We start from the raw sequence: 144,179 nt of genomic DNA on the forward strand, positions 1-144,179 counted from the left end.
TGATTACCTGGGCTTGGCCCCATGTTGGCCACCTTGAGTCCCTTCCAGGAGATGGAGGCGGGGTATAAAAATAAAGTTATTGTTGTTGTTGTTGTTGTTGTTGTTGTTGTTGTTGTTGTTGTTGTTGTTGTTGTTATATTGTATGACACAGCAAACAAGATAGATATGCTGGATTTCATATCACAAAATCACAAGTCGAACACTTCCCAAGTGTCTAGGACTGTGTGATGTATTTTCGGATGATGCGTGCAGATCCCAGTAGGGTGGCCTTTTGCAGTTGGCAGATCGCAATTTTGTTAATGTCTATTGTTGTGATGACTCATGGGCCATGTAGTCCCGTTCCTAGTACTGTTGTGAATGATGAAGAGGAAAACTTGGGTTTTCCACCATTTCAGCCAGAAAAGGAACTATCCCAGCCAGAAATTGAGCCTTTGCACCTGCAAGAGATTTGTCTTCCAGAAGTCTGTCAAACAAGCCCCGAGCCAAAATCTCCCCCGTTTTCTCGCCATGATTTTTGTAAACAACAGAGGGGAGTTCAACAGGCGTCTCGCAGGAGTGCTAGGATAGCTGCTAAGCATTCAGCTGATTAAGCCTGCTTTCCATGGGAAACTTTAAGGAGTCATGCATCTGGACTCAGAGAATAGCTTTCGTTTCTGGTTCTCCAGAGAACTGCTCTTTGGCGGGAAAACTAGACCCTATTTAGGTGTTTTGCCCACGGAGGGATCTTGCGGAGTCAATTCGTCAGCTACCGGAGCAGCGTGTGTGGACAGCTACTCCTGCTTTCAAGCCTTTGTTCCTGTTCCAAGCCTTCGTTCTCAGCCTTGTTTTCTCCCCGGATCTTGCCTTGTTTCCAGGACCTCGCCAAGTAATTACCACGGATCTTGTTCTTGCTCCTCGTTTCCTTGTTGCCTTGAATCAAGCTTTGTGTGCCAAGAATCAAGTTATTTCCTAGCCTTGCTCAAGTTCATGGACTAAAGGACCTTGTCATCTCCCCTCACTTGCTTGGCAAGTGAGAGTTTCGGTTATTGGATTACAACTTTGGACCTTAATATTTCATATTGGACATTGCTTTTTTGGACTAATTTTGACCTTTCCTGAAAGGTCTACTTCTGGACTATTTCCTATACTTGTTTTTATTAACTTTATATATTTCCTTAATAAAGATATTAGATAGAATCTGGCCTCTGTGTATGGTTATTGGTGCTCTGCAGCCTGGGTCGTGACAATTGTTTCCAAATGCCGGCTGAGATCTTTTGGCACGGCACCCAATGTGCCCATCACCACCGGGACCACCTGTACTAGTTTCTGCCAGAGTCTTTGAAATTCAATCTTGAGGTCCTGATAGCGGCTGAGTTTTTCCTGTTGTTTTAGTATGGCGACATCAATGATCCAAACCTTTTTCTTTTCCACAACTGATGTCTGGTGTGTTGTGTTCCATAACCTTGTCAGTCTGGATTCGGAAGTCCCACAGTATCTTTGCGTGCTCATTTTCTATTATCTTTGATGGTTTGTGATCCCACCAGTTCTTTACTGCTGGGAGGTGGTACTTGAGACATAAGTTCCAATAAATCATTTGGGCTACATAGTTGTGCCTCCGTTTGTATTATTATTATTATTATTATTATTATTATTATTATTATTATTAGATGGGTTATTACTATTACTATTGTGTTTATGTAAACCCTGTCGTTTCTCTCCACAAGGAGAGTCAAAGCAGCTTACATTAAAATCATTTCAATACAATTTAAAATATACAAATATTAAAACAGAATTGAATATCATGTATCTTTAAAAATCAGTTAAAATCCCTCAAAACAGATTCAAAACTAAAAACTATAGCTGCCATCTTATTGAGTGGCTCTGCTTTGTGGTGTTATGACTCCAGTCCTACAAAAGTATCAAAGGACATTTCTCACCTCATTTGCTCCTGAATAAGGGAAAACATCACTTGTTAATTTTTTAATATGATTCCAGGTATTATCAAGAACATAAGGAGCTGAATAACAGTAAGAGTAGGAGAATCAACGTTGTTTCAAGATGTGTAGTGCTTTAAAGAGGAGCGTTTAAAAAGGTTTCTGTCCACAGACGCATTCAAAACCAAGCAAGAGTGGAGCATGTGCATGATGCATCGCTTCTCTCCCAAAGCCCCATTCATGTCTTCTGACCATACAAAGGGAAATGTATCTGTTTTACCTGGACAAACAAAAGCCAGTGTTATATCTCGACAAAGAAGGTGGTTGGAACTGGTGACCCACCCCTAAATCAAAGATATTAGAAAAAATATATATATTATACCTATCATTGGAGTGCAAGGAAAAAATGGACAACATCTAATGCAGTGGTTCCCAACCTGTGATCCATGGACCACCAGTGGTCCTCAAGAACTGAAATATGATCTGTGGCCTCACAGTTACTACTATGGATAATAACACCAATTTTTTTCTTGGTGTCTTCATTTTTAGGCCTGTTCCTGGGGTCATTTGGGGTGCTGATTCAGAAAATTGCATTGGATAGACTACATCAGCTCTAGATTATTAAATATGGTTTTCTCTGGGCAAGCAGATGGCGACAACTGGGTGGCATATGTTCTGTATCAGACACCAGAGTTGATGTGGTCCATCCAATGCAATTTTCTGAATCAGCACCCCAAATAACCAAACTGAATCTAAAGTTGACCAAAAACTGATTCGTAACCCTTTTGTCACTAATGTTGGAGAGTGGTCCCTGGTCAAAGTGGTCCCTGGTCAAGTGGTTTCTGGTCAAAAAAAGATTGGGAACCACTGATCTAATGCAATGGAATGGACAGATATTATTAAGTAATTAAGAGGCCTGAGTCAGAAATCACCATTTAATATGGGATGCATGTGTAGCTTCTCTCCCCCTTCCCCCACCCACAGATTCAAGAATTAAAAATATGGGAGGTGGGAGGATCATAACATAAGGATGATTTGGCAGTTTTACTGTGCCATTGTATATAATGGAACGTGAGCATCCACAACTTTTGGTATCCTTTGGGGGTCCTGGATCCAAATCCAAGTAGGTACTAAGATCCCATTGTATGCATGTATGTATGTATGTGTATATAATGTTGCTGTATGCACAAACATAAGTAGAAATATTGTACAGTATGATATCAGAGATGCAATATCCACCATGAACAACATCTATATATATAAAAGGGTAATGAAATTTCGGCCTAGGACAAAACAACAAAACCTACACATCCCAGATACACTAAACTTGGCAGCACAACCCCTCATCCATGGACCATGCCTCTACGTTCATACAACAAAAAGCTCCAGCTACTCCAGAAAACGGCCAGGCTTTGAGACTGCAAGGCTATTCACTGCTATTCTACCTGGCCAACAAAGGATTCCCATAAGCCACAGCAACGCGTGGCCAGGCAAAGCTAGTGCTAAATAAAAAGGATGGTAATAAGTCTATGGGAAATGGGGCAGGAGGAAAGCATATTAAGTTGGCTAAGAGAGACGTAAGCAGAATATGGTTGCAAAAATGTCCAAAGAGCAAAACACATCTCAAAAATCCAATTCAATGTATAAATTTGGAATTGTTCAAAAGAATGGGTCATTGAAAAGTGAGTCATCAAAAACAGGGACTTCTGCATTTGTGTTGTCTTTGGGAGGCTTTTTATGGTTATAGCTTAGTCCCTCTCCCTAAAATGCCAGAAGGGCGGTTGTGTGAATCAGTCTTTACACAACCTGTGGTCACACTCCTTGCCCTTCTGTACGGCATTCGACATATCTTCACAATTGCTGCAGGTTAGCTCCTTTTTTCCTTCCCACCACCCGATTGCTCCTTTGTAACATTATAAATCGCTTATTCCAGGAAACACATACACATGAGTATTTCATTCAGGGTGAGCAATAAAACATTTGGCCACCCCGGTCAAGAGGAAATGTGTTTGCTCTCTTTTGACCACACAAGTCACTGCTGTGGGTTCCTGCAGCGTGGAAATGCTAACTTTGGAGTATTAAGAAAACCAATAGCCTTGTTGACATGAACATGGGAGCCTAACCCCTGAAGCCTCCTGATATGAAGCATTGATTTTTCTGCCTGAGTTTGGCTCTAAAGTCATTCATTCTGAGTGGTCAGGACTCAAAGGCTCAGGGAAAAAGAAAGAGAAAGAAAGAAAGAAAGAAAGAAAGAAAGAAAGAAAGAAAGAAAGAAAGAAAGAAAGAAAGAAAGAAAGAAAGAAAGAGCTTATTTTTATTTATTTTTATTTTTTTCTGTTTCTATTATTATTATTATTATTATTTTGTTGGACTATCTCTCTTACTTATTCAATCCTTGATTTTCATCTTGTACTTTAACCTCTCTAATCTTTCACCAATGTTTTCCTCACTTTCACTGTATACATTACTTATATATCACAATAAAAATCACAAGAAAGAAAGAAAGAAAGAAAGAAAGAAAGAAAGAAAGAAAGAAAGAAAGAAAGAAAGAAAGAAAGAAAGAAAGAAAGAAAGAAAGAGAAAGAGATCTGTCTTTCCTATTGCCCTCCAGGCAAAGTGGAAGCGTAAACCTCACATTTTGTGATATGATGCTCAGTGAAGTCTTGTTGTTTTATTCCACATACACACACAGAATGAGAGAAAGAGAGTATTTAGTCAGGAATCTGGGTTTAATCCAGAACTAGATAATGAAACTGGAAGTTGGTTTCTGTGCTGGAACAGAAATTTGAACCTGATTCCTGTCTAATTGAGATAGTTCAAAAGTGTGTCAACAGCTCATAATGAGACATATAGATATTGTCTAATGCAGTGGTTCTTAACCTGTGGATCCCCAGATGTTTTGGCCTTCAACTTCAGAAATCCTAACAGCTGGTAAACTGGCTGAGATTTCTGGGAGTTGTAGGCCAAAACACTTGGAGATCCACAGGTTGAGAACTACTGGTCTAGTGTCTCTTTGAATCGATAAACTTTTCTCTGAGATCACACTGTTCCAAAGGAAGGACTGAACATTCTGGGCCTGGTTATTTCAATTTGTGCTTCTGGCAGGTTTCCAAAGCTATATGCTTTGATTTCTCATCTTTTTTGCTTTTCTTGACCTGTGGACAACTTGTAGCGACTTATTCCTGTGTGCATGACTGCAGCTTGAAGAAATGTTTCCAGAAAATAACCACTGGTTGCTTGTTACTCACCAAAGCAGACGACCTGGCTTACTTATTCCACAAATAAAAGTCATGTTCAGTTGTCATTCCTCAAATACTACTGCTAGATGGCTTGTTATTTCTCAAATGCGTCCATTCAATGCCTACTCATTATTCTGCCTAGAGTAATTATGACATCTCCACACTTGTTATTTCTCCTCGAACGCTACCACTGGGCTTTCCTTCGTTATTGCTCATGTACTGCTGATACGCCTCCCTGTTGGTCCTTTTTTGCTGCCACTGTGACATGTTCATTCTTCTCTGAGAAGAGAAAATCTGTATTAAATGGACATTTTAAGACGTCCTATGGAAAACCCCTACTTTTCCTTCTTGTCTAATCAACTTAGCCATCATGGGTCAATGAAAACAGGCTACAGTATTCGAATGAGTTTGCTGTCAACCTTGTAAGTCCCCTGGAGAAAACTCTTTAAAGATTCAGGCCGAGTATTCCTTTTTCCAAAATGCTTAGGAACAGAAGAGTTTTGGAATTCCGATCTTTTCAGATTTTTAAATGCCTGTATTTGCATATACAGTAGAGTCTCATTTATCCAACACTCGCTTATCCAATGTTCTGGATTATCCAACACATTTTTGTAGTCAATGTTTTCAATACATCATGATATTTTGGTGCTAAATTCGTAAATACAGCAATTACTACGTAGCATTACTGCCTATTGAACTACTTTTTCTGTCAAATTTGTTGTATAACATGATGTTTTGGTGCTTAATTTGCAAAATCATAACCTAATTTGATGTTTAATAGGCTTCTCCTTAATCTCTCCTTATTATCCAACATATTTGCTTATCCAACCTTCTGCCGGCCCGTTTATGTTGGATAAGTGAGACTCTACTGTATGTATATAATGAGATGGAGCCCCGGTGGTGAAGTGTGTTAAAAGCACTTAGCTGTTGAACTTACAGACCGAAAGGTCCCAGGTTCAAATCCCGGGAGCAGAGTGAGCGCCCGCTGTTAGCTCCAGCTTCTGCCAACCTAGCAGTTCGAAAACATGCCAATGTGAGTAGATCAATAAGTACCGCTCCGGTGGGAAGGTAACGGTGCTCCTTGCAGTCATGCTGGCCACATGACCTTGGAGGTGTCTACAGACAACGCCGTCTCTTCGGCTTAGAAATGGAGATGAGCACCAACCCCCAGAGTCAGACATGACTGGACTTAACGCCAAGGGAAACCTTTACCTATATACAGTAGAGTCTCACTTATCCAACACTCGCTTATCCAACGTTCTGGATTATCCAACACATGTATATTTTATGACTTATGCACATCACCTAAAGGTAATTTTGTACACTATTTTAAGCATTTTTTTTGTTGAAGCGAAGTTTGTGGACTTTGAACCACTGGAAAAAAAGTGTTACCATCTCAGCCATCTGTGTGGACTATTTGGGAGTATTTTGTATTATGGAATTCCAGTTAAGGTATGTTCAGCCTGGATATACCTACTATGATCCATTACAATACACTAAAACAACAATAGGGTGTGAAGACAAATGTGTAGCTTGAGATTTTACATCACATATATATTTGAGAATATTTAACTGCATATCAGCTTACCTTAATAGCTGTCAGCCTGGTGTAAACAATGGCAGTTTCTTTTGCTTGTGATCTGGACTCAGCAAGAAAACATTGCCGCACTTGCAAACATTAATTCCGAATGCATCTATCTTCCTTCGCTGAGCCTTCCTTATGGTCCAGCTCTCGCATCCACAGGTTACTATGGGGAATACCATTGATTTAACTATGCGGACCTCCATTGCCAGTGTGATGTCTCTGCTCTTCACTATTTTATCAAGGTTGGCCATTGCTTTCCTCCCAAGAAGGAAACATCTTCTAATTTCCTGGCTGCAGTCTGCATCTGCAGTAATCTTTGAGCCTAGAAATACAAACTCTGTCACTGTTAGCTACTGTACAAGCAGAATACTGGATTAAACAAGCTTTTGTTGTGATTTTAGAGCATTCATTTGTTAAATGTCTGGGATACTTCATATCTTATTTTCAGGAAAACAAAAAGCCAACACGCCTTCCTATTACATTTTATAGGAGGCTGCTTTTTCTGAGTGCTATCATTAGGAAATTTGAATCAAATTTCTGCATGGTATAGTACAGTATAAAAATTACACATGCAAAACTAAGCTACAGACAGCCATCCAGTATCCCCAGATGTATAGTTAAATCACTACATCCATCCCTCATGGCCATGTTGTGGCTGATGGAGAGTGTATTGCGGATGTGTGGCTATGAGTCTACTTGTGAAGAGAAAAAGCAAGGTATAGATAAACCTAATAATAATAATAATAATAATAATAATAATAATAATAATAATGACATACCATATATACTCGAGTATAAGCTGACCTGAATATAAGCCGAAGCATCTAATTTTACCACAAAATAGCTGGGAAAACATTGACTCAAGTATAACCCGAGAGCGGTAAATTTCAGGAAAAAAAATGTAATAATAAAATTACATTTTTGAATATTTACATAAAACTGTAATTGAAGATAACACTGTCCAACTCTGGTTGAATCATTATTCTCAACTTCTTCAATGTAAATGTGCTTATGTTTCCATTTGATGATGATGATGATGATGATGATGATAATAATAATAATAATAATAATAATAATAATAATAATAGAGTAAAATAATAAATGTAATAACATAATTACAGTAAAATAACAAATGTAATAATAGAGTAAATTAAAAAGTGTATTAACAATAATAGAGTAAAATCCCCAATTAGGGGTTTTTGCTTTTTATTATTCTGTTAAAACTAATAAAGATTATTTTATAATAAAAAAACAATAATAGAGTAAAATAATAAATGCAATAACAATAATAATATCAGAACAAAATAATAAATGTATTATTATTATTATTAATAGATTAAAATAAATGTAATAGTAGCAATAATAATGAGTAAAATGATTAATGTAATAATAATAATAATAATAATAATAATAAGTAGAGTGAAATAATAAATGTAATAATGCCAATAATAATAGAGGAAAATAATAAATGTACCCTATATACTTGAATATAAGCTGACCCGAATATAAGTCAACCAGGACCCTCACCCGAGTATCAGCCGAGGCAGTGGTTCTCAACCTGGGGTTCCTAGGTGTTTTTGGCCTACAACTCCCAGAAATCCCAGCCAGTTTACCAGCTGTTAAGATTTCTTGGAGTTGAAGGCCAAAAACATCTGAGGACCCCAGGTTGAGAACCACTGGTGTAAGGGAATAACAATCTCTTCAACAACAAAAAAGACATACATTGGCATAATTATGGCATACATTGGATATATCATGGAAAGTATGTCAGGATTGTTCTCCATTCAAAGCATAGGCTCATATGAATACTTGCATAGGATGGTTGCTCAAATGTCATAGTACACCTGTGCTTGTACCTAAGGCACAGAATGTATCATTTTTGAAAACTAAATTAACACCACAATCCTGTGTATATCTGCTAAGAGGTGAATTTAGTTCTATAGGACTTACTCCTTAAGTGAGTGAATGTAGCTTTGAAGTGTTAGGCTTGTGTATGAGAGTGAATGAATGTGTATGCAAATGTATTATTTGAAAAGAAATATTACTACTGATCTCTTCACACTTCCTCTGCATTCACCTTAAATAACATTCCATTGCAAGCACCTTTTTTAGAAGTATTTTGTAGAGCCCCTGATGGCACAGCGGGTTAAACCACTGAGTTGCTGAACTTGCTGGCTGAAATATCGGCGATTCAAATCCGGAGAGTGGGGTGAGCTTCCGCTGTTAGCTTCAGCTTCTGCCAACCTAGCAGTTCGAAAACATGCAAATGTGAGTAGATCAATAGATACTGCTCTGGCGGGAAGGTAAAGGTGCTCCATGCTGGCCACGTGACTAAGGAGATGTCTACAGACAACACTGGCTCTTCGGCTTAGAAATGGAGATGAGCACCAACCCTAGAGTCAGACACGATTAGGCTTAATGCCAGGGGGAAACCTTCACCGTTAAGTCCAGTCAAGTCTGACTCTGAGGATTGGTGCTCAACCCATTTTTAAGCCAAAGAGCCAGCATTGTCCGTAGACACCTCCAAGGTCATGTGGCCGGCATGACTAAATGGAGCGCCGTTACCTTCCCGCTGGAGCAGTACCTATTGATCTACTCACATTTGCATGTTTTCGAACTGCTAGGTTGGCAGAAGCTGGAGCAACAGCGGGCACTCACTCCGCTCCCGGGATTTGAACCTGGGACCTTTCGGTCTGCAAGTTCAGCAGCTCAGCGCTTTAACACACTTCACCACTGGGGTTTTACCTTTTACCTTATTATTAAAATGCTGGTCATTCTCACTTTTGAAGGTGGTGGGCAGATGATTTAGAAGCAGGAATAGAGTTGACTCTTTCCCCAAGTACAAACAATATATATATATAGCTTGATTAGCCAAGCCAATGGAAAATTCTGGAAAACGTACACAATTATTTCAACTGTCATAGGCTGGCAATTGTAATTGACATGATTTGTACGCCACGCGGTGTAATAACTGAATATATTAAAAAAAATCACACGGCTTGATTACCAGGCGAACATTACTAGTGCCACAATATTATTAACAACACAATTATCGTGGCATCCCTAGGACAGGCTCTGAGCACTCCGATACATTAGCGAGCCTTTGCTAACGAAGAAAAAATTAAAGTGCAGCAAATTTCAAAGCACCAGTTGTACCCAATATCATTAAAAATTTATAAAACGACCCCCTTCCGCCCCCCACTGCACCGCCACCATGCTCCCCCCCCCTCCATCCTCAGCATGCGATGTGTGCTTGGTTTCAAGGAAGATCCGCTGCAAGGAAAGGGCTGAAATCTCTCCTTCTTTGTCTCCTTCTCCTCTCGCCTCTCATGTTCCCCTCCCAGCCATCCGCCCCCAACCGCCAAGCACCTCAATCCAGCTGAAATATGTAACCATTACAGAGTGACGGCTTGACACACAATGACCTGTCAGAACATTCATCTCTCAATGTTTTATTTTAGTGAGGAGCCAAGCTGCAGAAGAAAAATAAGCAACTTGTTTCAAGGCTTGGAGTGAGATCAAACATTTCTGGCATTCCCACTTACCAGGCCTTTGATTTACAATGGATCTGTCAGGGGCTGATTAGACAGCGTGTGTTTAAAAACCTATAGATGTTTCGCAATCCCGCACGCTGCCCCGTCCCTCCACTCCACCCCAAAGCAGGCAACCTTTTCTCTCTCTTTCTGTCTCTCTTTGTCTCAATGACATGGATAAGCTGGGTTACTCGGCACCACAAATAACACACACATGCCTAATGCCTTACACCTTGCAAACCATGGCGCTGGTTAAACTGGAAGGGCTCATTCAGAACTGCGGCTACCTTTCTTGCTCAGTTGCTGCTCCTGTCTGTATACATTATGCCAGATCTGATTACCTTTTTTCCCTGGGCTTTTGCATCTTAGGTTCTAATAAGCTCCGGAGTGTTGCTTTTTATTTACTACTAGCTGTGCCCGGCCACGCGTTGCTGTGGCGAAGTATGGTGGTATGGGAAATAAAGTATTGAGGAATTGGTGGTAGTTAAGGTAAAGGGTAAAGGTTTTCTCCTGACATTAAGTCCAGTTGTGTCCGACTGCACACTGAAGTGGATTACATGGCAGTGTGGAGTCAAGATAATCCAGTTCAAATATAAGATTATAAATGGGTTATATAGTTGTGTGGAAGGGCCTTGAGTCTACCCTGCCATATAATCCAGTTCAAATCTGATAATCTGTATTTTATAGGCAGTGTGGAAGTGGCCTAAGTGAGGCCTAACTCTGCCTGTCCCCTGGGCTGAGTGGGTTGCTAGGAGACCGAGTGGGCAGAGCTTAGCCTTTTAGCTGGCAGCAATTGGATGAAAACAATTATTCCTCTCCCTCTAATTAGGACTTTATTTTTCGTTTCTATTTGTTGTATGAACGTAGAGGCATGGATGAGGGGTTGTGTTGCCAAGTTTAGTGTTTCTGGGATGTGTAGTTTTGTTGTTTTGTCCTAGGCCAAAATTTCATTACTCTTTTATATATATAGATTCTGATTCTAGAGGTTTTTTTTAATACTGGCCATTCAATGCTAATCAAGGTGGGCAATTGCAACATTCACACTTGCCTCAAACAGACAAGAGCTCCAGAAGGCATCATGTTTTGACTTTGACAGATGTTTTAAAAATATTTTTATTAATTTTTAATTATTAAAAAATTTCCCATCCCTTCCACCCATCATCCAAGTCTCATACTTTTTCTATATCTTTATCCACGAGCACAGTTTTATTAATTTCTATATAATATTCAAATTGGCTTTGCCACTTTATACCCATTCCATATAAACTATTAATTTATCTTTGATTTCTCTTGTTTTGCACTCCTGAGTTAGACATTCTATAATATCAGATTGCACTTAGTCATAAAGGCAATTATTCCCATTTTCCATAGTCCATTTTGTTTCATCTTTCCAACCCCATTCTATCAATGCCTGTCCAGCTAAAATCATAGCTTTAAATAACTCTTTAAATAACTCTTGATCTTTTACTTTAAACTTATTGTTACCTAAAACTCCCATTAGCATCAAATCCATGTTCACTTGAAAATATATTTTGAATAATGTATATACTCGAGTATAAGGCCTTTTTTAAAGACTGAAAAAGCCCCCCTCAGCTTATACTCAGGTGAGGGTCCTGGTTGGCTTATATTTGGGTCAGCTTATACTCGAGAATATATGGTACATTTATTATTTTTCTCTATTATTGTTGCTAGTATTACATTTATTTTACACTATTTATTATTATTATTTATTATTATTATTACTATTATTTCACTCTGATCTTATTATTATTACATTTATTATTTTACTCTATTATTACATGTATTATTTTCCTGTATTTATTATTATTATTACATGTATTATTTTACTCTATTATTATTATTTTTTCAGTTTTTTATTTAAATTATTGAAAATTTTTGAATTTTACATATTCAGTACTTAAAACCTATACATTCTTTAACAAATTTGCAATACAGAGTTATGTATATCATAGCTCCTATGGTATTTTCACTCTCTAACTATATTACATACTCATATTATTTACCTTTTGTTACCCTTCACCCAGTGCTATCCCTTCACCACAGACCAGCCAATTACAATATTTATTTCCAAAATTCCATTGTTTCTTTTACAGGTTTTTCCCCCTTTCCTTCTACGTATATAAACTCTATAAATTTTTCCCATATCTTCCCAAAATCATCCTTTTTTAATAACCCTCTTTTAATTTTAATATTACATGTCAATTTACTCTATTATTATTAAAAGGATACATAAGCACATTTACATTGAAGAAGATGAGAATAATGGTTTAATCAGAGTTGGACAGTCTTAACTTAAATTTGAGCTTTATGTAAATATTCAAAAACATTTAACCTACTGATGCCTCAATTAATGTAATTTTATTGGTATCTATTTTTATTTCTGAAATTTACCACTCTCGGCTTATACTCGAGTCAATGTTTTCCCAGTTTTTTTGTGGTAAAATTAGGTGCCTCGGCTTATATTCGGGTCAGCTTATACTCGAGTATATATGGTAGTTTTTTTTTTCATTTTCTTCCATATTTTTTCCCCAAAAAAATTACCGTTGGACATTCCCATCACATATGACCCAAATATACAATCCTTTGTTTCAGCCACTATGCCAACAACACATTGGACTAATTCCTCCCACCATATATGAAAATTTCCTTTCCAGTTCTTTATATTTCTCCATTTTAATACTTTTGATCCCTTTCGTCAATCTCTTAGCAAAAAAGTGGCAACAAGGAGGACAAGGGATGGTCAATGAGGTAGAGTCAGTGAGGGCTCGGGCTGTGGCGCAGGCTGGAGAGCAGCTGCAATGAATCACTGCAATGAATCACTCTGACCAGAAGGTCATGAGTTCGAGGCCCGCTCGGAGCCTATGTTTGTCTTGTCTTTTTTCTATGTTAAAAGGCATTGAATGTTTGCCTATATGTGTAATGTGATCCCTGAGTCCCCTTCGGGGTGAGAAGGGTGGAATATAAATGCTGTAAATAAATAAATAAATAAATACAGTCTGGGGCCAGTCTGGAACATAATGCTCCGGATTGGTCCTGGACTAAACCATCAATGTAGATCCAGATTTAGTTATTGGCCCTAGGAGCGTTGAGCTAAAATGTGCTGCTGGTTGTACATTTATCTTTTGGACACATCAACACACCCCTGGAATACAGCACCCAAGAACGCCTCTGAAATTCAATTTGGCCTTTGGACCAAAAAAAAAAAAATCCCCATCCTTGTCATACATATCTCACAACATGTGGCTTTTAAAAAAGATGCAGGTGTTAAAATACTTTCACGGTTATTGCAATTTTGGTGCCTATAATTGCAACCCAAATAAGTGGGGAGAAGCAACTTGAAATATACGGTTTCCACTTGCTCCTAGAAGGAAACGGTAGGATTTGTGCCTGGCATTAAGGCATGTAATTCCTTAAGACTGTATTGTGGCATATGGTTCATGGTAGGAAATTATGAATACAGGTCTTTGGAAAGCTTTTGGCTGTAAATTTGGGGCTTTGTACATCCATAACAATGCAATCTGACAAATGTAATTTATGTAATATTGAGTTAATACTGTATTATGAAATTAGCTTTCTGTAGTAAAGCTGTAATTTTTAGAGAGAAAGACAATACGGTGAAACAAAAAACAAAAAACAAAACCAACATTAGCATTTTCTGAAAGGTAAAACTAATCTTCCAAAAGTCTGCTCTGTGATTTATTATAATGTGATATTTATGACTATCAGTATATTTAATCAAGCCCTAATGTACAAACACACAGCACAGCCTCGGCTCAGTATTGTCCCAATTCTTGCAGGCCAAAATGCTTATTGATAAAGAGCTCCAAAATGAAGCCCTGACACTGTGGTAAATTCCTTCTAGCCACAATTATTAATTTCAGGGACTATATCAAATATCGGTGCATATTCTCCAACACTTCACTGATGAAAACTGTGGTGCATATGACCAAACAGAACCAGAGTGTGGTCGATATGGCAAATGCTGCAAATGAGGAAGGACACACCTGTTAGGAGAGGCTGCATTAGTTTCCATTTGCCTGGCCCTTGTGGGAAGGGCAAGGTTCTGCCTTCTATCCCCACTGATGAGTTGGCTGAGCACAAATAACATTTGCATTTTGAATTTAGTTTGCAGCAATTCGAGTAAGAGGCAGATGGAGAGGGAAAGTGAAGTCACTAGTAGGATATGTTTTACAAGGTGGAATAGTCAAGGATTTATATGTATTCTTCCTGGCAGATCAGGATGTTGGTGAGCTAATTTAGCAGGTGTGTAGTACCATCTGAATAGCATCTTATACCAGTTCTCGCGAATATCTATAGCTGTGGAAAATTTTAATTTTTTATTCCAAATTTCTTCCCACTGATTTACATTTACATGATGACCAAAGTCTTTTGCCCGTTTTACTTGACAATCTTTAATCTGTTCTTCCTCAGTGGTCCATTGTAATAATTGTTGGTATAATATTTGTTAGCTAAATTTAACAAGCGATTATCTAACAAATGCTGGAAGTGTGAGAAAGAAATAGGAACTTTTTTCCATCAATGGTGGGCTTGTAAAGAAATTAAAAGATACTGGAATAGCATTCATTTAATAATACAGAAAATACTAAAAATCAAATTCCCTCTGGTACCAGAGATGTATTTATTGGGCATAAGAAATGCAAAATTAAACACAAATCAAGATAAAATGTTTTTTTTCTTATGGGCACGGCTGCAAGATTAGTCTTGGCTAAAGTTTGGAAACTAAAAAAAATTCCAACTCCTGACAACTGGATTCTAAAATTGTTAGATCTAATACAGATGGACTGTCTGTCACAAAAATTAAGAGATGATAAACAGAAAACAGATTGGACTGGTTTCTAAGATTTCATGCAAAATAGAGGAACAACATTAACAATGGAGCACTCTGGTGGATAGCGACTAATTAAGAAATAAAGTGAAGTGAAGTGAAGTGAAGTGAAATAAACCTATCCGACATTTGAAAAGCAACACAGAAGGCTAACTGGAAAGAACAATAGAAGAAGAAAAAAAAATTCTCCTCTTTTTTATGGAAGGTGTTTTTTTCCTCCCTCAAGAGGACAATGGGAAGTCTACCCCTATAACTCTTTTTTCCCACTCCCCCCTCCTTTTTAAAAATATTTATCGTTATTACTATTTATCCTTCTTTCTTTCTTTTTCACCGTTTTTTTCCCTTTTTCTTTCCTTTCCCTTCCTCCATTTCTGCCTTTCTTTGTTTCCTTTCCTCCTCTTTTTTCTCTTTCTTCACAATGTTTTCCCCCACCTGCACTGTAAATATTACTTATAACATAATAAAAACAATTAAAACGATCAGGATGTTGGTGAGGATGATGCCAAGGGCCGCCCTATTGAGCCTTACATGGCTCTGTATTGAGCTATGTATTAAGCCCTACATGGGTTTGTAGCTTCTTCTCACTGTTAGGGCGCATCCAGACAAGGCACAAAATGTGGACCCTCAAGGATATTTGTAGGGGGTGTCCAGATGACGCCCACGTAAATGCAAATGCATTCACCACAAAGCAGGAAAACGCTGCTTTGTGGCGAGATTATTTGTTCGCTGGAAAGAAGTGGGTCTTCTTGAAAGACCACAGTCTTCACAACTGTGGGTGGAGTCTGGACTGCCCTGGAATTCTGAGAGGGCCGTCTGCACAGCTGCCTCACATTTTCCAGGCTGAATCAGACCCAGGAAACTTGAGAGGGCTTTAACCCTCTCTCCAACCCCCCCCCCCAAAAACATTTTAAAAATAAAATAACTTACCCAGCCTCCATTAGTGTGATGCCGGAGGTCTCCTGGTGCATGGGAATGATACACCAAGAGAAGCGGCGGGGGGCGGGGGGGGGGGGGAGGAAAATTGCTCCTGGACCCCTTTCTCCTGGCATGTCATCCCTATGCACTAGAAGAGCTCTGGTACCATGCTAATGGTAAGTTCCTTTATTTTTAAAAAGGGGGTTGGGGGGGTTGGGGTGGTGTCTCCCTGTTCTCCCAGTAGGTACCAGGAGGACATGTAGATAGCGCCCACAGAAAGTGTGGGCTTTTTTGGTGGTGTACAAACTACAATCCATCCCGACCCAGGTTTTTTAAATCTGGGTCAAAGCGGACTTTACCGCTGTCTGGAACCACCCTTAGTGATGCTTTCACTACCCATCTTCAACAGCAAGGAGAGGAGGTTTTGTTATCAATTTGCTTTGGACTAAACTCTTGTCTTTTGTTGCTCTAAGCAGATAAGAAGTAAGGCCCATGGATAAATCAACCCAGGCTTTGGGAGTTGCTTTTTTGACTATTTTTACTATTTCCAGACTTAGGCTGGATCTACACTGCCATATAATCCAGTTCAAAGCAGATAATCTGGATTCATAAACTGGATTATATGGCAGTGCACATACCGTGTTTCCCCGAAAATAAGACAGTGTCTTATATTAATTTTTGCTCCCAAAGATGCTCTAGGTCTTATTTTCAGGGGATGTCTTATTTTTCCATAAAGAAGAATTCACATATATACTGTACAGTAGTTGTCATCATAAACCAGCATAACCAGACAAAGTGAATCCTATCAAGAATTTATTATTACTACCAATATTTCCATGTACAACACTCTATGGCAGGGGTCCCCAAACTAAGGCCCGGGGGCCGGATGCAGCCCATTGAAGCCATTTATCCAGCCCCCACCGCACAAGGGCAGAAGGGGGTTGGGCTAAATAACCCAAGAGGTCCCTTGTTCTCTTACAATTATTATTATTATTATTATTATTATTATTATTATTATTATTATTATTCTGTCAGGGATGCTTTGCTTGTGCTTATGGTGCACAGAGGCAGAAGGGGGTTGGACTAAATGGCCCAAGAGGTCTCTTCCAACCCTCTTTATTATTATTATTATTATTATTATTATTATTATTATTATTATTAACATTGATTCTGGGTGGCCATCTGTCAGGAGTGCTTTGCTTGTGCTTTCAGTGCACAAAGGCAAAGGGGGATTGGACTCAGTGGCCTAAAGGGTCTCTTCCAACCCTCTTATTTATTATTATTATTATTATTATTATTATTATTATTATTATTATTATTATTGCTCGGTAGCCAACTATAGTCCGGCCCATCAATGCTCTGAAGGATCATGAACTGGCCCCCTGTTTAAAAAGTTTGGGGACCCCTGCTCTATGGTATGTACATTTACTGATCCTACATGCTCTGGTGTTCTGTTCGGCAGGCATGCTTCCAAACAAAAACTTTGCTATGTCTTACTTTCGGGGGAGGCCTTATATTTAGCAATTCAGCAAAACCTCTACTAGGTCTTATTTTCTGGGGATGTCTTATTTTAGGGGAAACAGGGTAGGATCCCTATAGACTTATGTAGGATCCCTATAGACCAACAAAATCCTATTCCAAGGAGATCAATATGCAATGGACATTGGTACAGCTTGTGGCACAATGCATGCAAGTCACTCCTGGAGGTTCATTTGGCACCATTATTTAACCTTGGCAAATATGGACATTGTGCAAATTATCCATTTTCCTCCCCATACATCCAAACAGATGCCATTCCACAGTTTTTTCTGCACAGAATTAATCCTTTGCAGCATTACTGGACATTTGGATAGGGGAATAATACTACACAGAAATTTTAATTTTCTCCCAGAACTGAGAGAAAACTACTGTAGTTATTCACCCTAAGACTAATTCAGCATTTACATCCCTATCTGGAAGTAAAATATATATCTAATAATAACAATGGAGCCCTCTTTCCTGGTATTGAAAATATGCCACCTGAGGCAGCTGCTTCATCCTGCCTAATGGAAGAGCCATCCTTCGGAGCCCACTGAGAGCATCAAGCCTGAGAATAGCCCTGCAACACAACAAACAAACAATGCTAGGAGGCATCACTGAAGAGTCTAATGCAGTTTTGAAACAATCTACCTCTAGGGAGCCATTTCCACGTCAACTTTATTCATTGTAACTAATTTAAAATATTGACACCTCACCTTCCTGCTGACAAGCCTGGCTGACAACAAACAAATTAGTCAAAGATAAGAATATAACAACCCTTTAAAACATACAGCAGCTAAGGGAAGTAAAAACAAATTGACAGCTGAAACCCCAAGGAAATGCAAGAAGAACCAATTCAAACTAGGAACCAAATTGTAAAATATGGCTCTCTTTCAAAGGCTATTGGTGTAACACTAGAGCTTGGGGGGGAAACCCCTGGAAAATGCAGTGAGGTACCTTGAGACATATCTATATTTATGTGCCAGTCTGTAAAACAAGTTCATTGGTCTCAAAAGATGTAACTGATGGGGCATCTACATTGCAAAATCAGTGCAGATTGACAGAGCCGGTCCAACAATGAGGCGAATTATGCAGTCGCTTTGTGCCAAAACATACGGGGGCGCAGTCGAGACTGCTTTTTCTGTTGATTTCTTGTAAAACATGATGTTTCGGTGCTTAATGTGTAAAATCTTAATGTAATTTGATGTTTAATAGGCTTTTCCTTAATCCCTCCTCATTATCCAACATTTTCGCTTATCCAACGCTTTTATTTTTCAGTGATTGGTTTGGGGGGGGGCGCCAAAATTCTGTTCACCTACACTTGAAAAATACCTAGGGCTGGCTCTGCAGATTGATAACACTTGGCTCAATGCCATTGAACCATGAAGTTGTGGTTTTGCAAGCCCTCTTGCTTTCTCACTTGCCAAAGAGTGCTGGTGCATCACCAAACCAGAATTTCTTCTATTCAATAGCAATGAGTCGCAGCCCTTCAAGTGGAATCAAACTGCACTTATTTTATAATGCAGATGCATCCTGAGTTTGTCTAGATATTTAAATGAATCACTCATCTTTGGATACTTTAAAAATAGTTTCTTGATAGCAGAAAATTCTGCTTGGCGAGGACAAAGAGTACAATCCAGAGAGAATAAATGTTTCTGCAAAGTCCGGGTAACTTTCAGTCACATATTATTTCAGATATAATAATAATAATAATAATAATAATAATAATAATAATAATAATAATAATAACAACAACAACAACAACAACAACAACTTTATTTTTTTACCCCGCCCCATCTCCCCGGAGAGACTCGGAGTGGCTTACATGGGGCCATGCCCGACACAACAATACAATAACAGCAATAAAACAATAAAACAAATATCGACATCGGGATTAAGTCTCAGCTTGTTCGCCCTCATCCAGGCTAACACAGTGGCCAGGCACTGGTCCAGAATCCTAGTTTTTCTATTATAGTTTTTTCTAAAATAGTTTTTCTATTCCCTTCCTATATAGAAGTCTACGGAACGAGACCACTGCTACTATGCATTTACAATAATGATTTAACTACTATGTGCATTATAACAAGTAAAATAAAGAAAATATTTACCCTATTTTTTAAAAGAGAAATATACAACCAATTGAATTTCCTTTAACGGGTTCCAAGACCATTGTGGTTGCCTTCTCAACATATTAAACCAGATAAAACACAAACAAATTTAAGTTTCCATGCATGTTGCCTCCAAGTGAATTACTTTTTCTTTCCTTTTTCTAGAATGGTTTTCCATCAGTACAAACCTTTTCCTTTGCCTTATGCACCAGCAAACATACTGATACAATTTAAAGGTCATGTTCTTTTCAAACTGACAGGACCCTCCAAAATTTTGACGAGAGTCCCTCTCAGAATCACACCACACAAATGGAAAGGAATTAAGTAAAGCATCACTTGATGTAAGCTCAATCATGTGAACTGATTAGAAAATGTAACCATGGAGAGGAGCGATTCAAAGTGTGACGGACAACCTTTCAAAGGAAGGAGATGTCAGGCCGATAATAATACGCAGGTACCAGAGAGCAAGGAGGAATGGGGGGAAATAAAGGGTCAGGATAAATATAATTGCCTTCCTATTCTTTTCCCTAACAATCTTCTCCTCCCGCATACTTCCCATCTCTACTCCTCATACTTGGCAATAATTAATACAGACCCATGCTTTTGCCTATTTTATGTGACCAAGAATTGGGCAGATAAGGCATGGGAAGTCCAAAGTCAACAAAACCTGAGCTGAACTGAATGTTCAATACCTTGCACAATGTCATACGATTTTTGTCCCTGGGTTATAAATGTCATTTTCTAACTGGTTCTATCATAAAAACATGGGGAAAGTTTAACAAAAGAACAACTACAGTAGAGTCTCACTTATCCAATGTAAACGGGCCGGCAGAACGTTGGATAAGCGAATATGTTGGATAATAAGGAGAGATTAAGGAAAAGCCTATTAAACATTAAATCGGGCCCGGGCTGTGGCGCAGGCTGGAGAGCAAGCCAGCTGAAACCAGCTGCAATGAATCACTCTGACCAGGAGGTCATGAGTTCAAGGCCCACTTGGAGCCTATGTTTGTCTTGTCTTTGTTTTATGTTAAAAGGCATTGAATGTTTGCCTATATGTGTAATGTGGTCCGCTCTGAGTCCCCTTCGGGGTGAGAAGGGCAGAATATAAATGCTATAAATAAATAAATAGGTTATGATTTTACAAATTAAGCACCAAAACATCATGTTATACAACAAATTTGACAGAAAAAATAGTTCAATACACAGTAATGCTATGTAGTAATTACTGTATTTATGAATTTAGCACCAAAATATCGTGATATATTGAAAACATTGACTACAAAAATGCGTTGGATAATCCAGAACGTTGGATAAGCGAGTGTTGGATAAGTGAAACTCTACTGTACTTTCAAAATAAGGGCCACACAATTAAACAGAAAATAACACGTTCAGACCATGAACAGACAAATTTTCAAATTCTGCTACAAAGTGTTACCATATATACAGAGGCGGTTCAACCACCAGGCCAACTAGGCAGGTGCCTGTGGCGCCATCTTGTTGGGGGCGCCATCGAGGCAACTCCTATCTCCTGCAGCCTGCCTCCGCAAGATATTGAACTGCTTTTTCTGTTGATTTGTTATAAAAGATGATGCTTTAACGCTTAATTTGTAAAATCTTAATGTAATTTGATGTTTAATAGGCTTTTCCTTAATCCCTCCTTATTATCAAACATTTTCGCTTATCCAACGCTTTTATTTTTCAGTGATTGGTTGGGAGGGGGGCAAAATTCTGTTCGCCTACACTTGAAAAATACCTAGGGCCGGCTCTGCATATATATGGTTATAGCATTTCATCTACAGATCCAAAATGTACTGATGTTCAGCAGTTGGTGACATCAAGTAGCCTGTGCCTTGGAAAACATCATCAGATTCTAGCCTTTCGGTATTTTGTCATTCCGAAAAGTCCTGGAGGTTGGAGAGCCCTGCCATAGATGTTTTCCAGTCCAATAGGGTTTTCACTGACACATTTCTGGATCTGAGAACTGAGGCACAAACAAGACAAGTCAAGAATTTCTGGGTCACATTCTTCTTTGTTGCATCTAGTGGACTTGTCCATCTGTAGGACAATCTCAAAGGGCAACATAAAGTCTATAAAGATACAAAAGTTTCCAAAGAAATAAAAGAAAATACATCTTTGGTATCCAAGCAAACAGTGAAGAACATGCCAAGTGGATCTCCATTGTGGACCAGGGTGATCTGCAAGAAATCAAGGGCACTTGGCACCTACTACATAGCACAAAGTATTCTGTCCTAAATGAAGAAAATAACATAAAGGAGCAAAATAAAAATAGGTCACAAGCACTGATTTTTCAAATAAGTTTGAAATCTCCTTTCCCAGCCTTGGTACATGTTAAGTAAATAAATAGCACTATGTAACAAAACATGAAAAAAATATTTTCCTCATTTGAAAGTGATATTTTCTTTTTAATTGCACTGTCCTTACTTTTAAAGTAGTTGTTCTATTCCAAAAAGCTCGTTTTTGTGGCTGTCACAAACTAGGTTGAATTGGTTGAAACTCTATGAGATATTCATTGTAAAACTAGAGCAAAATGTACTACAGGATGTCCTTCCCACAAAAACAAAGTTTTTCCAGTTTAATAAACCTTTTTCATATTTTTAGGATAGGATCAATTTGGAAATGACATTTATAACCCAGGAACAAAAATCGTATGACATTGTGCAAAGTATTGAACATTCAGTTCAGCTCAGGTTTTGTTGACTTTGGACTTTCCATACCTTATCTGCCCAATTCTTGGTCACATAAAATAGGCAAAAGCATAGGTCTGTTCAAGTAAATTTTTACATGTTGGGTGGGGAAATAAAGTACATAAGGAATTATGTTATGCCATTAACATCAGCTGAGAAAGATAGCTGGTAGATATTGTTTATGCTATTTGAAAACTTTCGTGTCATGGAAAGATAAACGCAATAAGATTAGCTGACACCCTTTAACTGCAGATCCTAAGCAGAACCCCTTTCCATAAAGAACTGACAATCTCCTTACAGAGGGTCTGAGGAAAAGCAAAGGAAATATTTCTCCTTCTGCAGATACCACCGATTGCATCATTGTCATAGAATCATAGAACCTTATTGGAGAAATGGATCATAAGAGCCACGTAACCCGATTCACTGCTGTGCAAAATTAGGCAAATAAAGCACTCCTGAAAGATGGCTATCCAACTTCTTTTTTAATATTTTCAAACGTATTACAGATACTATATTGATATATCCATGGGTGTGTGTGTGTGTGTGTAACTTTCAAGTCACCAGTGGGCCTATGGCAACCCTGTAAAATTCATGGGATTTCCTAAGGCAAGCTATACCCAGAGGTGATTTACCTTGGAAGTATAGCCCACAAAGCTAGTCATAGAATCATAGAATCATAGAATAGTAGAGTTGGAAGAGACCTCATGGGCCATCTAGTCCAACCCCCTGCCAAGAAGCAGGAAATATCATTGAAAGCACCCCCGACATATGGCTATCCAACCTCTGTTTAAAAACCTCCAAAGAAGGAGCCTCCACCACAGTCTGGGGAAGAGAGTTCCACTGCTGAACAGCTCTCACAGTGAGGAAGTTCTTCCTGATGTTCAGGTGGAATCTCCTTTCCTGTAGTTTGAAGCCATTGTTCTGCGTCCTAGTCTGCAGGGCACCAGAAAACAAGCTTGCTCCCTCCTCCCTATGACTTCCCTTCACGTATTTGTACATGGCTATCATGTCTCCTCTCAGCCTTCTCTTCTGCAGGCTAAACATGCCCAGCTCTTTAAGCCGCTCCTCATAGGGCTTGTTCTCCAGACCCTTAATCATTTTAGTCGCCCTCCTCTGGACGCTTTCCAGCTTGTCAACATCTCCCTTCAACTGTGGTGCCCAAAATTGGACACAGTATTCCAGGTGTGGTCTGACCAAGGCAGAATAGAGGGGGAGCATGACTTCCCTGGATCTAGACGCTATTCCCCTATTGATGCAGGCCAGAATCCCATTGGCTTTTTTAGCAGCCGCATCACATTGTTGGCTCATGTTTAACTTGTTGTCCACGAGGACTCCAAGGTCTTTTTCGCACACACTGCTGTCAAGCCAGGCATCATCCCCCATTCTGTATCTTTGCATTCCATTTTTTTCTGCCGAAGTGAAGTATCTTGCATTTGTCCCTGTTGAACTTCATTTTGTTAGTTTCGGCCCATCTCTCTAGTCTGTCAAGATCGTTTTGAATTCTGCTCCTGTCTTCTGGAGTGTTAGCTATCCCTCCCAGTTTGGTGTCGTCTGCAAACTTGATGATCGTGCCTTCTAACCCTTCGTCTAAGTCGTTAACAAAGATGTTGAACAGAACCGGGCCCAGGACAGAGCCCTGTGGCACTCCACTTGTCACTCCACTAGTATCCATTGGCATTCTTCCATCCAAGTACTAGCCAGAACTGACCCTGCTTAGCCTCCAAAATCCAATGTGACCTTGTGCCTTTTGGGTAGTATGCAATAGATCTGGTCTTCTAGATGTCATTGGAACACACATGAACCCAGTTGTTGTTTATTCATTCAGTCGCTTCCGACTCTTCGTGACCTCATGGACCAGCCCACGCCGGAGCTCCCTGTTGGCCGTGGCCACCCCCAGCTCCTTCAAGGTCAAGGTCCCTGAACCCAAAAAATTTAGGAAATAAAGTAATTTAGTAGCTCATCTGAAGGCACATCTGGAGTCTAGACTGTTTTGGAAATCCCAGATTTCGTTCCTCTTCTTTCCAAACTGAGGAGGCCATGCTAAAAGTCTCTGATCATACCAAGAACTGACAAGAAATATTCTGGGAGAAATAAAATGTATACAGATTGTTAAACCACAATTGGAAGGAACAGGAACAAAACCTGGAACTTCCTGGTCTTTGTAATCACTCTTAATGTACCGTGGGCCTAGAAATATATGACAAAAATGGAACAGAACAAGTTGGTCAATGCTTATTCAAATCTTGTTGCTCCTTTAGTCTTTCTAGTGGGATTCCCAAACAGTTCAAAAACCTGTTTTTCAACCTGGAAATGAACAACTGTGAGTATTTTGTTCATCCCTACTGAATACCCAGCGATTAAAAGACAGGTTTTTAAGAGTAAATGGCTCAAACCCTGGGCTTTAGTGTATGTATAATCCTGACCGTTTTAGTTTTCCCCATTTCCATACATATATACGTATGTATATATACAGAAATGGCATTTTCTGTATATAAAATAGCATTTTCAGTGTGACAACTATATGTAGAGTTTGTTTCCAAAAGGTACCAAATAAAAATGAGTTATAGGTGGCAGCACATTATTGGCCAGGAGTAGAATATTATGCACCGATCAAAACTATAAAAATGCATCCGGATTGTATTTTATAGCAAAAGAATGCATATCCTCAGCACGGTTTTTCAATTCCTGTAAAATTTGTTCAGATGGATTTGGTATCATTTGGAAAAAAGTTCCACACAGATACATATATATACATACACATTGTTCTTTCAATCCCAAATATGAAAGAATTTGTGACTTTGTGTAAACTTTCATTTTAAATGGACTAAGGCACACATCTGAGCTATCCCTATTTAACAAGACTTAAGCAGGACTTTTCAGCAGATGGCTCCCAATAGTAATCGGCAGCCGCCAAATTTCTATTTATCTCTCTGGATGAAAACTCTGGTTTGTAATGATTGGGAAATGCTGGATTGCAAAACACAAATCCGGGGCTGCAAAACCCCAAATGATGGAATGCAACATTTCCCCGCTGGCGCCGCTGGGAACTTCTCAAGCCAACACGAAATTGTAGGATTTTCCGACAGCTTTCATTATGATCTGTTGTTTCATCAGGGTTATGTTTTGCTACTTCTCCACTTTCTGCTCTGCAATGTTGCGAGGAAAGTAGCCTCTGCGAGGATCAGGCTGAGACTAAATTGTTAACAAGACACATTCCTTTTTGTTCACAGCTTGTATTATATGAGTTTCTGCCTTGTGTCACTGTTTCTGACAAATGCAATATAAAATGGACTTGCAGAGCCAAAATAAATACATGTTGGACCATTTTTTTTCAAAAGATGAGGCTTTAAAAAAAACCCAAAGAAATTGGTTGGTTTAATAGGAGACAAAGATTCTTACACATCCTAGATATGTACATATTGGAATTCAATTCACAATGTTTGCAATAGCTCTCTCTCACACACATGAGAAAGAGACAGGACTAGAAAATTGTAGTCTTTTTTTCCCTGAAAGGTATTAACTGAGAGATCAAATGTTTCCCAATTTGGTTTGTTTCTTCCATGCGTTCCTGTAACATGCGACTATCATTAATATTCAAATATTTGTCCATGGCTTGCATAATTAAGGGCTATACATTTCAGTATTTATCTGAGTAGGCTAAAGACAAGTGGGAGACAATCCCACGCAATTCACTATTGGAAAAGAACTTATCAAACTCACACTTTACAAGCCAATAATCAAAGTAGAACATAGTTATCCTTTCAAATAGTAACTTGTGCATAGAAGTGAGCCAAAACTCATTGCCTGCTGCTCCAGAAAATAAGCTGATATCCTACATGGAACTACACAGTGAAAAGGGACCCTTTCTTACCACAGAATGATAGTACTATGATTCTAACTTAATTTCCATGGTAACATTTTATGGATTTGCACTTTGGAAGAAATATTTAGAATACTCATTCTGCCAGAAAGCTCTAGAGCAGTGATGGCCAACCTATGACATGCGTGTCAGCACTGATACGCCTAGCCATTTTTGCTGCCACATGCAGATTGATTGGATGATTATGTCTTTTGTGGCCAAATATGGTGTGATTTGGTCCAGTGGTCTTGTTGTTTACTCCATGGGAATTATGCACATTACATTTATATATAGAGAGAGAGATTATCATTGTATCATTCTATTATTATTCTATTATTATTGTAGTATATTATCATATTATTACTATTATATTATTATTATTCATTATTCATGACTACATTGAAACTAGAATAGAGAGAAATTAGCATGGAAACTGCAAGAGGTACCATAGATTGTTGTACATGGAAATAATGGTAGTAAAAAGTTTTTGATTTATTAAATACAATTATATATTACAATTATACATTTCTGTTATTTAAACTAGAAAAGGTAAAGGTTTCCCCTGACGTTAAGTCCAGTCATGTCTGACTCTGGGGGTTGGTGCTCATCTCCATTTCTAAGCCAAAGAGCCGGCGTTGTCCATAGACACCTCCTAGGTCATGTGGCCAGCATGACTGCATGGAGTGCCGTTACCTGCCCGCCGGAGCGGTACCTATTGATCTACTCACATTGACATGTTTTCGAACTGCTAGGTTGGCAGGAGCTGGAGCTAACAGCGGTCACTCATGCTGCTTCTGGGGTTTGAACCTGGGACCTTTCGGTCTCCAGCTCAGTGCTTTAATGCACTTCGCCACCGGGGCTCCTATTTAAACTATACATAGTGTGAAATTATGTTTTTCTCTCTCGAAGTGACACACCACCAAGTCATGCTAGGTTATTTGATGAATTTTGACACACCAAGTGCAAAAGGTTGCCCATCGTTGCTCTAGAGGCTCCCCAAATTAGAAAATCCAAGATTCCAGAGGACATAGCAAGGTTATTTAAAGGAAAAAAAATTATCGTACTACAATTGGGTAATGTGCTAGAGCTCTAATTATTTGCCTGTGAGGATATGCATATCTCACCTCACATACATAAACACCACTTCAGGTGCCTGGGCTGAGATCATGGATGTTTACTGACTTCGGAGAAAGAAGGGAAAGGCAATTAGCTGCTGTGAGTGAATGTATTTATTATTTATTATATTTATTTGTCTAATTTTTATTCTGTTCCAGAAGAGAAACTTCATTCCTCTTCCTGCATCTGCAGAACTTCAATTAGGACCAGCAATGGTGTCGCAGGATTTGCTGGTATGTATAGTGATTTATAGTTTCCAAATCACGACCTCTCTGAACCACTGCAAGTTGGATAGCAAGTGTCCCAGAAGCAAGAAAAAAATACAGCAGAGTCCATTTGCAACAAAAACATATGCTTCAGCCTGCCTATCAGCAGAGTCCTACTGCCAGCTTCTGACCTTATCTTCACACAATGTTTAGTAAACTCACAGATTCAGTTTTCATCCAAAATATCCTGAGGCTTCAATTTTCACACCTGCAATATATACAAATGTACAAGCAGGATATGGATTTTTTGTACTTGCAAATAATCAGAGACATCCAATAGTTACATACAAAATAGGTAGATACTCACACTGAGTCACACAGGAGAGACAAAGATGGATTCTTTCTTCCTTCTTATATAGCCACCTGCTGATAGGTCATCAGTAAGGGACACTGGCTGATGGCAACCCCCTTGCAATAACCCTCACATGGCTATGACTCAACTATTACCACATCCCCTTAGGTATTGTATCATGACATTCACAGTCATACCCAGGTGCTATCAATCAGCCACACATTCATCAAACAATATTTTTTCTGCGATTAGAAATGTTTTGTCATTTCTATCTAACAGATGGTTGGTTGCCTCCCTCTTCCTCCCTCCTGACCAATAAACAATTACTACAGAGCTTAAAATATATGCTTTGGGTAATGGATTCGGGGAATGGCTCCTTGTGCTACATGCTAAAAAAGGCATATGTATATGTAACTCTGTGTTACGCAAATATCCATTCCTTCCACAAAGGGCTTAAATTAGAGGAAAAAAGACTTTGTTTCAACTTTAGAAGAAATGTCTTGATGGCCAGAGTAACTCAAGAAAGGCCTAGAGAGCTTGGCTTCCTCTTGGATTGAGGCCTTCAAGCAAAGATGAGAAGCCACATGTTGGTTAGACTCTGGCCCTAGATTTCTTGCAACAAGCAGTGGGGCAGACTAGGGGCCAGGCTGTGGCGCAGCTGGCTAGTAACCAGCTGCTATAAATCACTACTGACTGAGAGGTCATGAGTTCGAAGGCCGGGTCGGGTTAAGCCTCCGACCATTAATAGCCTCGGCTTGCTGTTGACCTATGCAGCCCCGAAAGACAGTTGCACCTGTCAATTAGGGAAATTTAGGGACGCTTTATGTGGGAGGCTAATTTACAACACCATAAAAACTGCCAGCAAAACACGAGGAAAGGAATGAGGAAGTACAGCCACTTCTGGACGGTGAAGCAACAGCTCCCCCTGTGGCCGGAATCGTGAAGCTGGAAAAATGTTAAAAATGCCTCTGAGTCTGTCTAATGTATGTTGTTTGTCTGTTGGCATTGAATGTTTGCCATATATGTGTTCATTGTAATCCGCTCTGAGTCCCCTTCAGGGTGAGAAGGGCGGAATATAAATACTGTAAGTAAATAAATAAATAAATAAATAGGTGGCCTCAAAGACTGTCTCTGAGGTTCAGGGAATGTGGCTTCATGGTCGAGTAGGGATTTGAACCCTGGTTTCCAGAGTCGTGATCCAATGCTCAAACCACCATGCTAACTTACTAGAGATGCTACATAAGCACAACTGAGTGTTATGCCTGTGTATATCACAATTAGAATTTCAGCCATTATTTCCCCAAGTTTTGACGTCTTTTTATGTTAGCTTTGTTGTTGTAGCAAAACCATATTCATAAGCTGTTTTCTTCAAGGATTTTACACACAACGCAATTCAAGTTGAAAAACCTATGCAGTATGTTTATTTTGGGCTGCAAACAATTGCACACAATGTTATACTGTGTAAATAGGTTCTATTGAAATATTTGGTTATAAAAACAGACTAGGTTTGTTTAAAGCATGGATGTGTCGACACTTGATAGCATGTACCTTAGGAAGGCAGAGGGTATCTAAGCCATACCTTGTATCCTATCGGTTCTGAATGTGGGCAGCTGTTCCTAGCTGTGTCTGTTGCGAGGGGTGAGGCTTCATTCGCTATGAATGTCAGGCCCCAGAAGTGCTAGAGAGCCGTAGTGACATATATGCCTCCAGGACGGGATTTGAACACGGTGACGGAAAAGGATTTGGTCAGTGGCAGGAAGGATGTTCAAATCTGGTCAAGTAGCCAGCCAAAAAGATCAGGCTATAGATGGAAGCTCCAGATCTTAATGGAGAGCAAGCAAGACAAGCTTGGAAGACAGAATGAGAAGTGAGAGGCAGTGGGGCTCAGCCTCTTTCAGGTTCAATTATTTTGCTGGTTCCCGCAAATGCATTTTTCATTGAAGCCAGCCTTTGGCTGTTAAATGGTTGTTGGAGAGGGGTCTTTGAATGGGGTTGCTGTATTTTGCTTTGATCTATGGTATAAATGGTTTCAGGGCGCATCATTACCTTAAAGCAGTGGTTCTCAACCTGTCATCCCCAGATGTTTTGATCTACAACTCTCAGAAATCTCAGCTAGTTTACCAGCCTTTAGGGTTTCTGGAGTTGAAGGTCAAAACATCTGGGGACCCACAGGTTGAGAACCACTGCCCTAAAGGTGCCAAATCTCGTCTGATCTTGGATGCTGAGCAAGAACCAGCAATGAATAACAAGTGCTATAGTCTGTATTTCAGAGAAAGAAATTGACAAACCCACTTCTAAGGGCGCTTCCAGGCAGCACCAAAATCCACACCAAAGTGGGCTTTTATTCCCATCCCCATTACCCTCAAAAAACCCATGCTTTCCCCGCGGGGTGGCTACATGCCAGTTTCAAAACCCATTTTGGCGTGGTTATGCATCCCCACAAGCCACAAAAAACTGGATTTTCCCGGGGATGGTGACTACATGCGATCTCAATTACAATCAGGATGGCATGCACCACCCCAAAAGTGCCCCAAAAACAAAGTTAAACTTACCTGGCTTCTATGACATTCCTCCTCGCTGTCCTGTTTTGTCTTGCAAGAACAGCCTTAAGACACTGTGGTAAGTAAATGAAAACTGCTTTACTTCAGCAAAACAGTACACTCAGTGGAATAATGCAAAAGAAAGCAAGGAAGTCTTAGGGCAAATGCAGTTCTTAGTCTCTGATATCAAATACAGTAGAGTTTCACTTATCCAACACTCGCTTATCCAACATTCTGGATTATCCAACACATTTTTTTAGTCAATGTTTTCAATACATCATGACATTTTGGTGCTAAATTCATAAATACAGTAATTACTGCATAGCATTACTGCGTATTGAACTACTATTTCTGTCAAATTTGTTGTATAACATGATCTTTTGGTCCTTAACTTGTAAAATCATAACCTAATTTGATAATTAATAGGCTTTTCCTTATTATCCAACATATTCGCTTATCCAACATTCTGCCGGCCCGTTTATGTTGGGTAAGTGAGACTCTACTGTAGCAGTCTTACTTCAGGCAAAGAAACAGCAATAAATTCAGTTGCAGACTCAGAGCAGGCACATGGGGAGCAAAGGCATTAGATTCAGTTTGTTACCAGCAAGAGCTGGCTGCACCTGCTTCTGCTTTATAGCCCTGGGCCCCCTCACAGCTGCTAGGGCAGTTCCTAATTACTCAGCTGCATTTCTGGCAGCTATCCTAGCTGAACAATGTCTCTGCTCTGTTTTCTTTCACCTCTCCTGAAAAGTGGGTACTTGCAAAATCTCCTCCTCAGATTACAACTCACCCTCAGATTCATGAGCACTTTCCTGCTCCCCTTCCTCTTCTGAAGAAGAGGAATCCCTAACACTCGCGCCCTTCTGATGCAAGGAAATCCCCCCTCCCGTTTCCTTGTGCATCATTTCCTTGTGCGAGGGGGGCACGAGACAGAACATTATGGTGGCCAGGTAAGTTTAACTTTATTTTTAGGGGTAAATTTGGGGTTTTGGAGGAGAGGAGGGGATGGATCTGGGTGCCTCCAGTAAAACCAAGACAGATCCCACATTATGGGTCTGTCTGAATGGGCCCCAAGTTTCCTCCTTCCCTCCAAGCCATTGCTCACCCTCTGCTCTGCTCTGGCTAGAAGCACTTTGGCTGGGTTTAATGTTCCTGACTCTATTTCCCTATACAGATGAGAAGGAATAATTTCCCCACACCCCATCTTGATCTGAGAGCAGTCCCTTATGTTTTAATCTCCAATCGGAGAAATATTGTATGTGTTTGAATGACAAGCTAGGACCACTTGTGGTTGATACTTCATACATAATGCTTAATGGTTTCAGCAGAGTCTCAACTTTTGGCCTGGAACCACCATCTTGAGATGACCCTAAGTTTGCAAACCTGATCAAAATAGGTTTAGCAGTGCACCTTCCATAGCCACCAACTGTCACTAATAGGAAGACAGCCTGTTTCTGATCAAATAAACAAATGGTCCAGATATTAAAACCCACAATTCTTTTTGAGCCATAAGGAAAGGAGAACCACATCAGCAACTTGAGTCAGAACCCAGATTAATTAGGCATCCTCCTCACAAGGAAGGACACCTCAGCATGTTCCTGCCGACACCTCTTCCATCCCGAATGCTGTTGTGCTTACATCCCATATAATGGAAGCCTTGGCAACCTCTCAAGGCAAAAAGAGCAAGGGATACATTCAATCATCATTCCACGCCAAGATGCTCAAAATCATTTCCCGGGCCCCAAGATGAAACAGCTGGGGCAGCAGGTCACGAAATATTGCAGGCTGCTTCACAGCACAGACAAGGAAGGCTTCAGCGAAATCCCAGAGGAGGAAAAGGACGTCCTGCTTTCTCCCATCAATCCCATACTGAACAGCAGGAAAACAAAACACTACACTGTCATTAAAAGGGGGGAAGAGAGGAGACTGCTGTGGTCTACATGTTATTGATGCTATACCTACACAATTCATAGGGATTATAAAAAAGGAACTATCATGCTGTTTTCAATCAAGCAGTTCTGACAACTTTGCCCAGCTTGGCCTTAATGTATATTCTTACATTGCCCTTTTGCTTCAAAACCATCACGGAATACCTGGAATCAGGTTTCCTAGCTTTCATCCTGGAATGCTATGGGCAACTGCTTCATGCTTCATGGATCCAGCTCAGTATCCTCTGGGTGCCACCACGTCAATGGAGTGCCACGTTCACATTGAAGTTTCTGGGAGCTGTGCAAAGGGCTGAACCCAGCTCCACAAACAATGTATTTTAAGGGGGGACTGCTGTGCCCGGAGGGTGACAGGACTGCCAGTTCATCCTCTCTTTTTTCACCATAACAAGGTCAATCTCGGAAACACTCCTTGCCCCGGGCTTTCACATAGGGATCTTTTCCAGACCGATCTGGAAATGCCGGGAGCTGGGCCTAAGGCTTTTTGCATACAACACATTCTCCCCTTCAATTGGCCTAGAAACATCTGCCCTGTATTTAGGTGCCCCAAGGGAGTAACTCCATATCTAGTCCTAGTGGCTAGTGCTGGATGACTGCCTTAGGTCTAGGAATATCACCGGAGCATAGACAATTACTGGGATCATGGACTCAGGTATTTATATTAGGGGTGTGCAAAGCTTCAGAACTACTCTTCGTAATTCGGAGATTCAGATGATTTCTAAATATGAATTTCTGAATTACTAATCAGAAAGGGTCCCTCTGAAGCATTTACAAATTGAAACACAAGCCTCCAAAGCTTTCAGAGAGATTCAGAAAAGATTTGTTGTTTCAGAGTTTTTTTCAATGTAACATACTCCACCGCTCCATTGTCCGTAATTGTCTGGGGTTGGAGAGGACAGGGGGCTACGGTGGGAGGGTGCTAATGGATAAAATCTTAACAAAGCAATTACAAAGCTTCAGAGATTCAGACTACAAATGGAAATGGGACTCCTCTGAATCTTTACGAATTGAAGCAGGGGGCATCCGAATCTCCAAAACAAATTACTAATCAGATTTCAGCCATGTTGCATACCTCTAATCTATAACACAAACATAGCAGAAACAAATACAATCTCCCTGTAAGAGGAAAACTAGCACACCAGGGATTGAACTGATTTAAATATGGACTGGACCTTGTGTGTATTTTTTTCTAGTGCTTATAGGAAAATCTTTGCTCCATAAGGCACTCACAGAATGGTCCAGTTCACTCTTCTACTTCATCCTACTTTTTGCAGGAATTCGCAAGGCAGTCGAAGGAGACCGATCTCCTGTTTGCACATCAGATATGTAGAGGAGCCCCTGATGGCGTAGTGGACTAAAGCCTCATGACTTGAGGTTGGGTTGCTGACCTGAAAGCTGCCAGGTTCGAATCCCACCCAGGAGAGCGCGGATGAGCTCCCTTTATCAGCTCCAGCTCCATGCGGGGACATGAGAGAAGCCTCCCACAAGGATGGTAAAAATATCTGGGCATCCCCTGGGCAATGTCCTTGCAGACAGCCAATTCTCTCACTCCAGAAGCGACTAAAGTTGCTCCTGACACACACAAAAAAATCAGATATGTACAGAGTAGGCATCTGTTTCATCCTGAAAGAAATCTCAAAAGGGAATACATCCTTTTCCTTTAATAAAGTTATAATATTTCCCTAATTGGAAAGGGAGGGGGAACAACAGCTATATATGTTATTGTTGTTTAATATTTTGAAATCATCACCTTTTGAACCTATTTTTCTGCTCTCACTATTCATCTTCCTACCACTGAAGAAAAAATAGGGTTCACTATTTAATGCCCGAATAGTATCCATTGTTATTCATCTTCCTACGATTGAAGAGAGGGGGGCAAAGTTACTACTGATTCCTTTCCTTTCCTTTTATTTTTTGACATTAAAGACTGGATTTTACAGCCCACTTAATGTGCTCTAAGGATCGTGTTAAAAGATGTTGGCATGTTGATACGAGCCGCACAAAGGTCAGTAATTTTGAGGCTCTTTTCAGACAATTTGCCAGGGTTTTTTTGGCATTTTGTAAGCGCGCTCCGGACAGCTCTCCAGCAAGCCTGACCTTGACAGTGAATTGGATAAATAAACCTCCAATTTACCCCCTCCAGCTCAATGCGAGCCCAGCCGATCCCTCCGGAGCCTTCACCTGTCCACATCGTTCAACCAGCTGCAACTTTCAACTGACGAACATCCCCGGCTTTTACAGGTTCTGTGACAAACACCATCTAACAGATAAGGCTTCTGAAAAGTCAAAGTCAATAGCGCTTCCATTGAAAATTTAATGCGGGTTCCATCGTTGCCCATCATTCTTCCTCCACCACTGTTGCATGCATGCATCCCAGGAGGCACTTCAAGCCGAAGCACTACTCCATAACAGGTAATGACGTGGCATTTAATGATACTGTCCAAAGTGATCCAGGCCCATGGAAAGTAATGTGCGCTCATGTAGCAGATAAGCACGGCTGAATGTACTAGAACAGCAGTATCTTTCACAGCACTGTCACCAGATACGATGTGACATACCGTCTGACACTATACCTAGTTTTCCCTTTTACTCCAAGAGAGAAAGAGCATTTTCAGGTACGCGGGACCAAAAAGTGTTCGGGGAATTCAGTAAAAAGGGAAGATGGCAACACTGTCCTCTTTAACACAGAGGGGGCTCACAAGATTTGCTTTTTTCAAAAAAGCTCTATCTGTGAATTATAACTCATTGAAGAGTGTCCTTAATCAACTCTGACATATTTTATAGGCGGGAGGAGAAAAGAAAGGGGGTTCAGTATGGTAGATAAGACTAAAAATGTTACCAGTCTGATCATTCAATCTGGGACTTCGCAGGAAACACAAACAGAGAAATTGCCCTGAAACCACAACTCCCCTTTTCCCCCAACCCGTATTTACACCAGTCAACAGAGAAGTATGACCCGACAAGTCCATTTGAAGCTGATGGGAGAAAATGTACCTTTTCCATTTTTCTGACAAAGTGATGCTGTTTATGTAGATTTTAAAAACAAACGAGCAATGCCCATAACATTTTTGCAGCTCTAACGTTTTCTCGGCACCGAGGCGGAATTTGACTTAAACAGCACAGGTGCCTTGAGACCACACGGAGCGAAGCATGACAAACAAAAATCACTTTTATGTTTTCAAGTCAAATAATGTATTACAAGTTTTTTGAGTCTAATAGCAGCTTGGAGTTCTTAGGTAGCCCCATAACACTGCAATGAAGCATGGGTTGACATTTCTATGACTGCAAAAGGAGCTATTTTCTTGTGTATTACCTGAAAGGTGGTTTAATAAGAAAACAGGAAACATCCATTGTAAATACACACACACACACACATATATCAGCTTGCTACATATTGTCTGATTATTTGAGTACAGACCTGAAGTGGCAAGCAGAAATAAAAAAAAATCCAACTGAAGATACACAAGACTGAAAAAGAGATTTTCAATGTGCAAGAGGTGGACTCTCTTTTGAACTGGACATGAACTGGACCCCCCACCTTTGAAATTGCATTGGTGGTTGTTTGAAATTATTACTGTTGTATAAACCTTTGTTTTAACTTTTGTTTTATCATCTTCTTGTGTTTTAAACTGTGTATATTGTTAATGTATTTGCGCTATTATCTGCTGGAACAGAAAACATGGACTTGCAGCAATTGGTTCAAATTGCAGGAGAGGAGATTCCACCTGAACATTAGAAAGAACTTCCTAGGCAGTAAGAGCTATTCAGCAGTGGAACTCTCTGCCTCAGAGTGTGGTGGAAGCTCCTTCCTTGGAAGCTTTTAAACAGAGGCTAGATGGCCATCTGTATGGGGTGCTTTGATTGTGCTTTTCCTGCATGGCAGAATGGGGTTTGACTAGATGGCCCACGTGGCCTCATCCAACTCTATGATTTTATGATTCTATGAAAGCCCCAAGTAAGGATTTTTCTCCCCCTCTCTTTGTTGATTTGGCATTGATTGTTGTTCTCTCCACAAACACCCAGTGTGGTCATGTTTTATACACACATATATACGCAATTATATATACAAATATATATAATTCTATTATTGTTTCTCCAAGCCTGTTTTTCTAATGTTGTATCCTATTTTATATTGTGTTGTTCCTTTGTGGGGATTTTTTTTTGTATTCTGTAAAAGAATAGCTACAGTAACGTATTTTGCAGGTTATTAATTGTTCACCTTTTCCCCTTGCCCCCCTTCCTCCTTCCTGTTTGTATTTATTCAAGGGGAAGATGTTTTATCTCACAGCAGGAACGCAGGACTCACTCAGAACAAACTCAAGGCACACTTATTTTGCCCGTGTGTGTAGCAGACCAGCAGAGTCCGGACTGGTAGAAACAAAGAAGTGTTTTAACTCTAAAGCAGAAAATCCCTTTGGTTCCTTCTTTTTTGGTTGGGTTTTGTTTATTGACACATTAAAATTACGTCTTCGGCTTACATGATGGATACTTCTCAAGTAAATGCCAAATGGCTTCCATCAACAAGGCAAATCAGTAATTGGTAAAGATAGCAATGTTAAGCATTTGCAAGGAAATAACTGGATGTTTCTTTGGTGCTGGAATTAATGTGTAATTTAGAAGGAGGCTAATTGTTTTTCCCCCCAATGTTCACATTGGGTGGGGGGGGGGAGCAGAGAGCACAAAGAACTGGTTGGTGATTTCACAGTGACAGATTCCAGTTTAATTTAGAATTAAGGATCTATCTATATATATAAAAGGGTAATGAAATTTCGGCCTAGGACAAAACAACAAAACTACACATTCCAGAAACACTAAACTTGGCAGCACAACCCCTCATCCATGCCTCTACGTTCATACAACAAAAAGAAAAGAAAAATAAAGTCCTAATTAGAGGAAGAGGAATAATTGTTTTTATCCAATTGCTGCCAGTTAGAAGGCTAAGCTCCGCCCACTTGGTCTCCTAGCAACCCACTCAGCCCAGGGGACAGGCAGAGGTAGGCCTCACTTAGGCTTCTTCCACACTGCCTATAAAATACAGATTAGAAGATTTGAACTGGATTATATGGCAGTGTAGACTCAAGGCCCTTCCACACAGCTATATAATCCATTTATAATCTTATATTATCTGCTTTGAAATATCACAATGAATTTAAAACACTGACTACAAAAACGTTGACTACTAAAAGGCAGACTGCGTTGGATAATCCAGAACATTGGATAAGTGAATGTTGGATAAGTGAGATTTTACTCTACAGGGGAAAACCTTTGCCCTTTATTCTTCACTACCACCAATTCCTCAATACTTTATTTCCCATACCACCATATTTCACCACAGCAACTCGTGGCCGGGCACAGCTAGTACAGTAGAGTCTCACTTATCCAACATAAACGGGCCGGCAGAACGTTGGATAAGCAAATATGTTGGATAATAAGGAGAGATTAAGGAAAAGCCTATTAAACATCAAATTAGGTTATGATTTTACATATGAAGCACCAAAACATTATGTTATACAACAAATTGGACAGAAAAAGTAGTTCAATACGCAGTAATGCTATGTAGTAATAACTATAGTTACGAATTTAGCACCAAAATATCACGATATATTGAAAACATTGACTACAAAAATGTGTTGGATAATCCAGAACGTTGGATAAGCGAGTGTTGGATAAGTGAGACTCTACTGTGTATATATATATATATATATATATAGAGAGAGAGAGAGAGAGAGAGAGAGAGAGAAGGAAACAAAGTTGGTTCTGTTTCACACTATAGCCTTATACGAGCACTTCGATACCATTTCAGTCTTTTTCAGTCTATATATAGCTTGAGTAACATTTCTATGCAATGCTTGGAACCAGAAGTGTTTTAGACTTCCTATTATTTTTGGATTTGGGAATACCTCTATTTGCACATAAGTACCCATGTCAAAATGCTCATTTATGTTTCATACACCATATACACATAGCCTAAAGGCAATGTTATAATCTATTTTAAATCATGAAGCAAAGCGTTCGTACAGTGAACAATCTGAAAGCCAAGATGTCACTACCTCAGGCACCTATGTGGAGAATTGTGGATTTTAGGGTATTTTTCAGAATTCTGGACAAGGGATGTTCAACCTGTAAAAGGAAAAGCATTCCAATTGGGGACATCCCTTACAACATGAGATACCTGCCAATCCTCAGGCACTTACAAGGGACACCTATAAACTCTAATGTTAAGACAGAACTTTAATTAATTTAAATGAAAACCAACTCATATCATGCTTTTGATTCAAAAACAAATTTTCATCCCTGAACCATCTCCCTCTTTCCCATATCTCACCTCCATCCCACTGCCAAAAGACCCCGATGTAGGAAGTGCTACTTCCCTTCAGTAAGTCAAAAGTGGCTCTGGAGGCATTTCAATCTCTGTCTGAGCATCGTTGGTCCTGCAATCCTGACTGCCTTCAGCAAAACGATTATGTGTTGGCAAACAGCTTCTTCTGCTTGCTTGAGGCCACAACAGTGTCACTGTTTCTTGTCATCTCCCATTTTATCTCGGCCACTTTCATGCAAGTTCCCATGATACAAACTGCATTTTTATTTTCCACCAGTGATGAAGAGATTTCATCTATATCCTATGGCAGACTTGGTTTTCTTTTATTTTAAAAAAAATAATTTTTATTTGCAAAAAAGTTTTTTGTACAGATAAAAACTGGGGGTATCGGAGTAGTGTGTGGGGAAAGTGGGGAAGAGAAGAAAGGGGGAAAAAAGATAAAAAAGGGGGGGATGGTTGGGTATAGTGTTATGGGGCAAGGCGGGGAGTACAGGAAGCCTATGGGGTGGTAGGGTGTGGTGTGAGAACTTCCTGGACTGCTCAGGAGGTTTGAAAGATTATTTTCTTTCTCTCTCTTTCTTCTTCTTACGTATATTCTTCATTTGATTCTTCATTGCTTCCAGTCAAATTTATTCGTCTCAATTAATTCTTCTTCCTGCATTGCATATATTCTTTGGTTTCAAACTTAAGAATCTCTCTACTTTGTTCCAGTCTGTTTCTGTTCTCGGTCTTCCCTGTTGTTTTGCCATCAGATACGTCAATCTGTCCATATTCTTAATCTCCGCCACTTTAATAAACCACTCTTCAATCATAGGAGATTTATTCTGTTTCCAGTATCTAGCATACACTATTCTGGCTACTGTTGACAGATATGTCAGTATCTTTTCATCATTAGATCCTGGTTGTATTTTAGATATACAGTAGAGTCTCACTTATCCAACATTCGCTTATCTAACGTTCTGGATTATCCAACGCATTTTTGTAGTCAATGTTTTCAATATATCATGATATTTTGGTGCGAAATTCGTAAATACAGTAATTACTATGTAGCATTACTGCGTATTGAACTACTTTTTCTGCTAAATTTGTTGTATAACGTGCTGTTTTGGTGCTTAATTTGTAAAATCATAACCTAATTTGATGTTTAATAGGCTTCTCCTTAATCTCTCCTTATTATCCAACATATTTCTTTATCCAATGTTCTGCCGGCCCATTTATGTTGGATAAATGAGACTCTACTGTATTTAATAAAAATATTTCTGGTAATTTGGGTAGGTTGTTACCTAATATTTTTTGAGTGTGTTCGTGAATCATGTTCCAATACTTCCTTGCAAATTTACATGTCCACCACATATGCTGGTACATTCCTTCTGCCTCACTGCATTTCCAGCATTTGGTGCAGTTGGTTTTATTTATTGATCCTAATTTATTAGGTGTAAAATGCCACCTATAAAACATCTTGAGCCAGTTTTCTTTCAAATCATAAGAGTATGTGAATTTGATTTTTCTGTTCCAACAGCAGACTTGGTTTTCTGATATGGCTAAATTGGGGGCCTTTTCGCAGTATGCAGTTCCAGCCCTATGATTCCTCTGTCATGGCAATATTCTATGAAAGCCTGCATGGAAGCCAACTCTCTGACTTGTCTATCACCCAAGAGAACACCTGCACAAAGATATTTCTAGCTGCTTTAGGTCTGACTATGGTGTTGTGGATATTGCCATGGTCAGATCCTTTTTCGCACCATGGTTGCAAAGCTCGCCAGATTTGGTCATGACGTTCACCATTACATACATACATTCTGTCTGTTCTGTTTTGTTCCCCAGTGCCATCACATATCAAGGACAGTGTCAATGTCTCTTAGTCAATGCATCTGTAAGATTTTCTCTGTCTCTTTCTACAATGCACTGTGTGGTCATGCGGAATAACAAATGATGCCAGGTGGATTGGAGGAGGCGCTTTCTTTGCACCAGGCTTCTGGCTTCTTCTGCAGTAGGAAGAAAAGTTCATAATAACCCCTGGAAGATGGCATATCCATATGGGGAACACTAGAAAACCTAATTTGGAACCAGGTGAGTCAAATTCAGCCCCAGGTTAAAGTTGTCTATGGACAATTACTCCTTTCCGTGGTTGTATTCTGTGCAAAAATGATATGAATACAGTCTGAAAGGTTTGGAGACTTTCAAGAATAACACACATATTAGCAAATCAAGCTATTAAAGTTAATACCCTGTTTCCCCTAAAATAAGACATCCCCAAAAAATAAGACCTAGTAGTAGTTTTGCTGAATTGCTAAATATAAGGCCTCCCCTGAAAGTAAGACCTAGCAAAGTTTTTGTTTGGAAGCATGCCCGCCAAACAGAACACCAGAGTGTGCAGGATCCGTAAATGTACATACCATGGATTGTTATACATGGAAATAATGGTAGTAACAAGAAATTATTGATAGGATTCAGTTTATTTGGTTATGTTGGTTTGTGATGACAAATTATGGTACAGTATATAATAAATGTTAAATTTTTTTGTTCAACAATAAATGTGAATTCTTCTTCATGGAAAACTAAGACACCCCCTGAAAATAAGACCTAGCACATCTTTGGGAGCAAAAATTAATATAAGACACTGTCTTATTTTCGGGGAAACACGGTAGAAAACCTAATTTGGAACCAGGTGAGTCAAATTCAGCCCCAGGTTCAAGTTGTCTATGGACAATTACTCCCTTCCGTGGTTGTATTCTGTGCAAAAATGATATGAATACAGTCTGAAAGGTTTGGAGACTTTCAAGAATAACACACATATTAGCAAATCAAGCTATTAAAGTTAATATATTACTCAGAATGTGAGAAGTGCCTTGTGGGATCGAAACAAATCTATCTACCATTCTGTGGTCAACGTGATGGCCTTTGGCTTTTCATGAGTTGAGTGTGAACTGGTTTCCCCTGTCCCAGCTACTGCAGAGAACCTGTATTTTATACTCTTATTGTTTGTATTTATTTATATTTATTCACATATTTATATTCCATCTTTCTTCCATCATGGTTCCTATTCATCCAGACACTGACCAGATTCATTTAGACGTCAAAATCTCTTACTCTAGGCTGACCAGACGTATTTACCTTCAGCAGGTTTCTTCATCACGTGGCTCCAGGCAATGTCCAGGGACCTAATAGCCCTTGACAGAGCTATCTCAATGAATTTGTCTAACGCTTTCTGCAAAGCTGTCTAAGACAGTGTCCATCACCACCTCTTGTAGTAGTCAGTTCACCTCCTAGAGACCGTAGTTAATTCTCCGCACCTCACATTGGGTTAATTATTATATAATCTAGTGCTGATTCCACAAAAGGAGCTACTGGATTATGCACAGACTTAGGGTGGTTGTGGGTAGTCTTTAAAAAGGAGAATCCTCTATTGGAAGGGCAGTCAAAATGCAATATTCTATTTGAAGCTACCGTGTTTCCCTGAAAATAAGACAGTGTCTAATATTAATTTTTGCTCGCCAAGATGTGCTAGGTCTTATTTTCAGGGGATGTCTTATTTTTCCATGAAGAAGAATTCACATTTATTGTTGAACCAAAAAATGAACATTCATATTGTACAGTAGTTGTCATCACAAACCAGCATAACCAGACAAACTGTGAATCTTATCAAGAATTTCTTGTTATTACCATTATTTCCATGTACAACAGTCTATGGTACATACATTTACCAATCCTGCATGCTCTGGTGTTCTGTTTGTTGGGCATGCTTCCAAACAAAAACTTTGCTAGGTCTTACTTTCAGGGGAGGCCTTATATTTAGCAATTCAGCAAAACCTTTACTAGGTCTTATTTTCAGGGGTTGTCTTATTTTCTGGGAAACGGGGTATGTGAAGAAGTGCACTGTTCAAACATGTTTAAATAATGTAACACAAATTTTGTTCCTGAGTTATAAATTTCATTTCTGAATTGGTTCTATCATAAAAGCATGGACAAACTTTTTTATGGGGGAGGGACACCCTGTAGCACATTTTGCTATGGTTTTTCAGTGAATATATCATCCTAGGACCTCTTCACACTTGCCTATTTTCGGCAGCAGTAATGGGAGTTTTCAACTTCAGCCACAGAGCCCAAAGGCCCCCATCACACCCTGGAGAACTTCCAGGGCAGCTCGATGGCTGAACTGCCGTCAACGCCAAAAAAAAAAAAAGTGATGGCAGATAAGGGAAGGTTCCTCATTTTTCCATTAGAAAAGATGGTCAAGCCACCCAAAAACAGACTTCCCCCATGTGATGAGGCAGGGGGGAAGCCATAAGGCAGAGGGGGGTGAGATGACAGGTTTGCACACCCCCTGCGCAAGTGCGACATCACTAGTCCAGCAGCACGTGTGACAAGGTCCCTAGAGTCGCAACCAATTCAAAATAGTTTCTGGAGAAGAACAATGACTTACAAAGTAAGGACCATACAAATAAACAGGAAACAACACTTTCAAACCAGGAACAGATTTTTTTTTCAAATTTTGTTACATATTGTAATTATTGCATAAAATGATACCCTGTCCAGGACCTTGAAGTTGCCCATCAACTTCTGTATAATTAGCATTTGGATAGCAAACTGGGTAGGCAGGCACATAAGTTGCCAATAGTTGCAACATACCGGAAAGACTACCCTAACCATCCAAGCTTTTGCCGTATGCTCAAATGCACAGATTTGCTGATCTGTGGTTCTGTGGCCATATTTTCATTACAAGCTGCAAGGAGAGGCTGAAAATAATAATAATAATAATAATAATAATAATAATAATAATAATAATAATAATAATGCCAGCATGCCAACACAGAAGGTGATCAGAATATGTGATTCTACAGCTATTGACATGTTTTTCCCAGCAAAAGCAGGGCATTGTGCAATAGGGATCATCACTATTATTTATTTATTTATTTACAGCTCTTTTATCCCTCTTTTCTCAACCCCAGAAGGAACTCAAGGCGGTTTCACAACATAGGAAATGCCTTTAAAAACATAGTACAATAAAAATAAACTGCGCCATTAAAACAATTAAAGCATTTGAATCCATACAACAATTTTTGTGTGTGTGTCAGGAGCAACTTGAGTCACATCTGAAGTGAGAGAATTGGCCGTCTGCAAGGGCGCTGCCCAGGAGATGCCCAGATGTTTTGATGTTTTTACCATCATTGTGGGCGGCTTCTCTCATGTCCCCGCATGGAGCTGGAGCTGATAGAGGGAGCTCATCCGCACTCTCCCTGGGTGGGATTCGAACCTGGCAGCTTTCAGGTCAGCAACTCAACCTTCAAGTCACGAGGCTTTAGTCCACTACACCATCGGGGGCTATACAACAAGTTAAAATCACGGGATCCATAGGCGTAGTCTGGGGCCATTCCATAGGTCAATTACACATCTTTAGTATCCAATTATTGCACTAGATTTTCAAAGACTTGGTCAAAGAGCCATGTCTTCACTTTTTTGTGGAAGGTCAGGAAGGATAGAGCTGCTCTAATCTCTCTGGGGAGGGAGTTCAATAGCCGAGGGGCCACCACCGAGAAGGCTTTCTCTTATCTCCGCCAATCGCGCCTGCAAAGAAGGTGGAGTCGCGATTGGACCAGTTGCAGCTTCCTAACAGTCTTCAAAGGTAACCCCACATAGAGTGTGTTGCAGTAATCTATTCAAGATGTAACCAGGGTGTGGACTACCGTGGCCAAGTCAGACTTCCCAAGGTACGAGCACAACTGGTGCACAAGTTTTAATTGTGCAAAAGCTCCCCTGGCCACCAGAAGAACTCCCAAGCTGCGAACCTGTGTCTACAGAGGGAGTGCAACCCCGTCCAACATAGGCTGTAACCCTATACCCTGTAAGGCCTTTCAACTGACCAGTAGTGCCTCTGTCTTGTCTGGATTCAGTTTCAATTTGTTCACTCCCATCCAAACCATCATAGCGGCCAAGCACCGGTTCAGGACGTAGTCCTGCTTCAACATCTCTTTGCTTCCTTTGTGTGATAAAGTCCACTGTGTGCACAAAACTATGGATCATTTCCTTCTCTTTTTCCACGGTACATTTCTTCCTTTTGGTGATGAGCACATGGCCATATTGTCTGAATGAAGGCAAGGGAACCATGGAGGCGAGGCAACACAGTAAACATTTTGGCAGGTTTTTCGGATACAAATGGGAGCAAGGGAAACCGCTATTAGCACATCAACAAAAACAAACACAAAATCAGGTTCATAGGGATGAGTATTTCACCAGTAAGAAAAGGTGAACTCTACACCATGATAAGCCACAGAAGAAGAAGAAATAGTTGAAAAGGTCTAAAGCAAAACAACTGCAAAATTATTTATTAGGCTTCCACACCAAAAATCAAGAACATATACAGTAGAAAGCAGGAGAAAAAAGCAAGTTAGCTAGCAGTAAATCATGTTGCTTTGAAAGATGGGCACATCTGTCATTCTGATCTCATCTGAGGTTCTTCTTTTCCTCCTATGCATCGTTTCCCCTCTATAGACACATTTTTGGACACCAATTGTTATGAAGATCTGCACAATCCTACACGTTTTTAGATTCATGCCATAATGAACTACAGCATGTTTGCACACATTAAATTAGAACCATGTACATTTCTCTCTGTGGATTTTGATGGTGAGTGCATTTTTGGTATTGAAAAATATATCACAAAATCAGAAATGTATATAGATAGCCAACAGCAATGTGTATCTGGGTCTGCCATAAATACATGGAGAAATGATTGGATGAACCCATCTGTAAAAATTCATTCATTCACACTTTTTCCTACTTACTCCTGCAGAAAACCAAAAATTTTATAAAACTTGTAGTCCACCATCCAAGTATGAAAGGCATTCGTTAACTGAGTAATCTACAAAATCTCTAACTACTGTTTCTAAAAGACAAGAGCAACTTGATGGCAAGGCATTCATAACTTGGTCTACAATAATATGCTCGAGCCAAGCAGTCCTCATAGATAGTATCTCCCAATCACAGCTTGAATCCAATTACATTTTGTGTTCATTGCATTCATCTTCTTGTGTCATTTGGTTATTTCACTCAGTTCGGTCATCCATTCCATTTAGAGGAAGGGGCAGCAGGTGGAGAGGACTTGACTTGCAAACACACACATTAACTCATGCGCATACACACCATCCACACTGTGGAAAAACTTTGCAAACAAACTTTGCAGATAAACGTTTCCCAGAGCATCATTAAAATGGCACCTGGTTGCAGTATTGTCAAGGGTTTCTCAACATTCTCAAAAGTCAAAAAATGTCAAAAGAAAGCAACAATGAGCCCTTCGTTTGCGAGAAGGAATCCAAAATTCTATAGTTTAAGAGCCAAAAGGTTATCTGACATCCAATTTGATGCTAATAGTAATTACTGGCCAACAAACATTTTGGTGCCTTAAATGTTAGCCCTGTTTCTAATCTGCTAATTTCAAAAAATTGCACAAATTTTCTCCCATCAGCTCTACTTTTTGAGATACGGAACATATTTACCAGTAATCATCTGCTCACCCATAGAAAACTGTGGAAACTATATCTAAGAAACTAGAGCTGATGTGGTCTATCCAGTGCCATTGTGTCTTAAAAAGGAAACTGGTTTTTTGCAATGAAAACCGAGTCAATATTATGGCAAATGGCCCTTTTCTCCCACCTATAATTTAAACCAAAGTGTAAGACTCAGTGCCATAAGATTTGGTGGTAGCCTCTGGCATAGATACCTTTCAGAAGATTAAACAACTCCATGGAATGTAGGTCTCAATGAAGATAGTAAGCACCATAGTCCTGTATGCTTTGCATTTGCAAGGATCCAGATTAAAAAGAATCAAGAAGCAAGTGAAGGGGAAAACATGTGTTTATTCAATAGTTTTTGCATCTAAATATTCCTTATTCCAATTGAATACAGTTGTACATCATCGACACTTGCAGCGAATGTGCTCTATCCCTAACACCATTTCAATTTCATAAATGACAAATTAACCGAGGGTCTTAGCTGGAGTTTTCCCCCTAAAGATGCCTTTAAAAAATCCCAATAATTGCAGATAACAGCATTATAAGAGTCGAATAAAGAGATTACAGAAATCTAAACCTTAGGGTAGGGAGCAAACCTCTTTCTTTAAAATGTGCCTCCATCCACACTCCATCAAAAAAAACCAACAACAACAACATGATTATAATCTAAGAGGGAAGACTAAGAAGCAAAGCCCTGAAGAAACAATCTTTTCATAACTTCACTATTTTATTTTTCCACCAGTCGCGGGGTGTGTTTTTTTTTACAAGGAAAATATAATTATAGTTTTGCATAACCATCTAATGAAAGGAAGTCCTTTCTTGCCGTGTTAATAAAGAAGCTTTCCCAGTGCGTTAACAAAGCAAAGGCATTCTACCTGGGTAATGTCACTGTGTAATTAGCATGCGCTAAGATGACTTAAGATTACAGTTTATCTGAATCTAATAACCACCTATCAGCAGCTTCACCACTCTGTCTTTTTCAATATATCTTTCTCCTTGAATGGTTTGAGTCTCTACTCACTCACAAAGGGGGTTGGCGGTGGAATGTAACAATCACAGAGGAAATAAAGAGATGCTTACAAAGGCGAGGCCCATGCATCTGATATGATGGCTTTGGATTCTGATCTCCAAATCCAGGAGGAAATCCAATCGGGGAGATCTCCACTGAAGTGCAGCTGACTCACTGGAAACCTTCTAACAATTTGGTAGCAACATGGAACAGGAAAAATACTATGGGCACTTCCAGACAGGCCCAAAAATATGGAGCCTGTCGCACTTTTACTGGAGGCATCCAAACGATGCCTCTGGTGAAAATGAATTAATTTGAATAAACACAGCTATTCTGAATTTATTAAATACCCATTAGACCTGGGCTTTTCTGAAAGGCCTGGGTGTAATGGAGTACTGGGCTTGTTGGGGACTCACCCCCGGGTACTCCCGAGAGTGAGTCCCCACAGCCATCTCTCATCTTTTGGCTCGTGGGCCCCAAAGGTGAGAGATGGCACCCACCCCTCCCCCCACCAAAAACCCCCAAAACCACAATTAACAGTTTTTAAAAAATGCCAGGTCACCATTACAGTGGTCCTGGAGTCCTCCTAGCATGTAGAAATGACGCACCAGATTTTGCTCCTGCCCCCCCCCCTCTTTCTGGTCTTCTGGAACGTCGTTTCTACATGCCAGGAGGACTCCAAGCCCACCATAATGGCAGCCCTATAAGTTATTTTAACTTTTAACTGTAGTTTTGGGGGACTTTGGAGTGGTTGTATGCCATCCTGCTAGTTACCAGGGTAACATGCAAACACCCCCCGGGAAAGCCTGGATTTTTGGGGTGGGTGTGGGGACTCAAATTCACACCAAAGTCAGCTTTAAAAACCTGCTTTGGCATGGATTTGAGTGCTTTCTGGAAGCGCCCATAGAAGAATTGGCACTTTCTCCACTCCTAACCTTACTAAAGGATTAGGGTAGCCCCTACTCTCCAAGTTTTCTGCAGACACCTGAAAACATGGCTTTTTAAAATAGCTTTTGACCATGTTTTGTGATTAGGGCCGAAATCACTACATTTGAGGATTAGTTATTTGTTTCCCATGCACTTTATGGGGGTTGATACAGCCGCTGTTTCTGTAGTTTGCTGGGTTTATAGTTTTTAAATTTATTTTACTCCAAGTGTAATTGGGTCAATTTTATTGTTAGTAATTTATACTTTTGTATTTATATAATGTTGCACTATTGAGTGCTTTTATGAACTGCCCTGAGTCCCTTTAGGGAGATGGTCGCGGGATGTAAATAAAGTTTGTTGTTGTTGTTGTTGTTGTTGTTGTTGTTGTTGTATGACACAGCAAACAAGATAGAAATGCTGGATTTCGTGTCATAAAATCACAAGTAGAACACTTCCCAAGTGTCTACGACTGTGTGATGTATTTATTTATTATTTATTTACAGTATTTATATTCCGCCCTTCTCACCCTGAAGGGGACTCAGAGCAGATCACATTACACGTATAGGCAAACATTCAATGCCTTAACATAGAACAAAGACAAAGACAAACGCGGGGCTCCGAGCTGGCCTCGATCTCATGACCTCTTGATCAGAGTGATTTGTTGCAGCTGGCTGCAGCTGGCTGCTCAACATTTTCGGATGCTGTGCGCAGATCCCAGTAAGGTGGCCTTTTGCGGTTGGCAGATGATAATTTTGTCAATATCTATTGTTTCCAAATGCCAGCTGAGATTTTTTGTCATGGCATCCAATGTGCCGATCACCACCGGGACCACCTGCACTGGTTTCTGCCAGAGTCTTTGAAGTTCAATCTTGAGGTCCTGATAGCGGCTGAGTTTTTCCTGTTGTTTTTCGTCAATGCGACTGTCACCTGGGATGGCAACATCAATAATCGAAACCACCTTCTTCTTCTTCTTCTTCTTCTTCTTCTTCTTCTTCTTCTTCTTCTTCTTATCCTATATCCATTATTACCCTATACCCACTCATCTGAAATTTCACGTGGTTTTTCCTCAAGTCAGTCCTGTTTCATAATGCCATTTAAATACAAATTGCACATCAAGAAGGAAAATCCCTAAGGGAAAGTGAATAAATTCATATCACAACAACAAAAATGAATGCGCGTAACGGACTACAGCCACCTCTATGATAGCTAAAGTTACCGGCTGTGTAGAAGGGATTTCAGCAGATGTTGCTCATCATGCAACCATGAAACAAGCAAAACCTGTTGATATTCCCCTCTTTTGTACAACCATGAAAGATACAGTAGCCCTCTCCAAGCTTCATTTGGACAGCTCTGAAGATGGCTCTCACTGGCGAAAAACCAAAGGCATCTATCTGCTCCAAAATGTAAAATTCTGTCTTCCCTTGGCTGTAACGCAGTTGAGAGTTCTTGTGCCAACTCAGCATTTTACTTTTATTTCTCTCTCCCATCAAAGCCGTGTTCTGGGAGTGCTTGCAACAGCCCTCCGGCCTCATTCACAATTCCAGTATGGCCCTGATGGCCATTGGGAGGTCTGGGAGGCAATGTGGAGGGTGAGGATGACGAAGGAGGGGGAGTTCTTGGCAATACAGAAAATAAATAAAACTGCCACAACAACTCTTGCTTGGGTCGATGCGGTGTTGATTCATCTGTCCCCGCAACTAAATATCCATCTCTATCGCTTCTTGCTCTATCAGGTTCGAGAAAGTCATCTGAGTGAGTGAATAGGGGGAGGGAACAGGGGGAGGATGACAGATAGTGGCATAGTTGGGCCTCGTCCTCTCTCTCTCTCTCTCTCTCTCTCTCTCTCTTCTTTTTTCCTAACACGGACATTTCAAGGCTGGCAGCGTCATAAGTCAGTCTTGTTACTAGAATCAAAACTGTGCAAAAGTTTCGATCCAGCAGCTTTCTAAAGACACAGAAGCCACTCAGATGGAATCCATGCCTTGTTCCTCCAAACGGAATGGCCTGCTCCTTCGAAATGGACCTGGCCAAGTTTGGTGGCCACCAAACACAGTATATAGACAGAAGGTGATTGGACATGACTGCAATTCCCCAAGAGTTATGAAACCAGGTGCATCTCCATCCAATTGTTCCTTTTCTTTTGTTCCAGGAAATGCATTTATTTGGAAGTAGTAACTCTAAGGCAGATTAAGACATTGTCAAGTATTTGCTAACCTACTTACAGGCATCATTGGTCCCCCGGGCCTTGGTAGCCTTACACCTTCCTTAACGGACTAACTGAATAGGTAAATGGGTTATATCAGGCCAGGAAATCAATGTGTATACTGTGTTCCCGGCCACAGATGAGCTTGTCGAAGGCATTTTATTATAGCTCTAGGAGCCGTATTGATCTGACCGTTAACTACTCAGAGGTGGCTAGCAATCCAATGAAGATGCGTCCCTCTGTCCATCCGAATGCATTCCTCCCTCAATAGTCCTCGCAGGCTAAGTGTTTGCAGATTGAATTAATCTAATGTTTGCTTAATCAAAACTGACTAAGCTGGAACTTAAATGCTATTAATTACAAAACAAATAGCATTCACATCGTTAGTGTGATGTCGGGCTAGGAGAGGAACATTGCTATTCAATGTAAGATTTCATACCCACACGCACACATTTTACACACACAAACACAGCTTTGTGGAAACGGACAAATCAGGCTTCCTCTTAAGGAACTTCACAAGCATAATTATTTCACCAACTCCCTTTGAACTGCCTTCTGTTTTTTCTTCTACTCATTAGGCTGAGAGGAGGGTACTTATTTAAAAGTGGATGTTTTAAGAAGTTTTATTCATGACAGGAGCATAGCAAACAATGAGCATCACATATACCTATCATCACAACTTTAAAGAGTTATGGGAGAGGGACTGTCTATATATCCCCATGTTTCCCATTGGTTATGCTGGGTTGGTTGGTTCAAGGATACACAACAATTAGGGATATGCACATGTGCGATGGGAAGTTGCTGCTAACGGTGAGAGAAATAAGGTCAAACATTGTGAAAGCCATCCACTGCATGACTATCAGCCTCCTCCCAGTTAGACTCAGGTCAAGGAGGAGCTTCATGAGAACCACCACTCCTCTTGATGTTCCTCCAGCAACAGCAAGGGTGTCCCTCTGGGCAGCTAAACCAGGCAATCCCAACTGGATGGCCCCCCACGAGGGTCTTCCTCCAGGGGCAAACCAAGAATGGGCAACTTGGAAGTCCCTAAACAGTCTCAGCGGAGTGGGCAGATCAAAAGACAACCTGGCAAGGTGGCACTACCTGGAGGAATCTTCCACCTTGTGTGACTGTGGAGCTGAACAAACAACTCCTCATATGTACGCTTGCCCACAATGCCCTGCCTCATGCACAGAGGAGGAGTTGTTTAAAGCTATGGAAAATGTGATTGCTGTTGCCCACCTTTGGTCTAAAACTATTTAGTTGTTTGTGATTTTTTTATTTTATCACTTTTAAACTTATTTATTATGCAATGCTTTTGACACGAAATAAATAAATCCCTTCTGTGCTTATACGGGGGAAGAGTCCTCCAAAGGCAGTCAGGCAAAAGGCACAATACTAGATATTTCTGACTGAGAGGGAGCCAAATGTCCATTGATCCTAGTCAATAGGATGCAGGTGGCCTTTCTGAACGTCCGCTGGTGCATTCCTGCCTGGAATTCATGGTACAGTAGAGTCTCACTTATCCAACATAAACGGGCCGGCAGAACATTGGATAAGCAAATATGTTGGATAATAAGGAGGGATTAAGGAAAAGCCTATTAAACATCAAATTAGGTTATGCTTTTACAAATTAAGCACCCAAACATCATGTTATACAACAAATTTGACAGATAAAATAGTTCAATACGAAATAATGCTATGTAGTCATTACTGTATTTACAAATTTAGCACCAAAATATCGTGATTTATTGAAAACATTGACTACAAAAATGCGTTGGATAATCCAGAACATTGGATAAGCAAGTGTTGGATAAGTGAGACTCTACTGTATATGCTATTTGTCACCTAGACTATTTTAAGTGTTTTGTGAGCAAAAGAGTGCCTCTGTTTGATTAAAGCTCATAAGAATCTATGGGAAGGGAGGAGGCCACATTTTGCATGGCAGCAAAAAAAAATCAGGCCTATTTGTTTAACAGAGCCGCCTGCTTACAAATCACAAACTTTGCGTTAAACAACAGTAGCCAACCGCACTGATTAATGGCACACAAAGCATTATGTACCCAAACAATGATTTCGTTTTCAGACAAAAAGAACAATGCCTGCTTCTTCCTTTACACCCTAATTTACAAGTTCAATTATAAATATAAAAAGTTATGTTTCTGATAACTGCTTTTATTAGGCGGATACATGCACTTGTGTCTCGCAGACATACAGTCTGCAATAAAAGAGAGAAGTAAAGCAACAAAAACTGCTGTTCCCTTCAATTTCCAGCCTTGATTTTTAAATGTAATGGCAGAATTATCACTCAGCCACATGTGCACAACACTGCTGCATGTAAGAACCTGGGAACAGCCTTGTTGGTTCTGGGAATGTTCTATCTACTATAGCATTTTATTTGTGCTCATGCCATATAGATAGATATAGATATAGATGTGTGTGTGTGTATACACACAGCCGGTAGGCTGTTGGGAATTGTGGGAGTTGAAGTCCAAAACACCTGGAAGGCCGAAGTTTACCTCTGCCTGGCCTAGTAAAGTCAGTCATAGTCTATTCTGCCTTGGTCAGACCTCATTCTAGAGACCAGAACACAATGGAGCAATGGATTCAAATGGCAGGGGAAAAGATTCCACTTGAACACTAGGATAAGATTCCTGATGATGAGAGCTGTCCAGCAGTGAAGTATGCTGCTGACTGGGAGTCCAGTAAAGCCTCCTACTCTGGAGGGTTTTAAACAGAGGCTGGATGACCATCTGTCAGGAGTGCTTCGATTTTGTCATGAAAGAATGGAGTTGGACTTCATGGCCCTCGTAGTATTTTTCAACTGTTATTCTGTGGCTCTTGAATTTGCTGTGACTATCATTGTGGATTAGAGGTACTTGCCCACCAGTACGGTAGAGTCTCACTTATCCAACATTGGCTTATCCAACGTTCTGGATTATCCAACACATTTTTGTAGTCAGTGTTTTCAATATATCATGATTTTTTGGTGCTAAGTTCATAAATATAGTAATTACAGTAGAGTCTCACTTATCAAAGCTAAACGGGCCAGCAGAAGCTTGGATAAGCGAATATCTTGGATAATAAGGAGGGATTAACCTGGCACCTTTCGGTCTGTAAGTTCAGCAGCTCAGCGCTTTAACACACTTCGCCACCGGGGTTCCCATGTATGTTATAATGCACATTAAAATATCTTTTTAACATTGCAGGTGAATATTTAAAAAAACAGAAGGGAAGAGAATTACAGTAGAGTCTCACTTATCCAAGCTAAACGGGCCGGCAGAAGCTTGGATAAGCGAATATCTTGGATAATAAGGAGGGATTAAGGAAAAGCCTATTAAACATCAAATTAGGTTATGATTTTACAAATTAAGCGCCAAAACATCATGTTATACAACAAATTTGACAGAAAAAGTAGTTCAATATGCAGTAATGTTATGTTGTAATTCCTGTATTTACGAATTTAGCACCAAAATATCACAATATATTAAAACACTGACTACAAAAATGACTTGGATAATCCAGAAGCTTGGATAAGCGAAGCTTGGATAAGTGAGACTCTACTGTACTACGTAGCATTACTGCGTATTGAACTACTTTTTCTGTCAAATTTGTTGTATAACATGATGGTGCTTAATTTGTAAAATCATAACCTAATTTGATGTTTAATAAGCTTCTCCTTCATCTCTCTTTATTATCCAACATATTCGCTTATCCAACGTTCTGCCAGCCCGTTCATATTGGATAAGTGAGACTCTACTGTATTTAGAAATGCTTCTGAGAAAAGACTATGGCCTCCTTTTCTAAATGAAAAGATGATGCTCCTTCTTGAAGTTTATGATTCTGGACAGCATTATGGCATGTTCCAGCATCATGTAGAGTTGCTGCAGTTGCTACTGAATGGCCAGCAACATATGATTGACATGTAGGTGTAGCTTATTTATTTGTTTGTTTATTTACCTCATTTGTATACCGCTTTTCTCCCCCCAGCGGGGACTCAAAGCTGTTTCCAACATAATTGTGGCAAAATTAAATGCCTTACATACAAAGACCTAACACAATCATAGTAACATACAATAATCAATTAAATCATAAAACAACAACATCACTTAACATTAAAACATATAATTAAAAACATATCATTAAAATCACATAATCCAGCAATCATGGTCCAGGCCATTCAGTATGTCCTCTCTATTGCACATAATCCTTGATCATTCATTGTATTGCTTACTACCCAAAAGTGTTGTCCCATAACCCAGGTTTTTACTTTTTTTCTAAAGGCCATGAGGGAGGGAGCTGATTTAATTTCATTGGGGAGAGAGTTCCATAGCCATTTATTACCAGTATTGTACTATGCTAATATAATATTGTATGTAAATTTAATTTGTAAGCCGCTCTGAGTCCCCTTCGGGGTAAGAAGGGCGGCATATAAATGTAGCAAATAAATAAATAATAAATAGCCGAGGAGCCACCACTGAGAAGGTCCTGTCACTCATCCTCACCAGTTGTGCTTGCGAAGAGGGTGGGACTGAGAGCAGGGCCTCCCCAGATGATCTTAAACTCTGAGATGGTTCATAGAGAAAGATACGTTTGGACAGGTAAGCTGGGCCAGAATCATTTAGGGCTTTATAGGATAAAGCCACCACTTATGGGAGCCCCTGCCCTTTCTGGATGGCTACAAGGTACTATTAGTTTACCATTGCATTCTGTCCCAACTTATGGAGCAGCCACATACCAGGAGAGAATACTACTTCTTACCAGATCAACAAGATGCAGCTAGTATATATGTGTGTGTGTGTGTGTGTGTATGGATATATATACGAGTATATGTATGTGTAATGGCACTCCATGCAATCATGCCGGCCACATGACCTTGGAGGTGTCTACGGACAACGCCGGCTCTTCGACTTAGAAATGAAGATGAGCACCAACCCCCAGAGTCAGACACGACTGGACTTAACATCAGGGGAAACCTTTACCTTTACCTACACACACACACACACACACATACATACCCGTATATACTTGAGCATAAGCCAACCTGAATATAAACCGAGGCACCTAATTTTACCACAAAAACTGGGAAAACTTATTGACCTGAGTATAAGACGAGGGTGGGAAATGCAGCAGCTACAGGTCAATTTCAAAAATAAAATAGATATTAATAAAATTGCATTATTTGAGGCATCAGTAGGTAAAATGTTTTTAAATTTTTATATAAAACTGTAATTTAAGATAATAATAATAAGACTGTAATAAGATAAGACTGTCTAACTCTGAATACCTACTCAACTATAAGCTGACCTAAATAGAAGCCGGCCAGGACCCTCACTCGAGTATAAGCCGAGGGGAGCTTTTTCAGCCCTAAAAAAGGGCTGAAAACTAGGCTTATACTTGAGTATATACAGTATATATTGTGGGAGTTGAAGTCCAAAACACCTGGAGGGCTGAAGTTTGCCCATGCCTGATCTAGCTACTAAACTCCTATAAGGCAGCCTAAAATCGCATTAGCTTTTTAAGCTGCCGCATTATACTGTTGACTCATGTTCAGATGTGAATATCAGTTATTTAACTGTAACTGCCTAAAAAGATGCCAGCCACAATTTCAAGTTTTAATTAACTGTCTGATTGCGTCAAACCCCAAATCCTTAAACATGCAATATCTTCCTTTAGAGACTGTGAGTTTCTGCTTGGATCACTTTGCTCTAGCCGCCCCACAAGCATAGACATGATATACTCTAAGAATTATAATTGCAGAGTTTTAAAAAGTTCTTGCATTGTTCTGGGTGTTACTCTTTTTTATTGCCTCTATTTACAATTTATTTCAATATAAAATTCAAAGGAGGAAGATATTTTCTGCTTGAGACTCATAAAATGGAGAACAATAAAATAAGGATTGGTTACATTTCCTATTTAATATGAAATGGGTGGAGGCTTCGGGGAGAAGAAGTTACCAAAATCTAATATAGTAAGAGTCTTTCGATGCAATGATTTATGGATCCAGACCTTTAACGGCAGAATGCCTTCCTGCTTTCCTTTAAATTCCAGACATCTGGATCTTTTCTTTGTTGGGACCACAGTGAGAGATGACAAAGCCATGTGCTCATGAAATAAAAGTGAGGAACTTTGTGCATTTTGTAGAAACTCTGAAACAGAGAGCACCATTGACTTGACTCCACGCTTTGCTATTTTTCTTATTGATCATTCATGCACAAGAATGATGGTAGTGATGATGGAAATAATCCTGGCCACTAGTATCTCAGAAGCAAAGTATAATACTAACAGATGGAAAAAAACAAAATGAAAACATTTTTCTTTAAAAACAAAGCAAAAATGATTTTCAAAACCAAAGTCCTGACACCAAAGGACAGTTCAACTGCCTGTCAGAAGCTCAGTAACAATGAAGCCAGACAAGTTCCTCTTGGGAAAAGCTCCCACAGTTAAGATTCTGCTAAAGAGAAAGGAGTCTTTCCCTTTTTAAGCTTTTCTTGAGAAACAACATCAGGGTCCCTTCCACACAGCTGTATAAAATCCACACTGAACTGGATTTTATAGCTGTATAATAATAATAATAACTTTATTTTTGTATCCCGCCCCATCTCCCCGAAGGGACTCAGGGTGGCTCACATGGGGACCAACATAAAATACAGTATCAAATGCATTTAAAACAATTAGAGTAGAGTCTCATTTATCCAACATAAACAGGCCGGCAGAATGTTGGATAAGCGAATATGTTGGATAATAAGGAGGCATTAAGTAAAAGCCTATTAAACATCAAATTAGGTTATGATTTTACAAATGAAGCACCAAAACATCATGTTAGACAACAAATTTGGCAGAAAAAGTAGTTCAATACGCAGTAATGCTATGTTGTAATTACTGTATTTACGAATTTAGCACCAAAATATCATGATGTATTGAAAACACTGACTACAAAAACACGTTGGATAATCCAGAATGTTGGATAAGCGAGTGTTGGATAAGTGAGACTCTACTGTATATTGTATGGTAGTGTCGACTCAGGGCCCTTCCACACAGCCCTAGATCCCAGAATATCAAGACAGAAAATCCCACATTATCTGAGTATGGACTCAAGATAATCCAGTTCAAAGTAGATATTGTGGGATTTTCTGCCTTGATATTCTGGGATATAGAGCTGTGTGGAAGGGCCCGATTTCAAAGGATAATAACAATCTGGAAGGGTGACTAAAATGGTCTATGAGAAGCAGTTTAGGAAGTGGAGTATGTGCCATGATACTCATGCCATCCAACTAGCAGCCCTGAGTAGAAGACACAGCCTTTGACAAAAAGGAGGACAGGATCCTGCAAGGACGTATGAACCGGCCATAAAAGTCAATTGCACTGAACTGGGAGGAGGTGGACTCTGGTATGCGGGAAAGGCTTATTCTTTCCAGTGAGATCTAACCCATAGCAACACAGTTGGACCAAGGAACCTCTACAGCAGGGGTCCTCAAAACTTTTAAGCAGAGAGCCAGTCCACGGTCTCTCAGAGTGTTGGGGGGGGGGGGGGCAAACTATAATTTGATATATATATATATATATATATATATATATATATATATATATATATATAAACAAATTCCTATGCACACTGCACATGTCTTATTTGTATTACCAGGATTTCAATGGGAAGTGTGGACCTGCTTCTTGCTGGTGAGATAGTTAAGTTAATTAGGATTGTTGTTGTTGTAGTGTGCCTTCAAGTCATTTCAGACTTAGGGCAAGCCTAAGTCTCAAACTGAGGGCAGGGGGCAGATAAATGACCTTGGAGGGCCACATCCGGCCCACGGGCCTTAGTTTGTGGACCCCTGCTCTACAGTGAGTTTAGCTTCTCATTTCCACTATACAGTTTATTGGGAAGTGAGGTGTTAATGCTTCAGTACTACAAGTGTTCTGGACTGTTTTTTAACTCTTTGGCAGTGTGCCTCTCACCAAAAACTGACCTTCTAAGCTCATCAGAGCTGTGTTCACCCCACATTACAGTCATTATGGATATGCCCATATATAGTGCAGATTGGAATATGGAAAGGATGGGATAGAAACAATAGGAAGTGGGATTATGGATGTCATACCCCAGCCACCCTGGTTTCTGAACCTGATTCAGAAATGAACTTTGACCAGGATGAAGCTTATTCTGATTTTAGTCCACAGAGCTCCTTCCAATTACAGCTCCCAGCTGTTGATAGCTCGGATGATTCCTTAATTGGGAGAGATACTGGAAATATTACTCCCATGGCTAAACCAGATGTTCTGAGTTCCCCAGAGAATGTGTCCTTCAACAGAAGGGAGTTTCTGCATCGCCAGAGATCTGAAAAGCAAGGGCTCCGCAGGAGTAACCGCTTGGCATCTCGAGGGGATAATGGATAGAAGATTTTCCCTTGGGAACCTTTAGGGAGTTTGGCTTCCCTTCTTGCGATCAGATCTAAGTTCCATAAAAGTGTCTTGCACCGTGAACACTTTGCGGTGTCAACGTAGTGATTTCCTGAGTAAGGTTCACCAACTTTAGCTCCTGTTTCTCCAAGCCAAGTTTCCTGATCCTGGCGGCCAAGCCGAGCTGCGACTCCCGAACAGACCCGGAGTAAGTCTACTTCCTTGCCTTGTTCCTGAATCAAGTTGGCCTCAGCCTCGTCTCGTTCCTGCCTTGATATCAAAGACTTCCTAGTGACTTTGGACTTTGTACTTCAGTCTTGCTTCCTTGTTGTTCCCCGCTCAAGAACTTTCCAACAGTTTTGAGTGTGTTTCGGTTTCTGGACTTTGGACAATAATATTGGACATTTCTCTTTAACTCTTTGGACTAATTCATACCTTTTTACAAAGGACTATTACCTACTCAACCTTTCCACTTATTCATTCCTGAATTTATAATTGTTTTAATAAAGATATTATATGATTATTGGTCTCTGTCTGGTTTCCAGTGCTCATGCTGTCTTGGGGTGCAACAATGGACTTCATTAGATGGGTGGGGGAAAGTGGGGCAAAGCAGTGAAAACAAGAGGAAATTGAAGAAAGCAAGGGAAAATGGAGGGAACCATCTTACCCCATTTCCTCGTGTTTTCCCCATCTTCTGGGATGATTAGCCATCTTACATCCTTTCTGTGCCTTTCCCCAACTTCTCCCCACTTTCTCCAGTTAGAAGAGAGGTTTAGGTCTCCATTTCCTATGGGCTTAGGAAGCGGAGTGCCACAGAGTCTCACGGGAAGTACCTTTACGTCATGTGATAACGTCCATGGGGCTCCGTTTCCTAAGCACATGGAAACGGAACCCAAAGACCATCTGATGAAATCTTATTACTGAGATATTGAATCAACTGGCAAGAATCCAGAGGGAAGTACTAAAGTCAAAAGAGACAGACTTTTAGGGAAAATCTGCAATGTAAGAAGTGTAAAACAGAAATCCAAATGCAAAGCGAAATGTAAATTCTTGCATGAGGTTTGGAACAAATTTAGAAGAGAAAATCTCCCTGCTTACTGTGCCACATGATCTAAATGAAAATAGAAGTATTTTTCCTCTTGAAAACTACTCACAGGAAAGCTTCTCTCAAAATGTGCATCATGTGCATTTTTCTTTTACAAAGATGCCCAGGAATGTGAATAAAAGGGTTTTGAAAATATACATGTGCTACTCGATACATAACCCAGGAACAATCCCAGCCATTTAACCTTAGCTAAAATTCCAGTTTGTCTATAAACTCGTGTTTCAAGAAACCAAGGAAGAAAGCATAAGACCAAAAGCAATCCTCTAGCAACACATTCAGAAAACATGGCAGAAAAAAATGTTCCCATTGCTAGAAAGAGAACACATGGGGGAAAGGAGAAAATGCGTTACACAATCATTCACAATGCTGTACTGTAGGAAGGGATGCCTATTTCAAGACTGTGCTTGCCATCTGTGATTCCTGTAGGTCCTTTTTTTAAAAAAATCATCTTTAAAAATGTAAGCACATCCTTCCCAATTAACCGAAAGCACTCTTTTTAATCAATCAAACAAATTGGAATTGGATCTAGCATTTGACAAATGGTTATTGTTGGATGGATTATACACGATACAACAGACTTTAGACACATTTGGTGAAACGATCACATCATTTAGAATCTTAAAGTAAATGTTTGCGGCCACCCAACTCTACAGTCCTTTTATTATATGTACCTGAAAATATACTTGGTAAATTAGATAAAATACTAGGAGGTGTACTGATTTAGGGCTGAGGAACCTCTGCCAGATTTGTTGAATCCCAGTTCTCATAGGCCCTGTCCAGTCTGTCCAGTGGTAATGCATAATGGGAATCGTAGTCTATGTGAAAGTCAGGCATTTCTCTTTCCTTTCGATGATGGTTGTAGGCACAAAAAAGCCAAAAAGTGGAAGGGGAAAGTCATTGGAAAAATCAGGGAAATATTTACCCCACCTTCTCTCCCAGTGACAGTGAAAAGGCAAAGCAATAGAAATGGCTACTTCCCTTCTCTTCCATAAATGGGAGTCAGGATTGCACTGCCCACCAAGTAGTATTTCCTTTAATGGCCTCTATTCTTAATTAATTTGTTGGCTATTTTCCCAATTTGGACTCTAACATTTCATTCCGTGAGCAACACTTCAGCCAACACCACTCTAAATGCAGTCCTATGCATTCCCCTGGCTGCTGGCACATCAACCACAATTTTATAAAACGCAGTTTATGGAAGTTATATAAAATATTAGAGTCAAAGTTCCCATCCTTACCATAGATTTCCTCCTGACAAACTAATAGAAGACAGAGCAAGCTCTCCTTTTTGATCTCCATATTCACTTCTTATAGTTGGACAAGAAGCATCATCTGTCCGTCGAAGACACATTGGTTTATTTTACAGTTTGATCCTTGAAACTCTATCTTTAAATATCTCAAACATATATATACTGTGTTCTGAAGAGCTTTCAAGCAGTATGTTTATTAGTTACTTTGATCTAATTCATCACCCATCCACCCACCCCCCAAAAATTCTAAAAGCAAGTACATAATGTTCTTTAAAGTGACACATGTTGGAAACTCTCAAAGTACTTTTAACTCTTGCTTGCCTCCGAAAAGATCTGAACTTCCTTTTTATTCCTTTTTATTCTAATGCGCCGGAGCCGAGACATCACACAAAAGGATCCTGTCAATATGGACGTCAATGGGACGTGTCACGCCGTGAATGAAAGCCACTGTCAATTCTTTCCCCGGCCCCCTGTTCCCCTTCCAAACCACACTGAGCCTTCTCTAGGCCTTTCACTTTATAAATCAACTCGCAGCTTAGAATATCTTTGGCAGGACTTTCAAGGAACGAATCGGAATGACAGGAAAAGAGGGGATAACAATCAAAGCTTGACTGAATACAGGTGTTTGGATTTACAGATGAACCACAAATGCCTGGATCTTTGACAGCTGTTGATGTTATCAGTTATATGCAGCTATTATTGGCTTCGGGCATGGGGGGCTCGTGAGGCCTTTCCCCGAGCAACATCTCCACGGCTGATAACATTTGGCTGAACTTTCGGATCTTAACCTCCCTCCTGACTCTCGGCAGTCAAGCCCGGCATAAACGGATCGGAGGAAGAGACACGCAGTGGGAAGACAAGTAAAATATTATTGACTGGACTGTTTCTTGTCTATTAGGAAGAAAGAGCAAAGGAGGGGAGAGCTCTCCAGTTTGACAGGCTTCAAGATAATCAGGGGAGGAATGGAGGCAAAGAGAGTAACCCTTAGAAAAGGAAGGAAACGGCGGCATCTTCAGAGAGGTCATTGCTCCATGTGGGGAATAAACAAGAGGGGCAAACAAGGGGGTGGTCAGTTGTTGGGAACTGGGCTCAAAAGCAGCCTAGGTTTCAGGACTTCATCTTTCAAAGGGTGCCGAGTGACCCAAAAGGGAAATGAAAGCAACCCTTGCAATAGCATTGCCTCACGCTGGTTTAATTAGGAACATGGGAAACTGCCTTGTGCTGGGCCAGATCATTAGTCCCCGTAGCCCAGTAATGCCAGCTAAGATTGCCATTGGTTCTCCAGAGTTTCAGGCAGGATTGTCTCCGTGTCCTATCTCAAGCTTTCTGTTACACTATGTAACAAAATCTGAAAAAGATATGTTCCTGGTTTGAAGATGTTAGTTCCTCTTTCATTGTGCAGTCTTACTTTGAAAGTAGTTGTTCTACTCCAGAATTTTGTTTTTGTGACTACCATAAACTAGGTTGAATTGGTTGAGACTCTATGAGATAGTCATTGAAAAACCATAACAAAATGTGCTGCAGGATGTCCCTCCCACAAAAGTAATTTTTTTACAGTTTAATAAACTTTTCCCATGTTTTTATGATAGAACTAATTAGGAAATGACATTTATAATCCAGGAACAAAAATCATGTAGTGTTATTCTTCAATGCCCATCCACTCATTTGTCAACCAAACCCAATTCTGTTTAGGTTCTGATATCAGGTTAGACTGGTTATGGTTATGCTCAGGTTAAAAAAAAATTCATGTCAGGAGCAACCTGAGTCGCTTCTGGTGTGAGAGAATTGGCCGTCTGCAAGGACGTTGCCCAGGGGACGCCTGGATTTTTTTTGTTTTTACCATCCTTGTGGAAGGCTTCTCTCATGTCCCCGCATGGAGCTGGAGCTGATAGAGGGAGCTCATCCGCACTCCCCCCAGGTGGGATTCGAACCTGGCAGCCTTCAGGTCAGCAACCCAACCTTCAGTTTACAAGGCTTTAACCCATTGCGCCACCAGGTTAATGTGGTGGGATCATAACACATTTTAAGTGGCCAAAATGATTTTATGTATTTATTTGCATCATTCCTTTATATATATAAAAGATATGTTTACAGCAATATTAATGTGTTGCACCATGATCTCACTAAATGTTCTCTGTGATGGAGGTGCATGCCAATTTAAGGGACAGCCACTTCTCTTAATAGTAGTCTCTCACACAGTTGCAATACACAATAGGCTTGTGCAATTTGGCTGGAGGGCAATCCGTTTTTGGTATTTGAATTTCATTGAGCACCCAGATCCATTTTCGAGAGCCTCCTGAATATGGGCTAATGGAAATATCTAGGCAGCTGAAAGGTCTGGGAAGATTCTGCCAATTGGCAGTGATGGGGAACTTACAAAGCTCCCCTTTCAGTTCCTAGGATCCTTTCTTGCCTTCAAGGGTGTCTGGGTTTCAGCAACGGAGTTAAGAAAGGAAGCACCACATACTCTGGAGTAGAAGGGAAGAAGCTGCGCCCGGCAGCCACTTAGGCTATTTCGGGTGAAAAAACCATGGTGGCTAAGCTCTTGCCATTATGGCTATCCGAACAAGGCAAACAAGCCAGATTGGCTGAAGGGAACCGACCACCCAAATCCATGCATAAGCCTAATACACAATCACAGCTTTTACATCACACAGCATACTCGGTCACATAAGGTATTCACACCTGTTTATTAAAGGTGAACATTTTATTTATTTATTTCAATTATTTATACCCCGCCCTACTCACCCGAGGGGACTCAGGGCAGCTTACAAGTGGCAATTGATGTTGCTACACCGTTATACAATGAACTAAAACGTTAAAACAGTTAAAACAGTCATAAAAGACAATATACAAAGTTTAAAACAATGCAAAGTGCTTATGCCATTCATCCACCAAACCTTATACAAGAGCCTTAATTCAGATCGCATTGAAGCCAACACATACTTATTCTTCAGACGCCTGAGTACATAGCCAGGTCTTCAGTTTTTTTCTGAACCCCAGAAGGGATGGAGCCTGCCGAATGTCACTGGGGAGGGAGTTCCACAACCGGGGACCCACCACCAAGAAGGCCCTGTCTCTCGTCCCCACCAGCCATGCCTAAGAGGTGGGTGGGACCGAGAGCAGGGCCTCTCCAGATGATCTTAAGGTTCTCGTGGGCTCATAGGGGAAGATACGTTCGGACAGGTAAATTGGACCAGAACCATTTAGGGCTTTGTAGGACAAGACCAGCACTTTGAATTGGGCTCGGTAGCATATCGGCAACCAGTGGAGCTGGCTTAACAAGGGAGTAGTACACACCCTGTATACCGCCCCAGTTATTAATCTGGCTGCCGTTGTACTAATTGGAGCTTCCGGGCCGTCTTCAAAGGCAGCCCCACATAGAGTGCATTGCAGTAATCCAACTAGGATGTGACCAGAGCGTGGACCACCGTGGCCAAGTCAGACTTCCCAAGGTATGGGCGCAGCTGGCGCACAAATCTTAGTTGTGCAAATACTCTCCTGGCCACTGCTGAGACCTGGGGTTCCAGGTTGAGCGATGAGTCCAGGAGAACTCCCAGACTGTGAACCCGTGTGTTCAGAGGAAGTACAACCCCGTCCAACACAGGCTGTAACCCTATACCCTGTTCTGCCTCACGACTGACCAGGAAGACCTCTATCTTGTCTGGATTCAGTTTCAATTTGTTAACCCTCATCTAGTCCGACACAGCAGCCAGACACCGGTTCAGGACCTGAACAGCCTCCTTAGTGACAGGTGGGAAGGAGTGACAGAGCTGGACATCATCTCTGCATAACATGTGTTGATCCCTTCTGCATAATCGTAATATCCACCATCAGTGTGGTTGTGTGGGATTTTACCATGTAAGAGATTTTTCACATACCTTGATTCATGATCGGGTTCCTATGGTTATTATTTCAATCAAAAGAAAAACAAGCAACAAGTAGAAATACAAAAATAAGCAATACATAAAAAGATTGGATCAGCATCACTGTGTGTAGTGGATATCACAAAAGAGAGAGAGAGAATGAGAAATATTCATAATTATCATGTATCCAGATACGTTGTTCCTTGTGGGAGCTTGCTTACGTATGTCACTATGACAATAACTATTGCTCCATTATTATAAGGGTTGGCTCATATGCCTACTTATCTGGAAGTAAGTTCTACTAAAAACAGATAATTTATTTCTGAGTAAATACCCTGTATCATTACACAGCCCTCCTGTAGTTCGGCTGCAGAAATAAAAGGAAAGCTTTAGCTCTAGTGCCAGAGATACCAAATGTATTCATAAATGCGAAGTCAGTGTTCCATCAAAATATTTCTTATGACTGCAGGTGGGTTTTGTATATATTTTTATTTAATCTCTTTTTTATATATAAAAAATAGCGTGTCAGTACTTATCTTCTCTGTTATATACTTTAATTTTAATTTTTCATGTATCCACTGTTATCTTTTTCAGGTAACTCTCCTTTTTTGCCCCAGCTGACATATCTGGATACATTACTCTCTTTATTTCCCTGCTCTTTGCGCCTACAGTGCCTTAAGCCATACCATCCTCTTATTTTACAGTAGGATGATGTCCATGAGAATTCAGCTCCTATTTCAGCTCTCTTTATCCTCCAAAGAGAAATGGAGAAGATACCACAGACTACATGCATTCCAGTCTCCTGCCCTTGTGTGCATTTTACAGGTGAATTCACATTGCATGTCTATAGCTGTATTCTTTTTTCTCTTTTTTAAGTGCAGTTTATTGTTACAGCACAGGCCGTGTGAGCTATAGCCTGTCTTTGCTAGAATACATCTAGAAGCTCCTATAGAAATATCTATCATCAGAAGCCAGCCTGCTACAGTAGAGTCTCACTTATCCAACATAAACGGGCCGGCAGAACGTTGGATAAGCGGATATGTTGGATAATAAGGAGAGATTAAGGAAAAGCCTATTAAACATTAAATTAGGTTATGATTTTACAAATTAAGCACCAAAACATCATGTTATACAACAAATTTGACAGAAAAAAGTAGTTCAATACACAGTAATGCTATGTAGTAATTACTGTATTTATGAATTGAGCACCAAAATATCGTGATATATTGAAAACATTGACTACAAAAATGCGTTGGATAATCCAGAACGTTGGATAAGCGAGTGTTGGATAAGTGAGACTCTACTGTACTTAACTTGGGCAGTCTTTCATTGTGACCAATTATAATAATATTAATAAACTATATAACAAATTTTTTTTAAAAAAAATCTGTTCCTGGTTTGAAATTATGATTACCTGTTTGATTATGCAGCCTTACTTTGAAAATAGTTGTTCTACTCCAGAAAATTCATTTTTGTGCCTGCCACAAACTTATGTTGAATTAGTTGAGACTCAATAAGATTCATTACAAAACTATAGTAAAATGTGCTACAGGATACCCCTCCTACAAAATCAAAGTTTTTGCAGTTTAATAAACTTTTCCCATGTTTGTATGATAGAACCATAGGGTCGGGGTAACTGTGGATCTGCCCCGTGCAGAGTTTGGCTGCCACAGGGCTGATTCTCAGCTACAACATATTAATTTTCCTTATAACTCCCACATATATTTTTTTTGTGTGTGTCAGGAGCAACTTGAGTTGCTTCTGGAGTGAGAGAATTGGCCGTCTGCAAGGACGTTGCCCAGGGGACGCCCGGATGTTTTGATGTTTTACCATCCTTGTGGGAGGCTTCTCTCATGTCCCCAGATGGAGCTGGAGCTGATAGAGGGAGCTCATCCTCATTCTCCCCAGGTGGGATTCGAACCTGGAAGCTTTCAGGTCAGCAACCCAACCTTCCTTAGTCCACTATGCCATCTCGGGGCTCCGGTCCCACATAATGAAGGCTATCTATGCCCTCTGATACAAAATCACAATTGTTGTCATTACTTTTATAGTTAAGAGGTAGTATGTCACTCCAACTTAGTTGCCTTTGGTAACACAGGTCCGTGATTTGTAACGTGATAGTATAAAGGAATCATAAGGAACCATGTTAGTAACTAAAAATGAGAAGGTAAAGATAAAGTTTCAAGACAGTAAGCATAATTTTAACTACTTTTTTCAACTTTGGAACTGTAAATGTGATTAATTGCTTTAAAAAAACTTTTGGAACTCTGACTATTTTGTGGCATTGTGCGTTTCTCGAGACCAAAGTTTTGATCCCTTCCAGCTGCCCATTTTCTTTGTAGATTAGAACATACTTCTCATCTAAATGGAAAGGCTTTTTTTGAATGAGCATTTTAATTTTACTGGTGGAATAGTTAAAAGAGGGAAAGGGAAATCTTGTTTAAGTGGCACACTATACCAGACCATATTATTTGGCTAATGACAAAATGTCCCCTTCTTTTACTTTCTTTAATAACATGAGCAGGACTATTTCAGCCATTATGACCACATTCCTCTTAAAAGAATTGAAGCATAATGCATGAGAATGCAAATTAAATATTGCTTCTGTAAATTAGCAACCATTTTTTCTCTCCTAGTTTTCTGAAGGTAAGGAATCTAACTATCCAGGATCCTATTTCCTGCAGTTAGAGATATATAAGTATCTGTTTGCCCCAGAAGAACCTCATTTTCAACATTTTCCCATGGGAAATGGGATTGGAATGGATGGTGCAGTCTCTCCAATCTTTATAATTCTATGGTTCTATTAATATGCCATCACTCACAAAACATGGAAAGATCACCCATGATACTGGGGCAAACAGGCACTTATTACGTATACCGGAAATGGATGATAACACTATATCCCCTGCTGTCTTTCCTCCTCCGATGATGATGATGATCTTCAAAAAGATTTCAACATGCTTTAGCTGGAGTTCCTGCGTTGAGATTGGATTCAATGGCCTATGGAACCCCTTCTAACACTATGATCCTGTGAGTCTATGAACAGTCTTCAGTCAAGGCCAGCTTTGCTCAATTTCGTCCTGAGCATTTTGCAATTGCCTGTATTGCCTCGTGATATTTCTACCCATAGGAACCAACTATATGAGTCCCATCCACAGAACCTGAAGGAAATAGATCTCCCCTGCTTTCTGCACATCTGAAATTGGCTTTGAGTCATCCACTGTCTCTAATCCAGAAAGGTCTTTGTAAATTTCTTGTAATGATAACTCAGCTTCTACTTTCTTTTGCTGTTGTGGCTCAGCCATCATGGCCCATGTTTCATCAAGAGATGGAGTTAGACTCAGATGAGGCAGAGGAATTTGGAGACATTTCTGCTTCAGACCGAGGCCCCATGGCCTTGCAGCTGCCAAATGTTGCTGAATCACAGGACTCACTAATTGGCGAACATTCTGATTACTCCCCAATGCTACCTATGCCAGATGGTGCAGATTTGGGTGAAGAGGGAACTTTTAATCGGAGAGACTTTGTTACAAAAGATAGAAGCAGGACAGAGGGCGTGAGAAGAAGTAGAAGATTAGCTCTTAAACTTGATAATGCCTAACTTTCCCATGAGAACTCTTGTGGATTCCATACTCCCTAATCTTGCAGCTTTGTGATTCCCTTAAAAGTGCCCCTCACTGTGTTCTCATTGCGGTGTCAACTTTGCCTTTCCTCGGAAGAGGTTCCAGTTTCCAGCTCCCTGCCTTGTCTCCTGAATCCTTGCCGAGCTCCCAGTTCAGGCGAGCCACACAGAGCCGCAACTCCTGAGTAGACCTTGTCTTGTTACCACGTCTTCCTTATTCCTGAACCAAGATTGACTTGCCTTATTTACCTTGCTTCTTGACCTTGCTACGGGACTTTTCCAGTGGAATTGTAACATCTGTTCCTGCTATTGTTTCATGGACAAACTTTGATTTCTTGGAGGAAGCTATCGAGTTTTCACTTGTGGATTACAATTTAGACATTGCTGAACTCTTTCTGAACTGCAATTGACTATATATTAAGGACTATTTCTTACTCTGACTTTCCACCTTAAATGCGCATAGATATATATACTCTGCTTCAATAAACGGTTTGTGTGTTATATTGACTCTGGTCTGTTTTTCGGGTGCTCGCGCTGCCTTGGGGTGCAACATTTGCTGTTCTTCATGTGCCTTCACAAATGTCCTTGTTGGCAGCTAACTGCTCGACTGTGACAGTTAATATTATGTATTTAACTGTGTTGACTAGAAAGGAGTTACTACAAGGGTGGAAAAGCCATGTTGAGGGGCTCCAGATGTTCTCAGACTGGAACTCTTATCTAGCCTAACCAGATTAATGGTCAGATGCAATGATGCATTATGTGGGCTCACTGTCGCAGCCAAGCAGCAAATCCGCATCATTTAGGCTGTGTGTATATACATATTCGTAGACAGCCAATAAGGTTGAATGATAGGAGATACAATTCAACAAGATCTGGAGAACCAGAGGTTGCTTGCCCATGTTGTGGGACTTTAAACAAGTGAGAAGAAACTTAATTCCCTGAAAACCCATAAATATATTTTATGACATTCAAGAGATATTCCAAAATGTTTCTTTTTTAAAAACACACACACACACACATACACTTTTCAATAGTTAAGAGTACCAATATACCAAAATCTATTTTTATTTAGATGTTTCTGAATAAAAGTGATGGCACTTCAACATTATGCTAGAATATATAATCCTGCATTTCTGCGTCCCACCTCATTTATGTAGCTCTTAATACAGTTATACAGTCATCTAGTTAGCATTGCCCTTCGGATAGTAATGAGGTCTTCTCCAACCCTTCAGCTGCTATAAAGTATTCGGAAGTTAAACGCACAGATGAAAAAAAATGTGTCTCAATTTTATACTTCTGCAAAAATGGTAATTTTGTACTTAAAATGTACAAGATGGATGTTCAGAAATATACGCTGATAGCCTAAATTATATTTGGTCATAATTTATGTAGTACAGTCCCAAAGAGATGCAAAATAGAGAGAAGCATAATTTATCTGCTGGAATCAGAGATAGCTTTGCTAAAACTTCCATTTATTCTATCCCCTATAGTTTTAACCAGCCTTTGTCCTTAGGGCGCATTCTGTTTAAGTTTTCCGTTTTCCCATTTGATCACATATCGTAGCCTGTAATTTGCAGATCGTCAGAAGCAAATGCATCTCACAAAATTACGATCGCACCTAGAAAACATTTCATTTTGAAAATGCAACATATTTATAGCAATATAGGAATGGTATTAAAATAAAATATATATCAGTGAAATATATATGTCTGATAAAACCCGTAAATACTATTCCATCTAATGTTTCTTCTGTACCTTGGATGAGGATAAAAACTATAACAATACAGTTGATGTGTTATAGAATCAATGTGGATTTGTAATGTGGGAAATCTGAGTAGATTTTCTTGGCTTCTCAAAATAGTCAATTGTTTATCCTAAAATGCAGTGTATTGTGGAGGGGGCCAGATGCTCTCTAAATTATTTCTTTTTGATCTAACATAATCTGTCCTAAATTAACCTTATGTAGGATACAGCTCCATTTATTGTGTAAAGCAAAACTGTTTCATAAAGAAAATTAGGTCATAAACGTTCATCAAAAACATTCACATTAATAAAAAAGTAGTCGTAACAGCATTAAATCTACATCCCAAAGCTTTCCCACTTGTGGTTGTACCTGGCTCTCAGATCTCAATGTGAGCAGAGATGGAACTGGTCAAAACCTTGCTTGGAAGGTACCAAGGGAAACCTAAAACATTCAAGAAGTGTTAATGTTAATTTGCTACGTAAAATCTCTCCCTTTCCCAACTATATTGCCCTATAAGGTGTCTTAAGTAAGTGAGTTCCCAACTGATGTATTTTAAAGATCAAGGATAATGGGACTTGAAAGGGGTCCAGAGCTAGGATTATCAAGACACTTATGAAGGACATTCATGGGGTTAAAACATCACATTCTCCAGCAAAGGAAGTGAAAGAAGCATTCCAGACAATCAGGATAATTAAAGCTCTCCATGGATTACACTATGTAACAAAATTTGGAACATATTCTGTTCCTGATTTGAAAGTGTTGTTTCCTGTTTAATCGTGCGGTTCTTACTTTGAAAGCAGTTGTTCTACTCCAGAAATTTTGTTTTTGTGGCTGCCACAAACTAGGTTGAATTGGTTGAGACTCAATGAGAGATTCATTGAAAAACTAGAGCAAAATATGCTGCAGAATGTCCCTTTCACAAAAACAAAGTTTTTGCAGTTGAATAAACGTTTTCCACATTTTTATGATTTAAATGACTATTTTATGTTACAAATGAAATTTATACCCAGGAACAAAAAAATGTGTTACATAGCGTTATTATTATATTTACTTATATACTACAACTAGCTGTGTCCGTCCATGCATTGCTGTGGTGAAGTATGGTGGTATAGGAAATAAAGTATTGAGGAATTGGTGGTAGTTAAGGTAAAGGGTAAAGGTTTTCTCCTGACATTAAGTCCAGTTGTGTCTGACTGCACACTGAAGTGGATTATATGGCAGTGTGAAGTCAAGATAATCCAGTTCAAAGCAGATAATATAAGATTATAAATGGGTTATATAGCTGTGTGGAAGGGCCTTGAGTCTACACTTCCATATAATCCAGTTCAAATTTGATAATCTGTATTTTATAGGCAGTGTGGAAGAGGCCTAAGTGAGGCCTAACTCTGCCTGTCCCCTGGGCTGCGTGGGTTGCTAAGAGACCAAGTGGGCGGAGCTTAGCCTTTTAACTGGCAGCAATTGGATAAAAACAATTATTCCTCTTCCTCTAATTAAGATTTTATTTTTATTTTATTTTTGTTGTATGAACGTAGAGGCATGGATGAGGGGTTGTGCTGCCAAGTTTAGTGTTTCTGGGATGTGTAGTTTTGTTGTTTTGTCCTAGGCCAAAATTTCATTACCCTTTTATATATATAGATGGGGTTGAAGATGGCAAACAACAAATTTTAATTATAATTACAGTAGAGTCTCACTTATCCAACACTCGCTTATCCAACGTTCTGGATTATCCAACACATTTTTGTAGTCAATGTTTTCAATACATCGTGATATTTTGGTGCTAAATTCGTAAATACAGTAATTACTACATAGCATTACTGTGTATTGAACTACTTTTTCTGCCAAATTTGTTGTATAACATGATGTTTTGGTGCTTAATTTGTAAAATCATAACCTAATTTAATGTTTAATAAGTGTTTCCTTAATCTCTCCTTATTATCCAACATATTTGCTTATCCAACATTCTGCAGGCCCGTTTACGTTGGATAAGCGAGACTCTACTGTATATACCAAACTTTGACAAGAATATAAATTAAAAGTTATTTAGAAAACAATGCAAATGTTTAAAGTCAAAATGTTAAACATTAAAATGTTGAAATTATATTTTATCTTGCCAATAGAAGGAGAGAAATGAGGGAGCCATTCTAGCAAAGCTATTCTAATGATTGGGAGCAGGTCCTCCCCATTGTTTCCACCAAATGTCCCTGAAAAGATGGTGAGCTAAAGAGAAGGGCTGCTCTATGAGAACCTAGAGTTCTGATTACCTCTTAATGGAACTTCCATTATGGAAGACACAATCCTTCAACTAACCTTTACCTATGTGTGAGCAATCTTGACTCTCTACAACGTTTGGAGAACAACGTTTGGAGAAGAATTTTCACAATTCCTTATCACTGGTTATGTTAGGTGACGCTGGTGGAAAGACCAAGTGTTTTCCGTCACTTGATTAAATGGAAAAAATGTACACTTCCAATATAGAATAATGGACGATATGGACGATATGGTATGCACGCGCCTTCAAGTAGCCTGCTGATTTTTTTTTACAGTATTTATATTCCGGTCTTCTCACCCCAAAGGGGACTCAGGGAGGATCACATTATATATGGGCAAACATTCAATGCCCATATACACATAAGAACCGAGACAGAGACAGACAGACACAGAGGCAATTTAACCTTCTTCTGAGGGAATGTTCAATTCTGGCCACAGGGGGAGCAGCTGCTTCATCATCCACTGTGACAGCACTTCCTCATTCCAATGTCGTAAATTAGTTAAATTTGCCTCCCCACTTTATAAGTGGTACCTTATTTCCTACTTGATAGATGCAACTATCTTTCGGGTTGCTAGGTCAGCAACGAGCAGGGGCAATTTTTTTATTTTTAATTGACGGGTGCTCACCCCACCACGGGCTGGCCTCGGACTCATGACCTCATGGTCAGAGTGATTTATTGCAGCAGGCTGCTCACCAGCCTGCGCCACTGCCCGGCCCCTCCACAGCCCGCCCGACTTCTGTCAATCCTATAAATTTTATGGGGTTTTCTTAAGCAAGGATTACTCAGAGATACTTTTCTCAATTTGTTGCTCTGAAATATTGCCTACAGAACCTGGTATTCATTATCAGTCCCCCACCAAGTACTAACCAGGGCTATCCCAGCTTAAGGTCGAAGTTCTGTCAAAATCTGATGCCTTCAGGCTATATATACCCCAAAATCTAGTAGGACAGCACATTGCTGATGGGTATGAATCATAATAGATGTAAAAAAGAATAAATTAAGGATGCTCAAATATCACTGGACCATTTGTGATTATATCTGGGCACAAATAATGACGTCTCTTCCATATGAGGTGGGTGGAATAAGGATCTAGCTCAAATGTGTGAACCGACTCACTGTCAATGCAAAAGAGATCTCAGAAACGATCCTCCTCCTCCTCCTTGTTGTCTTCCACGAAGAGATGATGAAATAGCACCCTAGATGTCATCCTTCAGATAAGAGCTTCAAGAGAAGCCTCATATATTTTGTTGATATTAAAGATCTCACGGCTTTTAGAAGCAGAGTGTCTGTATTAATCATTCCCTTAACACACTGTCAAGGTTTTCTCATTTTTTAAAGTGGCCCCACCCTTTAACTCAATGTGGTCTCGTTGGTACAAAACATCTTTATTTGAAGGCATATTGAACAGAGAGAGACTCTACCCTCTTCTGAGGGTCCCAGACGGGTTAAAATTTAAACAAATGCAAAGTAAATTATATCTAGTGTTATACACAACATTCATTTTAAAAAATACACTCTGGACAGTACACAGTTGCTTGATGTTGGCTGGAATTAACTATAGGATTTAGATCTTTGTAAGTGGACTTTCATGTATGAAGCAGAAACCCAGAAAACCCAATGGTCCCCAGAAGTGTCCAATTTGCATTGTATTTAATATGTGTTTCATAGAAATATGTTTTAACTAGCTGTGCCCGGCCACGCGTTGCTGTGGCTTTAGTGGAATAGCAGTGAATAGCCTTGCAGTCTCAAAGCCTGTCTGTATACATATATACTTGTGTGTATATGTATGTGTGTGTACATATGTATATGTCTGTATGTACATGTGTTTATGCGTGTGTGTTTGTATGTATGTCTCTACATGTATATAATAATAATAATATTTTTACTCACCTGTCCTCATGGCGGGCTACAATATTGTTATGTGTCTATATGTATAGATATGTACATATGTGTGTGTATATATACATGTATGTACCATATATATGTATGTGTGTATAGATGTGTCTATGTTTGTATATATGTCCATATATGTGTATTTATGTATATATGTACCTATGTATGTATTAAAAGGGTATAAACAATATATATATATATATATATATATATATATATATATATATATATATAGGGTTATAAATAATAAAAACAATATAATACTATAAAAGGGGTATAAACATTATTATTGTTATTATTATTATTATTATTATTATTATTATTATTACTATTATTACTATTACTATTATATTTATGTATCTTTTCTCTGGGATAGAATTGAACACAGAGCTGTATCCAAAGAAGGCAGTTACTGCCATGGTAAAAGTATTCAAAGGCTGAATAGAGTTCAAGTTCCTAGTCCTCAGTGTTGCCCTGCCCCCCTCCCCCGCTATGAATAATAATAATGAATACTTAATAGTAATCACAACATGCATGTCAGCGGATGTCCTCCCCGTGCTGGGCTTGCCTCACCTCATCCTTTTCGGCTCCTTTTGTTTGTCCCTCATCCCTTCATTGCACCACTGAGGGGATGTCCTGGCCTGGAAGGCTCTTCACCCATCCGCCAAGGCCGCCTCCTTTCCCACCTCAGCGCCCACCGTGTTTGGAAAGGGCAAGGTTGAATGTTTGGGAATAGTGGGATGCAGCGGTGGCCATTTTGAAGAAGAGCAAAAATAGAGAAGTGACAGGAAGATTCCACCGCCATGTTTGGAAAGGACACAATGGGCTGTTTGGTAATAGGGAGAAGCAGCGGTGGCCATTTTGAAAAAGGGCACAACTTAGAAGGCGTGAAGGAGACTTAGCCGCCATGTTTGGAGAGGGCAAAGTGGGTGGTTTAGTAATGCTGTGACGCAGTGGAGGCCATATTGAAAAAGGGCAAGAATAAAGGGGGTGTGATAGAGACGTCGCCACCATGTTTGGAAAGGGCACAATGGGCCATTTAGTAATGGGAAGACACAGTAGTGGACATTGTGAAGAGGGCAAAAATAGTTGGAATTAAACAATGTTGCCACCATGTTTGAATTAAACAACATCGCCTCCGTAGCGTTACGCAATCTGCATGCCCCAGTGGTTGGGATGCTCCCGCGCAGCTGCCTTTGATGCACATATGTCTTCCAAGGCTGGGGGCTGCCAGGCACATGCGCACAGTGCAGTTTTTGTTTTTGGGGTTTTTTGAGTGACTTCCAATTGGAATTTAATTTTGGTTTTGATGTCTAAACACAGCGGGGATGACCATGTCTTTTGTGGCCAAATTTCGTGCGTATGGGGTGTGTAGTTTTGCTGTCTACTTTAAAGTAGAAATGGTCAGAACATTTATATATACAGTAGAGTCTCACTTATCCAAGCTAAACGGGCTGGCAGAAGCTTGGATAAGCGAATATCTTGGATAATAAGGAGGTATTAAGGAAAAGCCTATTAAACATCAAATTAGGCTATGATTTTACAAATTAAGCACCAAAACATCATGTTATACAACAAATTTGACAGAAAAAGTAGATCAATACGCAGTAATGTTATGTTGTAATTACTGTATTTACGAATTTAGCACCAAAATATCATGATATATTGAAAACATTGACTACAAAAATGGCTTGGATTATCCAGAGGCTTGGATAAGCGAGGTTTGGATAAGTGAGACTCTACTGTATATAGATTTGTATCTTTTATAGAACTACATTTTTATATGTGTGTTTATAGAATTTTTGTGTGTTTTGACCATGCTGTGACTCACCTTGAGCCACAAGGAGAGATGGGTAAAAAATTATTATTATTATTATTATTATTATTATTATTATTATTATTATTATTGGCCCATATTCATCGGACAGGACTAGACTTCATGTCAGGGGAAAACCTCTACCTTTATCTTTACAGTTAAAAGAAAATGATCCGAATTAAGCAGACTGCAATGGAGGAGGGAAGAACCCAGCCAAATGCATCTTCTGATTTGTTCTGTCATCCCAACTCTTCAAGAATTATGCAAGGATCTCTCTCTCTCTCTCTCTCTCTCCCTCTTTCTCTCCTTGAAACTGCCAGCAGTTTAAATACATGCATGCGTAGGACTCCCTTGCAAATAAACCAATTAATTCTGTTGTATTCAACCATTCAATGATAGTCAACTCCATCTGTAGTAATTAGTTCATTTTAATTAAATAATTCATCCATAGTAAGTATTCGGGTTCATGTTTGTCATTCTCAATATTTATTGCATTCTGTTTTTCCCTATGTAGAGAAGACTACCCATTCTGCCCAATTCCTCCTGCACCACCAAAGTGGAAAAAAGCAGCAGAAGGTCCTCTCGCTGGACCATATGATTTTGATACCAAGTGTGTATGCAGGAGGGGAGGAGGGTTGAAAAGTCCCCTTAAATAAAGTGCTCCATTACAGCACTCATACACAAAAAAGCTACTACCCTGTTTCCCCTAAAATAAGACATCCCCAGAAAATAAGACCTAGTAGAGGTTTTGCTGAATTGCTAGATATAAGGCCTCCCCCGAAAGTAAGACCTAGGAAATGTTTTGTTTGGAAGCATGCCTGCCAAATAGAACACCAGAGCATGCAGGATTGGTAAATGTACGTACCATAGATTGTTATATATGGAAATAATGGTAGTAACAAGAAATTCTTGGTAGAATTCACAGTTTGTCTGGTTATGCTGGTTTGTGATGACAACTACTGTACAATAGATAATAAATGTTCTTTTTTTTTGTTCAGCAATAAATGTGAATTCTTCTTCTTGGAAAAATAATACACCCCCTGAAAATAAGACCTAGCACATCTTTGGGAGCAAAAATTAATATAAGACACTGTCTTATTTTCGGGAAAACATGGTAGGTAATGAAAGAGGTAATTCTGGACCAGCCTCTTCCCTGGTATAACAATTCTTATATCCGTCAATATTTCACAAGTGAAAATGGGACAGACATGCCCCAGCAACATCAGAGTGTTGTCAGGATAGCAAAAGTTCTTAATGAGGAAGAACAGAAAACCTAGGAAGGTTTGTTGTAGCAGTTTGATGTTGCCTGAGCCTACTGGGAAGAGAAAGATTCCACTTTCCTCCCTGCTGAATTAATTGAGTGCAAACTACTTAAGTACTTTGAACTCAGTTTGCGCCAATGGAAGTGAGGATAAAGTGCTGCCTTCGAGACCACATCTCTTTCTATGAACTGGCACAAAACTAAGATTTACCAGCAAGGCCTTCCTCTTGGTCCCACCTCTGTCTCAAGTGCGGCTGGTGGGGATGAGAGAGAGGGGACCTTCTTGGTGGTGGCCCCCCATCTTTGGAATGCCCTCCCAAGGGAGATCAGGCTGTCCCCCACTCTTTAAGCCTTCTATACACAATTGAAGACATGGGTGTTTTGCCAAGCCTTCAATCATATTTAGATTCCTTTAATGATATACATGAGGACCCATAAATTTCATCAAGCACTTTACATGACTGCGATTGCTTACTGTTATACCTACAGCTATTGCTGTATTTTATTGATTTTAAACAGGGGGTTCTGTGAAGTGAGATATTTATGTTGGCTGATATTGTTTTATGTTATTGTTTTCTGCAATTTTTTTATTTTGCATGTTTGCACCTTTGAGTGCTTTGTGAGCCATCTCAAGTCCCTCTGGGAGATAGTGTTGGGGTATAAATAAAGTTGGGAGGAGACCAATGGCCAACCTTGATAAAATAGTGAAGAGCAGAGATATCACACTGTCAGCGAAGGTCCGCATAGTGAAAGCAATGGTCTTCCCCATAGTAACCTATGGATGTGAGAGCTGGACCATAAGGAAGGCTGAGCGAAAGAAGATAGATGCTGTTGAACTTTAGCGCTGGAGTAAAATCCTGAGAGTGCCTTGGACCGCAAGAAGATCCAACCAGTCCATCCTCCAGGAAATAATGCCCAATGGCTGCTCACTGGAGGGAAGGATACTAGAGGCAAAGATGAAGTATTTTGGCCACATCATGAGAAGACAGGAAAGCTTGGAAAAGATCATAATGCTGGGGGAAATAGAAGGAAAAAGGAAGAGAGGCCGACCAAGGGCAAGATGGATGAATGGTATCCTTGAAGTGACTGGCATGAACTTGAAGGAACTGAGGGCGGCAACAGCCGACAGGGAGCTCTGGCGTAGACTGGTCCATGAGGTCACAAAGAGTCGGAAACGACTGTGATTGAGCAGCAGCATAAATAAAGTTTATTTATATTTAACTTAGACTGCCCTGACTGGTCCTGGAGGCAGCCCACACATCCCAAAAAATTGACTGTGGTGAAGGTTTGGCATCCACATGGTCCAGCCAGGGCAAGAAAACATTGCTCCACTGAACTGTTGCTCCATCTTCCATATTGCCAGCCAGTCACAGAGACACCTCTTTCTGATGTCAACAGAGAAACCAATTTGACCCAGAAGAAAGAGGAGGGAACTGATCTCTCCCCCACCTTCTTCCTGGTCCTGTAGGCACCTCTGGTGATTTCTGAATGGGGCAAGGACCTCTGTGACCAGATGGAAGTGGCAATGGCGGTGACAAAGGCACTGTCAAAGACCTCTCTACAGAATCTCTGTTGACACAGCCATTCACCATCTCATAGTCAAAGCAGTCAAAAGTTATACAGAGTAATCAGTCCAACAAGGGTAAAGTATACAGAGAGTCCAGAGTTCTTTCCAAAGGCCAAAGCCAAGCAATCTCACCAACTCAAGCCATAGTCCAAAACGTAGCACAGTCACCAAAGTAAAGGTCCAATCAAAGAATTCATCGACAGAGATTTTGACTGTTGCAGTTCTACACCATTGCTTCCAGCAACTACCAGATCCAGCCTCCAGCTATTAACGCCATTTTCGTGGTGCCTCTCTATTCTGCTTTGGTCAGAGTGTAAACAAGGAGCTCATTTCCAGTTCCCTAGGCCAATCTTCCATATTTTCTTATCAACTGCAAGTGGTGACTGAGACTGATGGGAGTACTACTGGAGGCCATTCTATAGTACCTGGTCTTCTTGTCCTCTCTAATGCCTTGACGTTAAGCTCTTTAGAAGGTGATTATTTAAAATAACTAAATATTCCTTCATCCCAGCATATTGGTAATATGAAGTGGGGTGGGCTTAATAAAGTTAATTTATCTGTCCAGTTTGAACTAAATCATTGCCCATTCAGTATCCTCGAAAAATTATAACTAAATGGGATTGGCTGTTGGCTGCCTGCACCATAATTGGATCGCTGCTTGGTGCCAAGTGGCCATAAAATGGATGTCAAACAAGTAACTAAGATCAAAGAATTCTTTAGATTCATCCCATTCAAAATCACTGAGAATCAAGCTCATAATATGCCTTGGAAGATAACCGCTCTCTTGCTTATTCACAGAGTTCAAGATAGAAAGAGAAATACAATTACCATTATCCAGAAAGTTACTTACTATTACAAAGAAATACATTATCATCCATGATAATTAGCACTAAATTTATGCATGCTACCCCTAGGTTGGATCTGTAGTGTAATAAATAATATTGACAACAATAATGACAGTGAAGAGAAGAAGGAGCAACAACAACAACTCCAAGATCGTCATCGCTTTTGTCCACAATGAACTGATTCATTCAGCTGTTCATTCTGGGGAGCTGTCTCACACCAAAATCCTGTATACTGTGAGAATGGGATGGATTGATCTACATCAAGATGATTTAGATCACCAAGGAGGGGGAAAGACAGATTTAAATCAATGGTTTAAATCACATTGACCATTCTGTAATTCATGCATTCCCTGAAGCAGTGCGCATACTAATTCAATTGTTGCTAGAACATGGAAAGCACTGTGGTTTTTAGTTGAGTAGCACCTTTGTTCTACTTTGGAACACAACCCAAATGACAACACCCTCCCTCCTCTCATATGCCTTTTAGGATAGAAATATATGGCTAGAAACAAGCAGGATTGAGCACACACAAGTCCAGGTCTTACACTTCTTTGTGTGGTCATTGCTAGGACCAGGGAGATGGGTTGAAAGGGAACACAAGAAACTAAAGGATGGCCTCTAATATCCTGTTCAAATAGGGAAACATGTATGATTAAAGCAGGGCTTCTTAAGTCACATGTGTCAAATTCAAGGGCCAAATCCAGCCCACCGTGTCATTTTATGTGGCCCTTCTTCAGATACTGGGCTCTGACTCCTGTCTTACAGATCATTAGATGTCATGACTACTGATGGGAGTTGTGATATATCTAGAAGGCTGCAGCTTGTTCTGTTTCGTCAGGAGAGTGGGGGTTGGATTTAGATACAAGGTTTATGGATATGCTCTCTGAGTTTAAAATGTCCTTTCACCTTTCCCCAGCCTCAAAGGCAAAAGGACTGCAGGACTTCAATTCCCATTATCCCTAGTTCGCATGGCAGATTATCAAAAGTAACAGGAGTTATTGTTGTTCAACAACATCTGGAGACCCAAATTAGGTAAAAACTAGTGGTTTGCATTTGGATAAAAGCTTGTCTCATTTCGTTTCCTTCACCTTTCTTTGTGGGGCCTGATCCATTTTCAGAAAGCCTCCCGAAATTAGGAGGGTTGTTTTCTATTGTTTTGTTTTGGTGCCCCGAAAATCGGCCCATTACGCGGGAGTGAGTTTCCCACCCACTGGCTCCCCTTCCTGAGGCATTTGGCTGCCTGGCAGGCACTTCTTCTCTTTCTCCTCCTCCCTCTCTCCCTCCCTTGCACCCACAATGCCCCGCATTTATTCACAGGAGTTAAAGAAATTCTTATTAAATACACAGGACTGAGGTTTAAAACACAGGACACGAGTTTAAAATTCATGCTTAAAACTTGCTTAGTTAAAGAAGCCAAGGCCCTAGGTTGGAGATTTCCCAATTATAGGGTCACTCTATATTGAAGTCAAATTGATTTTTTTTTTTACGTGTCAAGAGCAACTTGAGCAACTGCAAGTCGCTTCTAGTGGGAGAGAAATGGCAGTCTGTAAGGACATTGCCCAGGGGCAGAGGCGGTCCAACGTTGAGGCCAATTAAGCGGCCACTTGTGGCGCATTGTTCCTGGGGGTGCTGTCTAGGCGCCCCCGCGGCAGCCCCCTGAAGAGCGCCACCCATCCGCATGGTCAATTGGTGGACCACCCATCCACGCACAGGCCCATCGCCCAAAAAGCTGCCATCTTAGGACAGGCAAAAGCTTGGTAAGATATTCCCGCAAGATTTCGTGGGAATTTGGGGGGTGCCACCATCTTAGGACAGGCAAAGGCTTGGTAAGATATTCCCGCAAGATTTCGTGGGAATTTGGGGGGTGCCACCATCTTAGGACAGGCAAAGGCTTGGTAAGATATTCCCGCAAGATTTCGTGGGAATTTGGGGGGTGCCACCATCTTAGGACAGGTAAAGGCTTGCTAAGGTATTCCCATGAGATTTCCCGGGAATTCAGGGGGCGCCGCCATCTTAGGACAGGCAAAGGCAGGTAGGGTATTCTCGCCGCTGCATGTATTTTTCAACAATTTGGAGGATGGGGGCATCAAAATTCATGGGGGCACCAAATTTCTGGTTGCCTACTCCCGAAAATTACCTCAGGACGGCTCTGCCCAGGGGCCACCCAGACGTTTACTGTTTTACCATCTTTGTGGGAGGCTTCTCTCATGTCCCAGCATGGGAAGCTAAAGCTGACAGAGGGAGCTCACCCGCTCTCTCCATATTCAAACCGCCGACCTGTCAATCAGCAGTCCTGCGGCACAAGGGTTCAACCCATTGAGCCACTAGGGGCTCCCAATACATATTAAATACACAGGACAGTTTGGTGAGGCTCCAACACCCATTGGCAGAGAATGCTAAAGACTGCACAACTGCAACTCCAAGGATTCCATAGTATTAGGCCATGGCAGTTAATGTGGTGTCAAACTGCATTCATTCTGCAGTGTAGATGCACCCAAAGTTGTTCGCACTTCCCAGTAGACTCAGGCAAAAGTAACATGCCACAGGCACTGCTAGTTTGTTTATTCTTCCTCATTAATAATGTTTGCTATCTTAACAACACTCCAATGTTGCTTGGTCCCAGTGAAATGTTGGGAAGGATGGAATAGTGAGATGAGGTTTGGAAGAAGACACATCTGACGCACGTGGAAGGCAACATTCGAAGCAAGCCCTGTGTTTCACTGGGCTCATCTTTTAACCCTGGACATGTCAAGTCTCAGCCGTCTCCCTGGGGCGGATCAAAGATCTCGGGTTAACTGCTTTGTACTTTAAAATTTCATTGAGGTACAAATAATATTGTTGCCAGTGACAACAAACTCAGGGAGGGGGGAAGACGGAGAAGGGAATGTTGTCCCCATAGGAAGCTTGGCAATTAACTCCAGCACTGTCAGCAGTATTGCGAGAAATTTAAATTTAAAAAAGAAAGAAAGAAAGAAAGAAAGAAGCACCCCTCATCTTTGCCACGCGAAAGATAAAAAGCTACAGCAGCGACAACAGTGAGCCTTGCGATATGTGTGTGTCTTACTCCTTAACCAAGCCGCTAATCACGCAAATTATTGCGACTAATTACATCTGAAGGTCTAATTAATTCTTTCAGTACCACATCATTTAGTATGCATTCACAACACAGCACCTGTTTTGAAAAATCCTTGCAGTTAATTTGTTTATAAACAAACACTATTTGCATAAAATGTTTAATGACTGGTTTAACCGCTAACACAATACTCTGGCTTTGTCTTAGTAGAGCCGAGGTCATCGAAGGCTACAATAAATTAATTCTAAACTATACAAATTAATTTAAATAGAATGTGTGAATTTCTCATTAATAAAGAAAACATTTCTAACATGTTAATTAATATCTCTGTAACAGGCTAATTACTGTCTGCATAACAAGTGCATCTATGCTCCTACCTTAAACTGTATATTTTTAAAAAAAGATGAAATTTCAAAATACAGCGCATAAACAGATGCACAGTCACTCTTCATAATTATATCTAGGGTACATTTCAGGGTGTCCATATGCTGATAGGACCCCATCTACACTGGCATATAATGTAGTTTCAGAATGCAGATCAACTACATTGTACTGGATTATATGGCAATGTGGAATGATATAATGCAGTTCAATGCAGTTCAGTCTGCAATATATGAGTCTCCATTGTCCATTATAATGCAGATCAAACCTGAGTAGGGCCCGGTATTTGTTTCATATGTCTCATTCATGCTTTTGTACTGTACCGTTCATTCATATTGCACGATACTGAAGAGCCCTCCCCACACGGATGAAGCAGTGAAAAGAAAGTGAGAGCCAGATTGTTGTGAGTCTTCCAGGCTGTATGGCCATGTTCTAGAAGCATTCTCTCCTGATGTTTCGCCCACATCTATGGCAGGCATCCTCAGAGGTTGAGGGGTCAACTTTTGCTGCTGTTCGTTCCTCTGCCTGCTGTGCTTGTTTATTTCCGATATTTCTACCCCGCCCTTCTCCCCGAGTGGACTCAGGGCGGCTTACACAACTGGCAGGATCACTACCAGTATATCTTAATACAATAAAATAATACAACAATTAAAATAGTTAAATAACATAGTAAAATATAATATATAAAAGATTTAACACAGTGCAACGCCGAATATATATGCCAGTCATCCATCAGACCTTATGCAAGAGCCTTAATCCAATCCATGTCAACGCTACCTCTTGCCTCTTGCCTGCCTCAGTGCCTGCCTTGCAGCCTGTTTATTCTTTAACCTCAAGTCTCATCTGCAGATTGAGAGAGAGAGACCACTCAGAATCAGTGGTGCCTTAAACCCCTGCCTTTAAGCTCAGGTCTCCTCCACAGATCAAAGCGGCAGATGGACATGGAAACCGGGCCATACGAATGGAACAAACAGAAATAGGTAGCAAATTTATTCAAATGCACAAGACTAATTCAGACTGCATTGTGTAGCAGTGTAGATGGGACCTAAGATGAAAATGCTTATCTTGATCAAGGCTGGCTACCTTCAAAATTCTTGGGTGCTACTATCACTTCCCGGTGGAAAGTGGATAGTACTAGAAATGGCATTGGTTAGGCATTATTCCACATGGAGTCAACCACTCAGGAGTTAACCCAGGGCTAAGGACATCCACTGATGTACTCACACAGCAAGGGCAGCCAGAGGCGGTCCAACTGCATGGGGAGGGAGGCATTTGCCTGTGGCGCCATTGTCCTGGGGGCGCAGTCGAGCCCCTGGGAGGATGGTGCCACCCCCTGCCTCCTCCTCCTTCAGGCCTGGGCCTTCCTGCCGTGGCCCACGTGCCCTGGCCCCGCCTCCCACACAGCGCGGGAGGTGGGGCCAGGGCACGTGGCATGGGAGGTGGGGCCAGGTCCAGAAGTGTCCTTTTCTCTAAAATAGGAAGTGAACAACAAGTAACCCGGGTCTAAATTCAGCTGAATTTAGGGAGCCCTCTGCTCCAGAGGGTGAATTCCCAGTCTTTGCATCGTTTTCCCACATTGCAAAAGACTGGAATTCATGTCCTAGAATCATAGAATCATAGAGTTGGAAGAGACCTTGTGGGTAATCAAGTCCAACCCTGCCAAGAAGCAGGAAAATCACATTCAAAGCACCCCGACAGATGGCCATCCAGCCTCTGCTTGAGAAGGAGCCTCCACCACATTCCTGGGCAGAGAGTTCCACTGCTGAACCGCTCTCACAGTTAGGAAGTTCTTCCTAATGTTCAGGTGGACTCTCCTTTCCTGTAGTTTGAAGTCATTGTTCCACGTCCTAGTCTCCAGGGCAGCAGAAAACAAGCTTGCTCCCTTCTCCCTATGACTTTCCCTCACATATTTATACATTGTCCTCATTGTGTCTCCTTTTAGCCTTCTCTTCTGCAGGCTAAACATGCCCAGCTCTTTAAGCCGCTCCTCATAGGGCTTGTGCCTTAGTTAATGCCATGAAACACTTTAAGCTGAAGTATTCCTGTAACTTTGGTCTTGCCATTTTCTCTTTAGTCCAATCCACTGCTGGAACGCCTACTAGAAAAAATCACTAAAATGAAATCAGATCTTCTGCCGAAAGAGGTGGTCTGTTGCTGCTTTGGAAGATACTCCAGACTACAGTTCCAACATCTTACTTCAGGCAATTGAATTGGACATTCCCTGTTTTAGCCCTGATATACACAATGCATTCGTCTCAATAAAACATTTCACAAACCATCAGTTATCAACCAGAACTTAACATACTTTTAATTAGAAAATAGCCTCCTTAGGATTCATCTGAGCAGACTGATGGCTGTTCTTCTCTTGATTTTGGTGTATCTGATATAGAAATGAAATAAAACCAGCCCAGGTTCCTATCAAACAGATTCTTTGCATGAGTCATCCTTGAAATATGTTTATAGTCCCAAAGTTTGTTTCTGATTTGCAAGCGTTTTCACATTTGATAAGCACCTGTTGTAAATTTTCATCCACTCATGAACCATTCTTACGATAGGAAGCTAGGAACTGTAAAATATATTTATATATCCTTCACCTGGCGGAGTGTTGCCCCTTAATGCACATTCTGATAAATTCATATCACTGTAGTTCTCTAGGTTTTGTACCATAATATCCATTTCTTATTTTTTTTAAATGAATACAATATTCCAAAATTATAAATACAGGGACATTATTGTTGACCAGAATCCAACAAATTGCATTCAGGTTTGGCAAAATATTACTCAAATGTTGATTCGTCTCAGTTTGTTCTCCATTTGCATCTAGTTTAGTTTATTAACACAGTTTTCAAGCTTATTAAAGCTTCTCTGGTATGGAGGCAAGAATCGGAAAGCAACAAGAACAAACAAGCCCATTAATTCAGTAGACACAATATTTTGTTCTTTTTTAAATATATTGGTTACTAACTGGTGGTAACTCACTCATTTAGTAGTGTTCCTTTGGAGTAACCCATTGAGCCACGGTGGCACAATAGGTTAAACCCTTGTGCTGAACTGCTGACCTGAAGGTTGGGTTGCTGACCTGAAGGTTGCTGGTTCAGATCCATGAGATGGGGTGAGCTCTCGTCTGTCAGCTCTAGCTTACAGGGACACGAGAGAAGCCTTCCAGAAGGATCATCCGAGCATCCCCTGGGCAATATCTCTGTCGACAGCCAATTCTCTCACACCAGAGGTGACTTCAAGTCGCTTTTGAAGATGAGCCACAGTAGTGCAATGGGTTAAACCCTTGTGCCAGCTGAACTGCTGACCTGAAGGTTGGGTTGCTGACCTGAAGGTTGCAGGTTGGAATCCACAAGATGGGGTGAGCTCCTGTCTGTCAGTTCTAGCTTAAAGGGACATCAGAATCCACGGGAATCCTTGGGAGCAATTCTCTCACAACAGAAGCATATGTTCTCAAGTTACCCCTGACACAATAAAAAACCCAATGGTTTTAGGAATGCTATGCCTAGTATTGTATGTGGCATCCTTGTTTGGTGCAACAGCAGGATAATTGGAAAATGTGGACCTATTTATATTTTTTTAATAATACATAGTGATTCCCTTGAAAAAAATTACATTATCATTATTTCTAGAAGAAAATTGTGAATAAAAATGATTTTACATACACATATACATAGTGATATCAGAGCCCAATGGCCTTAGTTTTTAGGCCTATTCCTGGAGTTATATGGGATGCCGATTCATAAAATTGCATTGGATAGACTACATCAGGTCTAGTTCTCAAAATATGGTTACAGTAGAGTCTCATCCAACATAAATAGGCCGGCAGAACGTTGGATAAGCGAATATGTTGGATAATAAGGAGGGATTAAGGAAAAGCCTATTAAACATCAAATTAGGTTATGATTTTACAAATTGAGCATCAAAACATGTTATAAAACAAATTTGACAGAAAAAGTAGTTCAATACGCAGTAATGCTATGTAGTAATTACTGTATTTACGAATTTAGCACCAAAATATCATGATGTATTGAAAACATTGACTACAAAAATGTGTTGGATAATCCAGAACGTTGGATAAGCGAGTGTTGGATAAGTGAGACTCTACTGTATTCTAGATTGAAACATGTGTGTGTGCATTGCTTGATTTCTCAGAATATATTCTGTCCTTTAGGACTAGCTGTAACTGGAATTCACAGATGAATATTTTGTTTAGAAATTTGGCAGAAAAAGCATTTCAATATGCAGTAATGTTATGTTGTAATTACTGTATTTACGAATTTAGCACCAAAATATCATGATGTATTGAAAACATTGACTACAAAAATGCGTTGGATAATCCAGAATGTTGGATAAGCGAGTGTTGGATAAGTGAGACTCTACTGTATCATGATTTTCTATGGGCGAGCAGATGATGACTGGTAGATGACATATGTTCTGTATCACAAAAACTAGGGCTGATAGGAGAAAAACCAATGCAATTTTGGGAAACAGCAGGTCAAATATACCCAGAAACAGGGCTGACATTTGAAGTACCAAACTGTGTGTTGGTCAGTGTAATAGGTCCATACACTGATGATTTACGAAACAACAAATAGATGAATCTTAATTCTTTTAAATGTTTAAAGGCCTTAGGATAGAAAATAGTTTGTCTTTTTAGGGGCAGGTTCTGTTTTGGTTTGCCACTTAGGACAGTGTGTTTCCCAGAACCTTTACTACAAAGGCTCCGACGGCCTTGAGGATTTTATTTGGCATCAAAACAAAGCAGGCCTTTAATTCGGGGAGATAAGTCATCCAGGGAGTTGGATGGGAGAACAAGGCCAACACAGAGCTACAGCAAAGCAACCGTGCTGTGTCTAACTCCAATACGCTCCTGGAAATGCCCCCTTGCCAACGCCCCAACACAATGGCTGCCCTTCCAATTATCAACCCCTCGCCTTTTGCAAAGAAAGGCGATCACCGTGTGAAAAATTATCTTTTAAAATGGAGTTTAATTTGCATATAAGGGACGGGGAGATTTATGACAAGCAACATAGCTCGGCACTGCGTCTGCCTAGGATCAGTCGTAATTTAGATGGCTTGTGACCGATCTTAAATTCTAAAGCACAGTGAAGATGAAGTGTTCTGTTGCCATGTTATTGTCAGGAGTCTAAGACTTACCAGAGATTTATTAGTAATCTTATCACAAACATGTCTCAAGTTTTTGCTTTTAATATGGGCCAAGCTCCTCTGAGGGATGTTCCTCCTTGCAATTATATTTCTCAATGCATGTTTTCTGAGGCTTAGTTGATTTCCTTCCCAAAATAAAGCGACCCATCATTACACTACAGTAGCTCGGATACATTTTTCTTCCGCTACTTAATAATCAATGTATTCATCATTTAAAAAAAAAAGAAAGGAAAGAAATCCTGAGCCCCTGAAGCAATAGTTGGGGCTTTTTTTAGCATATTCTAATGACTAGCGACTTGCAAATTACATTGACCTTTCATGTACATTCTGTAAGCACCTTGTTCTAATGTGTACTGTATTTATAGTTTGCCAATACAAACTAGCCAAAGATTGGATAATTACTGTAATCTATTAGCTCGATTGCTTCGCCCGCTCATTTGTAGCATGGGCTACTACGCCAACCCGTTTTCAAAAGCTGCCCTATCTTTCATCTATCTGCTCCGGGCTCAGAAACTCAAGACGGAATATGTTCCGCCTTCCCAGGACACATCCCTGGTAAAATATGAAGAATAGCCCATTGCAGCTCTAGGGATTTGTGTGTGAGTGTATGTCTTTTAAGGATCTTCTTGATCATTAGTGTCAGGGTGCGATTTGTGACTGACAAAAAACACAGCTTCCCAAGTGTAAACTTTCGGTGAAAAATGGCAGCCCCTTCTCCACTTTTCAACCCATTAACCTGACCTCCAAAGAGCATTTTGCTTACTTCTGGGTCCTCTAAAGGGGATTTTAAGGAAGCAAAATCAGAAACAAATTTGGAGAAGAACTAAGAGACATATATTTCTATCAGTAAAATATTTCACACAACGGCCTTAAAGCCGTTTCCTACAAGTAAGGATGGTTTTGCCTGCAGATAGAGAAGAGATACCACATTGGAAGTATTAGTTCAGGTCTTGTTTCTGTTCCTCTCCACTGACAATCTATTTCAAAGACAGTTATGGATAGATAACACTGCAGACACTGGTAATTAAAACAACACTAATTTTGTCTCAGTGGCTGCGCTTTGTTGTTTGAAACCATCTATCATGGCCTTCATGCTTCATACAATGAGAAGACATTTGTCTAGTCTCATTTTGCTTGGTCAACACTTTTGCTAATATTGCAGCATACCTGAATGCTATTATACTTTTTTATTTATTAAAAAAGGAAAAGGGAGGAGGACGAGCACTTGGTTTATGCCATTTTTGCCCCGATTAACAAAGAAGCCGGGTGAATTCTGTAAAATAAACATGCCACGGCAGCTGCAAGGGATCACATTATAAAGTACACATTGATTTTTTTTTGTTTCTGATTATTTTTAGGTAGATAAAAATACATCTCCTTAAAAATTGGCACCGCAGAGTCAACTGCAATGATGCTGAGCTTTATTCCCTTCGGAGAATATAAATAGAAATAAAACCCATCTGCTAATCTATACATCTAAACTAAAATAAATTTTACATATCCTTTGGGGACTAAATATATGTATGTTACTGTGTATATAGATATGTTTCCGTGCATTAATCTAATTGATTGAGAGACACTAAAGTTCACTTCAAAGTATGTTTTAATGCCATTATACCTCCTGTATTTAAACAATAAGAAGCATGCCAAGCAAATGCTTTCTATCTGAGGTATTAAAATTCAAGAAGAATCTTGCATTGTAAGATTAGAAAAAGGACTGAGCTGAGGTGTAATTGTCAAATTAAACCCAAAGAGAGACGATAACGTTTTACAACCAATAAGAAGCAATTTTGGAACCATAGTCTTAAATGCCACTGCCCAAAAAAGTGATAAGAGGTAAAAAAAAAACTGCTAACCAAAATAACTTTTTTTAAAACCTGTTTGTTTAACAGGTATGTGTGACAGATCCTTTGTCTATGGGTGCTTATGGTTAACTGACGGAATGGACCATGCTTCATGCTATAGGATCTGTGCAACCAGTGTGCAAAGGGTATCAGAGACTGTGTGATAAGATCCCAGGAGCCCAGCGCCAATGTAGACATCACTCCCTTTCTCTTAAGATGAATGAGAAGTCCATTCAAGTTCAGTGTTGACAAATGATTGACCAATATTCACAAATGTCTTCATATCTAGGACAAAAGGAATTTAAAGAATGTGAGAGAAACTGAAACTGAGAGATTTGCCCATCCATTGAAACCTGGGTTTTGAGTGCTTAACTCTTAGAAGAGTTTTAATCTTTATTTATAACAGAGTAGAGTTGAGGTTGCCATTCTCCTTTTTCCCCTTCAGGCAAGCAGCTAGGATGTTGTCATCTTCATGCTGGAAGCAGCTGTGCCTGCCAAATTTGATAGGAGCAAATGGGGAAGAACTGTGTTTCATGTGAAGAAACCACCAACTTTTGGTATGAAAAGAACTCAAAGTTCAGAAATTTCATGCACAAGGGAAAGAAAAAAAAACCTGGTAAAATCCTATTGCTATCTATATATATAAAAGAGTGATGGCATCCCGGCGACCAACAAAACAAAAAAACTAAAGGCCACCCAACCTTGAAAATTGACAGCACAACCCCTCATCCACGCCTCTAGGTTGATACAACAAAAATAAAAGAAAAATAAAGTCCTAATTAGAGGGAGAGGAATAATTATTTTTATCCAATTGCTGCCAGCTAGAAGGCTAAGCTCTGCCCACTTGGTCTCCTAGCAACCAACTCATCCAGGGGACAAGCAGAGTTAGGCAATAATAATACACATCGAATCATAGCATCAGACAGTTAGGAGACACCCCTAAAGGCCATCCAGTCCAACCCAATTCTGCCATGCAGGACACAATCCAAGCACTCCCAACAGATGGCCACCCAGCCTCTCAACACTAATAATAATAATAATAATAATAATAATAATAATAATAATAATAATAACAACAAGAACATACAATCCTAAGGTTTGGAGCGACCCCTAAGGATCATCCAGATCAACTTCCTTCTACCATGCAGGAGGACACAATCCAAACACTCCTGACAGATGGCCATCCAGCCATCATAATAATGATGATGATGAACATGATGATGATGATGATGATGATGATGATGATATAAGCATAGAATCCAAGAGTTTGCAGAGACTCCTAAGGGCCATCCAGCCCAACCCTTTTTACTATGCAGCAGGACACAATCCAAGCATTCACAACACATGGACACGCGTTGCTGTGGCTGGGCACAGCTAGTTTCTGACTTAAGCAGGAGTACTGAATCAATTGGATTTACCCACTTGTTGATATACCATTCATCAATTGATCAAATATACCTGCTCCATTTAGTACCAACCCATAGATTCCAACTTATTGAAGTTTCTGGACCTTAGAAGGGACCAAGAAGTCACTGCTATAGAACTCAGGTACTCTTGATTTCACTACTGCACTAGAACTCTCTGAATGAGAAGTCCAAGCTCCTTGTCAAACTATAGCTCCCAAGGATTTATAGGATGGAACCAATAGTATCAAACACATCCATTGTGATACTGAAAATGAGCAACTTGAATACCTGTAACTAGAAGGATATCCTGGGATAGACGCTTTCACGGGTCTGTGGATACACCATTGAACAGAGATGTAAAGCTTCTTGTAGGAGAAAAAATTATACACTCAGCATGATGTCAACATTGACCCTAACCAGCCTGGGATTACTTCCATGAATAAGCATTTGCAAGGTCAAAACAAAGGCTTTAAACCCAGCCCAACAGTATTCTGTTATGGTATTTGAACAGATGGGAGGCCAGGAGGGGAAAGAGGCTTGAAACAGATATCTTCCACTGCAATAGAAGTCTGTTTATAGAAGACCAATAAAATATCAGAATTCTCTTATATATCTACTAGCTGTGCCTGGCCACGCGTTGCTGTGGCTTAGTCTGGTGGTGTTGGTCAGTCTACATTAGGTTGTATTTATGCTGTGACCTTCACCCTTCTTTATACTCACATTAGTAGTAGTATTTGAAGTCTGTTACCTTCTTCAATTTTTGTGTTGATTGATAATTGCTTGAGATCCCTGTTGTCTTTGGTTTGTTGTTAATCGTGATGTCTGATTCTGCTGAGTGCGGTTTATATCTTATTGTGGTACAATAGTCTTTTTTTTTTGTTGTTTTGCCTGTGAAGGTGTTTATTATTGTTGTTGTTGTAGTGGTCATGAAGGCTGGATAAGTTAGATGCTACTGTATTGTTTTTTGGAGGCCAAGTGTAGTTTTGTGGGTCCCGATTGTGGTTTTGTGGTGTGGTTGTGTTGTTACAACTGGGAGGAAAGGCCTTTACGTTGTGTTGTCAAGTTTTGTATTTCTGGGGCATTTAGTTGTGTGCCAAGTTTCGTATTTCTGGGGCGTTTAGTTGTGTTGTTATAGTCACGATGCTTTGTTGTGAGTTTTATGCGTCCGGATTGTAGTTTTGTGGTGTGGTTGTGTTGTTACAACCGGGAGGAAAGGCTTTTGCGTTGTGTTGTGAAGTTTTGTATTTCTGGGGCATTTAGTTGTGTGCCAAGTTTCGTATTTCTGGGGCGTTTAGTTGTGTTGTTATAGTCATGATGCATTGTTGTGAGTTTTATGGGTCCAGATTGTGGTTTTGTGGTGTTACAACCGGGAGGGAAGGCTTTTGCATTGTGTCGCCAAGTTTCGTATTTCTGGGGTGTTTAGTTGTGTTGTTATAGTCACGATGCGTTGTTGTGAGTTTTGTGGGTCCAGTGTGGTTTTGTGGTGTGATTGTGTTGTTACAACTGGGAGGCAAGGCTTTTGCGTTGTGTTGCCAAGCTTTGTATTTCTAGGGCGTTTAGTTGTGTTGTTATAGTCATGATGTGTTGTTGTGAGTTTTGTGGGTCCGGATTGTGGTTTTGTGGTGTGGTTGTGTTGTTGTAACCGGGAGGCAAGGCTTTTGCATTGTATTGCCAAGTTTCGTATTTCTGGGATGTTTAGTTTTGTTGTTATAGTCACTGCCCCCACAACTTTATCCTTTTATATATATAGATACCCAGGGCCGTAGCCAGAAAAAAATTTCGGGAGGGGTTTTGAAAATTTCGGGGGGGGGGGGGGGTTGAACCCCTAGCACACACCTCTCCCCGCTACAAACCTGTCAATATCTGCTTGAAATAGTGCCTGGAGGGACTCTTAATGTTTTGCGTCTCATAGACTTAGCATGGGGATTTGGTTAACCAGTTAAAATTCATGAGTAAACCAGGGTTTTTTTATAACCTGAAAAATTTCGGGGGGGGGGGGGGGGGGTTGAACCCCTAAAACCATCCCCTCGCTACAGGCCTGTAGATACCACTTTAGTTTGTCTATCCATCTGTCTGTCTATCTGCCTACTAACCTACCTGCCTCTATTATTACTTCCACACACATTGCCTCATCTGTACATTGGAATTGAAGTCAGAAAGCTGTAGTCTAATTGCTCTCTTTGGGAAAGTACCATAAACAGAGATCTCAGTGACATAGATGTGTGTGCGTGTGTGTTCACGTGTCTGTGTGTAGCTCTTTTTCTAGCAAGGTGAGAAATAGGAAAAGCTTAGAAAACTCTTTCAGGAAAAAAAAATGTCTTTTGAGATATTTGGGCTCAGGTCTACTAATTTCTGACAGTGGAGAAGACAACTGAGGAAGTGGGTAAAGAAGAAAGAGAGAAGTAGGTAAAAGTGCATATGAACAATTCCACTTCTGTTTGGTTACGGATGGAAATGCAGACTGGTGGGTTACGCCAAATAGAAAAGCATTTGGGGGGGGGGGGGTTGATGGGACACCATAAATAAATTCCAGAAGAAGTTCTCAGCAAAAGGGCCAATAGGATGTCCTCCACCTCCACCTCACCCAATTTATGTTGGGCTATCACCATATTCCTGTCCCTGTTTTGGTAAATCCGCCTTCTCTATTTCACTCTGCCCCCTTTTTTTACTTTTGGGAGATGACTTTTTTCTATTAGTGGTGCTGGAACACATTATGAAATATAAGCCATCATCATGATAACTCTCAAAGATAGCAAACATTTAACTAGCCACATCATCCTTGATTCTTCTATCTAAATCTACAGATAAATGTCAGGAAGACAGATACTGCACATGCATATATTTCACATATCATGAAGATACAGATACCTGTACATGCGTATATCTCACACAGCATGAAGATACAGATGTTTGCACACGTGTATATCTCACACACCATGAACATCAGTCCACCACATTGGGGAGCCACCAGAGGTGGAGTAGTGACCATTATTTTATTGGGAAGACCTGCCAAGTGGGGTTCTTATGAGGCTAAATTGAGGTAGCCCACCCATTCTGATTAATAGGCATGGGACAGCATCCTATTATTAGTGACACCCAACATTCTTGAGGTTGTTGTTCAGGAAACTGATATTCTTTTCTTTCCTCTCCAAGAACCAAAGTCCTCAAGTATATGTATATCACTTTTGCAGCTCGTTCTCTATGACCATCCAGCGGCTGGTTGAAAATGACTGGGTTTGTAGCCATTTAACACTAGGTAGAATGATTATAAAGTCCCTGGTCCAGCGGGTTAAACCGCTGAGCTGCTGAACTTGCTGATCAAAAAGTCAGCAGTTTGAATCCAGGGAGCAGGGTGAGCTCCCGCCGTTAGCCCCAGCTTCTGCCAATCTAGCAGTTCGAAAACATGCAAATATGAGTAGATCAATAAATATGCTCCGGCAGGAAGGTAATGGTGTTCCATGCAGTCATGCCAGACACGTGGCCTTGGAGGAGTCTACAAACAACGCCAGCTCTTCAGCTTAGAAATGGAGATGAGCACCAACCCCCAGAGTTAGACACGACTAGACTTAAACCTTTACCTTTACCTAGAATGATTATATTTTCTGTTGAAACCTCTGGAGAACATCATCTTAGGGGATGATGTTAAACATTGTGACTAACTCTGCAGAATGTGGAATATCTGATGCGGAAGAGTTGGAAAACAAGGAGGTTCTGGCTCCAGAAGATGGCTCAAAATCAATATGGCATGATCAATGCTGAAGAGATATTCTTATTCCTGTTCATTGAAGTCCAACAAGGAGAAAGCTTTGGCAGTTGTTAAATAAGAGATACTAACTCAATAAGCACCTGACATCCAGATGCAGCCATGTATGGATCCCAGTTGATAGGAGTCCTTGTTGAGGGCAGTCCCCAAGTTATGAACAAGATGGGTTCTGAAGGTTTGTTCTTAAGTTGAATTTGTATGTAAGTCACAATAGGTACATTTTTTCAAGTTAACATATATATATATATATATATATATATATATATATATATATATATATATATAGGGAAGGGTGAAAGTTAACACTCTTTTTTTGTAATAATTTTATTAGAGATTTTCAAACTACTTGTACATCGAAAGAGGGGGAACAATATTTATAGGAAAGTTTGGAAAAATAAGTGAAGAACCAAAGAAAAATGAAAATAATAAAAAAGAAGAAATATAATAATAATAATAATAATAATAATAATAATAATAATAATAATAATAATAATAAAATTGAACTTCCATTCAGCCCTTGTTCCTGTTCAAGTTTCTTTTTTTAAAGGAAAATCTTTTTGCCTATCTATTTCTTCAAGGATTGTACTTTAAATTCATATACTCTTCGAATACCGACCAGTCAGTCTTCTTTACACCCTTGCCAGTGTTTTTTTTTTCTTCCAAATAATATGTTAGCTGGTCCATATCTTTTATCTCCCATACTTTTTTTAACCAGTCTTCTCTGTCTGGCATCTTCTTCAACTTCCACATCTTTGCAAAGACCATCCTTGCTGCCGTTGACAAAAATATAATTAATTTTTCTTTATTAATATCCTGAAAAATGTCTTTGTCCAGAATGCCCAAAAAGTAAGTCTCTGGTTTCATTGAATAGTTCATCTTTAAAATTTTCTGACTTTCACCATGCACCATATTCCAAAATTCTCTTGCTTTATTACAAGTCCACCAACAATGGTAGAATGTGCCCTCCTTGGACTTACATTTCCAACATTTATCGTTGGTTTGTTTGTACATTAGACTTAATTTTGGGGGGTCAAATACCATATATGTATCATTTTTAGACAATTTTCTTTTAGATCCATGGCATAAGTGAACTTCATTCTTCTTGAATGTTTTGTGGTGTTTCCTTTGCCGCTGTTCAGAAGATTCCACCTCACTTTCTGTCCCTGTGAGAATTGGATTTTTAAGAATTTGTCTTGTGGAAACAAGGACTGGTGATAAAGCTTCAATTGAGAAACAATTCCCACATGATAATAACTCTTACAGGACTTCTTAAGTATGATCTGGTCTGGACTGACTTTCCTGTGTTGCTGCTGCTTCTTCTTGGGATAATAGAGTTTTGTAATTAACATTCACCCAGGAGAACATGTTCTCTAGGGTCTCGGATGAATTGAGTATGTAGGACCAACTGCATTTTAATTTAATTTATTTATTTTGCATTTAAATTTTAGACCATGGCTCATCAATGGCTATAGCAGGGTAAATGAACAGAGCCTTCAGGCTATATGTCATAAATGTTAGGAGTCTGCCGCTTTAAGAATGGCAGTGTTAGAAGCATGTGCTTATATCAGAGCAACTGCTACAAAAGCATAGCTTCAGGGACTCTGAACAGCTCAGAAATATCCTAGAGTTTGTAAAAGTAAAGTAAAAAAGAAAATGCCTTAATTTTTGGAAATCCAGGGGACAATATTCTAGCCAATTGTTTAGTAAGAAGTAAATTTGCTACTGCTTCTCTGAGATAGCTGAAAGGCACAAAGGCCAATGGCAACAATGCTCTGATGAACAATGACACCCAATATACAATTAAATGTGTGTGTGAATCCATGTTCAATGTGCAACGTATCTGTGAACAATGTCACTGCATATACAGCTCTGCCTCTGCAGACTTGAAATGAATTCTGCATCAATCAAAAATGACTAACAGATTCCATAAAGGAACTTAGACCTATGTAAGACCCCAAAAGGCATCTATACTATATGTATCGTATCATTTGCAAATCTCTTGGGTTTTTTTGTTTCCTTTTTTCTTACTTTAGATGCAACATGTGTGGAGGAATTGAGCAGCACTGCTAGTACAGCATGGGTAAAAGAGTTTAGCAAGGAGAGTTGATTTGTAAGGCTAAAGATTGTCCCTATTGGGAGTGATATCATCTGACGACTCCCGGTTCTGCTGTGTCAAGTCTAAAGGTGAGCTGAAGTTTTTTAGAAGGAAGTTGCTGAGATCCTGCATGACATTTATAATTCCATAAATGTAACTACAAATATCCTATAGGATAGCGCACACCTCAAAACCCACCTAAAACCTTAGGGAGCCACAGTGAGTGATCGTGTTGGTCAAGTAAAGCCCTACAAGAAGAAAGAGCCACCCAAGTCTTAGAGCCCTTCCACACATCTATATCAGTGGTTCTCAACCTGTGGGTCCCCAGGTGTTTTGGCCTACAACTCCCAGAAATCCCAACCAGTTTACCATCTGTTAGGATTTCTGGGAGTTGAAGGCCAAAACATCTGGGGACCCACAGGTTGAGAACCACTTCACCAGTCAACGTCTACTCTAGTTGGGACTAACCAATAGCCTATACCAGGGGTCCTCAAACTTTTTAAGTGGAGGGCTGATTCACAGTTCCTCAGACTGTTGGGGGCCGGATTATGATGAAATAGTAAAAAATTAGGATTATTGTTGTGTGCCTTCAAGTCGTTTCAGACTTAGGTCAACCCGAAGTCTAAAGTTTGGGACAGAGGCCAGGTCAATGACCTTGGAAGGCTGCATCTGACCCACTGACCTTAATTTGGGGACCCCTGATCTAGACGATCTCATAAGACCATAGGTAAGCAAAGAGACCTCCAAAGACCATCTAGATGGTCTCATAAGATCATAGGTAAGGAAAGGGACCCTCAAAGGCCATCTAGATGATCTCATCAGGCCATCAGAAGACCATAGATAAGGAAAGGGACCTCAAAGACTATCTAGATGGTATCATAAAACCATGGGTAAGGAAAGAGCCCCCCGAAGGCCATCTAGACAATCTCATAAAACCATAAGTAAGGAAAGGGACCCTCAAAGGCCATCTAGACGGTCTCATGGGACCATAGGTAAGGAAAGGGACCTCCAAAAGCCATCTAGATGGTCTCATAAGGCCGTAGCTAAGCAAAGAGACCTTCAAAGACCATCTAGACGATCTCATAAGGCCATAAGTAAGCAAAGAGACCTCCAAAGACCAGTAGACTTAGGTCAACCCTAAGTCTAAAGTTTAGGACAGGGGCCAGGTAAATGACCTTGGAGGACCGTATCCGGCCCACAGGCCTTAGTTTGGGGACCCCTGGCCTATACCAATGAAGTAGAGGTATCTAGTCTGATACACCAAACCAAAATATCTCTGTGTCTACACCAGCAGTGACCCCAGGTTATGGATCAGTTTAGATCTGCCCATAGTTTGGTGAGACACCAGCATTATTTAGCAGAGAAATCTGAAGATCTTGTAAAACAACAACTATCATGATTCCATAGCATTTAGCCATGGCAGTTAAAGCAGTGTCAAAGGATTTTAGTTCCTCAATGTAGATGTAGCCAAAAATGGCAAACATCATCTCCCAAATCATTTGTCCTCTACTAGGCAGAGAGCCTTCTCGATTGTAGCCCCTCATTTATGGAATGCCTTGCCAGTTGAAACTCGAACCTACTTGCCTTTCGGAAAGCCTGCAAAACCTTGCTCTTCCAACAAGCTTTCGATGGGTGAAAAACTCGGGGCTATGTCTGTTTTTATTGTTGGTTTTATTGTTGTTTTTATTGTTATTTTAAAGGTAATTGTATTGTTTTAATCTATTTCTGTAAACCGCTCCGAGCCAAACTGGGAGTACAAGTATAATAAATAAATAAATAAATAAATAGAAAGGTTAAGCACCTGAGAGTATACTATGGCTTGATCTACACTGCCCTATTTCCCAGGATCCGATAATAGATTATCTGCTTTGAATTGGATTATATGAGATAATCTGGGATAAACAGATAATCTGGGATCAAATCCTGGAATAAATAGCAGGGTAGAATCTATGTAATATGATTTTTGTTCCTGGGTTATCAATGTCCTTTCTTAATTGGTTCTATTATTAAAAACATTGAAAAAGTTTATTAAACTGCAAAAACTTTGCAGCACATTTTTCAATGAATATCTCGTAGAGTCTCAACCAATTCAACCTAGTTTGTGGCAGCCACAAAAACAAAGTTTCTGGAGTAGAACAACTACTTTCAAAGTAAGTGCCGCACAATTAAACAGGAAATAACACTTTCAAAGCAGGAACAAAACATTTTTCAAATTTTGTTACATAGTGTGATTTAAGGTTGTGTGAAACATACAATGTATGTCAATCAAGTAGAGAGCTTTGTCCTCCTTTATGGAGAAGTATTGTTTGGTGGCAGAGGGGGGTCCACAGCAGCTACCCAAATAAAGGTAACCTTTTGTGTGTTTGTGTATCTGCATTGTGGAAAGAGAGGAAAACCGAGAAGAGTGACATGAGTCTGGCAGAAGGGGGCTGAAGCAGCTGCAAAAAAGTGTTGTTCATGGTTCAGCCATAACAAGATTCCAGTCTGAAACTTTTGTGCTTGTACAGTTTGGCCACCCTGGAGATACAAGGAGGACCACGTTCTCCTTATATCTCTGGAGATATAAGGAGAATAATATCTCAAAAGATTCATATTTCGTGTCTTTGCAGGTTGTGGTGAAGGGGGCGGGGGAGATACAGAGCTGATCCTCGACTGCTGGAACAAAAGCCTTAATCACTTTCAGAGGATTTCAGGCGCTTTGAAGAAGGTTTAGCATTTATCAGGGAATTGATATCCTCTTTCGATTGAACGTCACAGAATGCTAATGGCCGAGTATTTTTGCAGGAAGCCCACCAGAAGGTAATGGCAGGGAATGGATAATAACCCTGCCATGATTGTTTGATCCTCAAAACGTCCCTTATAAAGTTTGGGGAAGTTACATTTTGGGTCAGCAATGTGTTCCCGAAGGCAAAAACCTGTTTATTTTGACTGACTGTTGGGTTTAAATTGTTTGTACGGAAGCATTTCAAATGGAGTATGCAGCACACTATGTTTTAAACAAGTGTCAAAATTACTTTTTGAATTTCTTTAAAAAAAAAATTTTCACTTTTGCATTATTTATTTATTTATTTATTTACAGTATTTATATTCCGCCCTTATCACCCCGAAGGGGACTCAGGGCGGATCACATTACACATATAAGGCAAACATTCAATGCCTTAACATAGAACAAAGACAAGACAAACACGGGGCTCCGAGCTGGCCTCGAGCTCATGACCTCCTGATCAGAGTGATTCATTGCAGCTGGCTGCAGCTGGTTTCTCAACAGCCTGCGCCACAGCCCGGCTTCACTGTATTTTGCTCTTAACTTATACAATTAGCTGCAGGGAAGTAAATAAATATGGGCTGCAAAAGTATAGTATTTGTCATAGAATCATAGAGTTGGAAGAGACCTCATGGACCATCCTGTCCAATGCCCTGCCAAGAAGTAGGAAAACCACATTCAAAGCACCCCTGACATCCAGCCTCTGTTTAAAAGCCTCCAAAGAAGGAGCCTCCACCACACCCCGGGGCAGAGAGTTCCACTGCTGAACAGTCAGGAAGTTCTTCCTGATGTTCAGGTGGAATCTCCTTTCCTGTAGTTTGAAGCCATTGTTCCGCGTCCTAGTCTCCAGGGCAGCAGAAAACAAGCCTCCTCCCTATGACTTCCCTTCACATATTTATACATGCCCCTCATCATGTTTCCTCTCAGCTTTCTCTTCTGTGGGCTAAACATGCCCAGCTCTTTAAGCCGCTCCTCGTAGGGCTTGTTTTCCAGACCCTTGATCATTTCAATTGCCTTCCTCTGGACACATTCCATAGAATCGTCAGATCTTAAAGCTGGAAGCAATTACAAGTTCAGTTTGACACATTCTGATCCAAGAGTGAACTGAGGGATTTTTTAAAAAAAATGGAATGTTAGTTGAAAACCAGCATCTTAAAGTAAATCTACACTGTAAAATTATGAATGCAGCCTGACCCCACTTTAAGTATCATCATCATCATCATCATCATTTAATTACTTATTAATCACCCTCCATCCAAGATGCTCTAGGCAATTTACAAGATAAAATTGTAAAGGATAAAAATATATACATAGCTCAACGCTGTGGAATCAAGAGAATCATACTTTGGTAAGACACTCTTTGGTGGCTAAAAGCCTTATAAAGCTACAGCTCCTTTGATCCCATAGCACTGAGCCATGGTAGTTAAAGTGAGATCAAAATGTATTAATTCTACAATGTTTATGCACCCTAAGTTACGTGCTTATCATGCTATTCACCAATTTTATTTGTGACCATTTTGAGGAAGAGAGTAATTAATCGCTGGGTTGCTGTGAGTTTTCTGGGCTGCATAGCCATGTTCCAGAAGCATTCTCTCCTAAGATTTTGCCCACATCTATGGCAGGCATCCTCAGAGGTTGTGAGGTCTGTTGGAAACTAGACAAGTGGGGTTTATATATCTGTGGATTGTCCAGGGTGGGAGAAAGAAGTCTTGTCTGTTTGAGGCAAGTGTGAATGTTGCAATTGGACAGCTTGATTAGCATTGAATATCCTTGCAGCTTCAAAGTCTGGCTTCTTCCTGCCTGGGGGAATCCTTTGTTGGGAGGTGTTAGCTGACCCTGATTGTTTCCTGTCTGGAATTCTCCTGTTTTTTGAGAGTGGGCCAAAAATCCCAACAAAGGATTCCCCTGAGCAAGAAGCAGCCAGCCTTTGAAGCTGCAAGGCAATTCAATGCTAATCAAGGTGACTAATTGCAACAGTCACACTTGCCTCAGGCAGACAAGAGTTCTTTCTCTCACCCTGGACATTCCACAAATATATAAACCCTACTTGCCTACTTTCCAATAGACCTCACAACCTCTGATGATGCTTGCCATAGATGTGGGTGAAACGTCAGGAGAGAATGCTTCTGGAACATGGCTATACAGCCTGGAAAACTCACTACAACCCAGTGATTCCGGCCATGAAAGCCTTCGACGACACACTCAATTCATCATTGATATTCCTTTCAAAAGGCTCAGTGTTCTAGCATAAATTCCATTTGTAAATTCTGTATTAAATAATCCAAATTAACTTCCTGGTTTTATTGTTTTCTGTAGAGGGCCAGTCAGTACAAAATCATATAAATAAGTGAGTAGAGGTCGAATCCCCTGACGAAATGTTCTCCTCCTATGTACAGAATTCCCCAAAGATCTTGGCTCAAAATTTCAATTAAATGAAGTATTTTCATAGTGCCAAAAAAAACCCACTGCTTTTATTTTCCTACAAATTCAAAAAAAAAATCTAAATGGCAGAGAGAGAGAGAGACGGGCAGACTTCAATTTCTATTTGCAAGGAATGATGCACACAAATTCTCATTTTTACAACTCATTTTCACGAATGTACCTTTTATTTCTTTTCTCTTTTTTTGCCTTAAGAGGTTGTTGTAATGGGTGTTAAACCACAAAATGCAATTTTAACTCTGTAATCCCAGGGGAAGAAGAAGAAGGAAAAGAAAAGAAATATTGCGTTCATCTTCAAAACAGTAAAGAAAAGAAACGGCGTTGTTGCGTCTCATCAGGGGAAACCGACAGGAACAGCCCTGCGCTGCTCAAAAGCACCACCCAAAGGCAGAAAAGATGTAAAATCATTCAGAAAAATTCCCCTATTTCGCTTCTGTTTATTTTATTATTTATTTGCCTTTTTTTCCTGCTGTTGTTACTAATTTTAGGAGGATCCGAATGTAAAAAATGACAGTCTTGAAGAAGTTGACAGAAGGGTTTGATTGAAGTGAGTGATCTTCACAGCTGCACCTGCAGAAAATGGATGATAATGCCATCTAAACCATTCATTATGATTCAGAAATTTGCTCTGATGAATACAAGATTTACACATTTACAAGACACGTGTAGTGGAAAAAAGACCGAATTTTATCATGTATGCACATCATGTATACACAATATACCATCAACATCATTTTGACGCTATTTTATCTCTCTAAAAAGAGACCTAAATTAGCTAACAACTAGCTGTGCCCGGCCACGCGTTGCTGTGGCAAAGTGGTGGTGGTATTGGTTAAAAATTGTTGTGTAATTTTTATTTGACGTTATTTGTATTTTTTAATTAATTTTATTGTAAGTTATCTTTTTATTTATTATATTTTATTATTTTCTTGTATAATTTTTAGTTATTTTTGTTATTATGGTATTTTATTGTATTAATTTTTTTAGTGTTTTTAATTATTTTTAGTGTTTTTTATTATTTTTATTGGGTTGCTAGGAGACCAAGTTGGAGGAGCTTAGCCTTCTAACTGGCAGCAATTGGATAAAAGCAAATATTCCTCTCCCTCTAATTAGGACTTTATTTTTCTTTTCTTTTTGTTGTATCAACCTAGAGCCGTGGATTGTGTCGTCAAATTTCGAGGTTGGGGGGCCTGTAGTTTTGTTGTTTCGTGGGTCGCCGTGATGCCATCACTCTTTTATATATATATATAGATAAAAGAAATGCAATATATGATTTTAAACCTAGAAAAACCCATAAAGGTAAAGGTTTCCCCCTGACATTAAGTCCAGTCGTGTCCGATTCTGGGGGTTGTTGCTCATCTCCATTTCTAAGCCAAAGAGCCGGCGTTATCCACAGACACCTCCAAGGTCATCTAGCCGGCATGACTGCATGGCACGTGCTACCTTCCTGCCAAAGGGGTACCTATTAATCTACTCACATTTGCATGTTTTTGAACTGCTAGGTTGGCAGAAGCTGGGGCTAACAGCGGGAGCTCACCCCACTTCCCAGATTTGAACCGCCGACCTTTAGGTCAATAAGTTCAGCAGCTCCGCGGTTTAACCCGCTGTGCCATCAGGGTCACAGAATAACCCATACAAGCATTAAAAATAGAAATAGTCAAAATAGAGCCTTAAAAGCAATACAAACATTAAACAAATATATTAAAATATATTTAATCATATATACCCAGGTTAAATTGGAAAAAATAGATTTTTCTCTCACAGACTCCAAAAACCGAGAAATGTTTATCATTTATTTCTAACTGGTATCTTAAATGGCTGCAATTATGTTTGTGTTGGCGAAGGCTTTCATGGCCGGAATCACTGGGTTGCAGTGAATTTTCCAGGCTGTTATGGCCATGTTCCAGAAGCATTCTCTCCTGACGTTTCACCCACATCTATGGCAAGCATCATCAGAGGTTGTGAGGTCTGTTGGAAAGTAGGCAAGTGGGTTTATATATTTGTGGAATGTCCAGGATGGGAGAAAGAGCTCTTGTCTGCCTGAGGCAAGTGTGACTGTTGCAATTGGCCACCTTGATTAGCATTGAATAGCCTTGCAGGTTCAAAACCTGGCTTCTTCCTACCTAGGGAAATCCTTTGTGTGGGAGGTGTTAGCTGTCCCTGATTGTTCCATGTCTGGAATTCTCCTGTTTTTTGAGAGTGGGCCAAAAATCCCAACAAAGGATTTCCCCGGGCAAGAAGCAGCCAGGCTTTGAAGCTGCAAGGCCATTCAAGGCTAATCAAGGCGACCAATTCCAACATTCACACTTACCTCAAACAGACAAGAGACTCCTCATGGCATTGCTAAAAATACTTAATTATCTTAATTAAGTAAGGCATATTAGAACAATTAACACAAAGACGTATTATTTTCCAAAAAAGCTCCTGGACATCCCAAGCTGCCTTTGCCAATGTAAACAACTTATTATTATTATTATTATTATTATTATTATTATTATTATTATTATTATTATTATTATTTTATGACACAGAAAACAAGATAGATATGTTGGATTTCGTATCACAAAATCACAAGTCGAACACTTCCCAAGCATCTAGGACTGTGTGATGTATTTTCGGATGATGAGCGCAGATCCCAGTAGGGTGGCCTTTTGCAGTTGGCGGATCGTAATTTTGTCAATGTCTATTGTTTCCAAATGCCGGCTGAGATCTTTTGGCACGGCACCCAGTGTGCCCATCACTACCGGGACCACCTGCACTGGTTTCTGCCAGAGTCTTTGAAGTTCAATCTTGAGGTCCTGATAGCGGCTGAGTTTTTCCTGTTGTTTTTCGTCAATGCGACTGTCACCTGGGATGGCAACATCAATGATCCAAACCTTTTTCTTTTCCACAACTGTGATGTCTGGTGTGTTGTGTTCCAGAACTTTATCAGTCTGGATTCGGAAGTCCCACAGTATCTTTGCGTGCTCGTTTTCCAATACTTTTGCAGGTTTGTGATCCCACCAGTTCTTTACTGCTGGGAGGTGGTACTTGAGGCATAAGTTCCAATGAATCATTTGTGCCACATAGTTGTGCCTCTGTTTGTAGTCTGTCTGTGTGATTTTCTTACAGCAGCTGAGGATATGATCAATGGTTTCGTCGGTTTCCTTGCAGAGTCTGTATTTTGGGTCATCAGCTGATTTTTCGATCTTGGCCTTAATTGCATTTGTTCGGATGGCTTGCTCCTGGGCTGCAAGGCTCATGCCTTCTGTCTCCTTCTTCAGGGTCCCATTTGTGAGCCATAGCCAGGTCTTCTCCTTATCAGCTTTTCCTTCAATTTTGTCAAGGAACTTTCCATGCAATATTTTGTTGTGCCAGCTGTCAGCTCTAGTTTGTAGTGTGGTTTTCTTGTACTGGTTTTTTGTCTGGATTATTATTATCATTACTATTATTATTATTTGTACCCTGATTTTTCTCTCCACAAGGAGACTCAAAGCAATGCCGCTTCCCTCTCCAAGTCACACGGGTGCCTTTGCTTACATTGGCGAAAGCACCAGAGATAGCCAGGAGCCATTTGGAGCTCCATGGATGCCACTACAATGACAACAATACAATGCAGGTAAGTGCTACCTCATTTTTCTAGTGTCACAGTGTCATGGACAGTATGGAGAGCTAGGATGAGGGATTGCTACTAGAATTCTCAGCAGTAGAACTGGAGCTTAGCAATTGACAGCAACTCTTTCCACCACATCCTGAAATAATATCTATAGAAGGAATGACTACTCAGTATGCTGAGAAAATGCAAGGGACTTCTGAGCAGGCTGAGGAGGAGTTAACTGTTCCTGCATTTCTGGGGTTAAGGAAATAAAGGTCTCAGTTGCAAAGAAGATCACTGAGGCAAGGTGAGAAGAAAGCCAGAAACAGATAACATCTGTGAAAGTGGGATTTTAAGAGACTGGAGTTTGTTACCTGATTGCTGGCTGCAGGGTCTTGACTCAGTCCTTGAGTCGAGACCCTGGATCTTGGATCTCTCATTCTCTTTGGTATACGGATGACTCTCAGACATCGGTTTGGTGGACTCAACTTTGCATCTTGGAAATGTCCTGTGTTGGGGACTAGATGGCTACAAATGTCATGTAAATGCCACAGAAACAGTTCTCACCTGCTTACAGTTTTAGTGCCGGTGTAGATGTGCCTTTTGTATCCAGGCAGAAAAATCCCTTGGTCACTTCTGGTGTGGCAATTACGGGCAATTGTGACATTTCGAGAAATGGCCTTCTCCTTGATAAAAACCACCTAAAATGCAACGGTCGGCAACTCCCAGAGGTGGTTAGCAATTCAGCTAACAATTAGCCACATTATTGTATCCTGTTATGTGAAAAAAGCCTGTTTTGCTGAGCCCAGCTTCATTTGTTTGCATCATAAATAGGAATGAAAGGAAACTCTCCGAGAGTTATTTGTTCATGCGGAAAGTAGGTTGTCTACCCTTTTTTTAAAAAAAAAAAAAACTAGGTGCATATCTCTTGCAGAGAATGAAAATAACTGGCTTCAACCTTTCCTAATCAAGGAGGGAAGATGGGGAATCATTGTGTTTTCATAAATAGAGCTAAATTGTGAGATTTTTTTCTTTCTTGTTGAGGAAACAAAGGAAATAACCACAGCTATTAAAATAAACACTACCTCGAAGAAAACATGGCTTTTCTTTGAACTGTGGAGGCTTTCTTATTTAAAAAATTGTGTTGACAATAGTTAAGTTTTTTAAAATGTATTTAAAGGGTTATTTTCTCTTTGTTTGCATATACAGTAGAGTCTCACTTATCCAACATGAAAGGGCAGGCAGAATGTTGGATAAGCGAATATGTTGGATAATAAGGAGGCATTGAGGAAAAGCTTATTAAACATCAAATTAGGTTATGATTTTACAAATTAAGCACCAAAACATCATGTTATACAACAAATTTGACAGAAAAAGTAGTTCAATATGCAGTAATGCTATGTAGTAATTACTGTATTTATGAATTTAGCACCAAAATATCACGATGTATTGAAAACATTGACTACAGAAATGCATTGGATAATCCAGAACGTTGGGTAAGCGAGTGTTGGATAAGTGAGACTCTACTGTATTATACATTTACAAACCCAAGATTTTTACTTCTTGGGACTCACTGATATCATCATGATGGGATTCTGCACCAGAGGGAAATAAGACAGGGTCTTATATTAATTTTTGCTCAAAAATATATGTGAAGGCTTATTTTCAAGAGATGTCTTCTTTTTTCCAAATATAATTTTTGAATTTTTTTCCATGTCAGGAGCAACTTGAGAAATTGCAAGCTGCTTCCGGTGTGAGACAATTGTTCATCTGCAAGGATGTTGACCAGGGGATGCCCGAATGTTTTTTTATCTTTTACCGTCCTTGTGGGAGGCTTCTCTCATGTCTCTGCATGGACAGCTGGAGCTGACAGAGGGAGCTCATCCATGCTCTGCCCAGATTCGAACCTCTGATCTGTTGGTCATCAGTCTTGCTAGCACAAAGGTTTAACCAATTACACCAACAGGGGCTCCTTAGAATCATAGAATCCTAGAGTTGGAAGAGACCTCCTGGGCCATCCAGTCCAACACCCTGCTAAGAAGCAGGAAAAATCACATTCAAAGAGCCCCTGACAGATGGCCATCCAACCTCCACTTAAAAGCCTCCAAAGAAGGAACCTCCACCATACTCCAGGGCAGAGAGTTTCACTGCTAAACAGCTCTCACAGTTCTTCCTGATGTTCAGGTGGAATCTCCTTTCCTGTAGTTTGAAGCCATTGTTCCACATCTTAGTCTCCAGGGCAGCAGAAAACAAGCTTGCTCCCTCTTCCATGACTTCCCCTCACATCTTGATCCATGGCCCTCATCATGTCTCCTCTCAGCCTTCTCTTCTGCAGGCTAAACATGCCCAGCTCTTTAAGCCGCTCCTCATAGGGCTTGTTCTCCAGACCCTTAATCATTTTAATTGCCCTCCTCTGGACACTTTCTAGCTTGTCAACATCTCCCTTTAATTGCAGCACCCAGAACTGTCTTCCAGTCTTCCAGGTGTGGTCTGACCAAGGCAGAATAGAGGGGGAGCATGACTTCCCTGGATCTAGACGCTACTCCCCTATTTATGCAGGCCAAAATCCCATTGGCTTTTTCCGCCGGTGCATCACATTGTAGGCTCATGTTTAACTTGTTGTCCACGAGGATTCCAAGATCTTTTCACACGTACTGCTGTCAAGCCAGGCATCATCCCACATTCTGTATCTTTGCATTTCCTTTTTTCTGCCCAAGTGGAGTATCTTGCATTTGTCCCTGTTGAACTTTATTTTGTTAGTTTCAGCCCATCTCTCTAATCTTATTTTGATCTTACATTTTGAATGAACTGTAACTAGGGCTTATTTTTGAAGTAGGGCTTCAAAAATCGCGGTGTACAGGGAACATACAAACCCCCAGTTGTGTCAGCTCCACTGGCTGTCAGTCTGATACCAAGCACAATTCAAAGTGCTGGCTTTTGCCTATAAATCCCTAAATAGTTCTGTTTCCTTGAAGACTGTCTATAGTAGAAATGGGAAAGCATCAGCCCTCCAGATGTTATTAAACTGCAATTCATGCCATTCTTCATCATTGGCAATGCCGCAGTCCAAGAACATCTGGAAGGCAGAGCTTTGCCCAACCCTGATTTAAAAGTATATATATAATTATATATTATATTTTACATGTAATATTACTAATAATATTACAATATATTGATACAGTACAATATAGTAATTTATTACCAGTATTGTACTATGCTAATATAATATTGTATGTAAATTTAATTTGTAAGCCGCTCTGAGTCCCCTTCGGGGTGAGAAGGGCGGCATATAAATGTAGCTAATAAATAAATAAAATAAAGTACAGCAGAGTCTCACTTATCCAACATAAATGGGCCGGCAAAACGTTGGATAAGCGAATATGTTGGACAATAAGAAGAGATTAAGGAGAAGCCTATTAAACATCAAATTAGGTTATGATTTTACAAAAAGCACCAAAACATCATGTTATACAACAAATTTGACAGAAAAAGTAGTTCAATATGCAGTAATGCTACGTAGTTATCACTGTATTTACAAATCTATCACCAAAATATCACAATGTATTGAAAACATTGACTACAAAAATACGTTGGATAATCCAGAACGTTGGATAAGCGAGTGTTGGATAAGTGAGACTCTACTGTATCTCGTTTACAGCTATAGGTAAGGGTCATAACAAAAAATATATATGAACAGAATAATCTGGAAAGAGATGCACACAAAATCTCATCTGGAGGGAGGAAAACCCTCACATACACCAGGGAACCAAATCTTCATAATCCGAATCACCGACGCTGCCGATAAAAACCCAAAAGGCTAAAATATTGCATAAACTTTCAGATTTTTTTTTCCAAATCTCAGTGACCTGAATCTTCCCGCGATCTCCTTGAATGGGAAGCTACTGATCTGCCCTTTTCTCCTCTGTACTTTCAACATAATAGGTGTTATTACCCATAACTTTTTTTTTATTTAAAGGAATTGTGCAGCCGGGAAAATGAATGAATTTAATTACCAATGCAGTGTGAAAAAAATCATTAGAGCAGGAGTCCGGAACACCAGATATTAAAAATAAACAAAGGCTATTAAAAACAGTTTCAAAAAAGAATGTCAGTTTTTCTTCAATTCTCAAAATGTAAATATAAAAAAAAGTCAGGGGGAGCCATATGTAAACATCCAGGAGTTGCAGAAGAAATTACTCTATAAGAAAATGTTAAACGACTGACTGGATCATTTAACTTTAAATCTATACTTTATGTGGCAATATGGGGAGGTCATTCGATTGCTATGCATAGAAAAATTAGAATTGTAATACGATCACGAAGTTTCACCTTCATAAGAGAAAATTTTTCATTATAAAATTATATTTAACGGGTAGACACACAGAACGGCCTCCTTGGTTGCGTAATGTGTCTTTGACATATGGACTATGCAATCGGTTTTTTAAGTATGTATTGCAGCGCTCAGCTACCTTAATACCAGACCGACGGCTTCAGTGTAATGCAAGGAACTTGAATCATGTAGACCTGGATTCAAACCCCTTGAAGGCAATGCCAGGATCCATTCACACCACACAATTACACTATGTCCCTGGTGTCGCAATGAGTTAAACCAGTGGTTCTCAACTTGGAGTCCCCAGATGTTTTTGGCCTTCAACTCCCAGAAATCCTAACAGCTGGTAAACTGGCAGGAATTTCTGGGAGTTGTAGGCCAAAAACATCTGGTTGAGAACCACTGGGTTAAACCTTTGTACCGGGAGGACTGCTGACTTGAAGGTTGGATTGCTAACCTGAAGGTCTCCAGTTCGAATCCAGGGAGAGCGTGGATGAGCTCCTTCTGTCAGCTCCAGCTCCCCATGCGGGGACATGAGAGAAGTTTCCCACAAGGATGATAAAAACATTAGACATCCGGGCATCCCCTGGGCAATATCTTTGCAGATGGCCAATTCTCTCACACCAGAAGCAATTTGCCGTTACTTAAGTTGCTCCTGACCCGGAAAAAAAAATTACAATTACAAGATTTGAAAGATTTTCTGTTCCTGGTTTAAAAGTGTTATTTCCTGTTTAACTGTTCAGTACTTACTTTGAAAGTAGTTGTTATACTCTGGAAACTTCATTTTTGTGACTGCCAATAACTAAGTTAAACTGGTTGAGACTCTATGAGATATTCATTGAAAAACTATAGCCAAATGTGCTGCAGGATGTCCATCTTGCAAAAACAAAGTTTTTGCAGTTTAAGAAACTTTTTCCATGTTTTAATGATTTAAACCAGGGGTCCTCAAACTAAGGCCCATGAGCCGGATGCGGCCCTCTAAGGTCATTGACCCGGCCTCTGTCCTAAACTTTAGACTTAGGGTTGACCTAAGTCTGAAATAACTTGAAGGCACACAACAACAACAATCTTAATTTTGGACTATTTCATCATAGTCCGGCCCCCCAACAGTCTGAGGGACTATGAATCGGCCCTCCACTTAAAAAGTTTGAGAACCCCTGATTTAAACAATTAGGAAATGACATTTATAGCCGAGAAACAAAAATCATGTTACATAGTGTAATAGCTCTAGGGACCTCAACCCATTTGGGGAAGAAAGTGGAGGGAATCGTCTTGTTTGCACAGAGTTCCATCTTTAAAGAAGGCAGAGAATTTACTCACACAGGATCACCTCCTTACACCTCTAGCTCAACCATCCACTTGATTTCCCATCACACAGACTGGCGATTCAATGGGATCTTCCTTTCTCTTTGAATCCCTTCTCTAGAGAAGGCCAGCACATTTTTAAAAACACTTCTTTCAATGGGACCCACATTGTCTTGAAACCACTAAAGTGTCAGAAGGATCATGGAAGGGCAATTCATGAAACAGAGTGCAACTGGAAAAATCCACTTTATCCACAGACAGATACTGGCTTTTATGAATTTTATGGAATCATAGAATCATAGAATAGTAGAATTGGAAGAGACCTCATGGACCATCCAGTCCAACCCCCTGCCAAGAAGCAGGAAATCGCATTCAATAATAATAATAATAATAATAATAATAATAATAATAATAATAATAATAATTCAAAGCACCTTCAACAGATGGCCATCCAGCCTCTGTTTAAAAGCCTCCAAAGAAGGAGCCTCCACCACAGTCCAGGGGAGAGAGTTCCGCTGCCGAACAGCCCTTCTCACTGTGAGGAAGTTCTTCCTGATGTTCAGGTGGAATCTCCTTTCCTGTAGTTTGAAGCCGTTGTTCCGTGTCCTGGTCTGCAGGGCAGCAGAAAACAAGCTTGCTCCCTCCTCCCTATGACTTCCCTTCACGTATTTGTACATGGCTATCATGTCTCCTCTCAGCCTTCTCTTCTGCAGGCTAAACATGCCCAGTTCTTTAAGCCGCTCCTCATAGGGCTTGTTCTCCAGACCTTTGATCATTTTAGTTGTCCTCCTCTGGACACATTCCAGCTTGTCAACATCTCCCTTCAATTGCGGTGCCCAGAATTGGACACAGTCTTCCAGGTGAGGTCTGACCAAGGCAGAATAGAGGGGGAGCATGACTTCCCTGGATCATAGAATTATAGAGCTGGAAGAGACCTCATGGACCATCTAGTCCAACCCTTTGCCAAAAAGCAGGAAAATTGCATTCAAAGATGGCCATCCAGCCTCTGTTTAAAAGCCTCCAAAGAAGGAGCCTCCATCACACTCTGGGGCAGAGAGTTCCACTGATGAATAGCTCTCACAGTGAGGATGTTCTTCCTCATGTTCAGGTGGAATCTCCTTTCCTATAGTTTGAAGCCATTGTTCCGTGTTCTAGTTTCCAGGGCAACAGAAAGTTTGCTCCCTCCTTCCTATGACTTCCCCTTACATATTTGTACATGGCTATCATGTCTTCTCTCAGCCTTCTCTTCTGCAGGTTAAACATGCCCAGCTCTTTAAACCGCTCCTCATAGGGCTTGTTCTCCAGACCTTTCTATATTCACTCAATGGAGTGGAGTCAATTTGTGGCTGGCTTTTAAATCCTCCTGTTTCTACACTCTGTGCAGACCGAGTCTCACGAGTAACCACTGGAAGCAGTCATGCGTCATTTGATGGGCTCTATGGATGTCCATCTTTGAAGCATCTTTGAAATGTGTAGAAATAAAGGAGGAAAACCGTGTGATGAAGTCCTGTATTTCACTTTAACTGCCTGTCCTTCTTGGTAAGATACTGGAATTGGTGTCAGTCTGGGCAATTCAGCAGCTGAACCAAATGCACAAGGCAATGCTGATATCTTGACTTTCTTTTGGCCCATCAGCTAAATAGATCGCTGGCTTTGATGCTCTAGTGCAGTGGTTCTCAACCTGTGGGTCCCCACATGTTTTGGCCTTCAACTCCCAGAAATCCTAACACCTGTCAAACTGGCTGGGATTTCTGGGAGTTGTAGGCCAAAACACCTAGGGACCTACAGGTTGAGAACCACTGCACTAGTGTCTCTAGCTCTGCCCCATGAATAGCTCCATATTTCGGATGCCACCCAAACCAGCTGTGCTTCTCATTCCCCATCATCTCTCTGTTCCCGTTGCAGGTTAATTGGAGGCTCTTCAATTGCTTCTCTCCCTTTACAAATGTTCCAGTAAGAACCTATTTCTTTGACTTGCAAGCTCACTCCAGAATTACTAATTAAAAAAAACAACAGACTAAGCTACAACAGTGAATAAGTAGAAGACAGGAAAGAGCTGTTCACATTTTTAATTGGATCAATTAATGTCTATGAGAGGAAACAGAAAAAAAAATCTGGAAAATGTTGTTTTGGATAGGCAGGCAGACTTCAGCAGTTGGGCAGTTCCCAACACAGAGCATATTTCCCATGTCTCTGCATGGACTATGCTGTGCCATGCAGAAACTTCAGTGTGTTTTCTTTCACTCTGTCTTGCTCTGCTTTTTGGGAAAACTAATTTTCCATCCTGATGGTGGCAGAGGAGGGTTTGGAAAAGAAATCCTGGACATTTTGATCTCTAGCTAAAAGAGGCAACTCTTAAAGCCACAATCAACTCCCCATCATTTTATCCAGATCCAAATGTCTTTCTAATTCCACATCTTTCCTTCAAAGTCCTGTTCAGTCTGTGTTTATCAATATTCAGAACAAACCACTCTTCTAAGAGCTCAGCATTGGGGCACTCCTGCACTTCAACATCTCACAGGTGAAAAATTGGGCAAGTAATACCTGAGAGTGGCCAAAGAGACTAGGGCGATTTAAGAGGAACTGAGCAAGTGAATTTATTTATTTATTTATTTATTTATTTATTTATTTATTAGACTTGTATACCGCTATTCCCAGTTTGGCTTGGAGCGGTTTACAGAAATAGATTAAAACAATACACTTAGCTTTAAAATAACAATAAAAACAATAAAAACTTTACTATAATCAGGGTGATGATGGTGATGGTGATGGTGATGATGATGATGATGATGATGATGATTATTATTATTATTATTATTATTATTACTATTATTATGTTTAGGGGGCCCTGGTGGCACAGTGTGTAAAAGTGCTGAGCTGCTGAACTTGCGGACCAAAAGGTGCCAGGTTCAAATCCCGGGAGCGGAATGAGCGCCCGCTGTTAGCCGCAGCTCCTGCCAACTTAGCAGTTCAAAAACATGCCAATGTGAGTAGATCAATAGGTACCGCTCTGGCAGGAAGGTAACAGCGCTCCAGGCAGTCATGCCGGCCACATGACCTTGGAGGTGTCTACGGACAATGCCGGTTCTTCGGCAAGATACAGCACAATTAAAGAACATTGATATAAAATACATATCATAAAATAAATGATACAATAAAACTCATATTCACAAAATACCTATATTAAAATGTATAGTGCAGGGATCAAAATATAATAAAAATATATTAAAATACAAATAGAGTGTTAATTTTGCATTCACTATTTAAAATTCACTGGGTCCTGAAACTGTCCCTGCAAAATACACAGTGGGAAGATAAAGGTAAAGGTAAAGGTTTTCCTCTGACATTGTCTAATCGCGTCTGACTCTGGGGGTTGGTGCTCATCTCCATTTCTAAGCCAAAGAGTCGGCGTTGTCCTTAGACACCTCCAAGGTCATGTGTCCGGCATGACTGCATGGAGCGCCGTTACCTTCCTGCCAGAGCGGAACCTATTGATCTACTCACATTTGCATGTTTTTGAACTGCTAGGTTGGCAGATGCTGGGGCTAACAGCGGGAGCTCACCCCGCTCCCCAGATTCAAACTGCCAACCTTTCGGTCAGCAAGTTCATCACCTCAGAGGTTTAACCCGCTGTGTCATCAGGGGCTCAAGTGGGAGGATAGCCCCTATTATATGCATTGTTGTTCATCGAAGAAGACGTTTTGCACTGAAATGATTCACATTTTGTGTGAATATAAATATAAAATGTTTACTGTTTTCATGTTTGAATATCCAATTGTTAGGGACAAATTAGATTAGTAGGTTGCTGTGAGGTTTCCAGGATGCATTGCCATGTTCCAGAAGCTTTCACTCCTGACATTTTGTCCACATGTATGGCAGGCATCCTCAGAGGTTGTGAGGGCTGTTGCAAACTAGGCAAGTGGGGTTTATATATCTGTGGAATGTGCAGGGTGGGAGAAGGAAGAGGCAAGTGTGAATGTTGCAACTGGCCACCTTGATTAGCATTGAATAGCCTTGCAGCTTCAAAGCCTGGATGCTTTCTGTCTGAGGATATTCTTTTTTGGGAGGTGATTTGCTAGTGTTTCTTGTCTGGAATTCCCCTGTTTATGCGTGTTGTTCTTTATTTACTGTCCTGATTTTAGAGTTATTTTAATTCAGGTAGCCAGGTTTTTTTCCTTTTCATGTTTTTCTCCTTTGGAAATAGAATATAACAATTGAGAGTCACCACCTTTTTGTTCAGAGGACCGTCAACTAACACCTGTTGACCATGATTTGAAAATGGATGGATGATGCCATCATATCAATTTCAATACAGGATGTGAATCAACTTTTTTTACTGAAACTTGCCAAAATTAAATGTATGTGGAAAACCCAAGAAGATCGACTTAAGGATGAATGCTTATTGTCACATCCCTTAGTTGTGTCCACCAATATGACTTCTCTTCTCTGCTTACTTCTCTTTGCAAAGTTTGGTCGGAACTTCCTATTTGCATAATAACTGGTCAGAAAGAATTAAACAGCTCATGAATATGCCAAGAGGTGTTAATTTGAACCCTGCCCATAGGCTATTGTAAATTTCATTTAGCAAATGTGAAAATGTAATGCGGTGTAAATTGGGGTGACTAAACCATTCTTTGTTTTAAAGAAAAAGAAGTAGATTAGAAGAAATTACCTGAAAGATTAGTCCCTCCTTCCCAGTCTTTATTAACTAATTAACTTCCAATATGTGGTTTGGATCTGAAGGCTAATATGAAAATTTAGAAGATATCATTTATTGTATGTGTAGGACAGTACAAAGGTGTATTAGCAAAACACTACCATTTTCTTTTTTCTTTCTTCAAGTTTTCTTTACATTTCAGGTTCATTTCATCATATTTATGAACAAACGTATGTATTTTTGCTCTGAATTAAAGAAGGAAAAAAATCACTTCCACTGATGTCGCCAAGAAAATTCTGGCTAGTCTATTTTTATTTTATTTTTCAAAAGACAGGATTTGCTGCACAAAATCATTGTATTTTCTGAGCTGCTTGCCAAATTGTTTGCATTTTTTTCTTTTAAAAATGTGAAAATCTCTGGTAGTCATTGTTAGGGGAAACTCCCAAAATAGAGCAGAACATCCAAAAATACAAACAGAATACTTATAGTTGAGCATTCATCTCACAGCAAGCAGAGTGAATTATAAAGAATTATAGAGTTTAGGAGGCAAAGATACAGAGTTTAATCTTTAAATATACAAGAGGTTTGTTTACAAAAATAATAACTACATGTATAGTAAAGAACTGGGTCTGAGCTACTCTAAACTCCATCTCATCTAGGGTTGAAAAGAGAAGGAAAAATCTCCAAGCACTACATCTCTCCTGACACACACAAGCAGAGAGAGGTCTCAATGCACTAAGACATAAAAAGCAGAAGTCAGAAACAAAGGAATGCACCTGAAAAATATCTGTAATGGATTAGCCTACCTTACAAGGTCGGTGTACAGGTAGCTTCAGGCCTTGCTTGCAAAAGCTAAGCAGAGCAAGGAGGAGAAGAGATCAGGCATCCATTACTGGAAGTGCAGTCTGATTGGCTGATGTAAATGGGGAGAGTTGCTTACCAACTGGAGATGGGAGGAGCCAAAGTGACAGTTGGAGCTATGCAGCCAAAAAATTATTTATTCGGTTAGAGGGTTGGTTGGTGTTTGAAGTGTGAAGATAGAGATAGTCTTGGAAACTGTGTTATTAGAGAGATACCTCTTTGAGGAATATAATTAAAAGCCTTTGGGAAAGAAAGGCTGAGAACTATATTGAGACTCTATAGCAGGGGTCCCCAAACTAAGGCCCGGGGGCTGGATGTGGCCCTCCAAGGTCATTTACCTGGCCCCTGCCCTCATTTATAATATAATATTTTTATATCAATTTTAATAATATAATATATTATATATACATATGATATTGATAATATTATCATGTTATACAATATAATACTAATAATAATACCATATAATAATATTAATTATATGTTATATATTACATATAATATTACAGTACAGTGGTATAGTTCTATATAGTAATATATAATGCTAATATTGTGCTATACTAATAATATATTGTATGTACATACAGCTGCTCTGAGTTCCCTTCGGGGTGAGAAGGGCGGGATATAAATGTAGTAAATAAATGTAGTAAATGAATAAATAAATAACTTTAGACTTAGGCTCGCCCACTTGACGTGAAGGCACACAACAACAACAACAGTCTTAATTAACTTGACTATCTCATTGGCCTGATAGGTTTATGTTGGTTAAAATTGTTTTCATTTTAAAATATTTTATTGTTCTTTCATTGTTGTTGTTGTTTTGCACTACAAATAAGACATGTGCAGTGTGCATAGGGATTTGTTCGCATTTCTTTTTCAAATGATAATTTGGCCCCTCAACAGTCTGAAGGATTGTGGACCGGCCCCCCTGCTTAAAAAGTTTAGAGTGCTGGTGTTAAAACCCAGGAGAAGTGGATTTAAAGGTTTAAATTGTCCTGTTTGTATTTCCTGTGTGAAAGAACATATTTCCACAGAATTCAGGTTATAAAACCATCCTTTATAAGAGAAAAGCCTAACTTGTTATTGAAGCCACTATGCATCTTTACTGTTTAAGAACAAATAAACAACAACTTCCTGTTTTTCTCCACATAAAGTGTCTCATGTGACTCCCTAAATATCTCCTAACACAGAGGTGACTCCCGAGTATAACATTGGTGGCAATGTTAGCAGTGGTAACGATTCGAATCCTCCATATATTGGTATCAGTGGGTGGTGATCTGTCTAACACACGTCGAGTCCCCCATAATTTTGATGGCAGCTGAAAACTTCAATCCTTTGAAGTTTCCATTCTACATAACTAATCAGAATGAGAGCAGAAAGAGGGAGAAGAGAACAAATAGATACATTCCAGCTTTTATTCAGGAATCAGGGAAGAAGGGATTCCTTCAGCCTATTCCTAAAGCTAACTAACTGTTCCTGCAGACTTGAGCAGTATGGGGTTGAATTCCAACAGTCATGACCAAGAGGGAGAAAACTTTAATAAACAATTACTTACATTCCCAATACAAAATTCCTCTGTTGCATTAAGAAATGCTAACCAGTTTCCCTCTATCTTTCCTTCTGGAACCATTGCCTATACTAGCAAGGGCTGAAGGGGTCTGCAATACAAAACATATGGGGGGGGGGGGAGGGTTCAGATTGTCGAAGGTTATCCTAAATCTTCTTAATACTCTCTTCCAAAACATACAAACACTCCAGAACAGGGGCCAAGCTATGCACCATAATCTCTCACAGCCGTGTTTTCTGCAAACATAATGTTGATTTTAGCCGAAACAAAATCTGCGGTACACAAGAGCAAGAATAATATCCACTGGAGTATTAGGGATTAGTTCATTAATGGGTGCAAGCAACCACCATGCATCAGCATAACATTAAGAGCTAACTGATTTTCCCACTGTAAGCCACTTAACCACCAAGCATTTGCAAATCATCTCAAGATCCATGTCACGGCGAGTGATGACAGTGTTAAAAATGCATTTTTCATTCATTCTAATAATAGTAATACACACTATTGAATGTGCTATAGTGCAGACAAAAGAAAGGGAGTTTCACTTATTTACTGAGTCAAGAGTCACATCTATATGCAATAGCTTTCTTATTTTTGAGTCATGTTTCATCATCTCTACAAGAATGGTCGGGAGCAATGTGCCATTATGCCACCATCAATTGGTATCAAAACTGTGGCGCAGGCTGGAGAGCAGCCAGTTGCAACCAGCTGCAATGAATCACTCTGACCAGGAGGTCATGAGTTCGAGGCCCGCTCGGAGCCTATGTTTGTCTTGTCTTTGTTCTATGTTAAAGGCATTGAATGTTTGCCTATATGTGTAATGTGATCCGCCCTGAGTCCCCTTCGGGGTGAGAAGGGTGGAATATAAATGCTGTAAATAAATAAATAAATAAATTTCCCTTCAGACCGGCCTCATGCTGATTGGTTGTTGTTAACAGCGGGAGGGGGAGGCAGAGGCTTGCCGACCAATCAGAAAGCCAGTGCCATTTTGGCCCCTCAGCCAGTCAGGAGCAGGGAGGTGGACCGGCCGGGAAACAATGAACCGGGGATGGTTTTTGAGTAAATTGAAGTGATTCATGGAGGATAAAATGGCTGGCGAGATCTTCTGGGGTTCTCAAGCCAACCAAATATTGTTCTGCTGAAGTGGGAAAATACATCTGTGTCTGGCAGAAACGGCAGAATCTGGTTTCCTAAAGGCTGAATATTGAAACAAACGGGTGAGGCTTTTGACAGTGGGATCAGCTAGGTGTGTAGACAAAGGAGTGAGACGGTTTTGGGTAATCTCCACTTTCCAGGGTGGAGGGTTTTATCCCAGTGGAATGTGGTAATCCTGCCCAAAGGCGCTCTACCTTGAGAGGCCAGGCTCCGAGGCTCAAGGGAACAGCCATTCCTTATTGTTCATCTCTTGATGGAGACCTTTTAAGTCTGTGTGATTATGTGCCTTGATGACGAAATGCTAGGGTCATGCCAAGGTGACATTTCATATTTTAAAAGTTCATATATGAGGCATTTTGGGAAGGGAGACATATAGAAATACATAGAATACATTCATAGAACCAGAAATCATATTGCCCACTCCCATCCACCCAAAGGTCCAGAATGAGTTCATAAAGTTTCATAGGAAAGTCCAGAATCCAAGGGAAAAGACAAGGGGTTTCATTTGAATGTCCACAGCATGGTCAAGCTAGCCAGAATTCAGGGCAAGGAGGAGCCGATGGAGACTTTGATCATAGCCTGGGGCAAGCCAGTTACACCCAGGTCAATGCATGTTTGGCCAGATTTCACATTGAGGTCACTTTGCTTCAATATATATATATGGAGGAAAAGACACTGCACAAGGAAATAATATTGGAAAATGTGTGTCAAAGGGGATACAAGAAAAGCAGAAAGATTAACAGAAGAATATATTTCAAATTTTTGAGAAATAAGGGCAAGATTGTAAAGCATGTGGTTTAAAATTGGCTTTTTCCTTTGCTAACTCTTTTGTCTGGATAAACAAAAAGGGAATGCTTTTGTTTGTGAGTCACTGGTTCAGGAAAGGATTAGGAGAGTTGTTATCTCTTGCCTCAGGCTAAAAGGTCAAACACCTTTTGTGCCGGGATTTTAGTAAATCACAGTAAACTCCAGTAAAATATCTCAGTTACCTTCTGCTATAAATATATGAAATATAGGACATAAAGCCTTAATTTTTGAACTATCTTTTACAAAGTCCTTGGGGGGGGGGGGGTCACCTTGATCACAAAGGCACACAACAGCAACAATCCTAATTTTGGAGTATTTCATCATAGTCCGCCCCCCCCCAACAGTCTGAGGGACCGTGAACTGGCCCTCCACCTAAAAAGTTTGAGGACCCCTGCTCTAGAAACTTTGTTTTTGTGGCTACCACAAATGATGTCAAATTGGTTGAGACTCCCATGAGAAAATCATTAGCTGAAAATGCTACACCGATGGTATTTGACGCCAAAGAAACTAGGCATGATGTACAAGAAGACAGATAACAAATGTTGAAAGTGTAAGTCTAAGGAAGGCTCATACTTCCATATGTGGTGGTCCTGTGAAGAGACAATGAGCTCTTGGAAGAATATTCACAAAGAATGTCAAAGAATTCTTAAAATGAACTTTGAGATGAGACCGAATACTATTTGCTGGGAATGTTTGATACAAAACTATTTGAGGATTGAAATAAAGATAAGTTGTTTACTTACTTTATTGCAGCAGCCAGAATGGTCTATGCGAAAGAATGGATACTATAACTGAGACGAAGGCTTGGATACTTAAAGTTATAGAGATTAAGGATATGGACAAATTAACATTTTTATTAAAGGAAAATTCCGGTAAAGGCTTAAGAATGGCAGACTGGTCCTCCTTGAAGAATATTTGGAGGTAAGGAAAGAAATAAATTATACATATATTCCTTGTTTATTATTATTATGGACCGAAAAACAGAAGAACGAAGGACGGAAGTTACAAACTCTACCCCTCACCCTTTTCCACCCCATGTCTTCGAAGACATTATTTTCTTTGGGCGGGGGGGGGGGGGGGTATATATACACTTTTTTCCTCTTTTTTTCTTCTTCTTCTCTTTCTCTTTTTCCTACTTTTCTCTACCTACAATGTTCCACCACTTTTTATGTAACCAAAACTAATTACCTCTTAATAAAAACTATTTTTTTAAAAAGAAAGTCATTGAAAAACCAGAGAAAATGTACTGCAGGATGTCCCTCCAAAACAAAGTTTTTGCAGTTTTATAAACTTTTTCCATATTTTTATGGTAGAACTACAGTAGAGTCTCACTTATCCAAGCTAAACTGGCCAGCAGAAGCTTGGATAAGCAAATATCTTGGATAATAAGGAAGGATTAAGGAAAAGCCTATTAAACATCAAGTTAGGTTATGATTTTACAAATTAAGCACCAAAACATCATGTTTTACAACAAATTTGACAGAAAAAGCAGTTCAATATGCAGTAATGTTATGTTGTAATTACTGTATTTACGAATTTAGCACCAAAATATCACCATATATTGAAAACATTGACTACAAAAATGGCTTGGATAATCCAGAAACTTGGATAAGTGAGGCTTGGATAAGTGAGACGCTACTGTAATTAGGAAGTGACATTTATAACCCAGGGACAAAAGTCATGTTACATAGTGTAAGACATTCCTAACCAATTTACTGAGTGAAAATGTTTGCAAATCTAAAGAAGTTATCACATCTTTCCAAGACCCCTATCGACATAACTCAGTGAACAAATAGTGGTTGAAACATATTTATTTATTAATGCAAGCATATAGGTGTCCAGTGGGAGATACTTTCTTGCTCCTAGTCATCCCTTTTTTAAAAAATTCCAACAGAAATACTTATACAAGAAAGTGAGAAGCACAATGGTTCCTTCTGCCTGAATATTGCATCAGGAGCCAGAGAGCATTCGCCATTCTTCGGAGACGCTCTCCTTCCTTTATTTCTTTCTTTCTTTCTTCCCTCCCTCCCTCCCCAGCCCCACTTTCCATTTTATATTTGCTCACTTGACAACTTGTCACTACCCCATCACTGCCACAACGGCTGTCCTTGAAACCTGACCTCTGCAGCTTGTTGCGCCCAGTGGTCATGCCGTCCTTGTCTCACTCCAACCACTTTTGACAGGAGACATGCCGATGTGAGCAGCAAGCCCTGGCACCTGGGACACACTGGGATTACACAGGTAAACCAAAGTATTCCATGTTGTCTCCCAGCTAACAACAGGGAGGGGAGGGGGAGAAACATGACATCTGAAATAGCAGGTCTTACATTCGCATATTCAAAAGATTCCATCATGCTTGTACAAGCCGGTGGGCACATCTGATTCTCCCTTGGCACACCGGGGCAAATGATGCGACAATAAATTTTACATGCAAAGCAGAATGAGCTGGGGAGAACCCTTTTTTGCGTGTGGGAATTGAATTTTGCTAATGGAAGGAGATGCCGGCTAAAAAAAACCTATTAAAGCCAGGACAAGCTATTTCTTTTAAAAATATCGAATGAAGGAATATGTAATTTGAAGTCAAGTCTGAATGAAGATAGTTTCAATTGGATTTTATTATTAATATTGTTTATGTTTGTATATACCCCGCTTTTTCTCTCCACAAAGCAGCTTACATTAAAAGCATTTCAGTACAATTTAAAATCTACAAATATATAAACATAGAGACAGAATTAAATACCATTGGGATTTTAAAAATCAGTTAAAATCCATAAAAACATATTCAAAACTATTTATTGTCAATACTGCAATATTACCTCGTTTTCAGTGGTGGGGGAAGGTTGGTGCTTTATTTGTAGAGAAAGGGAAAGCTTCCTTTTAAAATGACATGTTTTTACTCTTTTTGAAGTGTCAGCGTAGGGGAAAAACTGAAGTATTTTTACTGAAATAAACGCTTTCATGGAAAATAGTGAACCCTGGAGATTATTGTGATACTTGAAGAACTTCATACCGTTTTAAGCAGGTGACAGTAATGTCATTGACTGGGGGCGGCATTTGCTCTCAGACTTGCAGAGCCATGATGGGGGGGGGGGGCATGTATTGGAGCAACATTTAAAAGCAATGCATGAATCCAAAGTCCTTGCAGAAAGTTTGGGATCAGGATTTATCAGTTTTACAAATTGGCCATGGGCCATTCTAGATGTGCCACTTAATACCAAGTTAAGACATTAACAAGTCAGGTAAAGGTAAATGTTTCCCCCTGACATTAAGTCTAGTCTTGTCCGACTCTGGCGGTTGATCCTCATCTCCATTTCTAAGTTGAAGAGCCGGCGTTGTCCATAGACACCTCCAAGGTCATGTGGCCAGCATGACTGCATGGAGCACCATTACCTTCCTGCTGGAGCAGTACCTATTTATCTACTCACGTTTGCAGGAGCTCGGCCTAACAGCAAGAGCTCACCTCACTCCCCAGATTCGAACCGCCAACCTTTTGGTCAACAAGTTCAGCAGCTCAGCGGTCTAACCCACTGTGCCACCAGGGCTCCATTAACAAGTACTTCTCCTAAATCTAGAAAGTATTCTACAACAACCTTTCCCATCCTGACATCCTCCACATGTGTTGGACTATACCAGGTCAGTCTTCATTTGTTTGATTATGGGACACAATAATAGAAAAAATAACATTGTCATTGTTATTATTTATATCCCACCTTTCCCCCAATAATTGCATTCAAAGTAGCTAGCAACATGTTTCAACAACACATATACAGTAGAGTCTCACTTATCCAACACTCGCTTATCCAATATTCTGTATTATCCAATGCATTTTTGTAGTCAATGTTTTCAATACATCATGATATTTTGGTGTTAAATTTGTAAATACAGTAATTACTACATAGCATTACTGTGTATTGAACTACATTTTTGTCAAATTTGTTGTATAACATGATGTCTTGGTGCTTAATTTGTAATTTGTAATCTAATTTGATGTTTAATAGGCTTTTCCTTAATGCCTCCTTATTATCCAACATATTCACTTATCCAACATTCTGCCGGCCCGTTTATGTTGGATAAGTGAGCCTCTACAGTATTAAAAATTCAAAAGCCAGAATAAAAGTATAAATACAGCATTTTAAAAACAATTAAAACATTAAAAATATTAAAATGGATTATAGGGCTATATTTAAACCCTATAAACCATTAGAAACAGTACAAGACGGTCCTTCAAAATCACTTGGGCCCAAACAGTATAGGTCACAACCAGTACTTTGAGTTATGCCTAGAAAGAAAAAGAGAGGGAATGCAGCTCCTGCAACAAGAGGGTGGCCTGCTCCCTTCAGTTCGACCAGTGGTTCCCAACCTTTGGGCCTCCAGGTGTTTTGGACTTCAACTCCCAGAAATCCCAACCAGTTTACCAGCTGTTAGGAATTGTTGGAGCTGAAGTCCAAAACCCCTGGATACCCAAAGATTGGAACCACTGAGTTAGACCAAATTAAAAATATGGCTGCAGTTCTTTGGCCAACTGAGATTTCTAAACACTTTTCCTTAGCAGCCCACACAGATTGCACTGTAGTAATCTAAATGGGATGCAGCCATCACGGGCAGATCCAGCTTCTCATAGAATGGAAACAATTGGCACAGTAGCTTATTTTGGGTCACTGCTGAAACCTGAGCCTCAAGATTCAGAGGTTGACCCAGGAAGACCTCTGTCTTTTCTGGATTAAGTATAATTTATTGAACCCAAAACTCTGGATATTAAGCATAGATGCAGAGACTAAACCCGAGGGACTCTACAAGCTAATGATCAAGATGTCAAGAAGCCTATCCTCTAGCAACAGCCTCTCAGCCTCACAGCTCCTGAGGGAAACAACCCTAAGTTTCTAAAGACTTAAAGAGAGAACAGCATCACAGATCCACGGAACCCCAGCTGAAACATCTGCAAGCCTTGGCTGGTAGGTCCACTCGATACCCAGATGCATTTGGAGTCGGTAGTGGGTCCCACATCAGCTAAGTCCAGATAATAGACAGCCTGAGAGAGGTTATAAGAGGGTTTTCACAGTTATCCAAAGCCAATTGCCTGTCCCTTGGGGACAAGACTGAAAGGGCCAACAGTTTATTAAGGAAACCTTGAATTGTTATTTGACTCCTTGAAGATTCATTATTTGTTCATCAATAAAGACTTGGTTATTTCATTAAAGACTCAAAAGGCCATCCTTTTCAGGGAAATCCTCAACAACCTCTCTTTCGAGGCGCCCTGGCTTCCCACTGGGCATAAAGTATACGTCCTATACAAGACTATAGTTACAGGCCCAGCGCGTGACAGAACAGACACCATAGTTGATGGTATCAAAAACCACTGAGAGGTCCAGCAAAACCAATAGAGACATGTCCAGTTCATCCACCAAGGCTGTGTTTGTCTCATAACCAGGGCTGGACCAAACTGAAATGGATCTGGATTATAATCTGACTCATCCAGGAAGTCCTGGGGCTGAAAAATCACCACACACTCTAGTGTCAGAACCCTGCTACTAGAGCCTGGATGTGGCTCTGAGTTTCAGGGTCACTGACATTGATAAGACACCTGCGTCTCAGGACTCGGAGAAGAAACGGCTGCTGGACTTGGCGGGGAATCTGCGCGGGGTTTTGCTGAGCGGGAAGAGACTTTTCAAATGAGGGGGAGGGTATATAAAGGATGGTTGGCCGGAGCCTCCCAGTCTAGGCTTTTCTGATGTTTATGTTTCCTGCAGTAAAGTTTCTGGTGATATCACAGAGAGTCTCGTGTGTTCATTCAGGAGCGGCTGTAGTGAGCTGACACAAAGCCAAGACTTCGGACACCATCCCGCTGTAGCGGTGAGGTGCAACATGCAAGTGGAGGATGAAGAGCTCTTGGGCGCAGGTGGAGGAAGGTTGGGAAGGGCCACTCCCGAGCCGGACGCTGAGTTCCACCAGCTGGCGGCCCTGGCGTCATCCACCGCTTATGCCCAGCCGAATGGGGTAACCCAGAGGCATGGAGTAGTGCAGGGAGAGTCCTCTGAACTGGATTTTTTCCTTACCACGGTGAGGGGCTATATGGAGGACAATGCTCACACTTTTAGAACGGAATCCAGCCGGATCCGGGCCATTGGTGCAGTGTTGAAGAGGGGAGCGGCTAGCTGGTACGTTCAGCTGCACGCGCGGCGCGACCCATGTCTGGGGTCAGTCCGACGCTTTATGGGGGCCCTGGAGACCCGTTCCGAGATCCATTGGAGCAAATCCGGGCGAGGGAGAAGTTGAAGACCGTCTCCCAGGGGCAGAGGTCGGTATCTGAGTATGCGGAGGAATTCCAATGCCTCGCCGAAAAGGTGCCGGAATGGTCTGCAGTGACAAAAGTGGAACTCTTCAAAGAGGGGCTCAGGCGGGAGATCCTCTCCTGGGCTGTGCACCGTGATGAGCCTGACACACTGCACGGGTGGATTCAGCTGGCGGGGCGCGTCGAGACATTGCTGGCCCAGGCGAGGAGGCACTGAGGAGGGCTACAGCAACGGCCGCAGATGAAAGAGGGGAGCCGGAAGGAGGGATCAACCCCAACCGGGAGGAGAGCGGAGCCGAGAGGGAACGTGAGCGCCAGCAGGAGTGGCTGCTTCGTGTGCGGCCGGTTGGGCCACAGGGCTGCCGAGTGCTGGCAGAGAAAAGGGGAAGGCGGAGGCCCGCCCAAACCAAGAGCCGTGGCAGGAAAACGCGCCGAGGAAGAACCACCGATGAGGCACCATTCGGGGGGGTTGGTAAGTCAGGACAAAGCTATGATAGTGGTCCCCATTCAGCTTGAGAATGGCAGCAAACAAGCAACATGCAAAGCGTTTGTGGATTGTGGATGTTCCAGGAACATCATTTCCCCTGAATTAGCCGGGGGATTGGGATGCGAAAGAACGAGCCTAGAATCCCCAATAGCATTTCGCAGTTGGACGGATCCACAGCATCAGGATCGTTAGCTAGGCACAGTGCCGAAGATGTAAAGTGTAAGATATGGAGTTGGGAAGAAAAGGTGTCATTTGTGATATCACAAATAGCCAACTATAATGTTATACTAGGCATGCCGTGGCTGGGGCAGGCCAACCCGCAAATCAACTGGGAGGATAAGAGCATGATTTTCGAGATGAGTTTGGAAGAAGGGAGCCAGGAAGTCGAGAGGGAGCCGGGAAAAAGGGGGGAGGAAGACTCTATCAGAATAGCAGAACTGGCAGATAAATTACCCCCTGTCACGACCCAGGCTACAGAACACCAATAACCATACGCAGAGGCCAGACTCTATCTAATATCTTTATTAAGGAAATATATAAAGTAAATAAAAGCAAATGTAAAAGTTAGTCCAGAAGCAGACCTTTCAGGAAAGGTCAAAATTAGTCCAAGGAAACAATGTCCAATATGAAATATTAAGGTCCAAAGTTGTAATCCAATAACCGAAACACTCACTTTGCCAGGCAAAGTGAGGGGAGATGACAAGGTCCTTTAGTCCATGAACTTGAGCAAGGCTAGGAAATAACTTGATACTTGAAACAAGGCTTGAATCGTGGAACAAGGTAACGAGGAACAAGAACAAGGTCCGTGGAATAACTTGGTAAAATCCGTGAAACAAGGCAAGGTTTAGTCCTGGGAAACAAGGCAAGGTCCGTAGGTAAACAAAGGCTGGGAAACAGGAGCGAAGGCTGGAAACAAGGACAAGGCTTGAGCAGGAGCGAGGCTTGAAACGGAGCGCGCTGTTCAGACACAACTCGCTCCGGAGGCTGACGAATTGACTCCGCAAAGTTACTCCGCGGGTAAAACACCTATATAGAGTCTAACTTTCCCGCCGAGAGCAGTTCTCTGGGAACCAGAAACGAAAGCTAATCTCTGAGACCAGATGTTTGACTCCTTAAAGATTCTCATGGAAAGCAGGCTTAATTGGCTAAATTCTTAGCAATTATTCTAGCACTCCTGCGCGAGGCCGCTTCCAAACCTCTCTGTTGTTTACAAAACTCATGGCGAGAAAACACAGGAGAAGTAGCCTCACTGTTTGTTTGACATACTTCTGGAACATAACCCTCTTGCAGGTGCAAGGTTCCCAGATCTGGCTGGGAAGAATCTGTCTGGGAAGAATCCAGTTCTGACTGGGAAGGTAAAAAACCCAAGTTTTCTTCTTCATCAGGCATCACAATGTCATGAGCAGGACTACAAGGCCCATGGGTCATCACACTATCCCCCTCCTCAAGCCCCCTCCCAAACTGGGACTCTCTCCCCGAGGCGCGAGGTCGTGGCTTGGCGGGATAGGTCTGATGAAAGCGACGGGTTAGATCAGGAGCATGGACTGTGGAGGCGTCTTCCCAAGAGCGTTCCTCAGGGCCAAAACCCACCCAGTCAATGAGATATTGCAGGCGGCGGCGGTGAAAGCGAGAATCCAAAATGTCCTGAACCTCGAACTCGTCCTCCCCATCCACCAAAATAGGGACGGGGGCCGGCCGGTCTACATCTGGCCGCACACCATCCGCCGGAAGGAGCAGGGAGCGGTGAAACACTGGGTGAATGCGCATTGAACGCGGAAGTTGGAGTTTGAAAGTCACGGGGTTTAATTGTGCCACCACTGGATAGGGACCAATGAAACGGGCATCTAACTTCCGGCAAGGGCGATGGGAGGGCAAAAAGCGAGTGGACAGAAAAACCCGATCTCCTACCTTGATTTCGGGGCCCGGCTGGCGATGTTTGTCCGCGTGACGTTTATAGTCCTCCTTGGCTTGTTCCAGTTGCTGGAGCAAAAGTTGTTGTACCGCTGTGAGTTCCTGCAGCCATTCTTCTGCTGCGGGAACTTCTGAAGTTTCAATGACAGGGGGAAAGAAACGTGGATGGAAGCCGTAGTTTGCAAGGAACGGCGTTTCTTTTGTAGAAGCCTGGACCCCATTGTTGTAGGCAAACTCCGACAGTGGTAACAGAGAAGCCCAATTGTCCTGTTGGTAGTTTACATAACAGCGAAGGTACTGTTCCAAAGTGGCATTGGTGCGCTCCGTTTGCCCATCCGTTTGGGGATGATGAGCTGAAGATAAACGAGAGTCTATGCCCAATAGTTTTTGTAGTGCCTTCCAGAAACGAGAGGTGAATTGGGATCCACGGTCTGTGACCAAACTCTTGGGCAATCCATGTAGTCTGAAAACATGTTGGAGGAATAAATCTGCAGTCTCTTGGGCCGTGGGAAGGCCTTCACAGGGAATGAAATGGGCTAACTTGGTGAAAAGGTCCACCACCACTAGGATCGTGGTGAATCCACAGGAAGGTGGTAAGTCAGTGATAAAATCCGCAGAAATTATTTCCCATGGGCGAGATGGGGTAGGAAGGGGGTGTAGAAGCCCTGAGGGCTTCTCCCTTCTTATCTTGGAGCGCTGGCATACTGGGCAGGTGTTGACATATTTTTCCACATCCTTGCGGATCTTGGGCCACCAGAAATCTCTTAGGATCAAATGCATGGTTTTAAATAGTCCGAAATGCCCTGCTGGTTTGCAGTCATGACACAGACGAAGTGCTTTTTCCCTGCCCGGTCCGGGTGGGATATAAACATGATTTCTATAGCAAAGCAGTCCATCTTTAAGCGAAAAGGGAAAATGCAGACCTTGACGAAGTTGGTCCTGTGCCCAGGCATCTGCTTGCTGACTAGCCCTGATTTCTTGAGCACAGATGGGTCCTGGAGTAGAGGGAGTTGAATCAATGGGAGTGGATTTGGTGTTCCCCACTGTGAGCGTGGCAAAGTTCTCGGGTTGTAGTAGTTGGGATTCAAAGGTCTCCTTGCGTCCTGCAGCGTATTCCGGTTTACGTGACAGGGCGTCTGCTTGCTTGGTTTGGGCTGGGGTCACATAATGAATCTGGAAGTTGAAACGTTCAAAGAATAAAGCCCAACGTTGCTGCCTCTGATTTAGCTTGCGGGCAGTTCTTAGATGTTCTAGATTCCGATGATCAGTGTGGACTTCAATGGGAAATTTGGCCCCTTCTAGCCAATGTCTCCAAGTTTCAAAAGCTGCCTTTATGGCTAATAGTTCTTTTTCCCAAATGGTATAGTTCCTCTCTGGTGCGGTAAGTTGACGAGAATAATAGGCACAAGGATGAAGGTGATCTCCCACCGGTTGTAGGAGCACAGCCCCAATTGCCACATCAGAGGCGTCCGCTTGCACCACAAAAAGGGTTTCAGGATCTGGATGCTGAAGGATTGGCTGGGATGTGAATAATTTCTTTAGTTGCTGGAACCCTTTCTCTGCTTGATCAGTCCAGCGGAAGGGCTGTTTCCCATGGATGCAGCTGGTGATTGGGTCAGACCAGCGGGCAAAATCTGGAATGAACTTGCGGTAATAGTTCGCGAACCCCAAGAATCGCTGCACCTCTTTCTTGTTGGTTGGCGCCCGCCATTCCAATACTGCTGAAACTTTTGCCGGGTCCATGGAGAGCCCTAGAGGCGAGATGCGGTACCCCAGGAAATCTACCTCTTGTAGATCAAAAGCGCATTTTTCCAGCTTGGCATAAAGTCCATGATCCCGCAATCGTTGTAACACCATTTTAACGTGGTTCTCATGTTCTGATTGTGATCTAGAAAACACCAAAAAATCGTCCAGGTAGATGATCAAGAACCGATCTAGATAGTCCTGAAAAATGTCATTGACAAAATGCTGGAACGTTGCGGGAGCTCCGCATAATCCATAATTCATAACTCGGGACTCGAATAATCCGAATTTAGTCTGGAAGGCGGTCTTCCACTCGTCCCCTTCTCTGATGCGAACTAGATTATAAGCCCCCCGTAGGTCCAGCTTGGTGTAGACCTTGGCTCCTCGAAGTCGGTCTAATAGATCCGAGATTAAGGGCAGGGGATAGCTGTTCCGCTTAGTGATATTGTTCAATGCTCTGTAGTCCACCACCAAGCGTAATTCCCCTGACTTCTTCTTCACAAACATCACTGGGGAGGCGGCTGGGGATTGAGAGGGTCTGATGAATCCCTTGCGAAGGTTTGTCTCTATGAATTCCCTGAGAGCTTCTTGCTCTGGTTCAGTCAGGGAGTAGAGATGCCCTCGCGGGATCGGGGCCCCCTCCACCAAGTCAATGGCACAGTCATAAGGCCTATGTGGGGGTAATTTCTCGGCTTCTTTTTCATTGAATACATCCCAATACTCGGAGTACTTCTTTGGCAAGGTGATAATGGGCTCGGTGTCTGTGGCATGGCAGACCTTGGCTACGAGGCAATGGTTTTGGCAGTACTTTGAAGCAAACTGCAGTTCTCTGTTGGACCAGGAGATGCTTGGGTCGTGAAGTGTCAGCCATGGAATCCCCAAAATCACAGGGAAATGGGGAACCTCAGTAACAAAGAAGGAAATCTCTTCCATATGTTCCCTTATCCACATCCTGGTGGGTTCCGACCACTGGCTTACGGGGCCCGTCTTGAGAGGACGGCCATCGATGGCTTGCACCACACGGGCATTCTTGAAGTCATGATATTGTAATCCCAGAGAGTCGGCATACTCTCTATCAATGAAATTGTTGGTAGCTCCTGAGTCTATCATGGCGTGGATCATGACGGGTCCCTTTTTTGCTGACCATAAGGTGACCACTAGAAGGAACAGGACCCCGGTTGGCGGCTCTTGAATGGGTTTCTTGACCGGGTTGGCGAGCCTCTCTACGCCCGGTCGTTGGCTTCCCCCGCCGGCTGTGTGCCAGCCGCCTCAGACGCCTTCGTCTCCGTGGAGGACGCCGCCGCAAGACGGGCGGCGGGCTTCCCTTTGGCTGGGCACTCTCTGGCGAAGTGGCCCCCATTTCCGCAATACCAACAGAGATTTAGGCGTTGGCGGCGGGCCTTCTCGGTGGCATCTAATCTGGGACGCACATTGCCCAACTGCATCGGCACCTCCTCGCTCCCTCTGGGGTATGGGAATGGTGGTGGGGGTCTCCACACTGGACGCGGCTGAACGCTGGCGGGAGCGGGGGGTTTTGCCCCAGCTCTACCGCTCTGGCCTCGTACCCACTGTTTCCTGTTGGCAATCATGACTTCAGCCCGTAAACATTGATCGATGAGTGCTTCAAGCGTTTGGGGAGGATCCACCTTGGAGATTTCCTCCAGCATTTCAATGTTGAGACCCTCCCGAAATTGTCCTCTGAGGGCAACATCGTTCCAGCCGGTGTTGTGGGCCAGCACTCGGAACTCGGCTATGTACTGAGACATGGGTCTGTCTCCTTGGAAGAGGCGGCGGAGTTTGTGACCGGCTGCCTCCAAATTGTCCTCGATTCCCCAAGTCTCCTTAAGGTGGTCCAAGAAACGTTGCGCTGACCTTAGGTGTGGAGAGGCTTGGTCGAACAGTGCCGTCGCCCAGTTGGCCGCTGGCCCGTCTAGGAGACTGTAAACCCACGCCACCTTGATGTCTTCTTGGGGAAACTCGGCAGCACGGGCCTCTAGATAAGCTTGGCATTGGCGACGGAAAACATGAACCTTAGAAGCTTCTCCAGTAAACTTGGTTGGCAACGCCATGGCCGGAAGACGGATTCCGCGTTCCTTCAAACCCTTTATTTCCCCATCCTGTGCATTGAGCTTATCACGGATTCGGTCCACCTCATCCTTGTCGATGGTGTAGGTAAGCGGCTGCCCACCCGGCACGGTTCCGGTAGACATTCTGGCCTTGGTTAATTGGTGCTTATGGGTGGCGGAGTCAAACTGTCACGACCCAGGCTACAGAACACCAATAACCATACGCAGAGGCCAGACTCTATCTAATATCTTTATTAAGGAAATATATAAAGTAAATAAAAGCAAATGTAAAAGTTAGTCCAGAAGCAGACCTTTCAGGAAAGGTCAAAATTAGTCCAAGGAAACAATGTCCAATATGAAATATTAAGGTCCAAAGTTGTAATCCAATAACCGAAACACTCACTTTGCCAGGCAAAGTGAGGGGAGATGACAAGGTCCTTTAGTCCATGAACTTGAGCAAGGCTAGGAAATAACTTGATACTTGAAACAAGGCTTGAATCGTGGAACAAGGTAACGAGGAACAAGAACAAGGTCCGTGGAATAACTTGGTAAAATCCGTGAAACAAGGCAAGGTTTAGTCCTGGGAAACAAGGCAAGGTCCGTAGGTAAACAAAGGCTGGGAAACAGGAGCGAAGGCTGGAAACAAGGACAAGGCTTGAGCAGGAGCGAGGCTTGAAACGGAGCGCGCTGTTCAGACACAACTCGCTCCGGAGGCTGACGAATTGACTCCGCAAAGTTACTCCGCGGGTAAAACACCTATATAGAGTCTAACTTTCCCGCCGAGAGCAGTTCTCTGGGAACCAGAAACGAAAGCTAATCTCTGAGACCAGATGTTTGACTCCTTAAAGATTCTCATGGAAAGCATGCTTAATTGGCTAAATTCTTAGCAATTATTCTAGCACTCCTGCGCGAGGCCGCTTCCAAACCTCTCTGTTGTTTACAAAACTCATGGCGAGAAAACACAGGAGAAGTAGCCTCACTGTTTGTTTGACATACTTCTGGAACATAACCCTCTTGCAGGTGCAAGGTTCCCAGATCTGGCTGGGAAGAATCTGTCTGGGAAGAATCCAGTTCTGACTGGGAAGGTAAAAAACCCAAGTTTTCTTCTTCATCAGGCATCACAATGTCATGAGCAGGACTACAAGGCCCATGGGTCATCACACCCCCAGAGTATCGTGATTTTGTGGACGTGTTTGACGAGAAGGAAGCAGACAATTTCCCACCGAAGCGGAGGGTTGAAGTGAAAATAGAGCTAGTCCCAGGAGCAGAGCTTCCCAAGGCAAAGATATACCTGATGTCGGCTAGGGAAAAGGAGGAACTGAGAAAGTACATTGATAAAAACCTAGCGAGGGGTTTCATAGAACCTTCGAATTCCCCTTTAGGGGCACCTGTGTTGTTTAGGCGGAAAAAGGACCAAACGCTGAGGCTCTGCATTGACTACAGAGGCCTGAATGCAATCAGTACTGTAAATAAATACCCTCTACCCTTAGTGAAGGACTTGATCGCCCAGTTATCGGAGGGGCAGATATTCACTAAATTGGATTTAATTGAGGCTTACCATAAATTGCAGATCAACCCAGAGGACAGGTGGAAGACGGCCTTCTCCTGCGCCTTCGGATTATTCAATTATTGTGTGCTCCCATTCGGTTTATGCGGGGGATTATGCAATTAATCAACGAAGTGTTGCATCCATTATTGTACAAGGGAGTTTTTATTTTTTTAGATGATATATTGATAATGTCTCGGACCAAGGAGCAACACGTAGAACTAGTCAGGGAAGTCCTACAAAAGTTGAGGGAAGCGAAACTGTATGCGAAACTTGCCAAGTGCGAGTTCAATAAAGACCAGATAGACTTTCTGGGGTATAGGATTTCCTCCCAGGGAGTGGCGATGGACCCTGCGAAGGTGGAAGACGTAAGGGGGTGGGAAGCCCCCAGAACACGGAAGCAGCTGCAATCCTTCCTGGGGTTCGCAAACTTCTATAGAACATTTATCAAGGACTTTGCACGCCTCACTTTGCCATTAACTGATTTGTTAAAGACTAAAGGCAGGGGAGAAACAGCCAAAGTGAAGGCCCCTGGGGCCAAACTGACCTGGACAATAGAATGTCAGGAAGCTTTCGAAGCCCTAAAAAAGCGTTTTACTGAGGAGCCTGTCCTACAGCACCCTGATATGTCTAAGACCTTTGTAATACATTGCGATGCGTCAGACCGGGCATATGGGGCAGTCCTGCTGCAGAAAGACGAGGGGGGGAACCTGAAGCCATGTGGCTATCTGTCGAAAAAGTTTAGCGATACAGAAAAAAACTGGCCGATTTGGGAGAGAGAAGCCTTAGCGATTCTGAAAGCACTAGAGTGCTGGAGACACTTTCTGGAAGGAAGTGGAATACCGTTTGAGGTTTGGTCTGATCATTAAAATTTACAATATCTGAGATCCCCTCGCAAACTATCAGCGAAGCAGATTAGATGGGCCCAATATTTCAGCCGTTTTGATTTCAGACTCAAGTTCTTCCAGGGGAAACACAACATACTCGCTGACGCTCTCTCTCGGATGCCTCAGCACGGGGGAGGAATTCAGGAATCTGAGGGGAACCTTTTCCTAGATAAGCAATGGGGCCTGGCAGTACTGACTCGAACACAAGCGGCCAAAGAAAACAAACGTACTGCCATTTCCACGGGGGGAGGAGAAATATGGGAGGAAGAGTTGAAGCGAGCATACGGAATGGACGAATGGTTACAAACGAACAAAGAACAGGGAGAACTGTGTGGGGATTTGGTGTTTGTTAATAAGAAATTGTATATTCCTGAATGTTTCAGACAAGAAATGTTAAGGAAATGCCACAATAACAAGGGTGCAGGTCATCTAGGCCCTACCAGGACTATTAAACTGTTGGCCAAACAATGCTGGTGGCCCGGAATGAGGAAAGACGCCAGGGGGTACGTCACGCAGTGTGAATTATGTGCAGAGGGCAAAACACCACCTGGGAAGCCCCAGGGGCTATTGCAGAAGGTGGTGGAGCCCATGAGGCCATGGGAATGCGTGGCAATGGATTTTGTAGGTGAACTACCCCCCAGCAGAGGCCACAGATACATTTGGACAATATTGGACCTATTCTCAAAACAGGCGCACTTTGTGGCCCTGCCAAAACTCCCCTCAGCTGAAAAGCTCGCGGATTTGTATGTAAAGCATGTATATCGCCTACATGGGTGCCCCGACAAAATAATTAGCGACCGGGGAGTCCAATTCACTGCAAAATTTTGGGGAAAATTCTTACAGCTGTTAGGAGCAGAAAGGAACCTGAGCTCGGCCTTTCATCCCGCAACCAACGGGGGGGTCGAACATACCCAACAAACACTGTGCCAATTCTTGAGGATATACACCAATTATAGACAGGACGATTGGGCGGACCTTCTGCCGTTTGCTGAGATGGCATTTAACGGGGCCGTACATTCGGCCACAGGCCGTGCCCCATTCGAAATAGTATACGGACAGGAGGTGGCACCTTTCCCCAGGCTACCCGAGTGGAAGGAAGGAGAGGGCCAGACCGACAAGGAATGGCCAGCTAAAATTAAGCAAGGATGGCAGAACGTGGTGGAGGCATTGCGGGAAACGCAAAAGAAGTACAAGCTCTTTGCAGATCGTAGGCGCCGAGAGGGGGACAAATTGGGCGAAGGAGATCTAGTTTGGCTGAGCACAAAAAACCTGAAATTGGGGTTCCCATCTAAGAAATTGGCTCCACGCTATATAGGGCCGTTCAGGGTGGCGAAAAGAATAAACGAAGTGACCTGTCAGTTGAGGCTACCCAAGGACCTAGGAAAGGTACACCCGGTATTCCATTGCAGCCTGTTAAAAAAGTATAAAGGAACTCTGGACAGCGGAGAACAATAGTTGTGTTAAATCTTTTCCTTCCAGGACGAAGGGGAGGAGGACGCCATGTCAGAACCCTGCTACTAGAGCCTGGATGTGGCTCTGAGTTTCAGGGTCACTGACATTGATAAGACACCTGCGTCTCAGGACTCGGAGAAGAAACGGCTGCTGGACTTGGCGGGGAATCTGCGCGGGGTTTTGCTGAGCGGGAAGAGACTTTTCAAATGAGGGGGAGGGTATATAAAGGATGGTTGGCCGGAGCCTCCCAGTCTTGGCTTTTCTGATGTTTATGTTTCCTGCAGTAAAGTTTCTGGTGATATCACAGAGAGTCTCGTGTGTTCATTCAGGAGCGGCTGTAGTGAGCTGACACTCTAGTACTTTAGAATCATAGAGGTGGAAGAGACCACATGGGCCATCCAGTCCAACCCCCTTCTGCCAGCCAGGAAAAGCACAAAGTACCCCCGACAGATGGACATCTAGCCTTTGTCCCAAATGTTTGAGACCGGCCTATAGTTATCCAATATAGTAGGATCTAAGAGATGATTTTTCAGATGAGATCTTCCACCACTTCCTTTAGGCATGTTGGGACTCTGCCTTACTCTAAAGAGACATTAATCACTTTGCTCACCCACTTAGCTAGCCTGCCTCTGGCCTGTTTAATGAGCCAGGGAGGGCAAGGGTCTAATACACATGTGGTGGCACCCACTTCTCCAAGGATCCTGCCCACATCCTCAGGCAGCACAAATTGAAAAGTATCCATCAATACTGGACAAGCAGGTGTCGAGGTTACATCCACCAAATCTGTTCATTGGTGTCAGTTCCATTCTGGGAGAAGGGACACTTTGGAATGATGTTTGTGTCTATCACCCTGTTTGGAGCAAGTGTTCCAAAAATGTTTTTGCCTGCTAGATGAATCATTTTCATGCTTTGGGTGTTTCTTTTATCTCTGGTTGTGGAATAACAACTGGATCGCAATAGAGCAAACATACATGGCCAATGAGTGGCCATCTGGGTCAGAACATAGAACTGCATTGTATCCAGTTGATTTACACAACTGTGGGGGGGGAACACTGAGGAAATAAGTGCTGCATACTTCTTTGTGCAACACACACACTCCAAAATACGTGTGCTGTCATAGCCAAACTTTCACCACATTAAGTCATGGAGAGGATTCATGGTCATCTACTTCCATTTTTATCTGTATACCAAGCTTTTATGGTAGGAAATGCCAATAATGAATGGCTTATCCAAGATCACTCAGTGAATTTTAGAACTCATTGAGGACTTCAACCTGGATTTAACTACACTGGATTTCCAAACTCACCTCAATAGTTACATCACATCTAATACACTGATGCAATAAGATACCACTTTAAATCTCAGGAACATGTTCACTAGAGGATTGCTCAGCCCAACAAAATTCATGTGTCAATAACTCACTTCCTGTTTTTAGATAAATGGATCAACTATATGGCATTGACTGTGTTTCATTTTCTATTAAAAATTAAAAGAGACACATTACTCTAATGAGCCCCATGCAGGCAATGTTAATGATGTTCAATATGACATTTGCTTTTAATGGTATGCTGAATACACCCGTCTAGTACTGTAGTCAATTATAAATGCAAGTGTTTGCACGTCTGTGTTTATTTCCACCATTTCACATCAAGAGTAACATCAGCCAGTACATACATTTGCACAGGAAGACCTTAACCTATTTCATTTTATGCTGTTCATTAACTAAAAATACTTCGCTCTGGAGATTTATCACATTAATTAGCTCTGAAATTACTCATAGCAATTAAGTATATTGTTCTTAAACTCTTTGGAGATTATTGAAATACTTTTGTTGCTTCTGTGGGGAAGCATAAATAACAGGAGCAAACGTTGCTTTCTAGTGGTTGGGAGGGGGGGGGAACTCCCACTGCCTCGGTGGCCCTTAAATCTTATGGTCTTGCACCACGGAGATCTCAGCAACCATCTCTCCAAAACGAACACTTTCTCCTACTAACCCATCTTTGCAATACCTTGAGTTACATCTTCTGTTTCTTCTGCATCCTGAAGGTGCCACAAGTGCATTAATAAGTTTTTACTACCTGGTGCTCATCAAAGTATCCCCATAAAAAAAAGTACAAAAATATAGCTAGCAATGCTCAGCCATGTCAACAAAAACCAGTATGGCCAGGTTTCATGTCCACCCAGGGATGAAAGTCTTTGAAAAGCTAGTGGTTCTAAACCATCCATTCAAGATAGACCAAATTCAAAAACATATAATATTGTTACAGGCAGTCCTCAAGTTATGAACAAGATTGGATCTGTAGGTTTGTTCTTAAATTGAATATGTTTGTAAGTCAGAACAGAGACATTTCGTAAGTGTAAAGGTAAAGGTTTTCCCTGATGTTAAGTCCAGTCGTGACCTACTTTGGGGGTTGGTGCTCATCTCCATTTCTAAGCCGAAGAGCCGGCATTGTCCATAGACATCTCTAGGTCATGTGGCCGGCATGACTGCATGGAGCGCCATTACCTTCCCACTGGAGTATTGATCTACTCACATTTGCATGTTTTCGAACTGCTAGGTTGGCAGGAGCTGGGGCTAACAGCGGGCACTCATTCCGCTCCTGGGATTTGAACCTGGGACCTTTTGGTCCGCAAGTTCAGCAGCTCAGCGTTTTAACACACTGTGCCACCAGGGACCCTTTTCGTAAGTGTAACACTCTCTCTCTCTCTCTCTCTCTCTCCCTCTCTCTCTCTCCATATATATATATATATATATATATATATATATATATATATATACACACACACACACACAGTAGAGTCTCACTTATCCAACATAAACGGGCCAGCAGAACGTTGGATAAGCGAATATGTTGGATAATAAAGAGGGATTAAGGAAAAGCCTATTAAAACATCAAATTACATTATGATTTCACCTATTAAGCACCAAAACATCATGTTATACAACAAATTTGACAGAAAAAGTAGTTCAATATGCAGTAATGCTATGTGGTAATTACTGTATTTACGAATTTAGCACCAAAATATCACAATGTATTGAAAACATTGACTACAAAAATGTGTTGGATAATCCAGAACGTGGGATAAGCGAGTGTTGGATAAGTAAGACTCCACTGTGTATATGTGTGTGTGTGTGTGTGTGTGTGTGTGTGTATACACACACACACACACACACACACACACACACGCTCTGGATCACATAAGTGTTTCCTTTGCTGTCTGTGCCCTTGTTGAGAAGATTTCACCAATTGAGGATTGGGAGGAGAAGATAAGAGAAATAAAGGATATGGACGAATTGACTTTTTTGTTGAAGAAAAATACAGGCAAAATAATGAAAAGAACGAATTGGGACGATCTTCAGGACTGTGTTGTCGAAGGCTTTCATGGCCAGGATCACAGGGTTGTTGTGTGTCTTTCGGGCTGTGTGGCCATGTTCCAGAAGCATTCTCTCCTGACGTTTCTCCCACATCTATGGCAGGCATCCTCAGAGGCAGGCAACCTCACAACCTCTGAGGATGCCTGCCATAGATGTGGGCGAAACGTCAGGAGAGAATGCTTCTGGAACATGGCCACACAGCCCGAAAGACACACAACAACCCTCCGATCTTCAGGACTATCTGGATAATTTGAGAAAATGAAGATTACGAGAGACAATTTTGCTAATTTTTTTCTCCTTAGCAAGAAAAAATATTATTGAATAATAAGAAAATATTATCCAAGAAGAGGGAATGGAAGTCATTTTTTTTTTGCTTTTTTTGTGTGTGGGTATATTTTTGTAGATTGTAGACTTTTATCTTTCTCTCTTTTCCCTACTTTTCTATACCTTGATTGTTCTCACCCTTTCAATGTAGTATAAAAATTTTTATAAAATTCTTTAAAAAAGAGAGAGAAGATTTCACCTCACTTTCTGTCTCTGTGATCATTGGATTTTGGCCCTTTCCACACAGCCGTATAAAATCCACATTGAACTGGATTATATGGCAGTGTAGACTCAGATAATCCAGTTCAAAGCAGATAATATGGATCATCTGTTTTGGTATTCTGGATTATATGGCAGTGTAGAAGAGCCCTGAGTTTTCATGGCAAGATTTGTTTAGAGGACTTTGAGACTAAGGTCCCTTCTACACTGAGATCCCTTCTATATAATCCACATTATCAAAGCAGATAATCCACACTATCTGCTTTAAACCAGATTGTGTGAGTCTACGTTACACTATCATATAATCCAGATAATATGGATTTTATATAGCAGTGTAGAAGGGACCTTACCGATCGCAACAACAATGAATGGGAACCAAGCTGACTAAAGAATTCTGTATGCCTATCAGAAGGGAGATCTTTGGAAGTTTCCCATGAACACTCACAGAAACCAAACTTTGTGCCTGGGATGTATTTTATTCTCTTACATATGGCCTCCATATATCTAGTGGCATGAACCAAAGGGAAATAGGCACAGCTGTTTTACATTAAGCTCATAATCGCAGAGCAGTATGGAACCAGTAGGAGGAAAGTTCTCCCAGAGGGGATGGAAACTGGCATAACAAACCATTAAGTATTTTAGCCATTTAACTTTGAAATGCCTGACTCCTTGCTGCTGAGAAATTCGGGAGCACAGTTCTGTCTTGCTTCTAATTGTGTCTTTAAAAATCTCCTCTCAAAGGCAAAGTATTTTTAGAATTTCCAATTGCTGTTTAATCCAGCAGTCCTGGACAAAACTATACCAGTTCCATAAAAATAATCTAAGTCCCCTTCTACACTATCATATAAAATCCATGTTATCTGCTTTGAACTGGATTATATGGAAGTGTAAGGTAAAAGTATAGGTTTTCCTCTGACATTAAGTCTAGTCGTGTCTGACTCGGGGAGTTAGTGCTCATTTATAATAATAATAATAACTTTATTTTTATACCCCGCCTCTATCTCCCCAAAGGGGACTCAGGGCGGCTTACATGGGGCCAAGCCCGAATAAAAACAACAGCAATATAAAACACAACAATAGACAAAAAAACATGCACAATTATAAAAATTTAAACATTAGCCAATAAAAACAAATTTCTATTTCTAAGCCTAAGAGCCACCGTTGTCCATCGACACCTCTGAGGTCATGGAGCCAGCATGACTGCATGGAGCGCTGTTACCTTCCCCCTGAGTGATACCTATTGATCTACTCACATTTGCATGTTTTCGAATTGTTAGGTTGGCAGAAGCTGGGGCTAACAGTGGGAGTTCACCTCGCTCCCCGGATTTGAACCGCTGACCTTTCAATCAGCAAGTTCAGCAGCTCAATGGTTTAACCTGCTGTGCCACTGGGGGCTCCTATATGGCAGTGTAGACTCAAATATGTGGATTATTTGCTTTGATAATCTGGATTATATGGCAGTGTAGAAGGGATCAGAGTTGATTTTCTTCTGATCAAATTTCTTCACCTTCCAACCCCCACAACCATATATAGAAACTGGATATATGATGGCCTGGATAATTCTAACTTGCGTATTCAGTGATATATCTTTACGGGAGCCTCCGGTGGCGTAGAGCATTAAAGCCTTGTAACTTGAAGGTTGGGTTGCTGACTTAAAGGCTGCCAGGTTCGAATCGAGAGTGCAGATGAGCTCCCTCTATCAGCTCCAGCTCCATGCTAGGGCATGAGAGAAGCCTCCCACAAGGATGGTAAAACATCAAAACATTCGGGCATCCCCTGGGCAACGTCCTTGCAGATGGCCAATTCTCTCACACCAGAAGCAACTCAGGTTGCTCCTGACACGAAAAAAAAAAAAAAACATCTTTATGCTTCAAAATAGTGTCCTGTTCCTTTCATGTCCCAGTCCCCTGCTTTCTTGACTTATTTATTCATTTATTTTAGGATATTCCTGTCCCGCCTTTCTCCACTACGTGGACCCAAGGCAGCTTACAAAGATAATACAAACAGTAAAATCCTTCAATAAGGAGAACATAAATAGATAAAACCACGATAAAGCAACAAGCAATAAAATCCCACATTTGAGGCCAAACCATATCCTCCTTCTCCATGTATCCATCTTCCATCCTGATCATAAAATCCCCAACTCCTTCCATGGCTCAATTTTTTTTTTCATGTCAGGAGCGACTTGAGAAACTGCAAGTCACTTCTGGTGTGAGATAATTGGCTGTCTGCAAGGATGTTTCCCAGGGGACACCCGGATGTTTTTGATGTTACCATTTTGTAGAAGGCTTCTCTCATGTCCCTGAATGGGGAGCTGGAGCTGACAGAGGGAGCTCATCCACATTCTCCCCAGATTCAAACCGGCAAGTAAGCATAAGTTAGCAACTCAACCCTCAGGTCAGCAGTCCTTCTGGTGTTTAACCCATTGCGCCACTGGGGTTTCAATTAAAAGCCTTGTTAAATAAGAAAGTCTTGACCATGTTTCTAAAGCTGAGCAAAGATGGGGCAGTCCTTCGTTCTTCAGGGAGGGAGTTCCAAAGACCTGGGGCTGCACTCGAAAAGGAGCCTAAACGCATACTGGTGGGGGTTCGTGTGATGATTTGAGTTTCGGGGGACACGGTGCTCCAAGTCGGTTGGACTGAAGCCATATAGAGCTTTATAGGTGATGTCCAACACCTTGAATTGCACCTGGAA

Source organism: Anolis carolinensis, unplaced genomic scaffold (genome assembly GCF_035594765.1).
Source record: "Anolis carolinensis isolate JA03-04 unplaced genomic scaffold, rAnoCar3.1.pri scaffold_9, whole genome shotgun sequence".
In the NCBI taxonomy this organism is placed as follows: Eukaryota; Metazoa; Chordata; class Lepidosauria; order Squamata; family Dactyloidae; genus Anolis; species Anolis carolinensis.